This window comes from Dama dama, chromosome X (assembly GCF_033118175.1).
Source record: "Dama dama isolate Ldn47 chromosome X, ASM3311817v1, whole genome shotgun sequence".
Lineage (NCBI taxonomy): Eukaryota > Metazoa > Chordata > Mammalia > Artiodactyla > Cervidae > Dama > Dama dama.
The window spans coordinates 140640947-140765640 of NC_083714.1; the positions used below are offsets into that span (position 1 = coordinate 140640947).

The 124694-nt window shown below is 42.5% G+C and overlaps 1 protein-coding gene, 2 long non-coding RNA genes and 1 pseudogene across 5 annotated transcripts; 3 read left to right on the forward strand and 1 right to left on the reverse strand.

Moving 5' to 3' along the window:
- Positions 1–6857: 6857 nt before the first annotated feature.
- On the forward strand, positions 6858–7685 carry LOC133051723 (N-alpha-acetyltransferase 10-like). Its single transcript, XM_061136316.1, is given in 2 exon segments — positions 6858–7243; positions 7246–7685. Coding segments are annotated over 2 exon segments (705 nt in total). The 5' UTR covers positions 6858–6978.
- A 64259-nt stretch (positions 7686–71944) lies between these two features.
- On the reverse strand, positions 71945–121036 carry LOC133052022 (uncharacterized). 2 transcript variants are annotated; one of them, XR_009691992.1, is made up of 3 exons: positions 120573–121036; positions 92826–92936; positions 71945–72035 (listed from the first exon to the last, which is right to left on the reverse strand). It is a non-coding gene; the product is annotated as an uncharacterized LOC133052022 (long non-coding RNA). The 2 variants fall into 2 exon arrangements; XR_009691993.1 differs by lacking the exon at positions 71945–72035 and adding an exon at positions 86964–87790.
- LOC133052021 (uncharacterized) lies at positions 96102–121174 on the forward strand. 2 transcript variants are annotated; one of them, XR_009691990.1, is made up of 8 exons: positions 96102–96522; positions 113135–113443; positions 113542–113749; positions 114196–114264; positions 115462–115771; positions 119083–119398; positions 119620–119829; positions 121037–121174. It is a non-coding gene; the product is annotated as an uncharacterized LOC133052021 (long non-coding RNA). The 2 variants fall into 2 exon arrangements; XR_009691991.1 differs by having other exon boundaries at positions 113167–113443.
- LOC133053371 (U2 spliceosomal RNA) lies at positions 111152–111280 on the forward strand (annotated as a pseudogene).
- Positions 121175–124694: the final 3520 nt, after the last annotated feature.

The following is a 124694-nucleotide window of genomic DNA, read 5'->3' on the forward strand; positions in this document are numbered from 1 at the left end:
CTGAGGCAAAACAGACTATGTACAAACTGACCACTTGGGTTGTTTTTATTATTTAAGAAAATTCATCCAGCAATTATAATGGTGTTTTTCTAGGCCCTGGATAATCCTTTCGCATTTCTGCTAATAACTGCAAAATAGCTTCATGGAAGAGTTATCAAAATATGGAATGACTCTGGGTATTTTTAGCAAAGGAGACTTTTTAAAATAAGATTTTCACTTAATTTATGTTCTCACTCAGTCATCTTAATGTTTCAAACCAAAACAAAATGAAAAATCCTCCATAATGTTTGAGATCTTAATGATTTAGATCAACACTATCAGTCTATACCTTCTCAGTAGTTTAGATAGATAGATAGATTAGATAGATAGATGGATAGATAGATTCAACACTTCAGAGCTGGTTAAATACGAAATAACACATAAAATAGTGGACCACAGCGTAAACAGCAGCCTGAATGCCGACACTATACTGATGAGACAAACATGCCTTACAGTATCTTCAAAAAAGCAAATGCCTTTTCAAATTAGAAAAAGCCACTTAAATATATGCTAGATGACTGAAAACACATAGTTAATGATAAGAAATTTTGTTAAATACGAAGCCAGAAAACAAGCAGACCAACTGACCTAGTAAAAATAATGACAACCTTTTAAACAAAAACATGAAAATATCTTTCCCCTTTTCTGAGTGGGGAAAACAAAAAGGCTCCTTTGTATAAAACACCCAGTGTCAGAACTATACCCAGGGCCCCAGCTGTTCAAATATTTTACTGCCAACAAATTTCACAGGCAAGTATGTTCCCCTTCATGGAGGTTAAGGTTTCTCCTGGGTTGGATATTAGAACTTGCTCAGTGTCTAGACTTTTCCAGACTGTTACAAAATAACTTCTAGTCTAACATATGTCTTTGAGGCTGACACTGAGCCTTGACTCAGTCTGCTTTATTCTTCATCAATTTGGAAAAGCCAGTTACCTGTCCTATTTTGCTCTCTGGGAAATGGTGGGTCAGCCCCATGGACACCTTCCCCCCATATTCCAGGGCAGCTCTCATGGGGTACAAGTCACTGTTGTAACCCCTAGGCCTCCCACCAGTGGTGTGCCAGACAGGTTAGAGGCCACAAATGTAATTTGCATTTTCAGATTCCTCTTCTAAGGAACGTTGTGGAAAAGCTTTTCCATGGCTGTGGTTCCTGAAGTGAAGTTAATAGTATGTTGGAAAACATACACAGACAAAAACCCAACTCTAGATGGAGGAATCTATGAAAGGATTAGAAGAGCTGTTCTAATCTGATGAACCTAGATTCTCACATTCACCACATGTACCATGACTGGCCTTGTATGCTGACTTTTCTGAACTCTTCTCAAAATATAATTTCTAAACAGTTAAAAACATGGCTCATGTCAAAGATTTTAGCCAATAACATTCATGATGGAATCAATGAGACTATAAAGGTATTTCAAGAATTGGAGGAACTATGTACTTACAGGCATTAAAGAAGAAGAAAGTTCGAATGAGATTACTGGTTTATATACGAAACTGTTCAAAGTCCTTCAAGGCAATAAAACTTTTTCATAAAAATCTTTGGGGTTATCTTTCCCACCCATCAGGGAGGATTAGCATCTCGACCAGGCAACACATACATGTTAACAGATAACTTCACAGAATCTGGGATCCTATTTAATAAAGAGTAAATAGCAAGTCACACAAAGGTAACTTCCCACACCATGTACGTAGTCCTGGGGTGAGCTTGTTAAGCAGAGTTAATGACATTGAAGGGAGAGTCTGAGCCCTCCTGGCCTTATTTCCAAAATTTAGATCATTTTTCTTAACACTTTACTTATTATTACTTTCCTGCTCTATTTTGATTCATAGTCAAGATGATAGGAAAAATATACTGGCAAGTAGACTTTATCATGTGCAACTCTTCAATACACATCAGACATGTGAAGAATGCGGATGGATGCATTTTGGGGGTGAGGGTAGGTGGTGTTGGGGAAGGAGACGCAGGCAAAACTGAACAATCAAGGTAAGTGGCTTTATAAAAACTCTAACTGTAATTACAGGCTTAATGTGCCCCATCAGAAACTGATACACTGGTTTGAAAGCAGCCTGTTAACTGCGTTTTGACTGTAAACAGCACACTTTGCTAACGGAGAATGCACATGCACTTTTTTTCATAGAAAAGAGCCTCTTAGTTTGTTGTGTTGTGCTCAGTTGCTCAGTGGTGTCCGACTCTTTGCGACCCCATAGACTGTGGCCCACCAGGCTCCTCTATCCAAGGAATTTTCCAGGCAAGAATACTGGAGTGGGTTGCCATTTCCTACTCCAGGGGATCTTTCCAACCCTGGGATCGAACCCATGTCTACGGCATTTCCTGCATTGCAGGCAGATTCTTTACCACTGAATCACCTGGGAAGCACCCACTCCCCCATCCCATGTTCATTCTACAATGCTATAAATGTGAATTGTCAGTGGGCCGGAGATCAATTGACAGGAAACAGAACAACAGATACCGAGGTGGAAAGCTGCGGTTTGCAGCCAGGCCTATGGTTGGTGTGGGGAGTGGGGGAGCTGCTGGGAACAAAGGAAGGGGAGTGAGTCAGAGGTCGTGACCTCCCAGAAAAAGAAGTGATCTTGAACTGTTAGAACTGAAGCTGAAGAAGGTCTCCGGAAGTGGAGGAGCCCCTGCGGTGAAGACCGGAGGCTTGAGGGGCAGCCAGTTCAGGAAGAGGGGAGCTGCCCTAGAGTTCCAGGGCTGGATACTGAGCTGGGTTTCAAAAACTAGCAGGAAAAATGCCTCAGAAACAGGGATATCATCCGGGGCCAGGGTGATGGGAGCGTTCCATCCTTGCCTAAAGCGTTAGTCGCTCAGACTCTTTGTGACCCCTTGGACTGTAGCCCGCCAGGCTTCCCTGTTTGTGGGATTTTCCAGGCAAGAATACAGGAGTGGGTTGCCATTCCCTTCTCCAGGGGATCTTCCCAACCCAGGGATGGAGCCCAGGTCTCCTGGATTGCAGGCAGATTCTTTACCATCTGAGCCACCAAGGAAGCCCTAGCCGAAGAGTACTATTTCACTGAAATGATTTTGAATCACTGGTGCATGGTGATAATAAAAAGCAGATCGATGCTTGGTTTTATTATTATGTGGACGTCAGTGAAGATCACCCAAAAGAGAACAGACAGAGGCTCTTTATTCAGAGCAAGGGAGTCAGCCACTGTCTCTTACAGAGATTCAAAGACAGGGACAGGAGGGGGAGGCTTTCTTGTGAAAAATAAGATTCCACGTGTGCCCTGATGGCAGTGTGTTGACATGGGGAAATTGGAGGACAATAATTAGAAGTGGCGCATATAATGTGATTGGTTCAGGGAGCATTCTTGGCTTACTCTGGTTGATCTTGGGTTGGAAGTCAGGGCCAAAAACAGGGAAGCTGGCAGTCAGTGACCAAGTCCTGATGATCTGGGTCGATGGCTGTAGATGTTATGGTTTGGCTTGCTGAGCTGGATGCTGCAGAAACTGTGGATCAAAGTTCTTTTGTTATATATGGTCTGGCCACTGTCCATCTGTATATTCAGTCTCTCAATTGTTTCCAAATAGTGTACTTGCATTCCTTTATTGTCTGCACCCTGGCAGATAATGGTGTTAGTAAGCCATGGCTATAAAGATATCTGACTACAGTTGTACTAATGTTGAACTGAACAGGGAGAGATGTTAAAAAAAAAAAAAGGAGAGAGAAATTAGATTTACCTGGTAGCCATGGGCAGGACATGCTAGCAAAGAAGAGACTCAGCTACGGAATGATTCTGACTTGGGTTTTGGTGATGCACAAACTGAGCCAAGATATTCCTGGCTTGACCACAGTCTCTTGCACTTTTACTTGTAACTCCCAGTAGTTCTCAAACCTGTTTGCACATGATGATTAAAATCACAATCAATCAAATCAGAATCTTTGAACATGGGTATCAGAAATTAAAAAAACAAAAACAAACCAGATGATTACAATGTGCAGGAAGTTTTGAGAATGAGTGCCCTAGTAGCCATTGCTACTCAAAGTTCGGACCCCCACCCACCAGTAACATCTGTTTTGCCTGGGAGCTTATTAGAATTGCAGATCCCCAGGCTGCACCCTCCGTCTACTGAGTCAGAATCTGCATTGTAACTAAGCTCCAGGTAAACAGCATGCAGATGAAGAGTTCGGGAACCACTGTTAAACCCTTGGTTCAGCACGGCCTCTCTCTGAGGAGAAGCACTAGGTCTATACCCCATTTTGCAGCCCAAGGAAAACATGCCTTCTCCCCTCCCCCACCTCTTTATCTCACTGCAAACACTGCTAGAGGTGGAAACACAGGCCTTATTTTGGAGAAACTGGGAAATCTGTCACCAGCGCTAGAGTGTTTGAAATTAAAAAGCATAGTGTGCTAGTGGACAGTGCAGTTTCTTATCAAAATGCCCAGAAACTTAAGGGAAAAAAGAGCCAAAGGCTCCAAAATACTAATTTTTTCTTTTCCCAGAAAACTCTTTTAGCTTGAAGAGTCAAAGAATACTCTATTACATTTGTCCAAATAAGCCAGGGTCCACAAAAAGACCTCTGACTTTTTCATGTTTTAAAAGTATGTTTATGAGAGAGAAAGGATTTAGAATGAGATTCAGTAAGAATAATGAAATATTTTGTCTTCCTGTGTGTGGAAGAGCTAGCACCCAGATATTCTTATTTCGGATGTGAGGATATGAGGTTAAAGTTTATTGACAAAGATCTTAAACTAAATCAGAGAAAGCATGGTTATTTCTCTAGAACTCTACAAAAAGACAGAGGCTAACACTATAAACTCTATGTTTAATAAAGGAGTTAAATTGTGAGGGTATGCAGCAAGGAAATAATACCAAATGCTAAGTCAAATCCTTAGGAAGAAATGAAGAGAACCAAAAATGGTAAATAAGAAGGATTATGCAACAAACTACAGGGACTTCCCTGGTGGTCCAGTGGCTAAGACTCCACATTCTCAAAGCAGGGGGGCCAGATTTGATCAGGGAACTAGATCCCACATGCTGCAACTGAGATTCCGTGTGCTACAGCTAAGACCCAGCACAGCCAAGTAAATAGTATAAATAAATAAGAATAATACTAAAATATATAAACCAATAACAAGCCGATACCACGATTTCTTTTAAAAAAAAAAACTATAAATATATACTTGCTTTCATTTTATCTCTCAGCGTCTTTAAAAGATAAGATTATATAAACCAATAATTATAACAATGTGTTGTTTGGTTTCTAACATACATGGACATACTATGTATAGCAGTAATAGCACAAAATAGGGGTAGGGAATGGAACTATAGAAGGAAAAAGGCTTTTATATCTTACTGGAATTAAGTTAGTATATCTGAAGTGGATTCTGATAAATTAAGAGGCGTTTTGTAAGTTCTAGAGCCATTAATGACTTAATGTAAGCCTTAAGAAGAAAACTAAGATAAAAAAATTTTAAATATCATTAAAGAAATGAAAATAATACATTAGAAAATATCCACTTACTATAATAAAATGTAGTAAAGAGGGAAAATAGGAACAAAAGATACCAGAGGCATATGAGAAACAAACAAAACAAAATGGTAGATGTAAATTCAACCATATCGATACTAACTGTAAATATAAAAGGATTAGACAATACAATCTAAAAGCCGTGTCTGTCAGATAAACAAAACAAGATCCAACTGTGTGCTGTCCATAGGAGACACACTTTAGATTCAAAACTGAAAGGTATGTTAATGTTTAAGGATGGTAGTGGGTGTTGGCGGTAGGTGAGTACATTTAATCTACTATATATTAGGCACTGAAGTGCAGTGACTTTTGGCCTTAACTATAGCTCTTTTGGGGCTTCCCTGGTGGCTCAGGGGCTTGTAATGCAGGAGCCACAGGAGATGTGGGTTCAATCCCTGGGTCAGGAAGATCCCCTGGAGGAGGACATGGCAACCCACTCCAATATTCTTGCCTGGAGAATCTCATGGACAGAAGAGCCTGATGGGCTACAGTCCATGGGGTTGCAGAGTCAGACATGACTGAAATGACTTAGCATGCCACATGCACAACTCTTTTGTTATGAAAGACCCTAGCCTTCTAAGATGAGGACAATTTCAGTTCCTCCAATGAACAGCCTGGAAGATTCAAATACCCTCCTCTCCTAATCAATTCAAAGATGAGAGAAAAAAGGTGAGGCTAGAAACTATCAAATTATAATTTTCAATAAGGTAAAAACATAGCTAACATCCCTATAATGAATAAGCAAGTTTTAAAGATTTATTTAACTCACAAATGAGGGAGCCAGCAGTATGGTATAGGTATTCCAAAGAAGAATACCAAAACTTAAGCATTTATAGTCTCTGAAAGAAAGAATGCTGAAATAAGATCTCCAAGTTAGAGACAAAATGATAAATATCTGATGGTGCAGTAAGACCATAGTACTTTTCTACTAGTTAGAAATCATTTCTATCCTTAGTTGACAAAAATCTTTTTCAGTTTATCAATTTTTGTACAAGTTAGCATTCAATTTTATAAAAGCCTGGGTATAATCAAGCAAAACATAAGTCAAAGCTGCCTACATTATCTGCCCTGTAGGTAGGCTTATAAAAAGTGTTCTAGAATGGCATTGAAAGGGTGCACTGTAAATCTTTCTGGGTTCCACATTTGGGAACTTTTTTTTCTGTTAACAAAAGTAGATTCAATTGTGGAATACCTTTTAATATAACAGCAACCATCACCTGGCTAATATTTACTGCTAGCTCCTTTCCAGGTTCTCCATGGGTCACATTACATATCTTCACATCATTTCCTCCTCACTGCAAAGCTAAGGGATGGGCCCCCGCTATCCGGGACCTAGCTCCAGCCCTAGCCGTGGCCTGGCAGCCCCGGTGTCACTCCGGAGCGTGGCGGCAGCTGACTGCGCGTTCACGACCCGCTGGGAGCCGCGAGCCTCGCCGCCGTTATGAACATCCACAATGCGAGGCCAGAGGACCTGATGAACATGCAACACTGCAACCTCCTGTGCCTGCCTGAGAACTACCAGATGAAATACTATTTCTACCATGGCCTCTCCTGGCCCCAGCTCTCGTACATCGCCGAGGACGAGAATGGGAAGATCGTGGGGTACGTCCCGGCCAAAATGGAAGAAGACCCAGACGATGTGCCCCATGGACATATCACCTCGCTGGCTGTGAAGCGTTCCCACCGGCATCTTGGTCTGGCTCAAAAGCGATGGACCAGGCCTCCTGAGCCATGATCGAGAACTTCAATGCCAAATATGTCTCCCTGCATGTCCGGAAGAGTAACCGGGCAGCTCTGCACCTCTATTCCAACACGCTTAACTTTCAGATCAGCGAAGTGGAGCCCAAATACTACGCTGACGGGGAAGATGCATACGCCATGAAGCGGGACCTTACCCAGATGGCCGGTGAGCTGAGGCGGCACCTGGAGCTGAAGGAGAAGGGCAGGCATGTGGTGCTGGGCTCCATCGAGAACAAGGTGGAAGGCAAGGGCAGCTCGCTTCCGAGCTCAGGGGAGGCCTGTTGGGAGGAAAAGGGCCTGGTTGCGGAGGACAGCGGTGGTGACAGCAAGGACCTCAGTGAGGTCAGCGAGACCACAGAGAGCACCGATGTCAAGGACAGCTCAGAGGCCTCTGACTCGGCTTCCTAGAGCCCGCCCCTGCTCCCCTCCCTGTCCTGGCCTGCCCATCCCATCCTCACCGCAAGAGGTTTCACAATAAACTTCACCCAGTGGCCAAAAAAAAAAAAAAGCTAAGGGATGGCTGGCTAGTGATTAATTCCAGTTTAGGATGAGAAAATTAAGTAAAATAAGTAGTTTTTCCAGATAAAATAAGTAGTTTCTTCAAGGTCATGTATCCAGTAAAAGGTGTGGACATAATTTGAGTTTGTGGGTTCTCACTCTAAAAGGCTACACATCTCACAAAAACGGTTTATTTATTTATTTTATTATTTATTTTTGGCCGCACAGGCTCTTCGTTGCTGTGTGCAGGCCTTCTCTAGTTGTCGAGAGTGGGAGCTACTTTCTAGATGCAGTGCATGGGCTTCTCATTGCAGGGGCTTCTCTTCTTGCGGAGCACAGGCTCTAGGGAGTGCGTGGGCTTCAGTAGTTGTGGCTCCCAGGCGCTAGGGCACAGGTTCAGCAGCTGTGGCACAGGGGCTTAGTTGCCCATAGCATGTGGAAGATTCGAACCCTTGTCCCCTGAATTGGCAGGAGGATTCTTATCCACTGTGCCACCAGGGAAGTCCCACAAAGAGGGTTTCTAAAATGTCTTTGTATCCACAATAGTGCCTTTAATAGTATATATGTTCAATATGCGTTTCTGGTGAATTCCCTGAAAATTCAACCCATACAAGAAACGATGAAGTAATAATTCTGGAAGCTCCTTTCTTTGGTGCTTCTGTACAATTTCTCCCTCTCTGAAGGAAATTCTTCTCTTTCAGATTTCTCTTCTCCTCCCCCAGTTAAAGGTACAGAAAGTCACATGGTGATTGCATCACTCCAAGATACCAAGCAAGTTAGGACCAAGTAATGGACATAAATCTTCATTCTTTATCACAAAGTACTAGCAGTGGAAATGTACTGGCCCATGTCAGGGGTTAGTTTTAAAATTCCACCATCTATTTCACCGAGACATCTAAAGACTTCACAGACAATAATCATTCCTTAGATCAACTGAGGAAGTGAGTGGGCATGACCTAACATTATTATTTTTCTGCAGATGGGAGAATAGATAGGCTACGCAAACCTGAGGTCATGGAGCAGCTCTTTGGAAGAATGTAGAAAAGAGAGCCAACATTTTCAACTGAAACCTAAAAAGTTTTATCTATCAGACAATCCCTCTCAAAGCTGTTTTCTTCCATTCTGATGTCTCCTTTCTTAAGGAAAGAGGATGCCAAAAAGATGACTGATTAAAAATGGAGGAGAGAAAATACTGCAGAAAAAGGATGTCTCAGACATGTGGGGCAATGACAATTTTCTTGTTTTAATCAACAGTGAATGCTTTTTCTATTTCCATGCTAGTGATCCCATTCAGCAAGATGTTATCGCCAAACACCTGGTAGGTGTCATATACTCTTAACACTGCCCTGTGGGAATCCAGAGCCCATATATGATCATGTGCTAGAGAAGACTTGAAATTAGTAATCAAAATGGTTCTGTCTGGATGTCCTTTTCCATAAATGATTCACTTAGAGATCTCTTTCTGGTTAAGCAATTTGAATGTGTGCAGGTGTTCCACACAAACTGGCATGCCATTGTTGTCAAAGTCAATCTTATCTTCAGTAGCACCCTTGTAATGAACCAATCTGATCATTCTATTTCGTGGCGCACAACACAACACCTGGCTTGTGCCCCAGTAGACAGCTCAGATAAATGACAAAGGCAGGGCGTTGGCAACCACGGCGCTGACCCCACTTGTCCTTTATCTAGACAATCAGAGCTGGTCTGCATTTGGAAAAAGCCTTGATGCACAGGCATGAGCCAGAGGAAGGGAGGCTAAAGGATGCAGAGGATAAAGAGATGAGAGATGCAACAGTATTGGCAGCTTCTCAATCAGGCAGAGCAGATGGCTTTGTGGGTCAGGCAATCTGTCACAACCACTCAGCTTTGCTGATGCCTGGTGGAAGCAGCCATAGGTCAGACACAAGTAAATGGGTGTGACTGTGCCTTAATAAATCTTTATTTACAAAAAGAGGTGGCTGGCTGGATTTTGCCTGCAGACTAGAATTGGCCCCCTGCCTGAATTAGAGAACAGGTGCTCCCCGCCCCATTTCCTTACCCTATGCTGTGACTTCAGAACCGCAAGATGATGATCTGAACTGGGAGTGTCTTAACCTTCTCATCCCGGATAGCTCAGTTGGTAAAGAATCTGCCTGCAATGCAGGAGACCCCGGTTCTATTTCTGAGTCAAGAAGATCTCCTGGAGAAGGGATAGGCTACCCACTCCAGTTTCTTGGGCTTCCCTTGTGGCTCTGCTGGTAAAGAATCCACCTGCAATGTGGGAGACCCCGGTTCGATCTCTGGCTTGGGAAGATCCCCTGGAGAAGGGAAAGGCTACCCACTCCAGTATTCTGGCCTGGAGAATTCCACGGAGTGTATAGTCTGGGGGTTGCAAAGAGTTGGACACAACTGAGCAACTTTCACTTTAACCTTCTCAACACATCTCAGAAAGTGGGCGCCTTCAAGATCTTTTTTTACAGTTAGGCAGATGGGTACAATCGGAACCCGTCCATGTAGCCTTGCCCAGATTACAAAATTAAAAAAAATAAAAGACATCGCCGGCCCCCTAGAAGCTCAGCATCTTGTCTGGGAGGCACAGCCCTGCTGCTGTGTGTAGCTGAAGCTCATTCGATTCTGATGCTGTGCGGTGCCCCCTCTGTGTGCTGGTGTCACCCGCGGCTCAGTCAGATGGCCCCACAGTTCTCTGGGGTTGGGGAACATGGCTCTGCTGGGCAGGGTCTGCATTTGAGAATGAGGGCCTCCTTAAATTTTGTGTCCTAGATGTGTAACTTGCCTCACCTTTGTCCTAACCCTGGCTAGAAGCTCCAAGGGGCACGTGGTACCTTGGCTATTTTACTTGGCTCTGGCCCATGTACACACAAGAATGGTAACAATCCCCAAAATGACAATTGTAGCTTATATAACACACCATTGCCACTTTTTTTCAGGGACTTCATATAGTTTGCCCTAAAATCATTTACCAATTTGCTAATGATCAGGCACTTGGCTCCCGGAATTATTACTCCTTACAACAAGTTCTGCAAAACAGGCATGACTCCCATCTTACAGCTAAGGAAAGTGAGTGGCATCAAAGCCACACACCTCACTCAGGTTCATACCACTGGTCAGAGGTCGTGTCAAAGTTCCAAAGTAGACTGGCCCAAGTCATACACCTCAACTGGCTATTTTTCTCACCACACCGGATATTTCTATAGGAAGACAGAAACTGACAGCTACAGGTGTGGTGTAACTTGAGGCCATCCAAACAGAGGTTTACTCTATTAGATCAGCAGTGACCTGAAATAATCCACGTTATGCAAACACATTAGTGCCAGCTTTTAAGGGAAGCGCAGACCTTGGAGTGTTTGCAGAAGATGGAGCTCATAAAAAGGCCTCGTGAATGACTAACTGCAGTTGAGAGAGATCTTATAGGTGGGGCAGGGTGGATCTCCACCCACAGAGAGCTGCAAAACCTTTCACTAGAAAATTCTGTTTTAAGGCCCAGTGAGGCAGTTTAATCTTTGTCCGTTTTCTAGGAAAATTATGGTTTTATATATTTTCTTTTTTGTAGATGAAAAAGTGATTTTATTGCTAAACATGGCCATTGTGAAAATCTGTTCGGAGCCTCAGGAGTTGCTCCAAGTTTTTGACTGCAAGGGAAAAAAAAAAAGACATTATTCAATGGAACCGTTATCCTTTGCTTTTTGGAGTGGGCCATATGAAAGTGGAGGTCAAAACTGCCAAATGCTGGTAATTTCAGATGGTTCAACCCAATATCTAGGTAAAAGGAGGTCTGGCAAACTTTTCCTGAAGGGCCACATAGTAAATACTTTAGGCCTTGCCAGCTGGAAATAAGGCCTCTGCCTGCTACTCACCTCTGCCATTGTACCATGAAACCAGCCATAGAAAATATGTAAATGAATGGATGTGGCTATATTCTAATTAAGCTTTCCTTATAGAAATGAATGGTAGGCTAGATGTGGCATGCAGGCCACAGTTTACCAGCCCCTGATCTAGAGTTTGTTCTTTGAAGTTTTGGTTTTGTTGTTGTTCACCGCTTTTGTTTTTGACAATATTTTAATGTTATAATAATGAAGATTTAAAAAACAAATCCTAGATGGTGCAGATCTTCTCTGAAGGGCAGAGAAATGGGTTGGCTGTGCTGCAGACATATGACGAGGCCAGCTGTTTTCACTCTACATTGCTAGTTGAAAGAGCCATCCGGTCTCATAACAAGTTCCAAGCTTCAGTGTGGTATTTCAAAAATAGAACTTGTTGCTGAAACATCTCTGTCCTTAAGCATTGGGAGGGGATGCTAAAGCAATATCATGTGCCAAATACATTACGTGTCCAATACTGTCATTAGGTAATACACGAGAATCTCTGATTTCTGTATCTAAATATTTAATCATGTGCATGCAAATAAGAACATGGTGAATGGATGCTGAAAGAATAAATAGATGACAAATAATATGGCTTCACCTGAATGTACAGCAGCCAGTGGTCCCCAACCTTTTTGGCACCAGGGACCAGTTTTGTGGAAGATAATTTTTTCACACATGGTGGTAGGGGTGTGGGGGTGAGGGATGGTTTCAAGATGATTCCAGGGCACTCCATTTACGGTGCACTTTATTTCTATGATTATTACGTCAGTTCCACCTCAGATCATCAGGCATGAGACCCCGGAGGTTGGGGATCCCTGTGCTGGAGGGTATCAGCGTGTGTATGCTGACTCACAATGGCATTGTGATCACTCTCACAGGGTTGAATTCCAGGTCTAGGTTCCCTATTGAACCTTGGGCAACTTGTTTAGACCATCCCACTGCTCCTCCGTCATCTATAAAACTGAAAGACTGAATGAGATCAGAGGGCTTTAAACTCTGATATCTCTGGGGCCAGGCCGATAAGGAGATAATAAGCACAGGGTACAATATCAGATGTTAAGTTGATTCTACTAGAATCTGCTTTCTTCTGTGGGTTTTAAACCAAAAGACTAAGTTTTTTATAGCAGTTTTAGGTTCATGGCAAAGTCAAGGGGAAGATATGAAGATTTCCCACATACTCCCTGCTCCCACATGTGCACAGCCTCTCCCAACATCAATATTCCCCCACCAGAGACGTATAAAGGTCAACAGTTGGTAAACCTACACTGATGCATCATTATCACCTAAAGTCCACAGTTCCCGCGACAACATTCCAGTTCACTCTTGGTGTTGTACATTCTAGGGTTTGGACAAATGTATAATAACATGTATCCATCACTATAGTATCTTACAGGGTATAACAGTGTCACTGCCCTGAAAATCCTCTGTGTTTCACTTATTCATCCTTTCCACTCTCTTAACCCCTGGCAACCACTGATCTGTTTACTCTCTCCATAGTTTTGCCTTACTGAGAATATTGTGCAGTTGGAATCATACAGCACACAGCCTTTTCACATTGGCTTGTTTCACTTAGCAACATGCATTTAAGGTTTCTCCATGTTCTTTTTTTTTTTTTTTTTTCCTTTCATGGTTTGGGAACTCATTTCTTTTTAGAGCTGAAAAATACTCCATTGTCTGAATGTACCACACTTTGCTTATCCATTCACCTACTTAAGGACATCTTGGTTGATCCCAACCTTTGGCAATGATGAATAAAACTGCAATAAACATCTGTGTGCAGGATTTTGGGTAGACATAAGTTTTCAGCTCCTTTGGGAAAATTCCAAAGGGTGTGATTTTGGGGTGGTATGCTAAAGGCATGCTTAATTTTGCAAGAAGCTGTCAACCTGTCTTCCAAAGTGGCTATACCATTTTGCACTCTCACTAGCAGTGAGTCCTGTTGCTCCATGTCCTCGCCAGTGTTCTAGATTTGGGCCATACTAATAGGTGTCAAGAGGTCTCTCACTGTTGTTTCAATTTGCATTCCCCTGATGACATGAAGATGACATAAAACATCTTTTCACTTATGCCGCCTTTCAGAAAAAAGTAGAAGACAAACAAAACCACTTGTGAAGTTCATCTTGGCTCATGAGTTGATCCCCTGGATTAAAGTAGGGTTTATCCACTTCAGCACTACTGACATTGTGTGCCAGATAATTTTTGGCTTGGAGGGCTGTCTTGTGCTTTACATTTAGTAGCATCCTTGGCTGCTACCCATTAGATGCCAGCTGTGCCCACCTCCACTCTCCAAGTAGTGGCAAGAGAAAATGTCGCCAGGTATCTACAAGCACCAGAAATACTGCAAATTGTCCCCATGGGGGCAAAATCGCCCCTGAGTGATAACCACCGAGGTTGTGAGGTTACTACAGAAACGTGGGTTTGAGGCATGAGCTATTTCAGTGCTATTCAAATTGTGGTCCATGGACTCACAGCATCAGTGTTACTTGGTAGTGTCTTTGAAATGCAAGTTCATGAGCCCCCCTCCATACCTATTGACTCAGACTCTGTTGGGATAGGGCGGTGGAATCTGTTTTAGGAGGACATCAGGGTGACTGAGGCTCACTGAAGTCTCAGTAGCACTGGGGTAGATTCTTAGGGGAGCAAGTCAAGCTCTTGCCCTGCTGAACGAAGGTAAGATAAATGGGGATGATTAGGATTTTGACTGACAGAGAGCAAAATGCTGGAGGAAGAAAAATAGAAGTGCATTTCATTTTTCATCAGTGAGAAAGAAAAGAAGAGAAAGAAAGACTAGATTTTTAAGGCATTTGATGAATGGGCTTTAAGGATTTAAATAACATGGATTTCCTGAGATGAACATTGTTCACTGCCAATCTGGACAGCCATACCTCGCTTTATTATGCTTTGCAGATATTGAGCATTTTACAAATTGAATATTTGTGGCTAAAGGCTCAGATGATGGTCTGCGTTTTTTAGCAATAAAGTTTTGGTTCTGGCGGGGGAGGGTTTTTTGTTTTTTTTTTTTAATCTTTTGTCTATACCGAGCAGCATGTGGGATCGTATTCCCTGATCAGGGATCGAACCCACACTCTCTGCACTGGAAGCCTGAAGTCTTAACCACTGCCCTACCAGGGAAGTCCCACAATAAAGTATTTTTAAATTAAGCTATGTACATTGATTTTTTAGACATAATGCCATTGTACTATACTTTAATACAGTATAGTGTAAACATAAGTTTTGTATGTACTAGGAAACCAAAAAAGTACATGTGACTTGCTTTATTGCAATATTTGCTTTACTGTAGTGTTCTGGAACCAAACCCACAATATCTCAGAGGTCTACCTGTGTATAGTATCCAGGCTCTCTTAAAACATTTGGACCACCATGTCTATAATGAATAGATGCCAATCACAGGGGCTGCCTGGTCCAGTAGAATTCCTCCCCCCCCTTGATTGTGACTCTGCCCCCTCCTCTGCCTCTCACTCACTTTCTCTTCACCTCCTACCTACATCTCTTCCCCCAACCAAGAGTGAGCATGTGACTCAAGCCTGACCAATCAGGTTCCTCCTTTCAAACAAGCTCTAGTAAGTTGGCTCCAGAGAAAGACTCCCACAAGCAGAGAGAAGCAGAGGTAGAAACAGGGAAAGCTGATGATACTGGAGCTGGTTCCAGTTACTCCTACGTCCTTCCTGTGGTTTGCATGTGAGGGCAAGTAAATGCCTCCTCTTTTTGCCTTAGGTTATCTGACTCAGCTTTCTGTCACTTGCAACCACAAAGCCCTGACTGATACACAACTCAGCAACTGTAATCTGGCAAACAGGATTGCCTAGCACCTGCTGAGGATTATGTCCTGGATTTAGGATTGCAAAATACATTGTAAAACAATCCTAATCCATTAACTTTTCTTTTGATTGACAAATTCCCGTGAATATTTATCACAGGGACATAAAGCTAAAAGAGATTTTACATATTATTGTTTTGACTTGATTATGAAAAAGGTTTTCCCTCTATTTCTGTCTCTACATTGCTTTAGAAAAAAATAATTTCTATAATGTTTAGATCTTTTTTGTTTAAAGAACTAGACCTCATGAAATAACCCAGAGTGAGGGGTGCTGGGGTGTGTGTGTGTTAGTGTATGTGTAATAACTGTTCATTGAAGGAAATTGGAGCAATCCAGGAAGGAAAAGGAAGAAAATTAAACTGATCTACAATCCTACTAATGAAAGATAAGCATGATTAACATTTTTTGTTTCTTCAATTTCTTTTCTTCCACATAGAAAGTTTAAAGTCCTATGTATTGCACCTCCAGAAATCATCAAACACACCCAGACGTACCTATTAGGCATGCTGAACTATGCTCATCTCTTTACAAAATTAACCTAATGGTATCTTTCCTGTGACCTCTTGATATTTATAGTCTAAACCAGGGGTCAGCAAGCATATTTTTGTGAAAAGCCAGGTAGTAAATATTTCAGGCATTGGGAATCATATAATCCTGTTGCAACTACACAACTCTGACCATTGTAGGAGGAAAGCAGCCATGGATAGTATGTAAATAAGTGGGTGTGGCTTTATTTCAATGAAACTTTATTTACAAAAACAGGCATGCAGGCTGAGTTTCCCATCCCTATTCTAAACAAAACCAACAAGTGAGCATTTTAATGCCAACCAATAAAAGCAGTCTCCTACCTTAATCTACCATCATTTCACTTGGTAAGGACTGAGAAGGACAACAGTATTGTCCTGTAGGGACTTCCCTGGTGGCTCAGACGGTAAAGCATCTGCCTACAATGCAGGAGACCTGGGTTCCATCCCTGGGTTGGGAAGATCCCCTGGAGAAGGAAATAGCAATCCACTCCAGTACTCTTGCCTGGAAAATCCCATGGATGGAGGATCCTGGTAGGCTACAGTTCATGGGGTCACAAAGAGTCGGACATGACTGAGTGACTTCACATTATCCTGTAGAGACATCATGAGAGAAAAAGATGAACAAGTGTTACTGGGAATAAAGTCTATACTGTCAAATGTTCTCATATCCACAGGGACAAATACATACCCTGGGAAATGCTTCCAGGACAATAAGCCAAAAATGATGGTCTCAATGCTCAGATTCATAGTTAGCACTAGAACTTATCTTGAACATCTGCTAGCAAAGCCAGTGGAAGCTGTGCTAGTTCTTATCTATGAGACAAAGCCTTGCTTCTCTAACATGTATTTCTTTCTGTGAAAGCTAAAGAAATAGAACACTGCTGGGCCCTGATGTGGCTGACACTCCCTGACGCCCCACTGATCACACCAAGTGGTCCCCAGTTTCTCCTGGTTCTAAGGGACGTGAAGATGAACGGGAACCTTGCTCTGGATCAGTTCTGGAACTCTCCAGACATTGGAATTTCCCTCGGAAATGGGTCAGGAGAAGAAGGATAGGCGCTCGGGCCACTTCTCGGCCCCTCACTGGAGGATTGCTGATTTCCCAGCAAACACTGGGGCAGAGCCAGCTGCACTTCTTTCAAAGGGAAGAGCTGATTCCCACAGGAGCTGGCTTGTTGGGGAGTCTTGCTTTTCCCTGACAGGGCTGACTCATGGGCTGTACTGTAGCCAAGACACCCTAAGAGCTAGCTCAGAAAGAGAAGGCTGTGATAATTACTCCCCAAGGGCAGCAGAAACTTGCTCCTGAGGATTCATTCTCAGGAGCCAGAGGGCACACTCTGGGAGTGAGAGCTGGAGGAAGGTTGAAAGCTGAGGCTTTTGGAAGGGAGCCACAGGAGAGGGTCTCGAATAAGAGCCTGACATGGGGAAATGACAACCAAGCTTGGAACGTCCACGTGGGAGGTGGCGGGAAACCAAGCCAGGACTGGAGCTTGGGAGATCACGATTTGGGGTTTGAGAAAGAGCAGGAAAAATCCAAACTGTCTTTGAGTTTGGCCCTTGAAGCCTAACCCAGCAGAGGTCAAGCAAATCCCCTAAAGTGGAGGCAGCAGCCTGGTTCTCCAAACCTTGATTCGCATAAGAATCAGTTGAAGAGATCAAAATGCAGATGCCTGTACCTTCCTTTCAGGAATTCATACTCAGTGAATGTTAAAGAAGGGCTTTGGGATTTACATTTTAATCAACATTCCAGGAGATTGAGATGCACTGGTCCTTGAACCATGCTTTGAGGAAGACTGGACATAAAAAGATAAAATTATATCTTCTCTTCTATCATACCTATAACCATCTCAGTGGTAGCTAGGCCACCAACCTGGACCTTTTCACTTCCCTAGTCTTTTTAATCTTAAAAGCCCTTTTGCACCTACTGTTGTTGTTCAGTCGCTCATTCATGCCCGACTCTCTTCAACCCCATGGACTACATCATGCTAGGCTCCCCTGTCCTTTATTATGTCCCAGAGTTTGCTCAAACTCATGTCCATTGAGTCGGTGATGCCATCCAACCATCTCATTCTCTGTTGCCCCTATCTCCTCCTTCCCTCAATCTTTCCTAGCATCTGGGTCTTTGCCATTGAGTTGGCTCTTCGCATCAGATGGCCAAAGTATTGGAGCTTCAGTCCTTGTAATGAATATTCAGGGTTGATTTCCTTTAGGATTGACGGGTTTGATCTCCTTGCTGTCCAAGGGACTCTCAAGAATCTTTGCACCTATGACTTGCTATAGTTTTCCTCTAACAATGTTTTGAGGTGGGAATTTTTATAGAAACTTTACAGGCAAAGACGCTGAGGCTCACAGCACTTCACGTATATTAGTAAGTGTCCACACTCACTGCTCAGGCCACAGTGTCAGTGCCACATTACATCAGATTCTTGAGCGAAAAATGAAAAATTATGGAATCTAGAAATCCTGCCCAAATCTCCTGGGTCTTCGGGGACTAGATGACTTGGCCCTAGAGACTCCTCTCTGTCTTATGCATAGAATGCATATGATATGATGATAGCCCCGGCAGAGATGAGCTCTTTAAATGTGAGGAGAGAGTAAATGGGTATGAAGGCACTAATAAAAAGACCAGTGCTTGCACAGCTGCTGGCCCAGCTCACAGAGTCTAGGGGCAGAAACACCAGAGTTGGCGAGATTTACACCAGCAAAGAAGATCCAGGAAGGACCTGTAGTCAGTCAGGGGAAGCGGATGAGATGTGGGTTTCTTGCCACTCCCCATTACCTTGGCCTGGATCCTTCAGGTGCAAGTAGGAGGTTTTAGGGTCAGCAGAGGAAGCAAGAACCATATTGTCTGGGTAGACTTAGGGTAGAACCCACCATCTGTAATGGGTGTCTGGTCTGCCCTCAGAATTAAGGCAGGGAGTGATCTCAGTCTTGTAAAGAGTCCTTTTCTCATGTTTACCACCTAGGGATAGGGCAGTGTGGACAGTGCTCAGTTCCCTGGGTCGGGAAGATCCCCTGGAGAAGGAAATGGCAACCCACTTCAGTATTCTTGCCTAGGAAATCCCATGAACAGAGGAGCCTGGTGGGCTACAGTCCATGGCGTTGCAAAAGAATTGGACTTAGCAACTAAACAATAACAACAAACCAACATCAGGAGCAGGAGATCAATTTCCATCATTTTTTTTTCTTACTGTTTTCTGCTTATTTCAGGCTATTTGCTTTACTAGAAAGCAAAGATGTACAAGAGGCTTAGAAAAAAAACTAAAAGCTATTTAATTCTGATAAATATTCTGTATTAATTTATTAATCATTAACTTATCTCCCTATTCTCTTCCAAAACAATTTAAAACAACTTAAAAAATACAAGTAGTTGTAGCAGATTTTATTTTCCAAAAAACAGCCACAGAAATACTTCTCATCCTTTCCACAATTTTGTCATACTCCTACTTAAAGAAGGATTTGATATTCACACTACCATATATAAAATAAACAAGAAGGACCTACTGGATACAACAGGGAACTATATTTAATATACTGTAATAACATAGAAAAGAATCTGAAAAAGAATATATGTGTGTGTATATATATATATATATATATACACACATACATATATATGGACATAAGTTTGAGCAAACTCTGGGAGATAGTGAAGGACAGGGAAGCTTGGCGTGCTGCAGTCCATGGGGTCGCAAAGAGTGGGACATGACTTAGCAACTGAACAACAACAATATATATATAACTGAATGACCTCTGTTGTACACTTGACACTAACACATTGTAAATTAACTATAAATCAATTTTAAAATAAAAATTAATTAAAAAGAAAGAATTGATTTCCTTTCTTTGGGAAAGACTGTGAGACAACCCTTAGGAAAGAATGTAGCAGAAGTGACCTCCAATAGTAGGTCATAAAGGGCAATATAACATCTCTGCCCAGCTTATCCTTATCTTGGGAGGCTCACCCTTGGCAATCACCCACCATGTTGGCCATATGGAGAGATAACATGGAGGCATTCCGCCCACCGTCCCAGCTGTTTTTTTCTTCCGGTCTAACAGCCGGCATCAACTTCCACATATCTGACTGAGCAAACCTTTGAATGATTTCAGCCCATTGCCTTTGAGGAGCCCCAGCTGATGCCAAGTGTAACAGAAACCAGCTATTCTGTCAAGCCATCCCCAAAATGTCAGTGAGCAAAATAAATGCGGATGCTGTCTTAAGCCACTAAGTGTGGAGATGGTTTGATCTATGGCACTAGATAACTGAAACACTACTATAATCTTATTCCGCAGTTATGAGAGTTAGGTAAAAGGAAAATCAGATTAGAAAAATAATAAGGCAAGGAATAAGAAGAGTGTGGAGAGAACCAAAGCTTTATTAGGCTCTGAAATATGAGGGTTTTGTTGCTATTATTTTTGCCCAAGCTTTCTGGTCAAAAGGAACATACTTTAAGGCAGTGTTTCTGAATCTCAACTGTGCTCACAAATCACCTGAGAATCTTGTTAAAATGCAGAGTCTGTACACCCGAAACTGACTCAAAACTGTAAATCAGCTATACCTCAAGTTTTTAAAAATGCAGATTCTAATTCAACAGGTCTGGGGTGGAGCCCAAGATTCTCTATTTCTAACAAATATCCAGGTGTTGTCAAAATTTCTGTTGCCAGAACCACACTTTGAAAATTTAAGTAGGTCTGTTTGACATCTTTTGACAACTTTTCTGCAACACATAAAAATGAGCTTCATGAGCTGTTTCTTAGAAGGACCCTTCATCGTATAATTAACACATAAGGCAGAAGGAAATTTGCTAAGTGATCCATGCAGGGTACAAGCAATGAAGATCAAGTACAAAGCTTGCTAGGCTTGGCTCGGTGCAAGGGTAGGTTTTAGAATACCTGAGGATGGACTTCATTTCTTTTAAGCAATCTTCCAACAATACTGTTTCTTGTAAGTATGCTCTTTTTTTGGCTGCACCGTGTGATATTCAGGATCTTAGTTCCCCGACTAAGGGATGGAACCCATTCCCCCTGCATTGGGAGCACAGAGTCTTAACCACTGGGCTGCCAGGGAAGTTCCTTGTAAATGTACCTTTGATAAGATTATCAGAGCAGACTGTTCAGGGTTAATGTCCCTGATGAGAACACAGAGCCAGACATTTTCTGTGGCCAATTAAAGGATGATTCATAGGCTTCAACCATCAAAAAGAGGGTATAGTTTGGTTCATCTTAAGATATGGAAAATGCCAACTCAAGACAAGTGTTTGAATGAATGTCCACACATTCATCATGATGTCACACAGCCATTATGTGAGGAAGGCAAATTAAGAACATGTCGGTGGAAAAGATCAATATCTCCCTCAGCAAACCACTCTGGACTACTCTAGTGAAAGTTGCTCAGTTTTTGCGACCCCATGGACTATACAGTCCATGGAGTTCTCCAGGCCAGAATATTGGAGTGGGTAGCCTTTCCCTTCTCCAGGGGATCTTCCCAAGCCAGGGATCAAACCCAGGTCTCCTACATTGCAGGAGGATTCTTTACCAGCTGAGCCACAAGGGAAGCCCAAGAACACTGGAGTGGGTAGCCTATCCCTTCACCAGCAGATCTTCCTGACCCAGGAATTGAACCTAGCTCTCCTACACTGCAGACGGATTCTTTACCAACTGAACTATCAGGGAAGCCCTGATGACCATTCTAAACTACTGACAAATGAATGGCCAAGACCTCAAATGTGGGCCACTCTATGCTCAGAGGAACCCCACAAAATAAGTGCTATCTGCTCTGTTAGGGGATATTTTATACTGAGCTTGACCTTCAAGGTTATAAAAATAGAGGCTTTGCCTGACCAGTCAGTATAACTTAGCCCTTCACCTCTCTCCATTCATAGAGGCAAAGGATGAGAAATGATCAAAAGAAGCTACAAATGACTGAAACCTTTGCTTCACACATTTCACTAAAAGTGTTTGGGTTACAACAACTGTCAATTATAGACAGAAATTCCTAGAGCCTGCCTGTTTCTCATGGAGAATACTGAACTGAGAAACCCAGGCTTGTAGTCCATGGGGGAAATTGGCAATGAATAAAAAAGGATTGTCTAATGCATAAACTTGGATCCATAATTTGCAGACAAAAGAGAATTTAAGTTTGCAGAATCAGAATGGACTGTGGTCTGGGCTCAACCAAATGACAAATACCTAGAATGGAGCCTGTATATAGCACTCCTTGATGGAATTTATTTAAAAGTAATTGTGAATCCGCACCTAGCTTATAGATAATTCAAAAATTGACAAGGATGGGGTAAAGTGGCTGAAGAAAGAGGAAACTGTCAGAAGGAAGCCGACCATGATCAACTTTTTTGGTACAAACAGAATTAGCTTCTTAGCATTAAAAAGATTTCTATTTTAAACTCAGTGCTTCAGAAAACCATGACAAATTTTTAGCTAATGAAATAATAGTTTTATTATCAAAATGAGAGAGTACTCATGTTTAGATAGCTAAAGAAAAATATAATTTATTAGTTTAAGGATCAAAGCCATATCTAAAGGAATGAGCAGCTTCACCAAGCAATGAGATATATGTTTCTGGAAGAATTCAAGCTGATGGACATTTGCTGGAGAGAACATCTCACAATGGGTAGGAACAGGAGCTACCTGACAGGTAAGAGACAGCTGGAATCCAAGTTTCTAGGATTCCCTGACATCTACAATCTGCTTTTTGACATCTGTTTATACCCCGTGGGGTGAATTTTTATACTGAAGTAAATATATTAGATGACGTTCTCTGAAGTTAAGAAGCTTTGAGCAGTAAAGCCCCCAAAGGTCATTTTGTCCATTTTCTCTCATTTTACAGTTGAGGAGACCAGGTCCAGTTTTATTCATGATGGCCCAGTCATATATTGTAGGTAGTGGTGGCAAAACTGAGATTAAGAGCTTACATTTCAGTATTTCCAGTCCATGTGTGTGTCTGTGGTTTTAGGCAATAAACATATCTAATTAACATTATAGTTTCCACATCATAGTCACTCCTTGCAAATCTAAACTTTTTTGGTAAGCTTTTGTTGCATGTGGTTCTACTGAAACTCTATGAAGACACAATTAACTTTAATTAGGAAAAATGTCAAAGATACACAAAAGTAGGGAATTAAACTTTCATGTACCCTATATCCAGATTCAGCAATTATCAAATTTTGCCACACTTGATTTATATGTCCCTTTTCATCTTTGCTGAAGTATTTTAAACAAATCCTAAATGCTATATCTTATTACTTCTAAATATTTCCATATTCATCTCTAAAAAAATAGACGTTTTCTTATATAGAACCACATTCATGCTAAACCAAATAAATACCCAAGACCTAGTCTACAATCAAATTTTCCCCAATTGTCTTAGAAATCTCAACTTCCCCTGCTCACACACACACACATACACACAAAAACAACAAAGAAAAGAAGGTAATTATTAACTTTAGAAATAAGCATTACAGAAAGGAAATGAAATCATATCTATGAATAATATTTACATAGCCATAAAAGTATAAATATTAAACAATGATGGATAAAAATGTTCATGTAATTACATTAGGAGGATGAGGGAGGAAGAAAGGATTTCCTTATTAGGAAATGAAGAGATGATACCTAAAACTGAGTATTTAAGAAATAGCAAAATAATCAAAACTTTGTTTTGTTATTCTTGTTTTGTTTGCAATGTAGAATTAAATACCAGAATGTTGAAAGATTTGAAAATGACTGCTTCTGGGAAGACAGACTGTGTAGGATGAGTGACGACAGAGGAATGATTTTTTTTTTTTTAATAAAGTAGAGTTGATTTATAATGCTGGGTTAGTTTCAGCAGTACAGCAAAGTGATTCAGTGATAGATGGATAGATAGAGATTCTTTTTCTCATTCTACTCCATTACAGGTTTTTAAAAGATATTGAATATAGTCCCTGTGCTGTATAGTAAATCCTTGTCGCTTATCTGTTTCATTATGTATAGTAGTTTGTATCTGTTAATCCCAAACTCCTAATTCATCCCCCTTGCTCCCTTTCCCCTTGGTGGTGGTGGTGGTGTAGTTGCTAAGTCGTGTCAAACTCTTGCCCTCCAGACTCCTCTGTCCATGGGATTTTCCAGCCAAGAATACTGGAGTGGGTTGCCATTTCCTTCTCCAGTCCTTTCCCTTTGTATACAGACTCACTGGTATTTTTTAGAGTACACATGTGAGTGATATCATTTAATATTTTTCTCTGTCTGGCTTACTCTATGTACTTTGATATTCTCAAGGTCCATTCATGTTCCTGCAAATGGCAATATTTCACTCTTTTCTGTGGCTAATATTCCATTGCATGTATGTATGTATGTGTGGATATATATGTATACACACACATACACACACATCTTCTCAAGCTAGGTGATGGGTGCATGAGTTCATTTTCTGTCTTGGCTATTGTAAACAGTGTTGCTATGAACATTGGGGTGCATGGATCTGTTCAAGGTAGAGTTTTCATTTTTTGTGGATTTACGCCCAGGAGTGGGACTGTTGGATCATATGGCAACTCTATTTTTACTTTTTTTCAGGAACCTCTGTACTGTTTTATATAGTGGCTACACCAACAGTGTAGGAGGGTTCTCTTTTCTCTGCATCCTAGGGGTGACGTTTTTAATTAACTATTCATGTATAGCTTTGTGCATATATGACTTTGATAAAACTGAAAGTAGCATATCTGTGTCTGCCACTGATTCGTCCCCTTAGATGTCTGCTAGAAGACAACTCTTCTCTCAATATATCCCAACACTTAACATCAGTCATCAGTCTGGACTGGTTGTACTGTGGGTCTGCAGCACATCAGCCATCCTAGGCTCTGCCTCCATCACCCGGGTGCATCTTGGGGACCACCTCTGCAGCCCTGCTGTGTAGGGTCAGGGTTTCTAAGTTCCCAAACTTCCTCTTTCTTGGTTTAGCACCTCATTTTGGTGGAACTCCTCCCCTAGTAACTTTCAAAGAAAAAAAAAAAAAGAGGAGATGAAAATTTCAAAACCTTTCAGGTCTAAATGTATCATTCATACCCTCACACTTGACTGCCTGATTGTAGGGTAAAACATAGCCACAGATTTCCATGCAGGATTTTAGAGATGTCTCCCTGAGTCTTTCAGGTTGCTACTGAGAAGACTGTGTGTCTTATTTATCCTCTGTGCTATTATGTGATCTGCTGTATAATTTTTGTGTGTGGAAATGTTGCGAATCTTCACTTTAAGCCTGTACTAAAATTTCCTATCGACATGAATTGGTTTGGGTTGATTTTCTTTCACTATGCTGCTCACTTAGGGGAACCTTTTCAATCTGGAGGCCTGTGTTCTTCAGTTACAGAAGTTTTGTAATATTTTCTTTAAGATTTCTTCCCTTATATTTTCTTTGCCCTTTGTTTCTGGGATGGCTGCTATTTAGATGCTTATCTCCTGGCCTGCTCATCTGAGTTTTAAAAAATCTGTTCTCTCTTCCATTCCATCTCTTTGATTTTCTTTTACTTCCTGAAAGATTTTCTTAATTTTATTTTGCAGAACTCTATTATTAAAATTTTTTTATTATGCTTTTAACTTCTAAGGATTCAGTGAATGTTTCTTTTTTGTAGTGTGCTATTCTTGCTTCACAGTTGGAATATCTTCTCTTCTACCTTTGAAAATATTAATCATAGCTTCCTTATTATTTTTATTTTCTGCTCCCTGTACTGTCCCTGTTTCTTCCAAGTTCCTTGTTTGTTTTGGTCTCTATCTTTTCTGTTGCTAGCTTCCCTCAGACATCTCATGACCTTTGCCTGCCTGCTCATATTTAAGAGTGTGGCAGATTGGAAGATCCATGGATAAATATTTTTTGTTCTTAGCAGACTTGAATATAGGAGGTTCTGTTTGAGGCACTCAACTGTGGGATCCCTTCCTGCCTGTCAGTTTCTTTAGGTATTTTTCTTGGGCTGATCAGTGATTCCTGAGAAGAAATCTTTGATTTTTGCCTGGGGTATATAAGACTGCCCACAGAGTTCTGAGCTCCAAGCAGGGAAGAGAACTGGGCATGTCACTGCTAACTGCAGAGTTGCTCACTTATATAACATTATATAACCTCAACCTCTTTTTCTTTAAAATATATATATAACATATATTATGTATATTATATATATTTTTTAAAGTTATATTATTATATATGTGATATATAAATATAACATATATACTATAATCTATATACAATATATCTAATATATGATATATTAAACATATTATGTCATTACATTATATTATTATATAAACATATTATATAATATATACAATATGTATTACATATTATATATAATAAAATATATAACATACAACATATATTGTATATAATAAAATATATAACATATAACATATATTGTATATAATAAAATATATAACATATAACATATATTGTATATAATAAAATATGTAACATATAACATATATTGTATATAATAAAATATATAACATATAACATATATTGTATATAATAAAATATGTAACATATAACATATATTGTATATAATAAAATATGTAACATATAACATATATTGTATATAATAAAATATGTAACATATAACATATATTGTATATAATAAAATATATAACATATAACATATATATACTTATTTTTTTAAGGAGGAAGAGGTAAAGAGGTAAATTATATATATTATACACACTAAATATATAATATAATATATATTACATATTATATACTATAAGCATTGATATAATATTATATATATTGATGCTTAAATCCTTTCCTTAGCTCTGTTTGAAATCTCAAGTTCAAAGTCTCCCTGCTTCTTAGCCACAGTCTCGTGCCCTGATGGGGAGGGATTCTGGATCCTAACTCTTTCCCTGTGAGCCCTGCTGTCTGAAGCCCCACTGCGTCTTCATTGGGGAGGTGGCTGGTGGCTCCAGGCCTGAGCCTGGCTGGGGCTGCACACAGCAGTCATGTTCAAGGGCTTCTACCATCGCTAGCTTAGGTTTCAGCTTTTAGGTGTTTTAGGTCAGTTTCTACTCATATAACCATTGTCCACCTTCTAAAATGTAATAATCTTTTTTTACATGTTTTCACCTTTAAAAAAAAGTCTTAATTTCCATTTTGGTAGGATTTTGTGAGTAGAGGTAACTGTGAGGGTTCCATTTCCTGTGTTTAACCAGAAGGCCAGTATATCTACTGAGTTTGTATTTTAAAAGCTATATTTTTATTTCCCAATTTTTACTGTGTGTGTTGGGGGGAGGGGGCAGGGTAGTGCATTTGTATCTGTTAATTGCGGTTGTCTCCATATCTGATACTAGTTGTTTACTCTTTGGTAGGAAAATGACATGGTTTATTTACATTCTACTTCATACACTTTCTACTGTTTCAATATTTTGTTTTGCATTTTTTAATATACATGTACTATTTTTATAAACTGAAAAAAATTTATTTTGAAAATAAAATAGTTTATCAGTGACGTTTATTTCCTATGGTTGTTCAGCAAAACAAAGCAGAATAGAAAAGAATATAGGTAGGAGAAATAAAATGAAATCTTTAAAATGTCAGCATTGAAACTGAGAGTGTCATGCAACAGAAAGACAGTGGTATCTCTTGTTAGTATTTTGTTCACTTTACTAGATGAGATTCTGTATATGAATTCATTAACAATTCATTGACATTTGATTAAGTGCCAGGCACCAAGTTATTCAATACATCCTAACATTACAAAGCCATCAGAAACCCAGTCCAGTAGACGAGAGAGACATACAGATCAATGATTGCATTAGAGATTTATAAGTGCCACAGTACAGACACGAACAAAGCTTTGCTCACTCAGAGATACAAAATATTAGTTCTTCCAGGGCAGGAGTGGGTGGGGAATAGGTTCAGAAAGTCTTTAGAAAATGACATTTGAAGTGAATCTTTTTACCAAGTTCCCCTTGCCTTCTAGTGCTTTCTGCTAATATGCTAGAAATAACCCAATAAGTTCTTGTTTGTTTTTCTTATTTCTGGGTTTCTTTTTTTCTTATGTTTTTAAATTTAGAAAAATGGGAATATGTGAGTTTTTAAAGCATACTTCCAAACAGAGAAATGAGAGCTAGTTTAGGGAAAGATTTACTTCTCTACTTTGACTTGAAAATCCATTGTTCATTGACCAGAAATTCAAATTTTATTAATAGGAAAGAGGAGGGACATTCGAGATTAAACAAAATACTTTCATTTTACATACTAGGCAACTAGGGTAACAAACAGAAAGATTGCATGTACATTGTTTATGGCTTTGGAGAAGAAAGCCAATTTGATTTGCTAGTTTAGGCATAACAATACTGAAAATGTATATTAATTCTTCTAAGGTTTAGCATCTTTAGAGTTTACTATTAATAGTAAATTAAGTGTTCAGAGGAGGAAACACATTTGCACAATACAAAACCAAGAATGTATGATTGTTATGCAGGGGAAAAGCTCCCTGGCATTCCTGTCTGTCATATTCCATCTCCTCCCACCCCCAGGTAAGATGCTCTTTCATATGCATCTTTTTTTCAGATTTTCCAGCAAACAAATATGAATGTTGATCCTTATTGCCCAGTTTTTATACAAGAGTTGCTTCTGCAAACACTCAAGTTTGGCCCAACAATATTGATAGTATCTAGAGTTTAAATTAACAGTAGTCTTTTAATTAAACTTTAAACACTGAACACCGACATTTCTCTCTGATCCTTCCACAAACCCATTAAAATGACAGCAAAAGATAGAAACAGTAAAACTTCACAAAGATGCAGAGAATGGGAACAGTGAAACCAGGCAGCATGAGACACCCTGATAGGTTTTATTATTTGTTTACAGTTATTTGTTTCCTGTCTGCACTTGCCCTGCTCTCTACAGATGGAAATACTTCTCCACCCCAGGTTTTCTGGACGTGGCCATCTGACTTGCTTTGGTCAATGTACTGTAAGCAAATAATACATAAGACATGTCTCAGCAGAGCTTTCATGCATTTCTGTGGTTCAGTTCTCTTCGTGGTGCTTCTGTCCTTCACCAGGAGGATTAAATTCCCCAGACGGTGTTTGCTCTTAAGCTTGAGTCCTGGATTTCAAAAACACATGGAAGCAAGCCCAGCAGAGCCTAGCAGAGAAACAGCCCTCACATAACTTAGACCAAAACAAACAAACAAGAAAACAAAAAAAGTAAGCCACTGAAATTTGGAGGGTGTCTGTGTCTATAGCAATTGCCCACTAATGCAGATGCCAACATTTTGGGAAAGTTGAATAACAAACCATGGAGTGGTACCAGGAGAAAGTGAATGTCTCACAGACCTACAGATAAAATGATCTGAACATAATTATCTATAAATGGGCCTTTCTGGTGGCTCAGACAGTATAAGAATCTGTCTGCAATGCAGGAGACCAGGGTTCAGTCCCTGGGTCAGGAACATCCCCTGAAGAAGGGAATGGCAACCCACTTCTGTATTCTTGCCTGGAGAATCCCATGGACAGAAGAGCTTGGCAGTCTACAGTCCATGAAGTCGCAAAGAGTCAGACACGACTGAGCGGCTAAGAACACTCACATCTATTGTTTCAGTCTCTGAAACCAAACAATATTAAACACAAATGTCACAAATTCTACACACACAGAAAAATTACAGTTCGTGTTTTTCATGATTCAGATTCCTACAATCCCACCTGAAGCCTTAAAATGAATTTTCCATAACATGCAGGATAACAAATATTTTTCCCTAGTTTAAGTAGCCTTCTTCGATCTGGGTCTAAAAATGAACTAGATTCAAATGCCACTAAAACTTTCATTTTCCTGATTTCACATTTTTCAGACTCAAAGCTTATTATTTTCTGACTTTTTTTAGTAGCTGGAATATACATCATCTATTTTAGCCTAAAGAGTACTGGAGAGTGTAAAAAGAATAACAAAGTACTATAGAGGAGTTTTTGTTGAGCAGTTGGTAGATAAAAGATAAAACAGCAAAGAGAGAGATCGTATTAGCTAAATGATTACCATATCAAAACAGGTCCTTTCTTAGGGCTCTGAGATAAGGTTTGGATTTGGGCCAGCCGCTCTTTACGATTCAAATTAGGTTTGTTAAGACGTTTCAGATTCTTCCACCAGGGCCCTGAAGTTAAGCTGGAGGTGCTGACTGTAGGTCCTCATTTCAAAGAGGTTTTCACTTCAGTCAATTGCACCTGTATTGATGAAAACCAAATGGCACAGAGCATCCTGCATAGCTTTGACTGAATCTAAAGGAAAACGAAACAGTGGGCTGGTTGTTGGGTTATCTCCAGCGAGTCAAAGTTGCCAAAAGGCTCGGAGAAGGGTTTTAGTCCAGGGGGTTCAATCTAGATGCGGGCTGGCTTTCAGTTGAAAGGGATTTCTTGAGAACTTCGTGTGGCTGAGATATGACAGTATTGCTGGGAAAGGGAGTTGGAAATTTCCAGGGGTCTGTGTTTTTCATTGTCAATCAACCCTTTTAACACATTGCGCTTATCATTACATTGCTGTTGTTTCCTGATTATAAGAAAACACAGGAATTTGTAAAATACAGAGAAGAGAAAGTTAGAAAATTAAAATTGCCTGCCACCCAGGGATCTACTACAACCAATCAATTTGGCCTATTTTCCTCCTTCCTTTCTCCCTCCCTTCCCTTCTTCCTTCCTTCTCATCCATCCATGCATCCATCATCTATGTAGCCCTTTTTATCCAGCTATTTATCTATCCCTTTATATAAATATAATAGTTTTACATCTCTGTAGTTTGTTACATAAATTTTGCATTGTCACTGATTTTCAGATGTTCTGACTCTTACCCTCTCATGTGCAACCTTTAATCTGTGGGATCTTCTGGCTTTGCTAGGCAGGGTGGCCCATGGGAACTTATGGCCTTTTATTCTCTGTTAAAAATTCCTTGCAATCAAGAAGCTGGTGTTTTTCTTAATGTAACTAAAACAAAAACAGAAGATCACCCAGAACTTGAGGAGTTTGCAGTAAAGATTTTTTTTTTTAATTTCTGCCTGCAGAATTTCATCACACAGCCTTGTCTGTCTTTACTTACTCTCTCATATCCCTCCAGACGTGGGCCCCTGGCGGTTCCTTGGTCTCTAGACCGGGAGTCCCCGACCTCTGGGATCTAATGCCTGATGATCTGAGGTTGAGCTGATGTAATAATAATAAAAATAAAGTGCACAATCAATGTGCAATGTGCTTGAATCATCCTGAAACCACCCCCTCCACCCCCAGTGTGTGGAAAAATTATCTTCTGTTGAAACCGGTCCCTGGTGCCAAAAAGGTTGGGGACCGCTGCCTTAGAGATAGTTTCTTAGGGCAGGATTGGAAATGTCTCAGCCAAGATCCCCACAGAAGCATCATGAAGGGTAAGTTTTGATTGGTAACAAAAAATAATGGTGATTAACATCTTGAGGAGGAGGAGAAGGGGGCGACAGAGGATGAGATGGTTGGACGGCATCACTGACTCAATGGATATGAGTTTGAGCAAACTCTGGGAGACGGTGAAGGACAGGGAAGCTTGGTATGCTGAAGTCCATGGGGTCACAAAGAGTCAGACATGACTGAGCAACTGAACAATAACATCTGGATAGGTGTTATAATTTTTTCAAAGTTATTTTTACATTCAGGAACTCAGCACTTAGGCCCTGTGAAGCAAGATGTCTTTGAGTTCTATTCTAAGCTGAGTCTCAACTTCTTTTTACCAGCACTTCAATTCTTTGAGCCTCAGTTTCCCCTATCTACATAAGGGAAGGAGAGAGGGTCAATACCTAGGGGACCAAATGCTCGCTGAGATCACTCCCAGATCAGCAGTTCTGTTGTTCTCTGAAGATTCTAATGGCCCCATACTTGATAGACATGGAGGCATTCTTCTCATGAACTGCCAGTCAACAGTGGACTTGCCGTGGGCACACACGCAGCAGGAACCTCAGTAGATACTAATTTGGGGGTGGGTGTGGGTGGAGGAAGATTCCAGGGTCTGATTTCCCCAAGTGAAGCTGTACACTCTGCTCATGTTGGGCCTCTGTGTTTCTCCTCATCCCCTGCATGACATAAGCTAGGTGAGTAAGGCTGTGTGTGTATATAGACAAATGTGAAGGATAATTTATTATGTGCATACTCCATGGCACCAGGCAGGACTTCCTGAATAACCCCAGGAACAAAGAGGAGATGGAGCAAGGGGGAGAGAGAGCAGACACTCCACTGAATGGGCCCTTGAAGGCCTCCTAGAAGAGCTGTGGTGTTTGCTCCCAAAGGCCAGGGGCTGTGAAGACAATGTGTTTCCTGCTTTCAAGGGCAAAGTTAGTCCTCGTGGCTCTGGGCCTGGGCACTCAGCCACAGCTGTTACCCTGCCACGTCCTCAGGGGTGGGAAGGGAAGGCGGTGCCTGGGAATGGCTTCCTGTTCCACGCAAAACAACTTCACCCACAACCCTCATGAAGGTGGGCTCCTCCAAACACCCTCACTGTCGACATGGCCAGCCTGCTGTGATGCGCTAAGCAAAGACTGGGCACTCCAATGCCTTTGTGCTTCTTGTCTAGCACTGCCTTGGAACGGCTTCCTGGCTTCCACGGGACTTACCAAAACAGAATGCTAAAAGGCCACATCCAAGGCCACTTGGCAAGCCGGTGGCCTGCAGACTTTAGCACACACCCAGGCCTGGTGGGAGGGACCGGGCCAGGATTTCCACCCTCACCCGCTAATTCTTACACGACTCCCTGCTGCCCCTTTGCAAGTGCCTGAAATGTCTAGAGATGAGAGTCATTCCTTGTACATAGAGTCTGCCAATTAAGATTCAAGTCTTAGGGCAGGAATAGCACTTTGGGCTTTCATCAGACATTTACCTTAGTGGAATATTCTTCTGAGAAAATTAGGCAGAAGCCAGCTAGCGGTAAAGAATCTGCCTGCCAATGCAGGAGACACAGGAGATGCAGGTTCGATCCCTGCATTGGGAAGATTCCCTGGAGGAGGAAATGGCAGCGCAGTTCAGTATTCTTGCCTAGAGAATCCCATGGACAGAGGAGCCTGGTGGGCTACAGTCAATGGGGTTGCAAAGAGTCAGACATGACTGAGCAACTGAATACATACACATACATCCCTTCCTGGAATGAGACCTTACCAGGCTGTGAGAGAAAGAAGGAAAAGAGGAAAAGACAGGGCGGAGTGTGGGGATTGATCCTGCTTTCAGCAGACTAGCTAACCCCAGGTTGCAACCTTATTCCTTCATCTTCCTCTTGGGAGTGTGTTCGAAATACCAAGCACTAAATATTCTGGGAGTTGACATGTTTAATTAAGTGGAGGTTTACTCAAGCTTATTTACCTGCTCTCTTCGCTGATTTCTTCTGCCTCCCTCTGTTTCCTAAACAGAAGCAGCTCCAGGGACTTGCCAGCTGCCTTTTTCCTCTACCCTCTTTCTCCATTTGAGAAAACCTCACTTTTTCAGCTTTAAGTATCACAATCAGGAGGCTGCCCTTCCCCAGTGACTCTCTAATCCAAGGGTCGGCAAACTTTTACTGTGAGGAGCCAGAGAGTCAGTACTTCAGGCCTTTTGGGACATCTATCTCTAGCGAAATGCCATCTTCACAGCATGGAAGTGGCCAGAGACAACTTGTAAGTGAATAGGGATGGCTGTGTTCCAAAAAAACTTTCTTTATGAACCCTGAAATTTGAATTTCGTGTAATTTTCACTTGTCACAAAATCTTCTTCTTCTTTTTTAGATGTTTCCCCCCAGCCACTTAAATATGTAAAAACTATTCACAGACCTTACAAAAGGCAGACTGTGACCCGCTGGGATCTGGACTGGGCGCAAGTCGGGAGTGGGTTAACCACCCTGCAAATTCCATTCCTCCCGCTGTCCAAAAACACCCTCAGCCTTGACATTTATAATATGAAAATCGCCCTGTCCTTTATCCATCCCACAAAATAACTGCTTCTCCTAACTTCCTTATTGCTCTGAGGATACAGGAGTTTTCCCAGGAACCCAGGCTGGAACGCTGAGGGTCTGTGTAGTTCCCATTTGTCATCCCATAGGCAAATCTAGCATCCCAACTCAACCACTGACCCATCCTCAATGCTTCCAGCATCTGTGGATCTCTCCTGTGCAAGATGTCCTGTGTATCCAAACTAATTCTCCTATAGCAACACTTTCATCATAGAACTCCTGCACGTGTTGAACCAGCCTGCAGGATCCTCTGCCTTTCTATGTGCAGTTTCCCCTCTGATGGAGTTTTCTAATTTCATCCCTTGCTATTTCCCTATGCAGATCCTCTGTGCAAACCAAAATGACCAGCCTTCAACAGGCGACAACAACATGCGGAGCATGGGGTCCGTATCTCTATGCCTTTCCTCTTGATCACCTCCTCTCTTCCCCCAGCCCTGAGCTCCTTTCCTAAACCCATGGACCTATCAAAAGACTCACGGCCAATCACGATAAGACATCACGTCACACACACTAGAGTGGTTAGCATAGAAAGGCTGACAATGACTAGTGTTGGCAAGAAGGTGGGGAAATTGGAAACCTCATATAGTGCTGGTGGGGATATAAAATGGTGTAGTCACTTTGGAAAATAATCTGGCAGTTCCTCAAGAGGTTAAGTAACTCCACATCCAAGAGAAAATAAAATATAGGTCAACATATTACAGTAGAAACTGACACAACATTGTAAATTCACTATATTCCAATACATATTAAAAAAAAAATAGGTCCACATATAAAACCACGAAAGTTCACAGCAGCATTGTTCACAGTAGCTAAAAAGTAGAAACAAGCCAAATGATCATTAACTCATGAATGGATAAACATGCAAGGTCACATATTGTATGATTCCATTCATATGAAATGTTCAGAATAGGCAAGTCTATAGAGCTAGAAAGTAGATTATTGATTACCTAGGACTGGGGTGGGATTGAAGGAATAGGAGAAATGAGGGGAAACTGCTACACAATTTCATGTATGAGGACCTGAAAACCCACTGAACTGTACACTTTTAAAAGGCTGAACTATATGGTCTATGAATTACACCTCAATAAAGCTGTTTTATGTTTTAAAGAAAGGCTCATGTCAAATCAGATCACTGTAAGTTATCAAAGAAAAAATTATCTTCATTTTGAAGCTAAATTATCATCTGTTCCACTCATCTGACATTATATACTACCTTATAATTTTTTTTATGCTTATACTTTAATTTCCCAACTCCTTGTACTTTCTCATACTCTTGCATATGTTTGTTTGCCTGTGTTTGTTATTTAATTCAGAAGACAATTCCCACTGGTTAAAATGACGTAAATCGAACCAGAACTGGAGATGATAGCTTACACAGTGTGGGTGTGACAAACACAACTTGCAAGGGCCATATTGATGTGAAATGATGAAGTGGGGAAAAAACAATCTTCAGTTTCACTCATGAATTGATGTGCTTTGCTTTTAGTACTTGGACATTGTTAATTGGGAACAGGTTGCCTTGGATCCACAGCAGAGTGCCTAAAAATTAGGATATCTGGTTATGCTTATGCTGCAGTTTCCCCATTCATAAAAAGCCAAAGTAGACAGAACCATATACATATATATATTAAGTTATTAATGGTGGCACTAGTGGTAAAGAATCCACCTACCAATGCAGGAGATGCCAGAGACATGGGTTCGATCCCTGGGTTGGGAAGATTCCCTGGAAGAGGGCATGGCAACCCACTCCAATATTCTTGCCTGGGAAATCACATGAACAGAGGAGGCTGGAGGGCTACATCCATGGGGTCACAGAGAGTCGGACACGACTCAGCATACACACACCTATCAACCTACTATGTGCACAGTGTTGGACCCAAAGACTATTTAAGCAAATTCAGTAAGTCATTAATGACCATAGCTGTCAGATTTCTATATACTAAGCACAAGATATGGTAAGTTCTGTTTGCTAATTTTTTCCCAAAGTTTACATTTGGGATATGGTTATTGGAAATATATCAATTAGTAAAATATTAAAGTGTGCATTATAGGTCTATAATCAATATATATTGACTAAGTCAGCAAGAAATTAAGGATATGGGAAAAAATAGAATACTATTTGGGTTTAGCATTCTCTGGAGAGTATACATAATCCAGTACATAAATTATGTCCAAGTAAATGCTCTCAACACAAGAGTTAAAGTACATTAATAGCATTCTTGGGTTCCAAAAGAACTTTCTACTCTAGGATACTATCCAGAGTAAAGATGTAGCAAATCTAGTAAATTATTATAAGTTTTCATGTCAGGGAAGTATCCTTTCAGGAAAGGTCAGAAATCATTTGTCTCTCAAGTATTTTAATTTGAATAAGCTAACTCTCAGCAAGCGAAAATGCAAAGTCAAAGCTGTAGGCATAGCAGAACCCTTGGAAGACCAACTTCCCACCGATTGTTTCACAATCTCATTTTCAAGATTCCTCAGTTCCTTGAGGACCACCCAGGACCTGAGTAAGCTTGCCAAAAGCTAGAGTTCCCACCCAGAGGTGTGGGGCCATGGTTACAGTTAGTAGAAAACTGCATTCACTCGTGTGGAATGTCTTTTCTATGTATCTGCTCTGGGAACCCGTTAATGGTGGTGACTACGGATTCAGAATTGAAATCCTCGCTGATCACACTGGCTTTACCTTAAAGACTGTATGAGTTACCTATTGCCACTGTAACGAATTACCATCAACTCAGTGGCCTAAAACAGCACACATTTGTTATCTTCCAATTCTGGAGGCCCAAAGTCTGAATTCACTTTCGCTGGGCTAAAATCAAGGTGTCAGCAAGAATGGCTCCCTCTACAGGCTTTAGAGAAGACTCCATCTCACTGCCTTCTATAGTTTCTAGAGGCAACTGCCATTCCTTGGCTCATGGCCTCTTCTTGGTTCTTCAATGCATCATGTCTTCCAGTCTCTCTCTGCCTCTCTTGTACAAGAAGCTCTGTGATTACACTGGGTCCACAAGGATAATCCACAATAATCTCACAACATCAAGATCCTTAATTTAAGCAATCTGCAGAAGCCCTTTTGTCATGTGAAGTGATATATTCATGGGACTATGGGATTAAGACATGGATGTCTTTGGGGGCCATTATTCTACCACAGAAATGCAACAAAGAGGCAGTCTCCTTGAGGCCTCCATCATCACCATCATCACTGCCTCTAAACACCTACAACAGTCCAGACATGGGCAGTCAGCACTCTCCACCCATCACTTTGTGTTGTTCTTAACATTGGAGTGGAATGCTGGCTCAGCCATTTAACACATGCCAACATTGAAGCTCTGGGAGGCTTAATGACTTGTCAAGAGTCCCAGAGCCCTGAGTCCTGGCACCTCTTACTGCAAAGGCTGTGATTGAAAACCCTGTGAGGGAATTCTGGTTGGCCTCTCACGGTCACTACAACCACTTTCTTCTGGGGTTATGGGAAAACACCATGTCCTCATCATCCCACCTTCTCCTGTTCAGTCTCATGCAGCCCCCAGGTCTCGCTGCCAGCCCAGTGCCCAGCAGAGACCTGGATGGGTAAGAGAGACACTGCATGCAGCCTATCTGTCAGCCTCACTGTGGAGTGGACTCAGGCCCGTGACATTTATTGAGTGCCCTCTATGCACTAGGCATGATATCAGGCCCTGGCAGTTCAATTTTATGGCAAATCATTATGTACAGGCATAACACATTTCACTGTACTTTGTACTTTTTAAATTGCTTACTCACACTTCACAGACATATTTTATTTTTTAACTGAAGGTATGCAAGGGACAAACTTGCATCAGGCAAGTTTATTTGTGCCATTTTTCCAACAGCATTTGCTCACTGTGTTTGTGTTACATTTGGGAATTTTCACAGTATTTCAAATGTTTTCATTATGATTATGTTTGTTACGGTGATCTGTGATTGATGATCTCTCATGTTTCTGTTGCAAAATGGTTACGACTCTTTGATGGCTGAGATTGATAGCCAGTATTTTTTAATTAAGGCATATACATTCTATTTAGACATAATACAATTGTACATTTAATAGACTACAGTATAGTGGAAATATAACTTTTATATGGAAAAATTTGTGTGACTTGATTTATTGTGATACTGACTTTATTGTGGTAATCTGGAACCAAACCCACAATATCTGAGACGTATGCGTGTATATTGTTGATGCCGCACATTTACAATTGTAATAGTACATCTTGTCCTATTACTTATGCTTTAAAACAAGTAGTTATCTCTGACTCTAATTACCAGGGTATTTAAAATGCATGAGAACATGAGATACAGATACTTAAGATTTAGTCACTATCTTTTCTCTACCAAGCCAATAGTCTTTGACTTTTACTTGGTTTGCTAATTTTAGGAAATTATAAGTAAAGATTCTTCCTTATTTCCAAGGGAGATTGGGGCACAGAATAGCTATTTGTTCCAGAAAGAGAAAGAAAAATAACCCAGGGGGAACCCAGTCTAAGGCAGCCACTTGTAGAGACAGTGAGCCAGCCCTGAGAAGCATCCAGATTGGATAAACCATGTCTGCAAAGGCTGGCTTGTCCCAGGACTATGACAGACCACTTGAATTTGCCTGCCTGGTTTATGCCTAGAAAATCTCAGAGTACTCCAGAAAAACTCAGCTCATCACTATTTTGAGACTGGGCACACAAATTGCTGGGGCCAGAGAATGTTTTTTAAAGATGGAAGAGGCTTGAGCATATATCTTTGTGTTCTGGGGGTAGAAGCAGGAGAATGGAAGCAACTAAAGATAGAAAAACAAAAACAAAAACAAGAGTCATCAACTGGAAACAACCCATCCACCAGAGAAATGGATAAACAAGAAGTGGTGCATCCGTACAACAAAATACAACTCAGTGAGCAAAAGGCATGACCCAGTGCTACACACAACAAGGTAGAGGAATCTCAATATCATTAACTTGAGTGAAAAAAGACAGACTAAAGAGTATAGGCTGCCTGATTCCATTTACATGAAATTCTAGAAAATGCAAACTAATTTAGAGGGACAGAAAATAGATCAGTAGATTCCTAAGGTTAGAAGCAGAGATAGGAATGAACAGCAGAAGTTTTGGAGGTGATGGAGATGTTCCGTATCTTGTTTGTGACAGTGGTTTCATGATGCCCAAACTCAACAACTTGTACATTTTAAATGGAAGCCACTCATTGTATATAAGTTATACCTCAATAAAGCTGATTTACAAAGAGACAGGGAGGCTCCTTTGGGTACTGTGGACTGGAAGGGGAACATGTATTTCATGGAGAGGGAAGGGAAAGAGGCCAAGGCAGAGAGAGTCTCAGATCCATCCATAGGCGGAGAGAGAAGAGAGTGGTTAGCCATCATTCGTATGTCTCAAAACAGTGTATCCTAAAGGAAATCAATCCTGAATACTCATTGGAAGGACTGTTGCTGAAGCTGAAGCTCCAATACTTTAGCCACTTGATGTGAAGATCTGACTCATTGGAAAAGACCCTGATGCTGGGAAAGACTGAAGACAGGAGGAGAAGGGGTTGACAGAGGATGAGATGGTTGTATGGCATCACTGACTCAATGGACATGAGTTTGAGCAAGCTCTGGGAGATAGTGAAGGACAGGGAAGCCTGGCATACTGTAGTCCATGGGGTTGCAAAGAGTCGGACACGACTGAGCAATCGAACAGCAACAATATGTCTGAAAGCTTTTGCAAAAGCTCCCTGCATTCCTATTCCCAGCAAAGAGTCTCCTTTGAATATGCACATTCATGTCAATCACCATGAGATCAATTCAAACCTGAAGAGAGAGACTCCTATGGCCACATCTTAACCCACCATGTGTTCTCTCCAGGTGGGAGATTTGCGAGGTCTAATCTTCACATACCTCCAAATTCAGCCCACTTTCAGTTTGGTATTCCTGTCATATGGAGCCACTCGGAGCCTCAGCAGGAACTGGCTAATGTGTTCCTGGTGGCATTTTCTTTGATTTCTTCCTGTGCAACATAAATCACTGGCAGTTCCAGAAGCCAGAGAAGGTGGGTGTAAAGGCTTAGTCAGAAAGCTTGGGGCTGCGAGGGGAGCCTCAAAGATAGGGATCTGTGAGTGCCTCCCTAGTTAGCAACTCTTTCAGTGAACCACTTACTGGAGTCTATCTGACAGCGTTTTGCAGTAATGAAGACACAGCCATAGCAACCAGACGACAAAGAGAACCACAGCCTTCTGGAAAAGGGCTGCAAGTCTCTGAAGAGATATTACCACTGTGGAGCTTCCATTTCTTTCTGCATTTGTTTCCTTTCGGTAGCTACTAGAGATAGACATGTTTTTTTTCCACACTGTCAAACTAGGCGAGTTTTGATTTACCACAGCTGGGGGCATGGGCCTAGGACTGGAATGCTGCAGTGAGCAGAAATATCCGATTACAACTATTTTTTCTCAGTCATTAAAAAATACCACCCTCAGAACATGCTTTCTTGGTGCCCAGCTAATATCTAGTGTTTTTATATTCACAATAATCTTTTTACCCTTCTGCAAAAATAGGAAGTTGAGATTAAGTAGAGAAACCAAAAAGCCCTTCCCTTGATGCTGCGCTAAACTGAAAGTCCCTCATGAGCACAAGTTTCTCACGTCACTAGGAAGCCAGGCAGTGTCCCCACTCTTGGGTTACAGGAGATGAGTTTTGGTCATGCTACTTCTCCACTTTTACAAAAGAATAATGATGTGAGACTCCCTGCAAAAGAGGATTAAAAAATGTGACTATGTGTGGGAGGGTAACCATGGCATGAAGGCACCATTTTGGACTCACCCCTCTGGTGAAATGCAGCCTGCTGTCTCTCACCACCCACCAAAACACATGCCGGCCCTCCATGTAAAAGTGAACTGGCTCCCAAGTGAACTGAAAATAGATACTCAAAAAACACATATACAGCAATGTTCATTCAGCACTAGTCACAACAGCTAAAAGGTAGAAACTGCCTGAATGTCCATCAGTGGATGAGTGGATAAACAAAATGTGGTCTAGCCACACCATGGCATGTTACTCGGCTGTAATGGGGAAAGAGGTACTGACACGTGCTACAATATGCATGACCCTCAGGACTTAAAGCTAAATGAAAGGAGCCAGACCCAAAAGGTCACATGTTGTATGATTCCACTTATAGGAAATGTCTAGCTGAGGCAAATCCACAGAGACAGAAAACAGATTGATGGCTGCCCAAGGCTGGAGGTAAAGAGAAACTGGGAGTGCCTGCTGAACGGGTCTGGGGTTTTTGTGAGGTTGATGCAAAAGTTCTGGAACTAGATAGAAGTGATGGTTTAACAACAGTGGGAATTTACTAAATGCCACTGAACTGTACACTTTCAAGTGGTCCGTTTTATGGGAATTTTACCTCAAATTTAAAAACTTCTGAATCAAAATAGTGTCATAAGGTCACACAAAAGCTTTAATACAAATAATGCATTCAACAATAAAATATCAAAGAATCAGTTACTATTTTTAAAAAAGCAGCCTGTACTAGACTTACTGTGTTGATCAATGCAGAATGTATATAAATGCTGAATCCCTTTGTTTTATACCTGAAACTAGTATATATGGTATGCCAATTATAGTTCAACAAAAAGTATATATGTACAAAATAAGACATTAAAAAAAAAAAAAAAGCAGCCTGGCAAAGCAGATGTATTCAATTCAGTTAATATTAAGTGAGCCTTCTATACCTCAACTAGAGGAGGAAAGACATGGAAATAAAGCTTGCCAGGCTGTGACAGGGATGGGAACAGGGCAGGGTGGGTGGCGTTGGGGGGAGTAGGGACTAGGGGTAGTCGGGAGAGCTGCTTTGCCCAAAGGGCCACCAGCGTGGTGGAAGACAAATGCTGATAGCATCCCTTGGTCCAGGAGGCCACACCCTGCCTCAGCTAGAATCTCATGGAAAAATGAATTAGTAAGGCAAGAAGCTCAAAGGAGCGATAAAGGGTATAGTAAATTGGATCATAGAAAAAACAAGAGAATTCCAGAAAAACATGTACTTCTGCTTCATTGACTAGGCTAAAGTCTTTGACTGTGTGGATCACAACAAACTGTGGAAAATTCTTCAAGAGATAGGAATACCAGACCACCTGACCTGCCTCCTGAGAAATCTGCATGCAGGTCAAGAAGCAACAGTTAGAACCAGACATGGAACAACAGACTGGTTCCAAATTGGGAAAGGAGTACATCAAGGTTGTATATTGTCACCCTGCTTATTTAACTTATATGCAGAGTACATCATGTGAAATTCTGGGATGGATGAAGCACAAGCTGGAATCAAGATTGCTGGGAGAAATATCAATAGCCTCAGCTAGGCAGATGACACCACCCTTATGGCAGAAAGTGAAGAGGAACCTTCTTCACACAAGAAGAGCCTCTTGATGAAAGTGAAAGAAGAGAGTAAAAAGGTTGGCTTAAAACTCAACATTCAAAAAACAAAGATCATGGCATCCAGTCCCATCACTTCATGGCAAATAGATGGGGAAGCAATGGAAACAGTGACAGATTTTACTTTCTTGGGCTCCAAAATCATTGCAGATGGTGACTGCAGTCATGAAATTAAAAGATGCTTGCTCCCTGCAAGAAAAGCTATGACAAACTTAGACAGCATATTAAAAAGCAGAGACATTACTTTGCTGACAAACATCTGTCTAGTCAAAGCTATGGTTTTTCCAGTAGTCACGTATGGATGTGAGAGCTGGACCATAAAGAAAGCTGAGGGCCCAAGAATTGATGCTTTTGAACTGTGGTGTTGGAGAAGACTCTTGAGAGTCCCTTGGACTGCAAGGAGGTCCAACCAGTCCATCCTAAAGGAGATCAGTCCTGAATATTCATTGGAAGGACTGATGCTGAAGCTGAAACTCCAATACTTTGGCCACTTGATGCAAAGAACTGACTCATTTGAAAAGACCCTTATGCTGGGAAAGATTGAAGGCAGGAGGAGAAGGGGATGACAGAGGAGATGGTTGGATGGCATCACCAACGCTATGGACATGAGTTTGAGTAAGCTCCAGGAGTTGGTGATGGCAGGGAAGCCTGGTGTGCAGGAGTTCATGGGGTCACAAAGAGTTGGACACAACTGAGCAACTGAACTGACCGAACTGAAATGCTTACAGTGTTTACAGGTAGCAAAGCTCTTCCAGCCCAAACTACTTCCAGGCTGAAGGAGGGTCTAGAGTAAGCTTGAGTACTAACAGAGAGTCAGGGCTGCTGCTCCTTGACAGGCTCACTGTATGACTCTGAACTTGGTCAAGCCGTCTAACTTTCTGGGTCTCGGTTTTCTTTGCTAAGTGCTTCCCAGACTGAACTGACATCACCCATGTCTATGGAACACTCAAAACACAGAAACGCACTTAGGGTTGGCAAAAAGGCCCCTGAGAGATTAAGCAGAGTTTCTCAGACTTGAATTCCTAGGATTTGTTAGTACTCAGATTGCTGGTCTCCATTTCCAGTTTCTGATCCAGCGAGTCTTGGGTGGAGACCTGAAAATGTTCATCTCTAACAAGATCCTCATGAGGCTGATACTTCACCACATTTTGGGAGCCAAAGATAAACTAAACTAGTTGTTGCCAACACTGGCTGATCATCAGAATCACCCAAAAAGTATTTTAATAAAAAGCTACCAGGGCTTCACTCATATGTAGTGAGCCTGGGACCCTGCCGAGTCTAGATCCTTCTGTCGAGCTCTCCATCCTGTGCTGCTTCTGAGAGGTGGGCCTGAGGCTGGGCTCTTACGGTGGGTGGGATTCAGAAGGTGGGAGGGATGGATGCTGGGGCTGGCTTGAGCCAGAACGAGCCGGAAAAAGCTCCAGGTCAGGAATCATGGAACCATGACCCCACTCATCTTAGATAAAATGCACTGATCAATCATTGCATGTATTCAGTACCTGAAGACGTGAGGGAGGGAGATACAATAGGACAAGAAAAATGGCTTTTGCACAGACATACTTGGGAAAGGCCTCTGGAGACTTCACAAAATGTTCCAGACACTGTCGGTGGCAATATTTATTCCTACATTCTTTCCCCTTTTCCCAGAACTAAGTCTAAATAATAATAACAGCTTTCAAATAAAAATACCATAGTATAAATTCTAAGGAATGAAATCCAATTTACTGGCATCTTAAAGTGTCCTGAGACGCCGTTTCACGGAGTACCTGGGAAGATGACTGTTCACTGAATATTTAGCTGGTGGAAGGGAGGGAAAGAGAAGTTCCATTTTCCTGGTTATTGCTTCCAAACCCAGACATCTCACAGCACAGATGCCGACCTGCGTGGCTGAGCTTGCTTAGAGCAACTCCTGACGATTATTCAGATATTTGACCTGGACTTGCCAGTTCAACCTTAAATCGCCTGCTAGCACAAAAACAACAGGCAAGACGGTCCTATTGCTTGAGAATAAAACAGGATGTATTTGCTGGTGGGCAGGCACATAGAAAACATGGGCGTCAGGTGGTAAGCTTCTATGATGGGTCATTTACAAATTCTCCCAAGAGTTAACTTGGACCAACTGACAACCCCCCTTCTTGCCCCCAACCTTGCAATAGGACTAAACCACCTGGCTTGTCTTCTATACACATGTGAGTGGTGCAATCATACAGCTCTTGGGCTGGCTATTAGGGGAATTCTCCCTAGCAACTGCATGTTTCATAAAAGTGCTTTTCAAGAAAAGTGCACATTCTTTGATGCCATGCTGTTCTATACTTTAGCTCCTCACAGCACTTAGCACAAGGCTGAACACAGCTCATTCACAATGTACTTTTCTTTTCCACTCAAAAGAGTACACAGCAGAGTCTTTGGATGGTTGAATTGGTTTAGTCACTAATGAGAAAGTGCTGCCTTGAATATACATCTTTAATGGTTCTACAGCAACCATATTATAGACCATGATGTCATCCCTGGATTTTTCTTGTGACTCTGAGGCTCTCTTCTTAATCCATTTTATTCTACAGCCATTGAATATAGTCTTTCTATGCCTCATGGCATAGAAGTCTCATAAAAGTGCTTTTCAAGAAAAGTGCACATGAAGTTAAAAGATGTTTGCTCCTTAGAAGAAAAGCTATAACAGCTATGATAAACCTAGACAGCATTTTAAAAAGCAGAGACATTACTTTGCTGACAAAGATCCATATAGTCAAAGCTATGGTTTTTCCAGTAGTCATGTATGGATGTGAGAGCTGGACCATAAACAAGACTGAGTGTCAAAGAATTGATGCTTTTGAACTGTGGTGTTGGAGAAGACTCTTGAGAGTCTCTTGGACTGCAAGGAGATCCAACCAGTTCATCCTAAAGGAGATCAGTCCTGAATATTCATTGGAAGGACTGATGCTGAAGCTGAAACTCCAATACTTTGGCTAGCTGATGCAAAGAACTGACTCACTGGAAAGACCCTGATGCTGGGAAAGACTGGAGACAGGAGGAGAAGGGGACAACAGAGGACAAGATTGTTGGATGGCATCACCAACCCAATGGGCATGAGTTTGAGCAAATGCCAGGAGATGGTGAAGTACAGGGAAACCTGGCATGCTGCGGTCCACAGGGTTGGACACAACTGAGTAATTGAACAATGACAACATGCCTCATGGACTGAGTCAACTGGGGGCAGTGGAATGAGGGCTGACCAGGAGTCAGATCTGGGTTTGAGTCTTGGTTCAGTGTTGGGTAGCTGGATGACCCCAGACCTACCAGTTAAGCTCTTTCGGTCTCTGTTTGTTTGTCTGAGAAATAACAGAACAATACCCAATTTAGCCATGACTCATCCCTTCAACTTGACCATTAGCAATATGAAAGCAAAGACAGAGCCACTGGTCCCTTTGGTCAAACTCCATGTTACCTGCTGAGCATCTCAATGAGCTAAGGAAATACTTGCAGAACTGGTGTTTGGAGGAAGAAAGGGATGAAGGAAGAAACGACTCTAGGATTCAGGAGAAGTGAGAAACTCAGAATTATTTATTCCCATTTTCTTCTAGTCTGTGTTTTCATGGCCGAAGAAACAGAGGATTGCAGCAATGTTTGTAAGAGGCAGCGGGGCAGATGATGTTTGTGCAAGCCCGTGGAACTCAAGAGAGGCTCAGAGATTTTGGAAATCCATCAGCCTGTCAGCCCCACCACCTCACTGTCCATCTTGGAATGCCGACAGGGACACTTGCCGGTGAATGATGTTTGCTAGGTATTAACAAATCATCCAAAGAATGATGTGATGTGCTAACATGTCAGATATGATTGCTGTGTTTGTTGTCAGCCCCTGTGAGGGAATTATGGGAAGATTTCTCTTAAATGGCACTGTCTAGACCATTTTCCTGCCTTTTCCTCTGTTGATAGGTCCCACGTGAAGGTTACTATGGGAAACACTCCCTACTGATCCATGAGTCATGTCTGCAGCCTGGAAGGTTCCAATAGCAACGCTATTATCCTCAGGCACAGGTCCTCTGGGATTTTATCTGAGCTGTAGAAAGACAGCCTGGTGGCAGGAAGAACATCTTATAAACAAAACTAAAAGAACCCAGTGTTTATTCACTTACATTGCTAGAAAAAAATAAATCAACAAGGCTATGGGTTAGTTGGACGAGCAAAACTGACTACCTTTTAAGCTCCGAAATGCTCTGGAACAATTGTGTGATGTCCATAGAGAGTTCATTTTTGAACCATTTTTTCGGACTAGTCTGCATAAAAGGCAGGTTATCATCAGGATGCAGGTAACATGAGAAGTACCAAGGTCTTTGGGAAGAGCATCATTTCGTGTCAGAATGAATGTTTAAGCAGGAGACTGTTCACTCATGTACAGGAATCACAGAGCACGCTGGTGATCAGATGTTTTCAACCAACTCTGGATTGAGAAATTGCTATGGAACACAACAATAGCAAGGAGTGGGGAAAAAATCAAGTAAGTGTCCTAGTGGATTTTTCAGAAGCAGAACTTGGGACTGGGATCTAGGTGATGGGAATTTTGGAGGTAGTGCTCTCAGGAGAAAAGGAGCAATTCTCTGGACGAGGGGAGAGCTCGGAGCATCCAGGAGCTGGGGGAGGATACACCAGCCCAGCAAAGTAGGCCGCATCAGTACTGACTCTTCTTGCTTACCCAAAGCCACATCCCAGTCATTGGCACTTGTTGTTCAGTTGCTCAGTGGTGTCTGACTCTTTGTGACCCCATTGGCTGTAGCATGTTAGGCTTCCCTGTCCTTTGCTGTCTCCCAGAGTTTGCTCAAACTTACGTTCATTGAGTCAGTGATGCCATACAACCATCTCATCCTCTGTTGTCCCCTTCTCCTCCTGCCTTCAGTCTTTCCCAGCATCAGGGTCTTTTCCAGTGAGTCAGCTCTTCACATCAGGTGGCCAAAGTATTGGAGCTTCAGCTTCAGCATCAGTCCTCACAGTCAAGACACAAACCTGTTTCTCAGCCTTGCCAGTAACTCATCAAATCCACTCTTTTATAATGGCAGCACTTACCATTGCACCATCCTTTATAAAGCACTTTCAGAGCTATGATCTCATATCATGACCACCATAATCCTGGGACATAGACAAAGGCCAACATCGGTGTGCCTCTGACGTGGAGCCTGAGAGAGTGATCCAGCCCAAAGTCACACACCTGGAAGTAACAGAGTTGAGACTAAACCTTATTCCCAGGGTACCACCTCTTTTATGGGTCAGAAGAGGTATTGAATAGTAAGCTACCATTTAGCCTTGTATGTCTACTGATCACAAGGTCAATGTCATCGATTTGGTTTTGTCCTATGTCCCTCATATGAGGACCTCCATTTGAGCCTAAGGAATATTAAATATTCCTCAAGGAATATTTAAGTTCTTTGTCGTGTATTGCTGGCCCTGGTATGGGATTTCTGGTTTTCTTTCTAACTTTTGATACCAACTCTTCGTAACAAGAGAGAAATTAGTCTATTTTTATTAAAATGACTCAAATGTCTCTGGAAACATTTACAAGGCTTGGAATGTTTTAATAATTTCCTGATCTGGATGCAGCAAGGCATTTGAATGAAATAGCTAATGTGAAATTCCTCCTCATTGTGGAGTTTAAATTTTGCTTTATATTATTCTTGTTTCAATTTAATCACAGCTGAGCCACAGATGATCACATGAGCTGAGTCTGTGATCCTTTCCTTCACCATTCAGATTTATAGGGAGTTTTCTCTCCTTTTCATCTCACCTTCTTCCTCCATCCTCTCCAGCCTCACAACTTTTCTCATTATCTAATGGTGTCCTGCCCTGGTGTCTGGATATCCAGTTCAGTTCAGTCGCTCAGTTGTGTCCGACTCTTTGCGACCGCATGAATCGCAGCACGCCAGGCCTCCCTGTCCATCACCAACTCCCGGAGTTTACTCAAATCCATGTCCATCCAGAGCCTGTTCCAAATCCTCCCATGGAATGTTCCTACCTTTCATGAGGTCACCTACACAAGGGCACCATGAGGTGTGGGACAGAAGACAATGGTTCAAGATCATAGTCCACCTCGCGCTGACATTATGATCATATAGCAGGAAAGAACATGGGTGCTTACAACTGCGCATATCCTTTGACCAAGCAATTGTACTTTTTATAGCTATGCTACAGAAACAATTAGAGATACGCCCAAAGGTTGTTTACCACTGCAATTTTTACAAGAAAAAACAATTGTTCAGGGGCTCCTCAGCCTCCAATAAAAAGAAGAATGGCAATAAAAAAAATATAGCCAGATGATAAAAGAAGACTCATCTCAAAGTGTGTATCAGAATCCCCCAGAAGGCTTGTAAAACCAAACACAAATTGCTGTGCGTCATTCCCCGAGTTTCTGATTAGGTGAATCTAGGATGGAGTCTGAGATTTTGCATTTCTACCATGTTTCAGGGTGATGCTGATGCTCCAGGGACCACATGTTGGGAACCACCACTTGCCATACAAGAACATGTCATGGGATATGGTCTCTATCTATTAGTCTGAAAAGGCAATTTATGTGGCAAAAACTACTTTAAATCTATTTTGGTAAATCAATACCAATATTTTAAAAGCTGAATGGTGGTTAACTCTAAGTTATACCTGAGTGGTAGGATGGGTTAGGCAGGGAGCAGTATTTCCCTGCCTCCCTCAATTTTGGCATTGACTCATAACTCATTGGAGAAGGAAATGGCAACCCACTCCAGTATTCTTGCCTGGAGAATCCCATGGGCAGAGGAGCCTGGCAGGTTACAGTCCATGAGGTAGCAAAGATGAGTACATAGCACAAAACTCATAGATCTGGGCTGAAATCCCTTTCCAGTCTCACCCGCTGTATATGATACCAAGCGAATTAGCTAACCCTCAACAGCCACAGCTTCCTCACCTAGAAACAGATATAACAACACTACTTACTTCGAGGAGATATTTTGACTATTAATGGAAATAATATAGCACTCATGTACACATTCATTTAACAAATATCTGTGCAATTCCTACGGTGTCCTGGGCACTGGAGCTGGGGAAAGAAAGTGAAATGATAAAGAAGACTCAATGTCTTAACTTCACACAACATCAAGTTTATCAAATGCACAAAACATTCACCCACCTGCTCCCACACCCCCCCCCATCCTTTCTCTGTGTGGACATATTGGGGTGGCCAAAGAGTTCATCTGGGTTTTTCTGTAATACCTTATGGAAAAAAGATATTATGGAATATATCCATAATATTTCCATAAGGTATTACAGAAAAACCTAGCAAACTTTTTGGCCACCCCAATACTTCAGTGAAAGCACATCTTAAAATAATCCCCATTTTCCCAATTTCCGATTTATGAGGGCTCAATGTTTTCTCCATTTCCATTTGCTGCATGAACTGTGGCCCTAACTCAACCTGGGGGAAGTGTTCCTGCTGCTTTACAGAGGGCCTGGGAGAGTTAAAATGCCCAGAGCCCTGCAGGCAAAGGGAGTGTGGATCGTTATCAAGCTCTCCACCTGAGAGAAAAGTGCCCTCCAAGAGACACATGCCCAAGAACCTGGATATAACTGCTTCTCATTCCATCAATGAAAGAAGGTACAGGAGGCAGCCTTTATGCTATGTTGTTGTCATTCAGTTGCCCCATCATGTCCAGCGTTTTACAACCCCATGGACTGCAGCACACCAGGCCTCCCTGTCCCTCACCATTTCCCAAAGTTTGCCCAAGTTCATGTCCATTGCATCAGGGATGCCATCTAGCCATCTCATCCTCTGACACTCTCTTCTCCTTCTGCCTTCAATCCTTCCCAGGATCAGGGACTTTTCCAATGAGTCAGCTGTTCACATTAGGTGACCAAAATACCGGAGTTTCAGCTTCAGCATCAGACCTTTCCAACGAGTATTCAGGGTTGATTTCCCTTAAGATTGACTGGTTTGATCTCCTTGCTGTCCAAGGCACTCTCAGGAATCTTTTCCAGCACCACAGCTGAAAGGCATCAATTCTTCAGCACTCTGCCTTCTTTACGGTCCAGCTCTCAGAACTGTACCAGTGGGAAGATCACAGCCTTGACTATATGGACCTTTGTTGGCAGAGTAATGTTTGTTTTTCAAAACACTGTCTAGGTTTATCATCACTTTCCTGCCAAGAAGCAACTGTCTTTTGATTTCAGGGCTGCAGTCAGCATCTGCCATGATTTTAGAGTCCAAGAAGAGGAAATCTGTCACTACTTCCACCTTTTCCCCCTCTATTTGCCATGAAGGAATGGGGCTGGATGCCATGATCTTAGTTTTTTCAATACTTAGCTTTAAGCTGGCTCTTTCACTCTCCTCCTTCACCCTCATCAAGAGGCTCTTTAGTTCCTCTTCAATTTCTGCCATTAGGGTGGTATCATCCATATATCTGAGGTTGTTGGTGTTTCTCCCACTTTTCTTAATTCCAGCTTGTAATTCATCCAGCCCAGCATTTCTCATGATGTGCTCAGCATACAGGTTAAACAAACAGGGTGAGAGCAGATGGCCCTATCTTACTCCTTTCTCAATCTTGAACCAATCAGTTGTTCCATACAGGGTTCTGATTGTTGCTTCTTGACCCACATACAGGTTTCTCAGAAGGCAGGTAATGTGGTCTTATATTCCCATCTCTTTAAGAGCTTTCCACAGTTTATTATGATCCACAGAGTCAAAGGCTTTGGTGTAGTTGATGAAACAGAGGTAGATGTTTTTCTGGAATTCCCTAGCTTGCTCTGTGATCCAGAAAATGTTGGCAATTTGATTTCTGGTTCCTCTGCCTTTTCTAAACCCAGCTTGGACGTCTGGAAGTTCTTGGTTCATGTAATGCTGAAGCCCAGCATGCAAGATTTTGAGCATGACCTTACTAGCATGGGAAATGAGTGCAACTGTCTGATGGTTTGAACATTCTTTAGTACTCCCCTTCTTGGGAAGTAGGATGAGGATTGACCTTCTCCAGTCCTGTGGCCACTGCTGGGTCTTCCAGATTTGCTGACATAATGAATGTATTACCTGATGACATCATCTTTTAGAGTTTTGAATAGTTCTTTTGGGATTCTGTCACATTCACTAACTTTATTAACAGCAGTGCTTCCTAAGGCCCACTTGACTTCACTCTCCAGAATATCTGGCTGTGGGTGGCTGACCACACCATTGCAACAATTCGGTTCATTTAGATCTTTTTTATATGGTTCTTCTGTGTATTCTTTCCATCTATTCTTGATCTCTTCTGCATCTACTAGGTCTCTACCATTTCTGTCCTTTATTGTGCCCATCCTCAGGCAAAATGTTTCCTTAATGTCTCCAATTGTCCTGAAGAGATCTCTAGTCTTTCTGTTGCCTTCTTCGAATTTTATACAATGTTCACTGAAGGAGGCCTTCTTGTGTCTCCCTGCTGTTCTTTGGAAATCTGCACTTAGTTGGATATACCTGCCCCTTTCTCCCTTGCTTTTCACTTCTCTTCTTTCTTTAACTATTTGTCAGGCCGCCTGAGACCCAAGGCAAAACAAGGGCTTGAGACCCTGGGGCCATGTTATCTAAAACCACACAGCCCAGGGGCGCGCAGACCACCAGGGTCAGGATTCATCCCAGAGATATTCTCCTAATAGAGTGTCTTGGAGCTGTGGTTCTGAAGAGACTGGCCTGTCCCATGTCCAGTGGGAGATGCCCCCAGGAGACGGTTTATGGCCACAGAGCCTGGCTTTCTCCGCCTCCTCCTTGGCCAAGCCTCCGGCTTTCTCTCTTGATAATTATGTTTACTCAACCTGCACCGCACCTCGGGGTGCAGCGAGCAGTGGGTGTGTTTTACTGCCCTCACTCTCACCTCTGGGCCTCTAACTAGAAAAAGAAAATGAGGGGGAGGAGGGAGAGGAAGCTGGATCAAATCTTCTGGAAAATCAACCCATAAAACTGCAGGAGAAAAAGAAAAATGAAGTAATGACTCTATTTTAGAAGGAGAGCCTTTTTTTTTTTCCCCTAGGTATGTTAGGCTTTGTGTTTCCTGGCATTTCTTAAACTTCCAGAAGAAAGTTGTAAAAATGCTCACCAAAGGTCACCATGCAAGAAAGGAAACACAACTCATAAGACAGGGGTCAATAAAAATCAAGGTGGATGTAAATTCTGTGCATGCTTACGCTCCTACGCTCTGTCGTGTCCAACTCTTTGCGACCCCATGGACTGTAGCCTGCCAGGCTCCTCTGCCCAGGGGATCCTCCAGGCAAGAATACTGGAGTGGGTTGCCATTTCCTCCTCCAGGGGATCTTCCTGATCCAGGGATTGAACCCAAGTCTCCTGTGTCTCCTGCATCTCCTGCATTGGCAGGCAGATTCTCTACCACTGAGCCAATTGGGAAACCTGTAAATTCTACGGCATTTCCATTAAAGGGACTATTAATATCTAAGTGGAAACTACAGCATGAAAGTCACCTCCATCATACAACTTTATGAAAGACAGAATCCACTCTGCAAGTCCTCTAGAAGACAATTAACATACACTTTTGGTTCATCTTTCAACAATTCTGCCCAGTAGGTACGTTAAGTCTTCTCATACACACTGAACTGACGAGAAAGCCAAGACAGGGCGGATACAGCTATGTGGACATGGTAGACACACAACTGGAATCAAATTCTTGCACCTCCAAAGCTTATGTCAAGAACTGCAATTCTGTGTCTGCCTGCTCAGTCAGCACTGCATGCTGAACCTTTGCTAAGGTCACAGGACTTCAAACACTGAAATGAATGGGGTCAACTCAAGTTGGGAGCCCGGGGAAGGCAGTGAGTCTGTCTGTGGTTTCCTCTGCCTGAGCTGCCCGGCGGCCTTTTGGTTTTGTTCACTGCCACATTCCAAAGGACTTTCTGACTGCAGGCGTGGGTCAGCAAAATGTCGACTGAGGAGCTGGGGCCAACTGTGGGCAGTCACACCCCTCAAAACCTCAGATTACAACAGAACATTAGCACACGGTCCCCTGCAGACTGCCGGTCTGCAATCTAGCAAGCTGCTGGGTGAAGAGGAGGCCACCTCTGCCTTGCGTGCATGGCCAAAGCTTGCTGCTAGAAAGACAAACCCTTGGAGATCTCTTTATTGAAATATTGGGGTTTTCCTTTGATTGCTGAAGCTTTTCATGACATAGGGCTTTGGGAGAATTATGAGGGGATTTCAGAGACCAAGAGCTATGAATTCCCCTTCCGCTGGACTGTAGACACCATACCTTATGTGTGGCCCCGTGAATAATTCTACAATGTTTAGCAATAAGCAAAAGGAAGACATGTCCTTTCAAAGTCATACTGAACCACTGTGTGCTAAGCCAAGCGTATTTCATTTTCTAAGGAAATGCATCTTTGCTTGACTTATTACTTACCACTGATTAGGACTGGACTCTACCAAGTTGGATATTAACACATGGACTGATAAGTTACAAATGATTTTTGTCCAGTAGAGTTGCAAATGATTTCACATTGGTGAAAAAGATAACTTCAAAAGTTACAGTTTTATTGATGTGTACTACATAAAGCCATTCTGTATTTAACTTGGCAATCATATTTTAACATTGTTTTTTCCACTGACATATATCCAGCCTCTCCTGTATACCATTTCCTCATTAATGAATTAAAATACGGCTTTGATGCTTGCCACATATTTGTATTAAGATCCTATTTCTAGCTTTTCAGTGTTTCCTTTGGCAGTGCCTGGGCAATTCTTAGGGAGAGAAGCAACTATAGTTTAAGGAATTTAGCAATGTGAAGATTATGAAGTGCAAGGAGGAAAATCCCGCTGGGAGTATATATGCTATTTAACTTGATCCTTGCCTATAGCTGTCCATAAACACTGTCTAGAAGCTATTCCTCACAGTGTGTTGATGTTGGACTCCAGAACAAAATCAAAATAAACAAAACAATGCATAATGAGAAAGCCCTATGCAAACAAGTAGATGAACAGAGAAATCATTTTTGAAATGAAATGGAACCTGGTGGTGATGGCCACCCAGAGAGCACCCTTCTTGCTTCTAAACTCTGTCTTTCTACAGGTACTGGCTTTCTCCCCAAGCCTCGAGGCTATTTTCAAGGTCCCATGCATTGGATGGAATTTCCTGTGCAAAGAAAAACAAACTGTCTCAAGTATATTTTACCTTAATTTCCATAGTAATCATTGCAAAGATTCAGTGCCTTCTCGAATGGATACCAACCTCAGACAACCTTTCCTTGTCCCATTTGAGGCCTTGAGTCTCCCAGCAGGGACTCGGTAACATCCAGGTTCTAGAGACAGTTGCTTGCAATCTAGTAATAGAAGATTACAAGTGTATTTCTTTCTTTTAACCATCTTGGTAGTGGAGCTGACAGAGCCTGGGGAGAGGATTTGTTGAGAAATAAACAAATATGTCCTACTATTTATGGTGTGTGTGTACGCAAAAGAGGGCTCTTGTTTGAGGCTACCCTTCAGTTTTGGCATTTCTCCTGAAACTTACACAGAGACTAGACTGTGTGTTTTGTTGATAAATTTGTTATAAAAATAGTAACCATCTAGACTGCATCATTACATGAGTTCCTGCAGTCTCTGACCACACGTTTCCATGGCTAAGGCAGTTTCATGTGGGGAGGTTGGGAGTATCAGAACAATTGGATTAACTGGAATGGTGATATTCCTCCCAGAATAACGCCTAACCCCTGAGATTTCCAGGAAAATTTCCGCCAAATGGGTCATGGGAAAGAGCTCTGGGATAATCCATGTCAGAGTTCTGCTATATAGACTGTATGAAACTTACAAATGCCTGTAAATAGTGAGTCCATGTGCCAATATTATCATTTATGTCTGCGATCCATTGACTGTCTCTGTCATATTCTAGATTCTCAAATATTTTGCCTCTCCCTCAAAGAAAAATACTATGAACTATACACATAACCATATTTCTTTAAGTCATTTGTGTTGCTTAAATACAGGGCCTTCCTTTCTCTCTCACTTCAAGTAATAGTCTGTGTATTATGTTATAGTCTCACATGCCAAGTGGTAGGAAGTTACATATATGGCAGAGAATCTGAATTGTGTCTGTTCTAAGGCAATGGGTTCATCTGTCTTTTCCCTAATGTTCTCAGATCACTGGCCCACCAGTGTAGTAACTTATTTTAAAAAGATTCTATAAAACTTTTTTGATATATAAATTTAAAAAATAAACAACAACAACAATAAATTACTACACTATTGGTGGGAATGTAAACTGGTACAATGACTATGGAGAATAGTATGGAGGTTCCTTAAAAAACTAAAAATAGAACTACCATCCATCCATGTATGTGTGTACTCAGTCACCTCCAACTCTTTGCAACCCAATGGATTGTAGCCTGTCAGGCTCCTCTGTCCATAGGATTTTACAGGAGACAATATTGGAATGGGTTGCCATTTCCTTCTCCAGGGGATCTTGCTGACCCAGGGATTGAACTCATGTCTCTTTCATCTCCTGCATTAGCAGGCAGATTCTTTACCACTAACGCCACCTGAGAAGCCTAGAACAACCATATGATCTATGAGAGGCAATTCCACTCCTGGGTATATATCCAGACCAAACATAATTTGAAAAGATACATGTACCCTAATGTTGATTGCAGCACTAATTACAATAGCCAAGACGTGGAAGCAACCTAAATGTCCTTCAACAGAGGAATGGACAAAGATCTGGTAAATATATTTAATGGAATATTACTTGGCCATAAAAAAGAATGAAAAAATGCCATTTACAATGACATGGATGGACCTAGAGATTATCATACTAAGTGAGGTAAGTCAGAGAGAGAAAGACAAATATGATATCACTTATATGTGGACTCTAAAAAGATGATATAAGGACTTATTTACAAAACAGTAACAGACTCACAGACATAGAAAACAAACTTATGGCTACCAAAGGGTAAAGGTGGGTTGGGGGGGGAGAATAAATTAGGAGTTTGGGATTAACATATATACACTATTATATATAAAATATATAATCAACAGGGACCTACTGTATAGCACAGGGGACCCTACTCAGTATTCTGTAATAACCTATATGGGAAAAGAATCTGAAAAAGAATGAAAATATGTATATGTATAACTGAATGACTTTGTTGTACACCTGAAACTAACACAACATTGTAAATCAACTAAACACCAACATAAAAAATTAAATTAAACATTTTAAATTAATTAATTAATTTAATTAAAAGAAGAAATTAAAGATAAATACACATTGAAATAAATTTTAATTAAAAAATTTAAAAAAGACACCAGATTGATCTGACATTATTTCTTCCAAAGGGTCATCACTGGATGCCGATGACAACTGGCTTTTCCATTAAGAGCTCAGAAATCAAACCTTCAATAATTGTGTTAGACTCTTACCCACTGGTCAAAGGTATTCAGAATCCAAAGTTTGACCTTCAGTTTTCTGGTGCTTATTCCATTCTTTCTGAGTCCTCAATGGTGAGTTAGAGGGCTCAGGCTAAATTTTCTCAGTTCTGTAAGATATCTCTTGCCCCAATAAAGAGATTTGAAAATCTTTACAAATACTATCATTCATAAATTTTGAGAATTCTTGGAAAATCAAACCACTTTCAAGTATACCATATGATTCTCATGAATACTTTATAAATCTCTTGTCTGCCTCATAAAGTAATATTCCTACATACTCCTGTTGAATACGTCCTTCTCTTGTCTAGAGACAGGAGACTTTCCTCTTTTCTAAGGCTTTCTTTTTTTTTTTTTTTCTGCTGGCACCACATGGCATGCAGGATCTGATCCTCACCAGGGATCTAATTTGTGTCCCCTGCAATGGGAGAACAGATTCTAAACCTCTGGACCACCAGGGAAGTCCTTTTAAGGCTTTTTAAAATTGAAATAACCATGTTAGTTCTTTTGTTTGCCTTTCTGATCTAGGACATAATAATTGTGCTCCCTGTTGTCTTCTTTTTAGACAATATTCTCTTAAAAAATTAACGGGCAGTATGAGATGGCTGTGTGCCTTGTTACATATTCCCCAAGGCATAGTATACTGAAAAATGAAAATCTGGTTGTGAAATGGCTTTTGACCATATTTTTCTTAAAATGGGACAATCAATTACATAATCATCTCTGGCACAACTTCTGACTCCTTTTGCAATATCATTCTTTATATGACTCAATCATGAAAAATAATGGTCAACATTATTTTTCCACAGCCACCCACCTCCCATGTGGAATGAAATCACCAAGGGCTGTTAGACCAAAACGCTCCAGACTTTTTGGAGACCTTACCATTCACCAAAATCTCCTAACAGCCTCCCCCCTCTTTTTTTTCTAGCACTTTAAGATGAAAGGGTAAAAACAAAACAAAATACACCATGGTATAATGGAAGCCTTCTCTGTTCTAATCGAATTTGTACTTCAATAAATTCTTCAAATTTCATTTAAATTTTCCAAAGAAATGTAGCGTAACACTTCTTTCATGCTGGACCAAAAGTCTTTGTAAGTTTTTTCCCCATGCAAAAGGCTTACATGCCTGTCTGTCCATTTGGTTTCTTAGACTCCATATTTCTTAAGATACTTGCTTCTGGTTAGTAATGTCTTGGCCCTATAAAGACCCACGGAAGGATTCTCTCATTGTGAAACTTCGACACAGCATAGTTTTTGCGTTCCGTTTTCTGAAATGACCAGAGACACTGGTTGCATTCAGAGTTGTGTGCTAACCCTTCTTGTTTTCTCCTTAAGTTGGCTCATCCCAATGGTATACCCTCCATGAAGGGAGGGTCTGCTTCTCTTGCTTCTGCTGTATCTCTAATACCTAGCCCATGCATGTGTGTGTGCTATCACTGAGTTGTGTCTGACTCTTTTGTGACCACATGGACTGTGTAACCCACCAGGCTCCTCTGTCCATAGGATTTCTCAGGTAAGAATACTGGAGTGGGTTGCCATTTAGACCAACTGGCTTGCCAGTTCGACCCAGGGATCGAATCTGCATCTCTTGCATCTCCTGCCTTGGCAAGAGGAGCCTTAACCACTGCGCCACTTGGGACGCCCATAATACCTAGCCCAGTGCCTAGTATATAGTAGTCCTCAATCTCCGTTTGTTGAGACAATGAATTAGTCCCTTCCCTGAGGATCACGTGTGTCGGGGGGATGGGGGGGTGGGATGAATTGGGAGATCCGGATTGACACATATGCACTATTATGCATAAAATAGACAACTAATGAGAACCTACTCTACAGCATAAGGAACTCTACTTAATGCTCTGCGGTGACCTAAATGGGAAAGAAATCTAAAAAAGAGTATGTACATATGACTGTATATGACTGATTTGTTTATGAAAAAGTATATACATATGATACATGTATGTATGCATGTAACTGATTCACTTTGCTGTGCAACAGAAACACAGCATTATAAATCAACTATACTCCAATTAAAAAAAAATCATGTATAGAGTATGAGCCACTAATTTGTTTAAAGGATCTCTTCTCCGGGCCAGGGTCTAGAAACACGGATCTGCAGATTTTTGAGTGTCCTATATACCTCTGGATATGCAGTAAAGGCCACAGACATTCTGCGCAGGAAGGGTTTAAATGCCTTCAAAACGTTCAAAGGGTCAGCTGAGGATTCCGAGACTGACTGATTCCCTAAGTTCCACCCATGAGCTCTACCTTAAGAGCCTCTGGTCTCAACTGTTCATGAATTTGTGGTGAGACAAGGCCAGGGGTGGAGGGCCCAGAAAGGGGACTTCCCGAGTGGCGGGGATCTGAGGAGCTAAAACAGAGACTTGGAGGTCACCAATGGCCAGTGAAGGCCACAGACAGATGGTGAAGAGTTGGGATCAAGGAGAAAGTTGAAGAAACTTTTTGAGGAAGAAAATGTGAAAAGATTAGCCTTACTCAGCACAGAGATATTCATTCAAACAAACACTGTAAGCAAGATTCTTGGGGTACCCTGGAGTTAAGATCTGGTGTTTACAAAAAGGAAACAGAGATCTGAAACTGCCTAGGACTTGGGGCCCAACACCCAAGTGGCTTCTCCTTCCAGAGTCCAGGCTGAGGGAGTCACCAGCCCTGGACTGTCCATGGAGAGTGAGAAGGGGAAACAGTTAGCAGGGTAAGGGAAAATCTAACTCAATTTGTCAGTTTCATTGAGTATCTACATTGTCTTGACTAGGCTAGGAGCTAGGGATAAAGCAGGGACACTTTCCTCGTAGAGCTCCAATGGCCGCCTGTCCTGCATACATATCAGAAGTCAGGAGAAGAGTGACCCATGCTTCACACTGAGCCACGCTACAAGGACTAACATTAGCAGTCCTGTGCACCCCACAGTTTCCACACAGAAGAGCAATGGTAAGCAATTAGGAGCAACTGTGCTCCCCAGGGGACATCGGGCCATGTCTGAAGACAACTAGGTTTGTCACACCTGGAGGAGCAGGAGATACTTCTGGCATCTAGTGTGTGCGAATGTAAATTGGTACAACCACTGTGGAGAATAGGATGGAGGTTCTTTAAAAACTAAAACTAGCACTAGCATGTGTACGTGAAAGTGTTAGTCACTCAGTCACGGTCAGCTCTTTGCAACTCCATGGATTGTAGCCTACCAGGCTCCTCTGTCCATGGAATTCTCCAGGTAAGAATACTGGAGTGGGTGGCCATTCCCTTCTCCAGGGGATCTTCCCATCCCAGGGATCAAACTCAGGTCCCCTGCATTGCAGGCAGATTCTTTACCATCTGAGCCAACAAGAAAGCCCTGCAGAACTGCCATATGATCCAGCAATCCCACTCCTGGATATATACCCAGAGAAAACCATCATTTGAAAAGATACATGCACTCAATATTCATTGCAGCATTATTAACAATAACCATGACATGGTGCGAGGCAGTGCCCACCATGAACAGTTCAGCCCAAGAAATCAACAGTGCTGAGGATGACGAGACCTGTACGCAAGTAAAGGGCTCTATACACATTTGTGCACTGTTTCCTGCTTTGCCTGACACACTCAGGGAATGAGGGTTACTACCATGAGAAAAACAAACAAGGAAAATGCATGTTTCCCCAGACACAGTCTTCAGAGGAGGAATTTCACCGGCTAACCGGTGCTGTGAGGGTGGAAAGTTGTGCAAGGTGCAATGAAACAGTGCTGGGAGCTCTGTGTTTGGGGTAAATTTCATCGGAAGGTGGACGCAGGGAATATGTGCACATTTAAAATCAGCCTGAGTCAAACCTCATCAGACCAGAAGGGTAACTCTCGTGCAACAGACACCACAGAACTCATCCTGAGCTCAGGAGAAATGGCTTTTGCATTGTGTGTGTCCCTGCCTCCCCCCAGCAATGCAGCCAATTGGGAGATATTGGGATGCTCTTCCTTCTGCATGATCGCCACGTGGGCAGGAATTTGAAGGGCCTGGAGTTCTGAACTACTGTAGCCCATAAGGCCAAATTGCATGTCTATATTTGAAGATAGCTGCACTTCAATTTCATTCAGCTTTCTTCAAAGCCCTGAGTCACTGAAAGTGAGAAAGATGTTGCCAACTGAATGTACCTCCTTTGTTTCTATTTTATGAACTGGCAGTGAAATAGACAGTGAAGAGGTTGGCCCTTAAAACACTGCCTATTTGCTCACTTACAGGTCCTGCCTCTGTTTTCTTTCCTCTGGGACACTCTCCACTCTCTGCTTTTACTGTCAGACCACCCAGGGAGGTCCTTGATTCCGCAGGGTGTTGTGGCAGGATCTGAATTCTTGGGAGCATGGTCCCATAGCCAGGGAAGCTACAGGTGTCGGAGGCCAGAAAGCTGGTGCGGAGTGCTTCAGTGGGGTCCCAGCTGCGGCCTTCACCCTCACTCACTCTCTTCATCTTTTGACAAAGTCTTTATGTCCCACTGTTCCTGTCAAAGGTGCAACAGGACACAAGCCAATTATCTGAAGAGGAGCTAACCAGTGATCCTCCTCACCATCACATCCAATACTTTAGCCACGTGATGCAAAGAGCCGACTCATTAGAAAAGACTCTGTTGCAGGGAATGGTTGAGGGCAGGAGGAGAAGCGGATGACAGGATGAGATGGTTGGATGGCCTCACCGACTCAATGGACATGAGTTTGAGCAAACTCTGGAAAATGGTGAAGGACAGGGAAGCCTGGCGTGCTGCAGTCCATGGGGTCGCAAAGAGCTGGACACGACTGAGCAACTGAAAAACCACCACCATTAGATGCACTGGCTGCCAGGTCTATGGGCATCCTCCCATGTTCTGCAAGCCGGTGCCCTTCCAACCCATCACCCCACCTCCTGAAGGAGTGCAGGCCACTGAAAGTGGTTCTGAGTCACTGTGATTTTAATGGATACAACATCTGGCCCTAAAGTGATTATAATTCTGATGTTTTTTTACTGACCCTCTCCCCAGATAATCTCTTTTGGGAGAAATAAATTAATTTTATGAGGTCACAAAAAGATGGTCTGGTTAAGAAACTTACTCTGTATCTATAATCTGTCAGATGAACTATTATGTGATTGTTTACAGAAGCCTCAAAAGAAGAATCTCAGACCAAAGAGCCCATGTATCTCATTTGAAGTTAGTGCTACAAAGGGAAGGACCACACAAAGGAGGTGTTTACATAAAAAGAATTTGGTAACTTCAGAGAAATTCCTACAGCAAGGTCGTGGAGGTTAATGAGCCCATGCATAGTGACAGTAGAAGGGAAGCTGATAGGTGACTGTGCAAAAGAAAGGTAAGCTTAGAATAACTAATAGAGGATGAGAATAATCATGCAATCTCAAAAGCACTCGTGTACCTAAGATGCAAGTTATAAAGATAAATGCTACACTGAAATCAGTTTCTGAGCTATGAATGGAATTCCTACATGAAAAAACATCCCCAATACATTCTTGTAGCTACATGTACGAACCAAAGGTTTAAAGAGCCTCACTACGAGCCCTGATTATCATTATTACCAGAATAAAAGTACATAGTTTAGGAGGTTTCCATGAAAGGAATCATTCAGAATATACTCCTTTGCAGAAAATGACAGCTCACGTTTCCAAACTCTTATTATGACTATGGCAAGCCTTTGGAGATAAAAGAAATAAATACAAGATGAGGGGCCACTAAAGGAATTCAAACAAATAGGGAAATTCAGCTACTTGAAGTTGACACAGGAAGTGGATGGTTTCACATTCACAAACTAAACAGCCCTAGAAAATGAGCATGTATTACATACTGAAAGCTCAGGGGGAAACACATTTGCAGACGACTTTCCAAAACACAGTTTTGATTTCCTTTAAAACTACCATCATAAATGCAGGAAATCTGGAAGCCTATTTTACATAGAAGTTTTATCATTACAATATATGAGAATGTTGCCTTTGGCTGGGCTCACAGAACTCTCACAAAGAGCTCGGCAGACTAGGTATGACCCATGAGCCAAAGCCTGCCCACCGCCAGTGTTTGTTCAGTCTGAGAGGAGAGAAAGCTTCTTACATTTTTAAATGGTGAAAAGAAAAGTCAAAAGGATAATAACATTTGGTGATACATGAAAATCAATTGCAATCAGCACTTCAAGATCCATGAATGAAGTCTCTTTGAAGCTCTTTGCGACCTCATGGACTGTAGCACTCCAGACTCCTCTGTCCATGGGATTTTCCAGGCAAGAACACTGGAGTGGGTTGCCATTTCTTCCCCCAGGGGATCTTCCCAACCCAGGGATCAAACCCAAGTCTCCTGCATTGCAGGCAAATTCTTTACCATCTGAGCCACCAAGGAAACCCTGTTTGGAAAACAGACCTCCCCAGTGGTTTACATTTTGTCCCTGGCTCTTTTTGAGCTACAAGGCAGAGTTGAGTCCTTCCGACAGAGACGTTTATGGTCTGCAAAGCAGAAAATATTTACTACCTGGCCCTTTACCGAAAACATTTTCTGATCGCTCCTCTAATATGTTAAAGACCAGCTTAATCTGAAAGTAAAAGTACCAAAAAACAAAAAAAAACCCCACCAATATGGAGGAAAAAGGAGAGAGAAAAATGTCTTGTTCATGAGTTGATTTTCATACGCTGCACTTGACTCTGTCCTGCATATCTGTACCTGCTCTCATGATACCCTGGCCATCTCTGATTAAAGAGGGTGCTCTCCCTGCAAACCTTGTCAGTCTTTCTGCTATGTGATCTGCGTAAAGCTTAGGTGTGGTCTGAAATTTGATGCAAAAGTTGGAATTAGTTCTTATTTCAGCTGGTTGAGGTTACCTAGGTAACACAACAAACCAAAAATAGCTGAAGTATCTGTGTAAATGAAAAACAAATATATGCAGAGAGGGAGCAATCAGTTTTCAGAAGAAAGAGAAATGTTCTTTTGGATGGAGTGCCCCATTGGGAATGAGATGCCTGGTGTTAAATGAAGGGAAGGGAGTGGAGGGACTTTTGTGGGTCCCAGTGGGACTTCTGAACAGCTAACGGAGTACAGAATTTTATTACTGATTGTGAGCTGTGGCAAAGTTTAGAGTTCCCTGTTTGTACTGATACCATGAAGGTCAATGGGTATTTTTCACTTTTTTTTTTCTTTCCTTGAATTCAAATGAAAATGAGCATCAAGGCATCAGAAATGCCAGAGGAGGATGCAAGTGGTTATAGACCTTCACTCCTCCAGGTGGGTTCCATGGACCAGCAGCATCAGAATCTTTTGGTAGCTTTGTGGAAATGCAGAATCTCAACCCTTCCCCTCCCAGATCTGCATGTGAAAGGGATTCCCAGATCATCTGAATATACAGGAATTTTTGAGATGCACTAATCATAGTCACCAGGGGAGCAGAGATACAGTTCCAGGTTCAAATGGTGCTAATTCACTGGTTCAGTTCAGTTCAGTTGCTCAGTCGTGTCTGACTCTTTGAGACACCATGGACTGCAGCACGCCAGGCTTCCCTATCCATCACCAACTCCGGGAGCTTGCTCAAACTCGTGTCCATTGAGTTGGTGATGCCATTCAACCATCTCATCCTCTGTCGCCCCCTTCTCCCCCCGCCTTCAATCTTTCCCAGCATCAGGATCTTTTCCAGTGAGTCAGTTCTTTGCATCAGGCAGCCAAAGTATTGGAGTTGTAGCTTCAGCATCAGTCCTTCCAATGAATATTCAGGACTGATTTCCTTTAGGATGGACTGGTTGGATCTCCTTGCTGTCCAAGGGACTCTCAAGAGTCTTCTCCAACAACACAGTTCACTGGTGGCCTTGGACAAATTCCTCACTGTCTTGTGGCCTCAGTCACCTTCTCTCTCAAGTGGGCCTAAAATCACCTTCCCCCAATTTTTGAAGAATATTCTCACTCCCGTGAAATCATGAACTTGAACCTGCTTGTAAGAGTATGAAGTACTCTACGGTGACAAGATCTTGTTAATGGCCAACATCTCCAGACTTCAACCATGTGTTCTGCTCTGCACTGTGCTGACTTCTGAAGATGGAGCTTTCAGTTCAAAAACTGTCTGATGAGAGGAGTTTTGTCAATTTCACCTTATAGATACAGAAGCTGAGCCATGGCAAAATTCAATGCTTCACCCAGGGTTGTACATTTCTTCCATCCCAGAAGTGGAGTTTGAGCCCCTAGGCTATGTCTTACCCCTGAACTTCACCACCTCTAAAATACAATACTGACCAGTGGGAATATGAAATTATAACCACAGGGAACAGTTTAAAAAACCACTGCACAGTGAGAACAAAGGCCTAACATGTTTTACACTCTTTCTGCTTTTGAATCTATGCAAAAGGAAGAAAACTTTAAATAGAGAAGTACCCTGAAGATTAATGATGCAAGGTCCCTGAGCACCCAAACCAACCTGAATGTGTTATCAAAAATGGTGGCCAGCTGGGGTCCGTGACTTTGCTTCTAGTAGGTAAGTGTGAACCCGATGACCAGGGCTCATGTAAAGTACCAGGAGATGCCCTGGGTGATCCATTGAGACACACTGTGTCTTAGTCTTACAAAAGTTAGTTGTCACAGTTGAAGGAAGATAAAGTCTTTAGCATAGAAACTTACAGAGCTGACCCTAACCTTACAATTTAGCTTGAAAATGTTTCAGCTATAAAGATATTCTATGTATTTTTCAGGGTCTACTCTGTTCCCTCTGGCAACAGAAACTTTAAACTTCCAGATGGTTCTAAACAAACGTCATTTGGAAACCTCGCAAAAATCCCCCTACTTCTTGGCTTTGGGCTAATATCTTGCTTGTTTTGCACTGAGGACTATTCTAAGAGTTTTTCAAATATTAACTCAAGTATTAACCCTTTCAACAACCTATTTTGGTAAGTGGTACTATTAATTTTGTAATTGTACCGGGTAGCTCAGACGGTAAAGCATCTGCCTACAATGCGGGAGACCTGGGTTTGATCCCTGGGTCGGGAAGATCCCCTGGAGAAGGAAATGGCAACCCACTCCAGTATTCTTGCCTGGAAAATCCCATGGACTGAGGATCCTGGTAGGCTACAGTCCATGGGGTTGCAAAGAGTCAGACATGACTGAGCGACTTCACTATTAATTCTAGATTATGATTTAGATCAATTGGGTTATTATTTAGCTGAGGAAGCACAGGTAGGTTAAGTGATGCTACTAAGATCACACAGATTGTATCTGGTAGAACTGAATTTCAAACCGAAGCAGTGGGTCCTCACTCCCTACTCTTATTACCCTAGAGAGCCTGTGAGTAAAGTTACCTCTCAGGGATTTTTTTTTTTTTTTTACTTTGACTTTCGGTTCAGTTCAGTTGCTCAGTCGTGTCCGACTCTTTGCGACCCCATGAATTGCAGCACGCCAGGCCTCCCTGTCCATCACAGACTCCCGGAGTTCACTCAAACTTTGACTTTAGTATGGTTGAAAGTGAAATCAAAGTGTTAGTCACTCAGTCGTGTCCGACTCTTTGTGACTTCATGGACTGTAGCCCACCAGACTCCTCTGTCCATGGGATTCTCTAGGCAAGAATACTGGAGTGGGTTGCCATGCCCTCCTCCAGAGCATCCTCCCAATCCAAGGATTGAACCCGTGTCTCCTGCATTGCAGGCAGATTTTACTATCTGAGCCACCAGGGAAACCCTTAATATGATTACAAAATGTATTTTTAAGGGAGGACCTAAAGGCTGCATTGGTGAAATATTGGTGTTTTCATCTTTAAGAAAAAATAAAGGGCAGTTGTGACTGAGTGACTTAGCAGACACGCATGCACATGATAGCTTTGGAGAGTCCATGTGATTAAGGACCACGTGGACAAAACCATCGCACCCACATTTTTAGTCTTATTCTGTGGCAGGGTTTCTCAGCGTCGGGGGAAGGAGGGCCATCTCACCACCCCCTCTCCCCGCCCAGGGATGGTTTCGATCACCACCACTTGGGGAGGTTGGGAACTGGGGTTGCTACCAGCATCTACTGAGTTAGAGGTGAGGGTTGCCACTAAACATCCTATAGCGCATGGGACAGTACCCACTACAAAGGATGAACTGGCCCCACGTGTCACTAGCACTGAAGTTGACCAACCCTGTTCTATAGGAATAAGGGTAGATGGCATTTACTGGGCACTAGTTAGGACCACGCACGGAAACCACAGACCAGAGGAGAAGGTGCTAGATGTTAGATGAGATGGTGGAGTAGACAAACAGTTGCAAAACCAGGAGGAATGTGCTAGATTGAAAATGGTGCAAGGCGCTTAAAGGTATGACAGGAGGGACAAGTGCCAACAGCCTTCACAGGGACTCCAGGGCTGAGTCAGAGAGACCAAGGCGGGCAGGTTGACCTCAGATCAGAATGTGCAGCTCAGAGATTTTCAGAGACATGGATGGCCCTAGAGATGGTCAGACTGAAGTGAAGTAAGACACACAGAGACAAATACCATCTATCACTCGTACATGGAATCTGAAAGGCAGATACAGATGAACTTATTTTCACAACAGAAACAGATTCACAGACACAGAAAACAAATTTATGCTTACCAAAGGGAAAAGGGTGCTAGCAGGAGGATAAATCAGGAGTTTGAGATGAACATATACATACCACTATGTATAAAATAGATAATCAGTGAGGACCTGCTGTATAGCACAGGGAACTATATTCAATATCTTGTGATAACATATAGTAGAATATAATATGAAAAGAATATATAAGTGTGTGTATATATGTTTGTGTGTGATTATATGTATACTTATACACATACATGCACACACATATAACAGCTTTGTTATACCTGAAAAAGGTCCATCTAGTCAAAGCTATGGTTTTTCTAGGAGTCACGTATGGATGTGGGAGTTGGATTATAAAGAAAGCTGAGCACCGAAGAATTGATGCTTTTGAACTGTGATGTTGGAGAAGACTCTTAAGAGTCCCTTGGAGCAAGGAGATCCAACCAGTCCATCCTAAAGGAGATCAGTCCTGAATATTCATTGGAAGAACTGATGCTGAAGCTGAAACTCCAATACTTTGGCCACCTGATGTGAAGAACTGACTCCTTAGAAAAGATCCTGATGCTGAGAAAGATTGAAGGTGGGAGGAGAAGGGGATGACAGAGGATGAGATGGTTGGATGGCATCACTGACTAAATGGACACGAGTTTGAGTAAGCTCCGGGAGTTGGTGATGGACAGTCCATGGGGTCGCAAAGAGTCAGACACGACTGAGCGACTGAACTGAACTGACACCTGAAAAAATCAACTATACTTCAATTAAAAAAAAAAAAAAAAAAGAACCTGCAGGGCAGAAATAGAGAAGCATGGGACTTGGGTTTTGTTTTTTGGCTTTATGTTTGCTAAGGCCTAGACATCTGTTTTTAGCTCTGGCATGCCCCATTGACTGCTTTCTGTCTTGACCTCTAAGGCGTTCCCCTTTTCTATCCTTAAGGAGATCAATGGCAACTTTTGGAAAACCTGATTGCAAGCTGAGCTGGACTGGGAACTCGTCAGTGCAGAAAAGCTCTCTGCCGGGGAGAAAGTGTGGCAGAGAGTAATCACCACTAAATGAGCCATTAGACACGTTCAGTCCTAGATTAGGAGGCAGAGGACTCTGATTGCAAATAAGTGGCAGAGATGTAAAAGCTCTAATTTATCTGGGGCCATTAAAAGCTTTAAGGGAGCAAAATAGAGCACCAAGGTAAGGAGCTAAAGGGTAGTAACAGGACAAGCTTCTCCGGTCTTCCAGTCAGCTTTTAGGAGAGCCAGTGCATGAAAAGCTTATGAAATCCTCTGATGCTTACTGTTCTCCATTATCCAATTTGTGTTTCACCCTCCAAAGAGAAGAGGTTAAGCCCAAGGGGTGTAGAGGCTAAACCAAACATGGAAGATGGACGGGCACGTGGCTGACCCACCTGGTTGCTGCTATGGTTGGTGACCTGCTGTGGTCCTTGTGAAGACAGCGACCTCTTTCACAGAAGTTTACATTTTGGGGAAGGCAATCTGGGGGTTCCAAGCTTCTTCTGCATCTTCACTCTTGGCAGACACAGAGGACAGGAAATTTGCCACTTGGGGCTCTCTCAAACCAAGGTGCAACTTTTGGCATCTGCCTTCCCAAAGTTTAAACTCAGAGCTAGCGCTGTGCAGGGGTGTGTGTCTTTTGAGGAAAGTGAGTTTGCTCTGATGAAAGTGAATCTGTCACTTCAGTGAAAACTGGGCTTCCTTTGGGTTTAGTTGCTCTTGTGCGGGTGGGGATGGAGGGGTTGGGTAGAGGCTGGAAGGGAGAGCAGCGGGATCCACCCTTCGCTTGCTCCCACTGCTGGGACTTTTAATCAGTGTCACTCGTTTTTTATGTGCACAAAGCAGTGGGCGCAAATAGATTGCTGATAAATCAGCTTCTCACTGAAGCAGCATTTCTCTGTGGATAACACTTTCTTCTTGGTAGGCAAGGAACATGTCAAAACCATGTGCTTAAAAAGCCTTTATGCCTTTTCCTGGGGTTAGTTCTAGATCTCATTGGAAAATAGTGGGTTGATGAGACCCATGAGGCCACTGCAAATAATGTATCCTGCAAACAGTTTCACAAAATTACGGGGATTGGTTCAGAGGGTTACATGACGTCAACTCCAATTTGTATACTGTCTACTTTTCATTTCGGGAAAGTTTGTTTCCAAGTATGAGTGAATGGCTTTTAAATGAGACCCTCATATTTCCAGGGATCTTTTAAAGTTCTTGGATTTGCGGGAAGTGTGGCAACACAAAGACCAGCCCAATAAACCTGTTGGGAATTCTCTAAAAATCTGCCAACGAACTGCTCTTCCCACTGGAAGAGAAGGTCACAACTACAGAGCAATCTGAACTCGCCATGCAGCACAGTCTTCTAGGCCCAGGCTGGCCTTTAATATCTAAACAAAAGAGCCCAGGGCTCCATCACACATCCCGTAGCAAGGCCAGCACATCACCCCTCTCCTCCTGGGTCATCTCCTCTCTTTGCTCCCAACTCCAGCCCCAGGTCCTGTGGCTGGCTTCCTCATCCTACATCCTTTTTAGGCTTCTTGACACCTTTGCAGTGGCTGTCTACCATCCCCCTCATTCTAGCTTCTCATTTTCTCTGAGTCAAAGGGTTCCCAAATTCTTGACTTGAGGACCACGAGGGGAAGGAGAGAGATGATTGAAGTTGTTCTTACACAAGCCAGCCACCGCCTTTTGTTCCATCCCCTCCACATCACACCAATTCCTCCATGAGAGAGGGATCTGTCCGGGCGTTGCCTTTAGCCTCTTGAGGTTCTGGGCCAAAACTGAAGTTACTTGTCTTCTTTAAGACTTTCTCTATTTCTTGATCCTGAGGACATTCTTAGAGAAAGGAAAAGCCACCAAAAAGTATCCTCCTCCTTTCAGATGAACCCCCAAGGATCAACAACTAGGAGAAATTCAACATGTGCGCAGTAATCGGTCAAACCCAATAGAATAGGAGTTTCCAAAGGGTCAGATTTAAATCTGATCACTTTCAGTTTGTGTCCCCAGCACCTTGAACATGGCTGGCTTATAGCTGTGCTCAAAAAAATATATATTGAGTGACCGATTGAATGAATGAAACAGTGGCCAATGGATAGATTTACAATTCATGTGTTTGCTGATAAGGAATGGAGCTACGAGAGTGTGCCAGTAGGTGAGACAGGCGGTGTAGACTTTCTGAAAATATAGCAGGCCTGACCCTTGCCCCTGATGAGCTCTAGTTGAACAGGGAAGATAAGACACATATATAGTTACTTTAGTCCAAGAGAGATCTTGGAGGTTGTAGGACAGAAGGCTAGACAAGAAATAATGGCAAATTGCATTGGAGCTGATGGGAGGAACTCTTAGGCCAGGTCAGAAATCTATGGAGTAAATGGAATCCCTCTCCCTAGATAGGGATTTTGTTTTGGTTATACAGGTAATAATAATAATCCCTTGAAGGTCATATTTTGGTAAATCTTAGCATTTGTTCAAATGGCTCTGTCTCTGACTCACAGGTTCTATGGATCCTCAACCTGGAGTTGGATATTGAGTGGAGTATGGATATTGACATTTTAACTCTTATCTTCCACATTGGAGCTTCAAAAATAAGCTGCACTGTTATCCACCAAATACCTTTCCCCAAAGTAAAAGAAAAAGAGACAAGTTCACAAGAAAGCAAAATGTCTGCAGCAAGCCTAACCTTCCATCCCAAGAAGTAGCTTTTGTGAAATCATAACCATCTCTCTTTTCTTGAAGAAAGGAAATCATGGTGGTTCATGACCACATGGATGCCCCCCCCCCCCCCTTTATTGACCTACCAAGCTAAAATTAACCAGCAAAGCACAATCATTTGCAGAAGGCAGACTCTGACTGGCACCCCTGGACCACGGGGGTGAGTCTGACCCTCTGGGCTTCCCTAGGACCCTGGCAATTGGGCAGAATGGGGGAGCTTGAAGCACACAGCTTCCTTCCTGGGAGGTTCTGCTCCAAGCTTCAGATGCAGCTCAGCCTCCATCTCTTGAGGAAGGTGACAGGGGAGGGCTGGGGATGCATTCTCAGGAAATTACCAGCAAGTACAGGGGCAGAACTCTTAGGAGTGGAGTTTGACATCCAGATGCCCAACAAGTCCTTGTGAGCATGCCTGACTGAGAGGTGATGGGGTTCCTCCCACCCAGATACCGCCTGGGATGTGTGGCTGGAAACTGGCTCCAAGGGGTACTAGACAAACCAGTTCTCCCATATCAATCACATGGAGAGCTTTCTAAATAGAACTTAATTCCTTTTTATGTGATTCGAGTAGAAGTATTTTACAGATATTTAAAGAAAATACAGATGTGTATAACGAAGAAAATAAAAATCAGCTACACATTAAACCCCCATTGTAGTATCCGCTAATTTTTAGTGTCTTTTCCTCCAGTTGACACCCCAGAAGGATTTGCTTTTTTCTTCCACAATGTGGACCATTTTGTACATACTGCTTCTTCTCCTTTCCTGCCCTCATTTAGTGCTACCTGATCGCTGTTTGTGGAGTCTGATAACATGTGAAGAAAGAAGTAAATGGTAAACCACGGAGATGAGCTGGTGTTGGTGGATGGAGTTCAGGGGTGACCACTGCTGGCAGGGTGCACAAACCAATAAATTTCTGTTTCAAAAACCAATAAGAAGTTTCAGCCACAAACACTCACCACCCGGGTCTTGGCCTCTCCTCCGCCAGCTTCCAGATCTGGGTTGCATTGGTAGATGTCAGCTCACTGCCAGGTCCTCACTGCCAGGTCCTTCTCCCCTGAACGTCAAGTACAATTCAGAGTTAGACATTCCCAGCAGCCTAAGAGATATGCTTGGAAGAATGGGTCAAGATGCACTTGGCATATTTATAATTTCTCAGACTTCCCACAAGAAACATGTGCAGACATTTTCGGAAGTGGTGGGGATGTGAGGAAATGTATTGTCAAAGAGCTTGAGCTCACTCTTCTGACTTGGTTCCCATCTTAAAATTCAGAATTAATGGAAAATACAGGCTATCAACCAAAGCCATTCAAGCAAAGCCATGCATAAGCAAATCCTTCTTAGGTTGGATAATGGAAAAGGATTCATCAAAATGTATTAAATATAAATCCTTAAATATAAGCTCCTTGTAGGAGCTTCAAATGGCTGCTAAAGACCATCTTCCCCTTCCCTTTTTTGCCAGTTGGATATTTATTAAGCACTGGTAAAGAACCTGCCTGCTAATGCAGGAGACAGAAGAGACACAGGTTTAATCCCTGGGTTTGGAAGATTCCCTCAGAGGAGGGTATGGCAACCCACTGCAGTATTCTTGCCTGGAGAATCCCATGGACAGAGGAGCCTGGAGGGCTGCGGTCCATATGGTCACACTGAATTAGACACGCCTGAAGTGACTTAGCACACACACCTCATCAAGGGTATATCTGGAGACACTGGCGCCTACAAAATGCAGACATCTCAAGAGAGATGAGGGCATACATCATGATTTATTATGGGAAAGTATTTCACTGAAAGATTACTTGGTTGGGAAACAGTGGGGACAGAATAAAGCTGGAGAACATTGGAAGTGAGCCATCAGGACATTTTGGTAAATAATGGAGCTAACAACAGTTGAGTGCCTACAATTTTCCAGGCATTGTTGTCAGTTTTAACTCATTTAATCCCCATAGCTTTGCAAGATAGATCTTATTAGTATACCCAGTTTAAAGATAGTGAAACTGAGGCACAAGAAAGTTAAGAAACTTCACCAGAGTCACAAGTAGAAGACAGAATTAGGACACAAGACCAAGTAAATTGGTTCTATAATCTCTGCTCTGAACCACGATGCTATAGTTACTGGGCAATGAAAGATCTTGAAAGGGTCTCTGTCTGCTTACTTAATCCAATGGTAAGTCAAGAAACATTTATTAAGCACTTACTGTATGCTAAGCTTTGTACAGGACCCTGTGAACACAACAGTCAATATAATGAGATACATGCCCTCCAGGAGGGAGAAAGAGAAGTAGAAAAGTTATTCTAGTGTCACTTTACCTTCCAACAGAATCAAATTCAAGCAATTTCAGGCAGATCCAAATCAATACCATTTGAAAAACCTGAGGAGTGGATTACTCATGCAAAGATACAGGATGAGCCTTTTGTGCTGCAGTCTTAGATGGCATCACTGACTCAATGGACATGAGGTTTAGCTAACTCTGGGAGATAGTGAAGGACAGGGAAGCCTGGCATGCTGCAGTCCACGGGGTCGCAGAGTCAGACATGACTTAGCAATTGAATGACAAAAGATTGTGTGAAAACAGCCCAAACTTGTGCCGGGGAGGTTAAGAGAATGGAGGATAAACGTATTACAGGATCTCCCTCTCACGAAACTCGACAAAATTATGAACTATAGGTGAGCCTGCCCCTGTTATTTCCACCTTAAGCTTTAAAAAAAAAAACCCTCAGGCAATGAACTGTAAAGGCAAATCAGGGCTATAGACAGATGTTATAGGAAATATATAAGAAAATTCATTATAAGAACTGCAAATATATTTGTTTTTTTTACTATCACCAAATACTCCCCTCCACTCATCTTTCCCTATAAAAGTGAGTCTTTCTGCTTTTGGTATCCAGCTTGGATTCTCCTGAAACAGGGTTCACCCCAAATGGCTGCCTGATGCCTAACTACCATTTATGAGTTCTCCTTGAAACACACCACGGAACTCCATAATTACATCACAGCTCATCTGGTTTGTTGGAAGGCCTCTGGACAGAACCACTTAGCCAACCATTCTCCTGGAAGATCTTCCTCCTAGGAAACCTCCCTTACCCACTTGGAGTAAATACAGAGGCGGCCAGCTCTTCACTCTTAGTCTTGTGCAGACTGTTTTAACTAAGGAAAGCTTGGGGAAAGGGTGCTCTTGGCAAGATTTCTTTTGACACATCATAATTGAGCAATTGCAAAAGGTTGTCGAGAGCCAGCAGATGGAGCAGATAAGGGAGGCCCTATCAGCTTTTTGGCCAGTTGGGATTCCTGAATTTGAAACCTGTTTACCCTTAGGGAAAAAACCAGGCCCTCCTCTCTCTGCTTCTACTGGAAAGGGCAGGGCAGGTTTAGGCTTATCAGACACACATTAATTTTTCTTTGAGCCCATGAAGGCTGATCACTTCTGCAGCCAAAACATAATGGAAAGGCTTAGCAGCCTATTGCCAAACTATTCTGTTTTCTATAAAGCTCATCTCTTGAGGCTGGATTCTGCTCTCAACTTTACCAGGCCCTTCCAAGACCGTGGGGCATTACTCAGTTCTTCTTGAAGGCATAAAAATAGAAACCTCCCCACCTTTTCCTGGAGAGCAGAGGGAATCCCTGGTGGCTTAAATGGTAAAGAATCTGCCTGCTATACAGGAGATCCAGGCTTGATTCCTGGGTGGGGAAGATCTGCTGGAGGAGGAAGTAGCAACCCACTCCAGTATTCTTGCCTGGAGCATCCCATGGACAGAGGAGCCTGGTGGGCTACAGTCCGTGAGGTTGCAAAGAGTCCAACACGACTGAGTGACTAACACAACAGAGGGAATGTGTTCTCTGTTTGTCCTTTTTTGGGCTCAGGTTCCTGCAAAGGTTTTTTTGAGTTTGTTTCTCAGGCCAACAGTTGACGCAGCAAATTCATTTGTGGAAACTGTCTGGCTTTCGTCTGTTGTCTGTGTTTTTAAATATCATTGAGCTATTTTATCACCATTCTACTTAGTACCCACCCACGTTTGGAATGCCTCCACCTGGAGTGACAGTCATATCTTTTTTATTCCCATTTTAGAATTTGCTTAAGATGTTAGAATTTGTTGTTTAGGGTGTAGGATTTATATAACATGAAGTGAAGTGAAGTCGCTCAGTAAGTATCCGACTCTTTGCGACCCCATGGACTGTAGCCTACCAGGATCCTCAGTCCATGGGATTTTCCAGGCAAGAATACTGGAGTGGGTTGCCATTTCCTTCTCCAGGGGATCTTCCCAACCCAGGGATCAAACCCAGGTCTCCCGCATTGTAGGCAGATGCTTTACCGTCTGAGCTACCAGGGAAGCAGAAACTATCAATTCTTTTTTTTTTTAAATGACATTTTCTTGGCGTGCTGCAGTCCATGGGGTTGCAGAGTCAGACACGACTTAGCGACTAAACAACAACTGTTTTCTTTCTAATTTCAGAAGCAATATGTGTTCATGGCAGACAACTAGAAAGACATAAAAGTGTCATGTAAAAAATAACAATCACCCACAATCTCCACACCCCCAGAGATAATCACCATTAGTATTCTGATGCATTTCTTTCCAGTGTCTACATTTTTTTTTTTTAGTTGAAATTTAACTGACCCACAACACTATGTTCCAGGTGCATAACATAGGGTTTCAGTATTTATATACATTCCAAAAAATCACCATAAGTCAAGTTACCATCAGTCACCATACAAAATATTAGTGAGTGAGTGATAGTTGCTCAGTCGTGTCTGACTCTGCGACCCCATGGACTAAAGCCTGCTGGGCTCCTCTGTCCATGGAATTCTCCAGACAAGAATACTGGAGTGGGTTGCCATTTCTATTACAATGTAATTGGCTATATTCCCCATGCTGTAAGCTTAATCCCGTGACTCATTCAATTTGTAACTGGAAGTTTGTAGCTCTTAATCTCCCTCATCTATTTCTCCCCTCCTCCCATCCCCTGCTTCTCTGGCAACCACCTGAGAGATTTGCAGTCCTTTATAGGGCCACCTAAATAATCTATGGGGTCCAGTACCAAAATGAAAATTTAGGGTTCCTTGTTCAAAAATTATCAAGATTGTCAAGGCAGAGACAGAGCCCATGAATAAACCAAGTGTGGGGTCCTTCTGCATGCAAAGCCCTGCATGACAAAACACGTCCCATGCCCAAGAAACCCACCTCGATTCTGAACTATTCACAGGCAATTTGATGGTTATACAGGATTTATGTGTTCCCTCATCCACTTCCCTGCTTGCTGACTTGGGACAAATCTCTGGCCCTTCAGAAACTCCTACGTTAAGCTGTGGACTGGGAAAATAAAGGATATAAAATGAAATATATTCATTTGGCTAAAGGCATTTGGTGAAGGACAGGTAGAGATAAATAGTGAGATATTTCTCCGTTGCTTGATTATTTCATTTGTCCTTATTGTGAAATAGTGGGACAGAATGGGAGAATCGTAAAACTGCTCAAATGAAATCAGAGTCTCAAGAAGTTAAACACAGAATTACCATATGACCCAGCAATTCCACACCGAAGCATATGACCCAGAAAAACTGAAAACAGGGGTTCAAACGGATACTTAAACAGCAGTGCTCACAGCAGCACTGTTCACAATAGTGAAAAGGTAAAGACAACCCCAACGTCCATCAGTGGTTGAAAGGAGAAAGAATTTGTGGTTTATGCATATGGAATATGGAATATGCATATGGAATATGCATGTGGTTTATGCAATGGAATATTATCCCACCATGAAAAGGAATGAAGAACTGATATATGGTACAACTTGGATGAACCTCAAAATGGCAGTCATAAAAGGCCATGTATTGTATGATTCTATTTACATGAAATGTCCAGAACAGGCGAATCCACAGAGACAGTAAACTGACTGCTGGTTGCGAGGGGCTGGGAGTATGGAGGAGTGGAATGTAAATGCGCGTGTCTATGAGGTTACCCTTGGGGGTGATGAAACATTCTGGAACTAGACAGATGTGATGGTTGCACAACACTGTGGATGTAGTAAATGCCACTGAATTGCTCACTTTTTAATTTTTTGTGAATTTTACCACAATTTCTCATTCTAACATAAGAAGCCAGGTAAGCAATCCCTCTCAGTGAAGATGCAGAGGTGGAAAAAGGCCCAGAGCTTCAAAGCTATTGTCCCCAGATAGCCCATCATGAAATCTACAGTCATGACCATTAGAATCACTTCAGAAACATTCTGCTTCATCACAAGTACATTACTGGGGAGTGTGACATATCCGTACCCTGATGTTCAGAGACCATTTCACTGTTGGCAACGTTTTAGGCCATCTTGACGGACTCTTCTGGGATAGAAGAAGAGGGCTGAGGGAGTAAAGTTGGAGAGCTGAAAGTTGGCGGCCTTAGCTTCCTGGTCTCTGCTTGGTTACCCTGGGATCCTCACCCCAATTCTCTACTGTGCTTGCCAGCCAAATGAGGGAGCTGGTGTGCTTGCTCCCCAATGTTCTTTAGGACTCTGTTCATCACATGGGAGCACAGAAGGGCCTCGTGGAGGCCCAAGAGTGATGGAAGAAACTAGAATGGAGGATCCATGCCAGGAATAAAAAGAGAGTAGGAAGCCTTAAGAGATTTCTGCCTGGGGCCCCTAAGAAAATAGGGGATCAGAAAAGACAAGAAGATCAGGGACTGAAGGCAAACTTAGCTCATTTCATGATTCAGTTAATGGAGGAGAGACTTATTACCCCAGTTCTAGAAAACACTATTTCTGATAAGATATATAAAGCATGAGGTAAGAAGATGAAATAATAATATCTAATATATGAGCCATCCATCACCACCTAGGAACATATTTATGGGTATTCCAGAAATTCAAAGATGAAAATGGGACCAGGTCAGTGGGACAGGCAGGGGTAGAGAAGGTCCTGACCACTCAGAGTGTGGGGTGGACCAAGAGCACCAGCATCACTTGGAAGCTGGAGAGAAATGCAGAATCTCAAGCCCCACCTCAGGCCTCCTGAATCAGACTCTGCATTTTGACAAGATCTCTGGATAATAGAAATGCATGTTACAGTTTGAGAAGCATCGTCTAGACCATATTGCTAAGAACATTAGCTCACTACATCCTTCTTTTCTCTCTTACATGCAGCCCTCTGTGCATCCCCTTTCAGCATCTTTCCCAGCGGAGAAGAACATGATATTTTAGTGACCAGAGAGAGCCTGAAATGAGAGTTATTGGGGCCACAGTAATGAGTCACTGTAGATGGGGATCAGTTGCTCCAACTTTGAACCACTGATCTCTCTTGGGCCATGTTAGTGGCTCACAGCAAACCTTCAGGATCTAATAAAACTTCTATAACAGGGGTCAGTAAACTTTTTCTGTAACAGTTCAGTTAGTCAATGTTTTTGGCTTTGTGGGGACACCGTCTCTGTCACAACTACTCAACTCTGCCTTCTAGCTTGAAAGCAGCCTTAGACAACATGTAAGTGATTGTGCCTGCTAGGTTACAATATAAAGTTTGTGGACACAGATTGGAATTTGATATAATTTTCATATGCCATGAAATATTCAGTTCAGTTCAGTCGCTCAGTTGTGTCTGACTCTTTGTTACCCAGAATATTCACCTTCTGATTTCTTAAAATCATTCCAAAAAGTACAAACCCTTCTCATCTCACAGGCCATAAAAACACAGACAGTGGGTAGGGTTTGGGCCCCGAGCTAGAGCATAGTGACCCCTGTCCCACAAGGAAGATAGTCAGCCTGGGGAGAAATTACAGGGAGAAGCAGAGTATATTCCTACTCAAAGTCTGAAGTGGAAGATGAGGGGGAGAGAAGCATGGACATGTAGAATTTAACTGCTCGTTTTAGGTTTTGGACTGTGATAGGGGAACACTGCCAATCCCCATTTTTCATGAGCTCTGATACAAAAACAACCAAAGAGAACTTATCACCAAATAGCACTGTGGAATGCTTTGGAAAGTTCACACAGAGGCATAAAGGGTTTCTGTAAACAAGCAAGAAGATGGTAGAAGTGAGCAAAACATAATACCCTGAATTCTTTCTCTTCCAAGGATACGATATAACTTGAACTAAACTGAATTAGACTTCATATTTCATTGTCTATTACAGTTCTGTGCCCAAAGAGGTGAACCACAAGTCAGTAATATCCTGGGTGCCAACCCACTCGCTGCAAGAACTTCTAAGTCCTGTTTACATGAAATAGAAGCCATAACCACTGTGATGCTATTTTCCCTTAATTAATTTCTAGACTTGTACTTCAGTACAACCTGATGATGACTTCACAAGCTTCTACATAAGTTTCCATGAACTTAAACTCTTAGTGTTTTTAAGGCTTCAGAATGCTCTTCATTTTCCACTGTAATTTTTTAGAAACAGGACTGAAGTAGCTTGTTATTAGGGCTATGTGTGGTATAATCCATAGACCTAAGAAAAGATACCATCTCTGATATCCTCCACCAAGAAAAGGAGTCCAAGAACAACAACAACAAAAAATTGAATTTGTATGGAAACACAAAATACCCCAAATAACTAAAGCAATGCTGGGTAAGAGAAATGGAGCTGGAGGAATCAGGCTCCCTGATTTCAGACTATACTACATAGTTATAGTAATCAAAACAGTATGGTACTGGCACAAAAACAGATCAATAGAATAGGATGGAAAGCCCAGAAATAAACCCACAAACCTATGGATAACCTTTGACAAAAGAGGTGAGAGTATATATAGAAAACACAGTTTTTTTTTTCAATAAGTGTTTCTGGAAACACTGGACAACTACATGTAAAAGAATGAAATTAGAACACTTTCTAACACCATACACAAAAATAAACTCAAAATGGATTAAAGACCTAAATGTGTTAGACCAGACACTATAAAACTCTTAGAGAAAAACATAGGCAGAACACTCTTTGACATAAATCACAGCAATATCTCTTTTTAATCCACCTCTTAATGAAAATAGAAACAAAAATAAGTAAATGGGACCTAATTAAACTTAAAAGCTTTTGCATAGCAAAAGAAACCATAAACAAAATGAAAAGACAACCCACCAAATGGGAGAACTTATTTGTAAACAAAGCTACTGACAAGGGATTAATCTCCAAAATGTACAAACAGCTCATATAACAACCCAATCAAAAAAATGGGCAGAAGACCTAAAAGAAGACATAGAGATGGCCAAAAAGCAAATGAAAAGATGCTCAACATCATTAATTATCAGAGAAATGTAAATTCAAAGTACAACTAGGTATTACCTCACGTCAGTCAGAATGGCCATCATCATCTAAAAGTTCACAAACAGTAAATGCTGGAGAGAGCATGGAGAAAAGGGAATCCTCCTACAATGTTGGTGGGAATGTAAATTGGTACAACCTCCATGGAGAATATTATAGAGGTACTTTAAAAAACTAAAACTAGAACTACCACATGATTCAGCAATACCACTCCTGGGCATATACCCAGAGAAAACCATAATTTGAAAAGATACATGCACCCCTATGTTCATTGCAGCACTATTAACAATAACAAAGATGTGGAAGCAACCTAAATGTCCATCGACAGAGGAATGGATAAAGAAGATGTGGTACATATATACAAGGGAATGTTACTCAGCCATTAAAAGGAAATAATGCCATTTGCAGCAACATGGATAGACCTAGAGATTATCATACTAAATGAAGTAAGTCGGATAGAGAAAGACAAATATCATAATATCACTCATATGTGGAATCTAATTTTTTAAAAAAGATATAAATAAACTTTGGGCATCCAAGGTGGTACCAGTGGTAAAGAACCTGCCTCCCAATGCAGGAGATGAAAGAGATCTGGTTTTGATCCCTGAGTCAAGAAGATCCCCTGAAAGAGGGCATGGCAACCCACTGCAATAATCTTGCCTGGAAAATCCCATGGACTGAGGAGCCTGGTGGGCTACAGTCATAGATAGGATCACAAAGAATCAGACACAACTGAAGCAATTTAGTATGCACACACACATAAACAAACTTATTTACAAAACAGAAACAGACTCATAGATTTTGAAAACAAGTTTCAGTTCAGTTCCCAAGAGGGAAATTGGTGGGGGGGGGGGGTTAGATGGGAAGCGAGGAGTTTGGGGTTAACGTATACACACTAGTATTTCTGAAGTAGATAACCAACAAAGACCTACTGAATATACCTGAAACTAATGCAAGATTGTAAATCAACTACAGTTCAATTTTTTTTTTTAATTGTTGAATGCATCATATCCCCTCTCCTTATTTATCACTCACTGAGACATAGCTCTTCCCCTTGGGATCCAGTATTTTAATAGGAAAACAAATTTTCCTTTCCCACCAAAAACCCAAGGAAAGCTTGGAAAGGCACTCATGGGCAGATCAGTAACATCTTTCAAGAAGCCAGTTACAAGCTGGCTTTCCAAATCAAGTCATTTTTCCTTGCCTCAAAAAAAAAAAAAAAAAAAAAAAGCCAGTTACAAACACTCCAGGCCTACAAGATGTTATCTTTCAGAGACTCTTCATTTTTCTAAGATGTGATAGTCTATATGAAAAAAGAATCTACAGAAGAATGGATGTGTGTTTATGTGTAACTGATTCACTTTGCTGGACACCTGAAACTAACCCAACGCTGTAAACCAACTATACTCCAATAAAGACGATTTCAAAAAAGATAATAGTAATTAACTTAAGAAGAATCCAGACTCCTTCTCTGCAGCCCTGTGGATTCTCTTCACCAGGTTTTAGTGTATTTGAAGGTCCCTAGAATGGTGCTTGGAGAAGGCAACCCACTCCAGTGTTCTTGCCTGGAGAATTCCAGGGATGGGGGAGCCTGGTGGGCTGCCATCTATGGAGTCGCACAGAGTCGGACATGACTGAAGCGACTTAGCAGCAGCAGCAGCAGAATGGTGCTTGTGTGAGGCAGGTTGGGGGAGGAGGGCACCTTAATCTTCTATTGTAATTATTTTCGAGTGCTGCCCCTGCATTTGTTTGTTTGTTTGTCTTGCTAATGTCACAGTCAGGAGCCTTAAAGAGAAGTTTCTTCCCAATGGCGCTGCCATTTTCAAAACAGAACCTGGCTTTTCCAGAAGCTTCATAAGCTTCGCAATCTGAAGGAACTAGGAACAGATGCACAAAAACCTGGGCATCTTTGGGATCTTGGCTGGTGCCACCCCAAGCTTGTCCTTTCCCATTGCCTGGGACCTGAGTTGATGCTCAAGGATGTATGCACATTCTCAGCTGTCTTTATGCACAGCTGTGTTTCCCTGTTGCCTGAGATCTTCTCTTGCCCTCCCTGGGGCCACAAAAGCCAAACTCTTCTCATCTGGGAGTGTGAACCTCAGAACCTCTGAAATTCAGTCATTAGTTCCAGTAACTTCTTCACAGGTTCAACCAAGACGCCAAAAGGATTCTGCATTCAACAAGCAGCTAAGCTTTGGCACACCCCCTCATGACCTCTGCCAGGTATGCTTCCATGCGCTTTTTCTATTAAATGCAATTAAACCAAATCTGTATTTGATATTCATATGCTCCTGAACAGTGATAAAAGAGTGTAATTCTTCACTTGTGTTTGGTAGCTATTAATTTCTAGAAGCAACAGAATAAAGTCCAGGTAAAGAGTCAAAAGCTTACATTATTATTTACATGACAATGCACTCCTTTTGTGCTATTAGTGGATAAGGATTTTGCTGGCCTCATTTTCTGAGCATGCATAATAAATTCAAAGAAGAAAACCGTGTGCTAATTTTAACTCTAAAATTTTAACTTTAATGATGTCTATCTGGTTTTATCAGCTATAACTGCAATCTATTTCTGCCCTAGCAATTCAAGAAGAGAGTGCTATTTAAAATACAACTTGGATTATGTAACTGCTGGGTTTTGTAGCCTTTAAAGACTTCCCATTGTCCTTTGAACATAATCCCAAAGTACCCATAATTACCAATGTTGACTGCCAGACCCCTCAACCTCAGCTCTTGGATATCCCCTCAGCCATTTGGCTCAGAATCACCCAGGCCTCCTCTCTCATCCCTGGACCACACATGGCCGTTTATGCCTGAGGGGCTGTGTTTCCGTTCCCTCCATTCACTTCATCACTCCTCTTTTCCCAGCTTTATTGAGATATCACTGACATCCAATACTGTGTTAGTTTAAAAAGTTCAACGGGTGGATTTGATACATGTGTATATTGTGAAATGATTACCACAATAGGGTTAGCCAACAGTTCCATCACCTCACATAATTACATTCTTTTTTTGGTAGAGAAATTTAAGATCTACTCTCTTAGCAAATTTGTAGTGTACACTACAGTATTGATTACTTACTCACCATGCATTACATCAGACCCCCAGTCCTTGTTCATCTGATAACTGGAAGTTTGTACACTTTGACCAACAGCTCCATATCCCTGCCCTCTCCTGTCGAGCACCATTTCACTCTCTGTTTCTATGAGTTCAGTTTTTGAGGTTCCACATATAAGTGAGATCACACAATATTTGTCTTTCTCTGACTTATTTCACTTAGCACAGTGCCCTCCGTTTAGATATAATTCACAAACCATACAATCCATCCTTCCGAAGTGTACATTTCAGTGCTCGTTAGTATATCCACAGTCATGTGCAACCGTAACAGCCATCAATTCTATTGAATAGAGCATCTTTATCACCCCAACAGGAAACTTCACACCAATTAGTAACCACTCCTCACTCCTCCTTGCTTCTCAGGTGGCACTAACGGTAAAGAACCTGCCTGCCAATGAAGGAGACATAGGAGACGCAAGTTCGATCCCTAGGTCTGGAAGATCCCCTGCAGAAGGAAATGGCAAAGCACTCCAGTATTCTTGCCTGGGGAACCCCATGGATAGAGGAGCCTGGCAGGCTCCAGTCCTTGGGGTTGCACAGAGTCGGACATGACTGAAGTGACTGAGCACGCACACACGCACACACACACCTCATTCTTCCATATCCCCAGCCCCTGGCAATCCCCAATCTATGATCTCTCTTTATGGGTTTGGGCTTCCCTGATGGCTCAACTGGTAGAGTCCACTTGCAATGTGGGAGACCTGGGTCTGACCCCCTGGTTGGGAAGATCCCCTGGAGAAGGGAATGGCTACCCACTCCAGTATTCTTGCCTGGAGAATTCCATGGACTGTATAGTCCATGGGGTCGCAAAGAGTTGATCTATCTTTATGGGTCTACCTATTCCAGACACTCATATAAATGGAATCACAATACATGGCCTTGGTGAAGGCTTTCCTTCACTCAGCATCATATTTTAAAGGTTCACCCATGCCCAGCCATGGATGCTGCATGTGTCAGTACTTCATTGCTTTTTAGGACTCGAAAATCTTCCATTATATAAGTAGACCACATTTTGTTTATTTATCCACTGATGGCTATCTGGGCTGTTTCCATGTTTTGGCTATTGTCAATAATGCAACTATGAAGATTTGTTTACAAGGCTTTTTGTGGCATGGTTCCTCTCTCTAGGAGAGGACTTTCTGGTCATATGCTGACTCTCTTTAACTCTTTAAGGACATGCCAAAGTACTCTCCAGAAAGGCTGTACCAACAGCAGTGTGTGAGGGTTCCAGTGTTTCCACATCTTCAACATTGCTTATCATCTGTCTTTCTGAGTCCAGCCACCCTCATGAGTGTGAAGTTTTGTATAATATCCCCTTTTCCTGGGGATATTAGCCATCTGAAGAGCTTCTCTGGAGAAAGGTCTATTGGGATTCTCATCACTCTTCATAGTGAATGTATTTATCTACCTATTCACTTGTTTACTAGTGACCTCCCCCACTTCACCTCCCTCTGTTCTGTAACTTAACATGCAGACATAAGCAAAGAAAACCCTGTGTCCACAGTGAGCTAGTAATGCCTGTGACCCTGTCTCGCTCAGGGCCCCTCCCTTCTCCCAGCCCTGCCCACCTCCAACCTCCACCATCTGCTGATCTGCTGTGAGTCATCCTTTGCTCGAATTCCACATTCTGACACACCCAGTCCCAAATGAATACTCACTTCCTCCTCTTAAAGCTGATATTCTAATTGCTGAAGACTTCACTCTCTCTCTCTCTCCTCTCTCTCTCTCCAATAGGTTAAAGTTCAGCCTGCAGAATATTAATTCTGTATTTTGATCCCCATGGCTGCTCTCTCATACTTGGCAGTTGCTATTTTCTCTTACGTAGATCCAAGCACACAAGTAGAGTCCATCTCTCCTGCAGTCCTGCAAATGTGCCTCTGCATGGGCCTGAACATCCCCCTCCATTGAGTATTGGCAGATTTTATAGACTTTTCTCATTTTTACCATGAGAGTGAACACCTTCTAATCTGATCTTACCCAACAGAATCTCCCCCTAGTACTTTGTTACTGAACAGTCATCCATCAGTGCTCCCCATTTTGCCACCAACTCTCACCACCTGTCTCGTGAGGAAACAGAGGTTTAAATTGATCTGTGCTGTTTAAAATAATGAAATATTCAATAGCCTGTGATAAATCATACTGGGAAAGAATATGAAAAAGAACATTTATATGTGTTATAGCTGAATCACTATGCTGTACAGCAGAAATTAACACAACATTGTAAATCAACTATACTTCAAGATGATTTTTTTAAAAAATGAATGAAAAGCATTATAAATAACCTAAACAACCAAAGGGAATAAGGTGAGAAGCAATATGGCTGGGTGTTAGGAACCTGGACTCAAAAGCCAGACCATCTGGAAACCAAGTTAACTAACCTCTTTTTAACTCAGTTTCCCAGTTTGTAAAACAGGAGTAGTCATAATATCAACCTCACAGAGATGGTATAGTGCTTACAACAGAGCCGGACACACAGGAAGCACTCTATGTAGTCAGTTGTTCATATTTACAAGCCTACTGTGGAATACAGTTTGGCCATTTAAACAGATGATGAAGATGCGTATTTACTGGAGTGCAAGCAACTTGGCAATATAGCACTATCTCAAAGAAGTAGATGTCAGGACAGCAGTCATTTGAAATATACATATATCATAAACACGTGGATCCATGGGAGGATACATACCACGGGTAGCAGCAGTTTTCACTGAGTAGTAGAATTTTAATTGATTTTATTGATTGGTTGGTCTTTTCTTTATTTTCTCATTTTCAACATGATTTATATATAACTTGAATAATGTTTTAGAATGAAGAAAATAATTCCCTGCTTACCTCATTGAATCCTTCAGCTTCCTGGTTTCGGGTCCCCTTTGTATGGGAATTACATAAACAACTCTATTGTTAGGATTGTTTTGTTTGTTAGCTTTTCAGGAGGGATGGATTATACTTGGAGAGAGCGGATAATCACTTTGGTTTTAGTCTTCTTATAAATTTATGTTTCCGTAAGGATCTACACTCATAAAAGCTTAAGAAGGCACAGTTCAGCTCAAGCAAGCAGTAGAATCCACACTCCCTGCCTCCAGGTTGCAGGCTTCTTCGTACTCCACCATCTTTAATTAACCATCATTGATCACTGGTATCTGCTAGAGTGTGAGGTGCCCTAATTATCCTAGAAGATTTGTTAACTAGCTGTATATAAAGAACCAACCCACCACAGTATTAAAACAGGCCTTGAGAATGATTTCAGCTAAGAGGTACCAACACGTTTGAACAGTAACATTTGATTAATTAAGACAGAAAGGTCAGTCCCAATTGGTTTCTGTCTGCAGCTAAAACTTAAATCATGCTGGTTGTAATTATGCAAGGTCAGAATAGTTTGTTCAATTCAGGAAAAACCTCAGACCGACTGATTGTTTCATATTATACAGTCCACACAGCTGGCTGACTGGATTCTGTGAAGTTGCTGTTTTGTTGCTACTGTCTGTGTGTTCTTTTCTGTAAAGAACGGTAATGTTTCAAACCCCAACATCCTCCGTGGATTTGTTTGAAAATGCACAGAGTAAGTTCTGCCTTTGTCCAAAAGAAATGTTTATTGTAAAACCAAAGACATTCCACAAGTCTCTGGTGAAAAAGTTCAGGATGATTTCCGGTAAGTCTAGAGGATCTGAAAAAACATGAACTGGAATCTGCTACACCATCTCTGGTGGCCCAGGACTTGATGTAAGGAGAAAATGTTATTATTCAGGATCAAGGTGAAGAATTTATTGACATTTACTCATGTGTAATCATTTACTTGTTTATCAGCTACCTTTTCCCTTTATTTAAGTATCACATTTGAAAAGCACTTTTAAAAGATGTCTGCCCAAATTAAAGTGTGCCTAAAATAGCAGAGAAAGATGGATGAAGCAGTTGGCGACTGTTCAGTTAAAATGTCCTAAAATTCCTGCCTTCTTGGTTTTTCTTCTCTGTTTTTGTCCAGCTGTGTGGTAACATCTCTCTCTTCTGACATTCCATGCCATTTTGTGTAGCCTGGACATAGACTTTGAATCATGACCAAAGTAGAAACCACACAAGGTCAGTAGCTTGAGAGTTTCAAGGTTTCTTCAAAGATCATCCCGAAGCCACCTCTATCACAAAAATCTGACCATTTGTTGACTATTGCAACAAGCTGCAGCTCACCTCACATTTATTGAATAAACATTTCCAGGAGCTGAACTTGGATATCTGCATGTTCACCAAACTTTCCAGATTATTCTATGCACACTGTAGTTAGAGACTGGAATCTCCACTGTTGAGGCCAATATTCTTCTTTCAGGAGACTGACGTTACCACAGAGCCAGAGTATTATGAATTGGACCAAAGTTGGTGGCACCTCCTAGCTCCTTGCCCTGCTGTCCAAGATGGTGGAAGGGTTGAGAGTAGGTCAAGAAACAATCCCAACCTCTGAAGACGAGAGTGTACCAAAGGACCCTGGTAAGAAAATGAAAAGTCAAAGCAAGACTAGGAGAAAATATTCACAAATCATCTATCTGACAAAGGACTCACATCTAGAAACATCTGGAAAACGCTCACATTCCAGTAATAAAAACAAACAACTCAGTTTTCAAAGGACCAGAACATTTGATCACACACTTCACTAAAGAAGAGATGCAGATAGTAAATGAGCACAGGAAGAGATGTTCAACATCATTAGTCATAAGGGAAATATGAACTTAACCCACAAGGAGATGCCACTACAAACCCATAAGAATGTCTGCGATTTTTTCTAAAAACTGACAATAGTGCCAAGGATGTGAAGCAATTGGAAATCTTACACATCACCAGTGGGAATATAAATGGTACTGCCACTTTAGAAAACTGGCAGTTTCCTGTAAGCTGAACATACACTTAGCATGCAACTCAGCATTCCCATTTCTAGGAATAATTCATGCAGTGGACCAAATATTTGTGTCCTCTCAAAATTCATGTGTTGAAATCTTAACCCCCAGTAGGATAGCATTTGGAAGTAGGACTTTGGGAGGTGACTAGGTCATGAGGATGGAGTCATTGTGAATAGGCCTTCTTATAAACAGGCCTGCCCACTTCCCCCTTAAGAAAAAAAAAATTCAGATGATTTATTTCTGTTCAGAAACATCTATCTACACAGCAGGAGAGCAAAGGAAAAATAAATGTACAACAACAACAAAAGAATAAGAAAAATTTAAAAAAAGAAAGAAGAAGATATTGAATCACCCCATTATTTTAATTTTCTGGTGCAAAAAATACAACCTGGGTGATTGATATTTCTTATATCAATCAGTCTGGCTGGTGCCACAAAGACATGGCCAATTTTTTCCCATAAATGGGAAGAAAGGGGCAAAGGACAGTATGAGGACTTAGGGAAACCAAGTAAATTATGAGACACAGATGAAATAGATTGGATCCCAGAAGTGGCATCTCAGATTCTGCAAGGAAGAACCAAGAAATGTATAATTACACCAAGCTGCCATTTGGGGAAGTATAAGATGCACCTTGGGTTTCCCAGGTGGCTCAGTGGTAAAGAACCCGCCTGCCAACACAGGAGACATAAGAGTCATGGGTTCGATCCCTGAGTTGGGAAGATCCCCTGGCAAAGGAAATGGCAACTCACTCCAGTATTCTTGCCTGGAGAATCCCATGGATAGGGGAGCCTGGCAGGCTACAGTCCATGGGGTCGCAAGAAGTCGGACATGACTGAATGACTTTACACACAAGAGAAGATGCAGCTCAGGGGTAAAGAGAGAAGTTTTAAATAGCAGAAAGGGTGGGATGAAGTTAATCTGAAAACAAACATGGTGCATCATTAGAAAAATTTGTTGAAACATCTACTTGGGTGAAAGGAATTTGACTCAAAATGAGTAATGGCCGTCGTAAAGTATACCTCATGGAAAGACAAGTTTGGACATTTCTGGTCTTTCTGTTGGCATCCCAACCTTCATTCTATAGTGCTATGATAACACTATAGGGCCTTTTTAAAAGTTTCCCCTTCTCTAATCACTTTTGCAGAACTGTCTCAGGTTTCTAGAACTCAGCGGCACTTGAGTAGGGAGCAGCTACTGCTCAGGAATTCACTTCTGAAGGGAGCTGGCAGCTGGGAAGGCCGGGCATCTCTTTGTGCCCAGGCATCAGGAGAGCTGTGGATGTGGCAGGAGAATGTGTCGGAGAAAGAAGACATCTTTGAGTACTTAGAACGGCGGGGGAAGGGGGAGGAGGTCCAACAGGGAGGGGATATATGTATACATACAGCAGATTCTGGGAGGAGGGCATGGCAACCTACTCCAGTATTCTTGCCTGGAGAATCCCATGGACAGAGGAGCCTGGAGGACTACAGTCCATGGGGTCACAGAGTCAGCCACAACTGAAGTAACTCAGCGCGCATACATGCATAGCTAATTCACTTTATTATACAGCAGAAACTAATACAACATTGTAAAGCTACTATACTCCAATTTTAAAAAATGCTTCAAACAGACACCAGAGAAGTATCTGATTGCTGTTGGTCTACAGATGCCACATACTCCTCGCTGCCTACAGCTGCCATTTCAATCAGGGCTTCACTACAGAGTACATTTTCCTCTTACAATATTTTCTTTCATAGGAATCCTGTCTGTGTGAGCACTGTGTTCAGTCCCAGTGCCAGGAAAGCCCAGCTGCTGGTGTGATACAGGTTGGTGTGAGTGAGCAGAAAAAGACCTGAGGATGTTTTAAGTGGATGGGCATTTGTTCTATCAGTATTTCCATGTCTCCTGACCCTCCAACTTTCTCTACCACTGATACAGTTAGCCAAGCATGAGACATCCTATTTCTTTAAGAAATTACTATAATGGATGGAATTGGGAAAATAAGTACAAATAGACTGTTGCTACTTCTCTGAAAATCTATTTTCTTGTATCTAAATCAAGACTAGTGGTACTAATTTCTATAAAGTTAAACAGACACCTTCCCTATGGCCTTTCCCTTAACCAAGAGAGACAGAAGCACAGGGCTATAGAATACAATGCTCAGGGCAGTTTTATTTCCAATCAGTCCAAACTGGAAAGGATTCAAATGCTCATCAAACAAAAGAATGGATAAACAAATTATGGCACATCCTTACAAAGGAATAATACACAGCGATTTTTGGAAAAAAAACTACTGATACATGCAACCACACAGATAAATTGCAAAAACATTATGTGGAGAGAAAGAAGCCAGATGCCAAAGTTATGTTCTGTATGAGTTCATTTCCTTGAAGTTCATGAACCAGCAAACCTTGTTAATGGGATTCATTGGAGTGTGAGGATAGGGGAACAAGGGAACTTTCTGGGGTAACTGGAAAGATTCTGTATCTTGATACAGGCAGTGGTTACCAGGAGGTATTGATATACACAGGCAAACACTCATCAGGCTGTACATTTAAGATACATGGATTTTACTGTATGTAAATTTTACCCCAGTTGAAAAACAAAGGATATTGATGGTGTCCATGGCCAGGTGCTGAAGGCCTGGCAGAATGTATAGGGATTCCTGTTTGTAAGCATCAGACTTGGCTTTGAGCTGCTTGACTGCCAGGCAATAAAAAGTAACATTTCAGTAACATTCCTCATAGACAGGCTGGAGGAAGCACACATTCTCCATGGGTTGGGCACCCACCCTGTGTTTGATGCCGTGGGAGGCTTCACAATCAATCAAACTGGGTTCCCACTTTCTAGGCGCTTGTAATCTAGTATAGGGCCTACTGCATGTATAATGATAGAAAATTGAGGTAGAAAGTGACAGGTGGCTCCAGAGAGGTTGGAACCAAGCACGGAAATTAGCAGTGATTTGCTCAGCATTTACTGGAAATTGTTGGTGGAGAGGGGTGGAAGGAAGGTAGGTGCCATGTTTTCATAGGCAACAGTAACTCAAAGGGAGGGTAATACAAAGAAAATGGCCATTCTCCCCCTCAAATCCTACCCCAGAAGGGCTCTGGCTTTGTGTGTGCTGGAAGAGTTTGTCCCTCAGCCTCAACTGATCCACCTGGGGGCTCAAGGAGTATCAGGGTATTTTAGTTTCCAAAGTCTGCTATAACAAATTATCATAAACTTGGTGGCCTAAAACAACATAAATTTATTCACATGGTTCAGGAGGCCAGAAGTTTCTAGTCAGTATCACTAGGCCAAAGTCAAGGCTCCCCTTGGAGTCTCTAGGGGAGAATCTGTTCTTTGCTTCTTCAGCTTTGTTCTTTGTTCTTCAGCTTCTGTTGACTGCCTGCATTCCTTGGCTCATGGCCCCATCGCTCCACTTTCTACCTCTTTTATCACACTACCTTCTCCACTGTGTGTGTGTGTCATGTGTCGTGCCTCCCCCCCCCCCCACCTTCTTATAAGGGCACTCACAATGGCATACGTGGCCCACTCAGATAACGCGGGATCATCTCCCCATGTCAAGACCCTTAGCTTAACCACAACCACAAAGACCATTCTTATCCTTCATATCGGCTAACAGTTACAGGTTCCAGGGATTAGGACCTGATCTTTCTGGGGCATGATGTAGCCTACTACCTAGGGTCAGCCCCTACCTTGGTCTGGATGACTGTAACCAGAGGTGTACACTGACCTCTCTCTGTCAGGAAGAAAGATGCAATGAGTTAAAATCTGTAGGGATGGCTCTGCCTTCTCTCTCCTCTGCCTTCTGCCTAGTTGTATGGGCTGCTGGCTTCCTGGTTGTAGAAGGTCTCTTTGAAGAAGCCCCAGACAGGGGGCTCCCTCAGAGCTGTGGGTGGAATGCACCGAACCAAGACTCTCACGCAGCGTTTCTCACCACAGCACTAGTGACACGTGGCGCCACATCACTCTTTGTGGTGGAGGGTGGGGGCTGCCCTACGCACTGAAGGCTGTTGAGCAGCATCCCGTGTCTCCACCCGCTAGGTGACAGTAGCACCCTCCCCACCGCTGTGACAACCCAAAATGTCACCAAACATTGCCAAATGTCCCCTGGGGGGCCAAGTTGACCCGGCTGAGCACCGCTGCTCTGCAGGGAGGACGTGGGCGCCCGTCTGTGGTCACAGGGGAGGCTGGGCTACCTGGACGCCTTCTCAGTTTTGAGAACGCAGACGGACCATGTTGTTGGGTCTCTGCTATAGCCCCTGTATCTCTAGAATCACTGAAGAGGACCTTCTAGAGGGAGTTTCCTGAGACTGGGGCCCTGAGTGAGGGGCTCGGCTGCTGGGTGGCAGGTTCCTCTCTGACCAGACAAGTCTGGATGCAGTCTCCTAGGGGGTCACTGAGAACTTTGCCACCCTCAGGCCTGAGGCAGGCCGAACAACCTTGCCACTTTCTTTCCACAGGATCCTGAGAGTCAGAGAAGTTCAATGTCTTAGAGATGGGGGTCCCTGGTACCATTCTGTGGCTTCCCTGGTGGCTCAGATGGTAAAGAATCCGCCTGCGATGCAGGAGACATGGGTTCAATTCCTGGGTTGGGAAGATCTCCTGGAGAAGTGAATGGCAACCCACTCTAGTATTCTTACCTGGAGAATTTCATGTACAGAGGAGCCTGGCGGGCCTCAGTCCATGGGGTTACAAAGAGTTGGACACGACTGAGCAACTCACACACACACACAAGGCTTCTCTGTTCCTACCTGTAAACACAGGAGAACATGTCAATGAAGTAGAGTGATGGAGCATTAAGAGGCGTGGGCAGCTGACGGCTGGAGTGGCCACTAACCTCCACTGCTTATTATCTCGCCCAGACTCCTTGGGAAAGTTTGTGTAAAATGTGGAGAAGCACAGGATCTTCTCTGTGGGACTGTGGTGAGAATGAAATGAACGGTGCATATAAACTGGCTGATAAATATTAATATTCACTGGAAAAAGGCAGAATGTAGTTTATTGTATTTGTGTCATTATCACTCCATAAGATTTGATCATGCTTTTTAAATCAACCCTTAAGCAGAAACTTTAAAGGATGCATTTATTTCCCAGAGGTTCTGAGGAACGAGTCTCCTACCCATCATAGATAAAATGCAATAAAGCCTGTGACATGCCTTCCACATCCCCATCATCTCCTAAGCCACCTCTGGTTATTTAAACAAACCTATTTCTGTTTTCTATGTATTTTCAGGTACATGCTATAAAGCCAGAAACTGCGATGGAAACTTTAAAAATAAATAAATAAAAGTAAAAATTAAATTTTCTACACTGGCTCCTTTCTTCACTTTGAAGCTGCCCTGGACATTGCGGGCAGGCCCAGAGGCATCAAGATAAAACGTCTTTCATAACGGCGAGAGACACACACATACTTCTCAAAGCCTTGCTTTTCAAGTGCATGTATTATAAATCTAGTTGAATGAAGCAAGATTACAGCCAAATAAGGGCAGAAGAGGCTGCGAAACCTCAAATGTGATTGGCTCTTCTCAGTGCCCCAGAAAGAACATTGTGGTTTCAACGTCAGCCCCAGGAAGTCTTGAAATCAACCAAATGGTGTTTCGAACTTGCTTCTCATTATTTCAACTGGGGCCCCACCGCTACTGGCCACCAGAGGAGCTGAATCCCGGATCAAGGCTGACATTTTCAACCCTTGTTTGACAAAACATAATTAGCAGAAAAGCCACACGCCAGTGCCGGCGACATTTGAGTCTCTCTTTCGATCCCAGTGTTGAGTTGAATTTCAGTTTTCTTTCTTGCCATGCTGCCAATTTGAACTGCTGTAAGCTGACCAGCTTAAACACTCTGCAAAGCCAGCTACAGTTCAGCTGGTTTTCAAAGCCCCATTTACAAAGGCCAGTGCTTGTAAAAGGCTGTGGACCGGGTAGCTTCAGCTGGCCCCTCTCAGTGATGGCCTGAGATGATAAAATGCCTTGCAGTTTAAATTTCCGCCAAGTGTTTTAAAACATTGGCATTTGTTCTAGGCCTTGTGTAATTCTTTGTTATCGGCAACACAAGCACTCTCTTTGCTCTTGTGATCAGATCACGAGTCTCTTGCACAATCACCCCCAGGAACTCTGAAAGGATGCAGGCTGTTAACCCCAGACTGGTTCTGTGAGCAACCCAAGACCTCCTTAGACAGTTGTGCCATGGGCTGGGACTCCCTATCAACCATTTGCACACAATGTTGGGTCTCCTCCTCTAAACCTTTGATAAGCACCAATTCAACCCCAAGGATCCCTTGGGAAGGCAATGGGTATTATTATCCCCAGGGGAAAAACACTGACGCAGTCAGTTGTGGCCAGAAGCAAGAGGATGAGGACCATCCTTGAGCTGCCCACTACACGGGGTGCACCAACTGAATGACCTCAAAGGTCAGCTTGTTCATTCGCTTCCCTTTATGCCAGAGCTCATCAGGAACGCATATGCCCTTCCCTTACTGAAACCTCAAACCCTCACTGGCTACCCTGTCATGAACCCTGACTTGAGTAAAGAAGTATGGCTTTGGAGGACCTAAGGGAACTTTTGGATGAGGTATATATCTTTCTCATGTTCAAGTTGAGGGTATTTTGTGCCAGTCTCTTTGGTAAAGTCAGTCATTCTGCCAAAATGGTCCTAAAAGGGTCACTTCCTTCTAGAACAACCTTAGGAAGCACCATCAGCTGCACTTCTGATCAGTTTTCCTCTTGGATCTTGAAATTCCTGATTGAAAGGCACAAACCAGCTCCTTCTCTTGAGACTGCATGGGCACTATTAGTCCTCAGTATCAAGGATCAATTGACAATAAAAATAAAGAAAACTTTAAGTGACTGTAAACTGGTATAGCCATTTTGGAGGGTGGTCTGACAATCTGCATCAACAGCTTCAAAAGTACTTACACACCTTTTGTAATTTTTTATTTCCAGGGTCCTATGCTTGGCCAATATTCGGAGAAACAGGCTAAAGTCTATGAAAAGAGATGTTCATTACAGTGTTGTTTATCCTTGAGAAAAACTGTAGACCTTTGGAGCATCCCTCAATAGTAATTTTTAAATACATATGGCATACTCTTACAGTGTACATAACCATTAATAACCACATTGTAGGAAGTGGGGGTAATGTAGCTAAATGACCACGACATGAAAAAAGTAAACAAAATTGCATATCCAGAATAACCTAGGTTTGTAAAAGAGGGACAAGTGTTTATGAAAATATGCAGATGTAGAGAAAAAACACTAGAAGGAAATACATCAAAATATCAACAGCAACTTTGGCTTGGCTGAGGATGAAGCTCATAAGGGCTTTCTGCCTTTGTTGTCATCATCGTGCTCTTCTGTATGTTTCAAATTCCCTATAGGTCTTAAGTATTGTTTAAAAATCCATTTAGAAAAAGAATATCCTTGGTTAATGAATAACGTGCAAATGAGAGAAAAGCAAGGGACTAATAGTCAGTGGACATGATGGAGGCCTTGAGGCCACATGTAAGCTCTCCACTCTGCTGCTTATTACAGGGTCATGGTGATTCCACAGAACCTGTGCTGGAGGGGAGGGGAGGGGGCAGGCCCTCCTTTCACACTCAGAATGGAGACGGAAAGCACGCCCAGACCTGTGGAGAAGGAGGTTGGCCACTCTTGCAGGTGAGCTGAGGGACAGTGGGCCACGAGCATCCTCCTAGCTGCCTGAGAGAATGCAGGAATTCCGAGCTGACCAGCAGAGACAAACAAGGCCAGGGCGACTGGTGTCCGGCCAAGACGGCCTTCTGTTTCCTTGAATTCACACAGGGGAAGAGGAAGTCTTCATCAACCGCAGAGCACACTGAAGCAGAGCCTGAGGGGCCCCAGAAGCCCCGACTGGGGACCTGTGGCTGCGGCCATGGTGCTCTCTTAAGTCTTAGGAAACTGCTCACCGTGTGCTCAGAACTTGGACAACGCTGGTCACTGGTCACCAGAGGCTTGTCTTTAACAGCACTGAATACATGTCAACTGTCGTTTCTAAGAAGAGACACCTCCCCCATGCCTTAGGGATACACAGCTGACTTGGGAGGATTGATGTGAATGTTACATGAGGCCACGTTCTCCTCCTTGCTCTCTCATTGGTCTTTGGTGGGTACCAGACTCAGCAGAAGAGGCTGCAAGGCTTCTGGCCTCACAAACCACCTTGCCCTTGCTTGTCCCATTGGCTCCATCTTGGAGAACCATCTTACCATCAGTCAATCATGTTCCCCTGCCTCACGCCAATGCTGCATTGAGGTCCCACTGCCAAACCGTATCGCTTTTAGCCCTGGAGATGTCCCAGCTCCTCCCTGAGGTCTCGATGGAATGGGTAAGCCGGATCTACAATCTCCTTTATATTGTCTGTGTGCTGATGGAGAGACTTACTGATGGAATGTATTCATAAATATCTTAGAATACGAAATAGGCTTCCCTGGTGGTTCAGATGGTAAAGAATCTGCCTGCAATGCAGGAGACCCAGGTTTGATTCCTGGGTTGGGAAGATCCCCTGGAGAAGTGAATGGCAACCCACTCTGGTTTTCTTGCCTGGGAAATTCCAGGGACAGGGGAGCCTGGCGGGCAGCAGTCCATGGGGTCGCAAAGAGTTGGACGCAACTTGTACCCTGAATACAAAGTACAAGTTCTGCTGTCTCCTAGCTTGGAAGCAGCACATGGGCAACGTAACATGTACAGTACTGTGCAATCCTTCTCAGGAGCCACATGAAACAGGAAGCTTCTGGGAGGTTCCTGCAAGCATGTGATAGCTAGCTGTGGTTTCAGGGCAACAGTCAGGTAGCTCTTGCATCAGGAAACGTTCGCACGAGACACACTTTCTGGCTTCTGTCTAACTCTAGTGTTAGTTACACTGTCCTTTTTCCACTTTGAAAAGAAGCAATTTGATTTCTTACACTGTATGTATTTTTTCTGACTGCAACCATGAAAAGGACCATGAACTAGATCCAGCAGAGGAGAGGCCTGGTTCTGGGGCCTCTTCTCAGCTGCTCTTAAAGAATTCCTCGGATTGAGTAATTTTCCCTTTTGAGCCACGATCCCTCAAACTTCTAAAGAGATCACTTAGAGAAGGCAGAGCCTGGCTCCACTAGGGCAACTGAGTGAGCCCTCCTGGGGAACGAAGCTGAAAGAGAACACCTTTAGCTGTCTTCTCTTAGGAATCTGATCTCGGTGCCAGTCGTTGTTATTTGTCACTACCAAACATGCATTAATGGTGAATCGGAGAGGCCCAAATATGCTCAGACTCCTAGAAACCTCTCGTTCAGCTCCTAGTGGCACTGGGTCAACTTTGCCCCTTCTGAGGCAGAGCAAGTCCACAGGCTTTGCAAACAGGTTACCCTCCCATTATGAAGAAAAAAACCAAACCAAAAAAACCCTGCTTACACCACTGATTTCAAATCCAACCACACTGCAAGACTGCAAGATGATGGATTTTGCACAAGGGTATTGAAGATCGAGGGGGAGCCTTTGTAAATATTTATGTATTTCCTCATTGACTTTTTTTTTTCTCTTCTAAACTTTAGACAGAGTTAGCAAAGGAAACAGCTGGTTCACAAGATCTCAAATGGAGGGTGATTTCACTCCTTCTCCGTCTGACTTTTCCATTCCTCACTCTCAAAGTCACACACCTTGATAAACAACCCAAGGGACATTTCTAAATTGATAATGCTCAGTTCTTAATAACTGCCCTAAATAGCCAATGCTTTCTGCCTCTTAAAAGTCACTAATGGTTTTCTACACTCACATTTTGGTCCTCCTATTAAGCTTCTTTCTCGCTTACCTGTTGCTGAGATGAAAATAAACGAATGAATACATCGAACAGGATTTGGATTTGGGATTCAACGCCCTTTTGTCCTCATGCCTCATACAAATTCAAGCCCCAAAAAAGAAGGCAAGACAAAGTCATGAGTAAAACAGAGACTGTAAAACTATTCCTGATATAATTGAAAGCAGATGCAGGAGTAACCTAGATAGCCAAGTGTTCTGGGTGGGAGGGTGTGGGCCAGGAGTGAAACTGACAGAGAAACAAACAAACCCTGCCTTCTCCGGGGGTCCAGCAGGCCCAGAGTCCACTGCCTCTCTCCCTGCAGGCTGACTTCTGGGAGAGACTTCCTGCCAAGGAAAAAACCTCTAATGGTCTCTGAGCTTTTGTCCTGTGAATTCTTCTCCCATTTTCAGCTTTCAAGGGCCCGTCATAGAGAAGGCCCTCAACCCTGAAACACCACTCTGTTTTGCATAAAGGTTTGCTTGGAAAATTCTAAATTCATGAACTTTAACATTCAGACTGATACTAAGATCTGAGCAGAGTCTGCAAGGCCAACTTCAACCTAGGAGTAACCTGTTGTTATTCACTCACAAGGTCACACAGATAAATGGTGGCCCCAAATGTCTTAAAAGCCCCAATCTCACAATTATCACTCTATGCACAAAACTCTCCATGCTATGGGCAGGACTTTGTGTATTCACATTCTCAAAGGCTTCATATTTCAATAACAGTCATCAAGTTTCCTCACTAGGAAGAACAACCCAAGCTCAGTTCCCTCTTCTGGCCAGCAAATTAGAACCAAGAGCTCAGGCTGACTGAAGCAGGCATTGCCCAGTTGGACTTGCATTTGTATATGTCACTTATTGCTTACTTAATTTGCTTGCTTGCAAGGTTGATTCAGTCATGTCGACTCTTTGTGACTCTATGGACTATAGCCCACTGGGCTCCTGTGTCCATGGGATTCTCCAGGCAAGAATACTGGAGTGGGTTGCCATGCCCTCCTCTAGGGGATCTTCCCAACTCAGGGATCAAACCCACATGTCTTACATCTGTTGCATTGATAGGTGGGTTCTTTACCACAAGTGCCAGCTGGGAAGCCCATGTCATTTATTGCCTTGCATCTAAGGCCAGTTTTAGCACAGATTTCAGTCTTTCTCCTTCAATTGGGGAGGAATGATCAAGTAAGCTAGATTTCTTTTTAAAAAGTCTTTTCAATGTTTCACTCTCTCTTGCCATTTCAACAAGTTTAGCCAAGAGATGCTAATGTGGTTATAAATGTTTATTATTCCAGTGGCTTCAATAATTTTATTGGGAACAGAATAGCCTCTAGAGAATGACAGACATTGCAGCAAGACATAGTTAGGGAGATTGCTTACAAAGTGTTTTTTTTTTTTTTTTTTTTTTTTAAAGGTCAGGCTACATGTATTCAATGATTTTCTGTGGGGTGGAAAAGAGGAACAAAGAACTATCACTAACTAGGTTACTTGGGTTTTGTTTTTATCAGACTGTTGTTCTGGTTGATTCTACCAATTGGGGGATATTTCAAATGGGTTTATATTTAGGAAGTGGGTTGCGATGGGGGTTTCTTAACCTTGGAACTAGTGACATTTTGGGTCAGATCATTCTTTGTTAAGGGGCTGCCCTGTGTTTTGACAAAATGTTTAGCAGCATCCCTGACCTCTATCTATTTGATGACAATAGCAGTGCCCACCCCGCATATTGTAAGAACCAAAAATGTTTCTAGATATCACCACATATGCCCCTGCTGGTTTGCCCCTTGTTGAGAACCATTGAATTGGGCAATTTTGGACTCTCCCAGGCAGCTTTCACTTGTACATCATAAGAACTCTAAGAGGAATTGGCTTATCTGGATATTTTTTGCTCAGTTCATGCTCCAAGGACATATGAAAAAGTCTCAGTGATGATGCCAGCCTCACAACATCACTATTCCTCCATCTATCTCCCCTTGTGACAACAGAAATGCCCACTATTATTTGAGGAGGCTTCAGTTAATCAAGGAAAACATCCCCATCAAAGTGCTTTACGTTAAATTAACAACAGTCCTTTTTCTTTCAGCAGCAGGCAAATTGCTGCTCTTGGTTACAAGATACGGGTATGTGTGTGGTTTTTAGCTCCTGCGTCTTTGCTTGTCTCTGAACTGACCATTTCTGCCTCAGAAATGCAGCGTTTCCTATGTGACTGTGGTCAGAATGCTTTGCAGTGCAGGAGTCGCTAATATCGGGTCATGCTACTTTTGCATTCCTCTGAGATTACAACATTCACAAAAAATCCCACCTCCCCTCTGCTTCTTGAACTTTTTCTTTTCCCCCTCAAATGGAATCCATATGGGATGGTGTGTCCAAGTCAATGCCAGGACGATGGAATGCAGATTGGTGAGGCACGCCCCTAAGCCCAACGAGAGCGTGGTAATTGATGGGGAGGAATCGTTCCATGTCCAAAGCTGAAACTTTGAGTTCAAGAGCTCTGGTATCAGAATTCCCCACTAAGTCTCACCTACCAGACAAACTGGTACTCTGATCCTCACTTTTGTTATGCTTGAGATAGATGCACATAAAAATATGAAGGGGCGGGGTGGGGGGTTGGAGAATGTCTTGTTTGTATTTGCATCAGACAGGGGCATCGCCAGCCACCATCCAGATCAGATCCAAATGAACAGAGACATCCCAGCTACAAAATGTCATCGCTGTAAGCTCATGATGCGATTTTCTAATCATAGATCTCCTTGTGTAAGGTCTGTGTGCAAGAGTCTGGGGCCCAGGTTTCCGAAAGCAACTTCCTGGTTGGGGACAAAAATATTTCAGGCAGAGGTCTATTTCTAAATTCTCGTCCTTTCTTTTCTCTCTGTTCCTTTTTTATTTTTCCCTTTCTCACACTTTCACTCCCCTTGTGACAAATCCAGTTCTCTTACTTGAAATGCTAATATGTGTGTGTTCTTTGGACCTCCTCCAATCACCCAGGCCTTGCACAGATGTGCTAAATAAATGCAAGCACAGAAAAAAGGTGTTTTAAAAAAAGAAAAAGGTTTTTATTGGGTGGGCCTGGTTTTTCCATACGATGTAACAGAAAAACCTGAATGAAATTTTTGGTAAATCCAATATATTCTCCCCTGCCCCTCTTGCCACCCCATATAAGCTGTAACAACCCCAGTCGACCCTGAGAAAGATGAAAATGCTATTTGGTGAAAATAATAACAATAAGGTAACTTCAACCAGTAGGAAATGTCTTCTAGTTCCACCACCTTCTATAATTAATAACTTTCAATCCAAAGCACCTCCTTCAGGTTCAAAATTCAAGTGGCTTGTGACAACAGAGAGAAGAGAAGAGAGGGACAGAGGAGTTTCTGAAAGTTTCCACTTTTCTGCCTCCACGAGTATAAATATTGACAGAGAACAAAAAGGCATAAAGGCACTTTATGATTAGATTTGATACTTCATTTTCTGTGGATGTTTCCTTCAGAATGCACCTAATTGAATCTGTTTGAACATGTAATTGTTTGTTATTTGATTCTGTGGAACCTTTTTAAAAAATCAGCACAAATTGAGCCCAGAATGCAAAAGCAGGCTAAAATCCTTAGTGGAGCTACAATCTGATGGTGGGGTGGCGGGGGGAGCGGAGGCAGGGGAAGAAAGAGAACAAACCATAATCAGAATCAATCAGTGAAAGTCCACAGTTCATTGGAAGGTAATAAGTAAAGTAGAGCAGAATAAAGGGAAGGGCCCTTGGGGCTGGTGTAAATGGAAACAGAGTGGTCAGAACAGGCCTCCTGGAGAGGTAACATATCTGAGCAAAGAAATGACGGGGGTGAGGGAGGGAGCACCGTGGGGGCTGGGGAGAGGTGCCCTCCAGGCAGAGGGAGCAGCTAGGGCAAAGAGTGGGAGACAGCTGGCATGGAGCCACAGCATGCATGGAGGCCAGTGTGCCCAGTAAGAGAATAAGGGCAGCAGGAAAGGATGAGGCCAGGGGGCCGCAGATCCTGTGGGTCCTGGCAGGCCACTCAAAAGACTCAGCTTCTGCACTTAAGGAAATAGGGAGCCAGTGCAGGTTTTTAAATAACAATTTGTTTTTCCTTACTGAGGTGAAAGTCACAAAAGTGAAAGTGACCAATTCAATGGCACTTCAGATACTCAAAATGTTCTTGCCTAACCCTACCTCTATCTAGTTCCAGAATGCTTTCATTATCTCAAATGGAAACCCACCCTCCCCATAAGCAGTCATTCCACACTTCATCCTCCTTGTCAGTCCCTGGGAACCACCAATCTGCATTATATCTCTAAGGATTTACCTCTTCTGGATGTTTCACATAAATAGAATCAATACACTGGTATTTAGTGACTGGCTTCTTTCACCTGGCATGACATTTTGGAGGTTCATGTATGTTGTAGTATATGTCAGTACTTCATCCTTTTTTATGGCTGTGTAATATTTCATTGTATGGGGAGACCACAGTTTGTTTATTTCCTCATCAGCCAACAGACAGTTGGGCCTTTCGGCTATTGTGAGTATACAGCTATATACATTGTAGGTTGTTAAGTAACAAAGGGACATGATCTCACTTGCATTTTATACAATACACGCAGTGCTATTTGATGAGTGATCTGGTAGCCCAAATTTGTAAATCCAATTTTAAATGGCAAAAGTAAACAAATGAGATTCATTAGACCCATCCCTCTGCCATGTGCTACCACCTGCTTGGCTTCTTCAAATGTCATGTAATCCCTCCAGAACTATATTTTTTTGAACAATTTTCCCTACCATTGGCAATTAAAGGCCAGTTGACTGTTAAATCCCAGAATCCTCTCAGTATTCAAAGAGTTCAGGTTTTCCAAAACTGACAGGGATTTTTAAGGAGAAGCAATGATGATGAAAAATGGAACTTTTTCTCCAACCAAAAGGGGAAACCACTCTTGCTTAAAAATAAAAATGAACCAAATGCATCGTGGTGTCTGGAAATGGATCTTGAAACAGAACAACAACAAAAAAAAGATAGCCGGGGTGTCCCTGAGCTCTTGAGGCCAAGGCAGCGCCTGACTCAGATGGAGAGTTTTCAACACTTGCATTCCCTTTTCCTCCTCCACCAAATAGTTTGCGTGCCTCCGACCTTCCAGACACTGCTAGGTAGCAGAGACCAAATAACAATGACACATTTTTCCTGTTGGTCACCAAGCAGCTGTGAAAACACCAGGGGGCCAACATGCCAGGCCTTGGGGCCCCAGGAAGCGGAGCCCCGGGCATCAAGCCTCTTCCTCAGTTTAGAAGGAGCTTCTGGCTCCCTAGCTCTCCATCCCGTTTTGAGTCACAGATACCGTTCTGATAAGGAAAATGAGTCGTGTTCCGGTGACAGCATCTCCTCACTGTCTGGGGTGGCTGGAAGGCCCGGGGGCAGGGGCGGGTGGCCTGGCTGATCTCTGAAATCAAAGCCTAAATGGGAAGCTCTTCTCTTTTCCCACAGGGAGTGCCACCCCTCCCCACCCCCAGATTCCTCCCATGAAAGCTGTGAAGAAGCCGAGGCTGGAACAGAATGACTCCTGGCATTTACTGTGCCAGCAGCGCCCCTCCATCAGCTCCAGAGAAGCAGTGTGTGTCTGTGTGCTTCCTGGGGGCAAAAGGGATAGTGAGGGGCAGATAGTGAGAGCGCCAGCCCGCCAACACCTTTAGCCAGGTGCAGTCTTGGTGAAAGCATCCAGTCTTGAAGAGGAAAGAGTGTCCCTCAACACGATTTCCACACACTCTCTGAGGGGCAAAGTGACTCTTAGAGGAACAGGAAAATTAGCTGGGAGCTTGCTCCAGGAGCCCCTTCCTAATTTCCCTAATTTGGAAGGGGGAAGGGGCTGCTTAAGAAAGGCTTCTTTCCTAAAGATGGGTTGAAAGTTTGCAAAATACTGCTGTCTGGTGGTGGTCTAGTCACTAAATTGTGTCTGACCCTTGTGACCCCGTGGACTGTACCCACCCCCACTGTCACCCCGCCCCCCCCCCCCCCCCCCCCGCTCCTCTGTCCATGGGATTCTCCAGGCAAGAATACTTGAGTGGGTTGCCATTTCCTTCTCCAGGGAATCTTTCTGACCCAGGGATTGAACCTGGATCTCCTGCATTGCAGGCAGGTTCTTTACCATCTAAGCCACCTGTCTACACCATCCTATAATCTGGGGACCCCCATACCACCCCAGGCCACTTGTTGCAGATAACGTGATGCTGAGAAGACCACATGCTTTGACTCCACTGACAAAGAGTCTGGCTTTCTCATGCCTCCTGGCCTTGGCCCCGGCTGTGTCCTGCACCTAGAACAGTGTCACTGACACACACTCCATCCTGGCTTCCAGCAGCCCAGCCAGCGTTGGCTGGCGAGTCTCAACTTTTACATCAATTTCACAGGGGAATCTCCTCTGCTCACCACACCTACAAACGAACACACAAAACCTACTGATTAGTTTAGGTGCCCATTCGGAGGCCCCTGCACTTGCCTTTCTCAGAAATTTGATCCCACTGTACTCTAGTATGATAGCTTCATCAGTGACAGAGTACCTGGCAAGAAGTGGGCAAGTATTCAATAAATGTGTTCTGAATAAATGGATGAATGAAGCTATAAACAATAAATAGCCCAGTGGCCACAATATACATCCCCTTACAAAACACTGAGCTAGAGAGAGGATAGACAAAGCTAGATAGATCTCTGATCAGAGTTCATAACCCCCCTCTCAGAAGAAATATTTCAAGCTTTTATTTTAATAGCAGCCTCACACTATAAATGACTTGCCCAAGTCATCAGTGATAAAGTCAAGTTCTAGTTCATGGAAATATTGTTCTGTATATTATCCTATGTATATTTACAATTTTCAGATTCATTTTACTTGAAATAAATGTTATGCTGCTAGCCTTGGAATTAATCACATTAATACTATAGAGAATGTATACTGAATATCAAAATACAGGAATGTAAAGTTACAAGAAGTCTGGCACGCTCATCTGGGCCAACTCCATTATTGAGAAAGTGAAAGCCAAAGAGGTTAAGTGACTTCCCCAAAGTCACAGAGCTGCTAGATAAGAGGTGGGGATGGAATCTAGATTTTTCAGATGCTAAATTCAGTACTTTTTCTACCATACAGCAAAGATGATTGGTTATGGACAAATCCTTTGAACAGAGCATGTCTATACTTGGGGCCTGCTTGTGTTTATAAAACCACACATACCCAGCCATCCTAGAATGATTCCTGTTGCAGAAATCCTCTGCCAGTTTCAGAGCATGGGGTCCAGTGTGGTGACAGAGTTAAGAGTTAGCTCCGAGGTCAGATTACCTGGGTTCAAATTCTAGCTGTGTGACCTCTGACGAATCACTTAGCCTCTGTACTTATTTATCACTTGTAAAGCATGAGTATATAGGGGCTTCCCAGGTGACTCAGTGGTAAAGAATTCACCTGCCGTGCAGGAGACGTGGGTTTGATCCCTGGGTCAGAAAGATCCCCTGGAGGAGGGCATGGCAACCCACTCCAGTATTCTTGCTTGGGAAATCCCAAGGATGGAGGAGCTTGGCAGGCTACAGTCCATAGGGTCGCAAAGAGTTGGACACGACTGAGCACGCACGCCCGCATGCAAAATGGGCATAATAGTTCTCATCTCAGAGGGTTGCTATGAAGATTAAACTGTTAACTACATGTAAAGGGATTCAGAGAGTGCCTGACTCATACTAAATGCTAGTAAATGTCAGCGAAAACCATCTTGGCTCAGAAAACGGCTCACTGCACACATAGGAGGTCACTGCTGGTTCACCTGAGTTGAGGAGAGTACTTATGGGCAATGGTCACCAGAAGGCCTGGTGGGCGCTGATATTATCTTTCCTGATCTGGTAACTGGTTCCCTGGTCATGTACAGTGTGTAAAAGTCTCTCAGGATGATCCCATGTGATCACCAAGAAATGTCAAAGGACTGATTTGACTCTGCCTGCAAGTTGACAAGGTGGCCTGCCATAGCCTTGTGGGTGTTGCCAGGAGACATGAGCTTCCTGAGTCAGAGACCAAGGACCAGATTGCTCACAGCATAGCAGGCAGCACGAGCTTCGGTCCAAGCAGTTCCCCTTCCAGGTGAAGTGGAGGGCCAGCTGGATGCAGTGCATGTGGCGGGTTTGTGTCATAGTTGAAGACCCCACACTGTAGGGACCCAAGTCTTTTAAAATAGGTGGTAAGTCCGTCTGATCTTTGCCCTGGAGAGAAATGTTGTCTTTATTATATTGGACTGATATTTGCTCTTGAGGGCAATCCTATCTCTGTCTTCCCAGGCTGTTTGCTCTACAAACATCCTTGAGAAGAGACTTCAGAATAAATGAAGTCTCTGCCACTGGTTCCAAGACTAGCAGAAAGGTGAGAGCCCCGTGGAGAATGGTCCCTCACCAACAATATGGATACTATTCTAATGTCCTGGAGGAGTAAATGGAAACCCACTCCAGTATTCTTGCCTGGAAAATTCCATGGACAGAGGAGCCTAACAGGCTACAGTCCATGCAGCCTCAAAGAGCTGGACATGACTGAGGGACTAGGCACTTTCTGACTAGGCACTAGGCACTACTGCGACAAAAAGGTTTTTTCAAGTGCTACCTGGAAAAAAAAGATGTTGTTTTAAGGTCAAATACATTTGGGAAAATCCAGAGTGAATGGTTCTCTTTACCATTGGACTTAACAGAATATTTCATATGCTGATGCATATCTTCAAAAATGGAGACAACAAATTTGCAGTCATTTCTCATCATTCACTGTTTCTCAAAGCCTTCCTACACATACATAAGAAGCAGCTGGAGGTCTGGTTAAATGCAGATTCTGATTCCACATTTAGATCTGGGGTGGGGCCCAAGACTATCTCCGGCAGGCTGCCAGGAGCTGTGGGTGCTTCAGCTTACCAAGCACCACACCTTGAGTCATGAGGGGCTAAGAAACTGTCTTTTGCAGGAACTTCTCACAATATTGGATTCCATCAAACATGCTGTGAGAGTAGGCTCAACCCTAGCTACTGTGTCCAGTCTAACACAGGTGGAGAGAACCCACAGAAAATTCTCGAAAGCAACTTCTCGGTGATGTATAATTCTGGTCACTTGAAGCTGAATAAATGTAAAATTTAAAAATACTAGAATTCCTGGGAAGGCCTAAAATGACAGAGGTATTTCCTCCAGTGTAGGTAAAAATCATGAATGAGAGCCAAGTAGTAATGAAATGCTAGTTTTGCCATAAATGATAACCTCCAACGCTAACACCAATTGACTGTGATTTTGCAAAACAGATGAGTCCCAAGTTAATGAAGACCTGAACTGACAGAGGCTAAACTGCTGGTGGAAGATTTCCTGAGCTTCAAATGCAATGGGGAATTGAGCTGCCCTAGTCCTAACTAACTGGGCATTCCCCATGGATGGGTGCCATGGACAGAAAGCTGTTTCCAGGTGGCTTCTGCACAGCCCTGGGCAACAGGGCATCAGTAGTGGAGCAGAGATGACTCAGCTATACCTCCTCCCATGCTTACCTTCCTTAAGAATCCAGTTTCAACCTTGGCTACACATTAGAATCAATGGAGAGGGTTTGGAAATACTCTTGATTGACTGGGCTCTTGCAGACCAGTAGCCTAGGAATCCCTGGGGACAGGGCCCATGCATCAGTAGTTGTAAAAATCTCCCCACTGATTCTGATGAGAACTGTTACCCTTCACCTTAGTGAAGGAAGTGAAAGCCATTTCTGTAGACAGAGCATAAATCAACCAAGTACACCCAGTTTCCCCCCTCCTGCACCTCTGATTCCGCTACTAAGAACCACCAGGTTTTGAGAAGACAGACCAACAAGAACAAGGTTCATTTCCTCTAGAAATCACCACGTCTCATCTCCCTAGAGCTCATGTTTGGCACCAGGGTTTGGTCTCATTTTTAGAGCATCTGAGCACAGAAAACTCCCTACGTTGGACTTTGAAGGATATTTGACTGGGGTGAAATTAATGCTAGCTCCTATTTATACCTTGAGGATGACATTATCTCCATCATTATGAATGATAGAGGAATTCTGCAGGATCATACTGTTCAGTGAGGATGTCTGGGTTTGGGTCACAGCTTCCTGTATTTACTAGCTGTGTGACCAAGTTGGGCTAGTACCTTCACCCCAAGCATCCTAGTTTGTTCAAACATAAATGGGGGACTTTGTAAAGGTTCATAGAGGTATAAGAAACATAAATAGAAGGAAATTCATGAAAAGGACTGTTCACAGTGTCCAGGGCCTAGGAAGCCCTCCAAAAATACCAGTTATTTTATAAGTTGATTCGATCTCATTCAAATTCATGAACCATAGACTGGTGCCAGTCTGTGGACTATTTATTATCCTCCTCAATTAGATATGTAAATTGAGAGTAAATGTTGAGAAACTTTTATACTTATTTGGCAGAAAAATTATACATCTATTAAATCTAATAATGAACCTCTTAGGTTTGCATTTTATGTGTCTTTATTGAATGTTTCTAACTCCTTTTTGTTTCACTTTATAAAAGTATTGCTCTAAGGACTGGGTATTTTGTGTGTCTTTTGATTTACTTTTTCCAGTCATTCATTTTTACTTCATTTTATGAAAGTATCTTTCCATAAATAGACTGGAGATTAAAACACTGGTTCTTCACAGAGAGTTTGAGCATAATTGGTTTAAAAACAAATTGATAAATACTGTGTCATAGAAATTAATGGAAAACTCACTGCATTTGTTTTCTATACTGTATAACAAACTATCACAACTTTAGTGATTCAAAATAACATGCATTTATTAGCTCCTTGGGTCAGGAGCCTGGGCTCAGAATGACTAGGCTCTTGGCTCAGAGTCTCACAAGGCTGCAACAAAGGTGACAGCTGGCCTTCAGTCAGAGTTTGGTTTCTTGAAGCTATAGGACTGGAATCCCCTGTTTTCTTCCTAGTTGTCAGCCAGGGGCTGTTCTCAGCTCCTAGAGGCTGTCCAGAGTTCATTGCCACATGACCCTCTCCCAAAATGGCAGCTGACTTCAAGATTGGCAAGGGAGAGACTCTTACTTCAGTCCCTTCATACAAGGTCTGATGTAATATAATCAAGAGAGTGCCACCCCCATACAGCCAGAAAAGATGAAAACCCTAATTTGAAAAGATACATGCACCCTTATGTTCAGAGCAGCATTATTTACAACAGCCAAGACATGGGGACAACCTAAATGCCCATTGACAGAGGCATGGATAAAGAAGATGTGGTCTGTATATACAAGGGAATATTACTCAGCCTTAACAAAGAATGAAATACTGCCATTTGCTGCAACATAGATGGATCTAGAGATAATCATACTCAGTGAAGGAAGTCAGACAGAGAAAGACAAACGTCACATGATGTCACTAATAGGTGGAATCTAAAAAGAATACATGATGCTGCCCTCCTGTATCAAGCCATGGGGTCTGGGTCCTCTCCCTTCCATCTGGGGGGGCGACCGTGAGGCTTAGCAAATCAAGTCATAAAAGGTGATACAGCCTCTGTTCAGTCCTCTCGAGTCACTCACCATGAGAAAGCAGGAACCAGTCTGTGAGGCAGCCCAGCTGCCACATGGAAGGTTCAAGTGTAGAAGTTCTGGCTACAGCCACAGCTGATGTACCCGTGGATGCTAGCCTGCAACAGAGGAGGGTGAGTTGGCCAACAACCGTGGCCCTTGGCCTTCAAGCCATCCCAGGAGACACCACATGGAGCAGAAACAAGCTGTCCCCACTGAGCCCTGTCCAAATTGCAAGTTCAAAATGAATGTTGTCACTGTTGTGAGCCAGTAAGTTTGGGGTGATTGGCTGTGCATCAATAAAGAACTGGAACAGAAAATAAATAAATAAAAATAGTACAAATAAACTTATTTTAAAAATGAATAGAACCACAGACATAGAGAACAAATTTATGGTTACCAAAGGGGAAGGGGTGGGGCGAGGGATAAAATACGAGGTTGGGATTAACAGATACATGAAAAGTGAAAGTGTTAGCCACTTAGTGGTGTCCGACCCCATGGATTGTACATACTGCTATATGTAAAATAGATGAACAGTAAAGATTTGCTATACAGCATGGGAAGTATATTCAATATCTTATAACAATGGAAAATGGAAAATAATTGGAAATATTTCCAATGGAAAATATTTGAAAATTGGAATATAATTTTCACTTACATAATTGAAATGGAAAAAAGAATTGAAAAAAGAATATAGATATGTAAATATATATGTATAACTGAATCACTTTGCTGAACACTTGAAACTAACACAGTATTGCAAATCAATTATAGTTCAATTTTTAAAAAGAGAGTGCCATCCCATCAGTTTTGCCATATTCTACTGGGTGGAAGCAGGTCACAGGTTTCCCTGCCACTTAAGGTGAGAGGATTAAATAAGAATGTAACTCATGAAGGGTTGCCTTAGGGTATGTCCACTACAGCCATCTACAGATCACTGTATTTTAATTGGTTGAGTCTTTCAATAGTGAACCACCAATCACTGTATATGTATGTGTGTGTGTGTGTGTGTGTGTGTGTAATATATTTGGCAGCAAGAAGCATACATCTATTTGCAAGGAATATATTAAAAGAATCAGAGAGAAGTTGGATAATTTGATGCTCATGTAACATCAAGCATAAGGAAGCCAATCTACGAATTAGTCCTGCCAAACTGCCATGGCACGATTTTCAAATACTGCCCAGAAAAGAAATATAACTTTTGAGTTCCACCTTTTATAATGCTGACACCTCCAAAAAAAAACTGGTGTGCTTTCTTCTGCAATTATTTTCTGATGAATATGGAGTTCAACATAACTGCCCTTGAAATGAGGGACTTAAGAATGTGAAAGCTATTGACCATGTTAATAGTGATTCCCAATAAAGATGTACTTATCCTCCAAAACTCCCTGAAATATAATCCTGTAGCTGGGGAAATTGCTTAATAAACCTCTTTTAGTCTTGGCTAATATTTATAGACTATGGGTCAGTTGAGGGGGACTTTTTTAAAAAGCCCGGTTCCCTACCTGAATCTACTTGAGAACTCCCCCAAGGGCCTGGCCTGCTATTTATTCACAGCAGGATGGATTTGCTCATGGAATCATCTTCTTTCAGGAGAAGCCCCAGATTGGCAGAACAACAATGCAGAGAGCCTGTTTGTACACATAGGAAAGATACCATCGCTTCTCGGCCTTTTGGCTAAGATCAAGTGTAGTACATAGGAAAGATACCTCACAATTTCAAGAACTTTGGGGATGTGCTCATGTATATTAAACATACAGTGAGTGGAGGAGAAACATGACCCTTTAAAGGGGAACAAGCCATCAATAATGGAGCACAGCTAAAAATATTGGATGGACGGTCATGCAACATAAGTCATTGCGTCAATAACACTGCCTTCTGAATTTTAAAGATTTTTAATGGAGGGAGAGGATATGGGGCCAGGAGTGGAGGGGCTGAAGTGGAAACTGGTAGAGATTATTTTAGGGGGAGTCCATTTGAGCCCAAATAACATTGATTGGAAGAATGCTAACTCAGCCTTCAGCAGAGAGAAGATTAATCTATTTATAGAATAGCTGTGCATTGCCAATGCTTGGTTCCCACACATTACCCCCAAATACCTCCCTTTCTGCTTCTCCCAGATGATACTCCTTTTTGCTCTTCTTCTAAAACCTTTCTGCCCTTCTTCCAAAACCACTGACCTTATTCAAAAGCCATTTGGTTGAAGGAAACCAAAGTCTCTCAGAGTGGTTTAAGAGTAAATGAAGAATTTATTAGAAACAAATGTTCAAGTATTTCCTGGAACGCAGAGGGATGCACACAAGAGTTAGAACTAGAATAGCAGCAGACCCCGGGGAGACTCCCTGTGTCCTTTTCCTTTCCTCTCTCTGTTCCTGTTCCTTCCTTCTTTGTCCCTATAGCTAATTTTCTCTTTCTGCTTGTACAGTGCCCAAATGTGGCCACCCCAGTCACAAACACTGACCAGAATCACTTGGTCCCCATTCTACCTTCCTGGGTGGGGTGGGGGGGGGTCTGATTGGCCCAGATGATAATACCTCCCCCTCCCTACAGTCGAACTGTGTGTAATTCTTCAACACTGTCACAGCACTTTGATAAAATGATAAACTTCATGTTCTACAATGTGAAGTGAAAAGTGCTAAAAAAAAAAAAAAAAAAAAAACGCTTTGTATTTATTGCATGGGTGTGACTCTTCTAGAACCGCTTTGAAGAAAGATACTAAATACTCTAAGATACAATGGGGTGTTTCAGTTATAGCTTGTTGCCTAATAACAAACTGCAAAATTTAGTGTCATAAAATGATTACTTATTGTTTCTCATGATTCTGTGGGTAGACTGGTCTTAGCTGGGTGGTTTTCTGCTCTATGAGACATTGGCTGAGGTCACAAATTCAACTGCACTGAACTGCTGGCTGGGCTAGGCTAGAAGGTCCGAGAAGGCTTTCCTCACCTGTCAGACACCTTGGCTCTCCTCCGGGTGGCCTCTCCATATCATTAGCTTGGGCTTCCTCACAGCATGGAGTCTCTGCATAGTCAGACTTTTCACGGCAGCTGGTTTCCAGAGGGAAAGTGACAGTTGCTAGGCCTCTTGAACTCTGGGCACAGCAGCACCTCTGTAGACTTCTGGTGGTCAAAGCAATTCAGGACACCAGCCCAGGTTCCAGGGGGAGAGACCCCAACTCTTGATAGACGGAAGAGTGCGTGCATCCATGGAGAGAAGGAACTCAGGGCAGATAACTTGGGAGCCCACCAGAGAGGGGTCAGCATCTTAGTGTTTGGAATTATAAGGGAGGGGATATTATTTCTTCTTCTTTCTGTTTTTCTGTACTTTTAAATTCTCCAACAAGCACTATGTTAATAATAATAGCATCAGTAGCAGTTTTTCAATGAGCTTAAGTTCGTAATAATAATTTATTAAGTGGTGCCACAGTGAATATCTGGAATTAATAGATCAAGGGGAAGATGTTTCCATGCATTTGAAAACATGACACTTGCTGGGAAATAATGTCTACAGGAAATTCTTGGCTTTGCCTCTCTCCAGAGTAATAAAATCTAGCCACAATGGCAGCTGAAGCACAAGAGGAAAAATAATATTTCTTGCTGTCAACTAAAAATAAATGCCTGCCTTAACTACTGATTCCTAGTCATGTAGCTTCTCTTGTGTTTGTCCGAGGAGTATGGCCTTCATCCTTGAGAATAAATAGACTGACCCTGCCAGAGGCCATGAGCATCTTTTATATAAGACCTTCTCTGATACAACCAATCTGACAGCCACTCCGGGGCCAGGAGGCTCCAAATGTGATGTCTGCTGGCTGCTGCTCGGAAGAAACACTTTCATCTTCTCTAAAATGCCTGCGCACTCATTCTTGCCATCAGCCTGCCTCAGTACTACCATACGTTCTGGAACGCAACATCAGATGAGCTCCTTTCATCCAAGTGATTTCTATACACAGGTAACATTGGGCCCTCTCTTACCTTCCCAGCTTTGTCTTCCACCAGCCCCCTTTCCACAGGCCCTCTGACCACATCTATCACCTCGCTCTTTCTCCAGGAGATGCCCAGCCCAGGCTCTGACTGTTTCAAATGACAGGACTTGCCTCCAGTCCTGGTCCAATTCCCTGCCTCCAGGAACTTTCCGTCGATCTTCAGGTCAAGTTTTTCTCCTCCATCCCCATGTTCCCCAGCACTCTGCTCTGCAGATCTGCCCTCAGTGCTGGAAATGGGAAGAGGAGGAAATTCTAGATCCCTGCTCTTGGAGAGTACGTGCTTGGTCCAGGGTAGAGAGATGTGATGTCATGTTGGGGGCGGGGTGGCCATCATGGAGCTCTATTTGGGGAGCTATGAACCCAGAAAGGGGGGCACTTAGTCCAGCCCAGGCGCCCGGGAAGCGGCCTGAAGGAAAAGAACACTGCAACGGGGTCGCAGTGAGCCCTCAGGCACAGAGGCAGGAAAGCCCCTGGATTGGTTTTATGAGACCGGATTCCCCCACCACAGGCAGCTCCAGGTTAGAGGACGACATGTCACTGGTCGCCTCTGCAGTGGGAAGGCCCCCTGGACCGCAGAGGTTCATCTATGTGACATTCATCCCAGCCCTGGGCTCACACAGAAAGGGGGTGACCTACACTCCCAACTCTACCGAGGGGGAGCCCCAGGGATTGCAAACAGCCAAGATACCATGCCTTTTTCTCTCTCCTTCTCTTTCAAGTGGACAGTGGAGTTTCCCAGAGGCGAGCGTCCACAGACTGAACACGGAGTGGATGATGAGCGAATCCAGGTGTCTGCTGAGATGTCATTTATAAAACAGATATAATGTACAACCTGGCCACTCTTCTCGTCACACACTTCTGTGTTTAGGAACAGAGAGCTGGTTTTTTCCCCAAATAAAAACAGATCAGATTAATAGTCAAGGAGCTTATTGTTATATTGACATACATTAATATTTTAAATTTTCTTGGGTTGAATTTCTACTGTGGTCAATTTGGAGAGATTTGGCCCACATAAACGAAGCCTCTTTGAAGTCCTTGATAAATTCTAAGAGTACGAAGTAGGGCTGAGACCAAAACTTGGGGACTTGTAGGTATGGTTCACCCTGGAGCCAGATTCTTTGGTTACAATCTTTGCTCTTCTAATGACCAAGCTATGTGACCTTGGATTAGATTCTGAACTTCTCTGTGCTCATTTCCTCCATCTATACAGTTGAAATACCAGTAATAATGCCACTGCAAGGATTAAAGCATTAATCGGGGAAAGCGCTTCCGAAAGGTGCCTGGTGCCTGATTAGTGTTCAGAAAGCATTAGAAAACATCGGGGCTTCTCAGGTGGCACTAGTGGTAAAGAACCCACCTCTCAATGCAGGAGACATAAGAGACACGGGTTCGATCCCTGGGTTGGGAAGATCCCGTGGAGGAGGGCATGGCAACCTACTCTAGCATTCTTGCCTGGAGAATTTCATGGACAGAGGAGACTGCCAGGCTCCAATTCGTGGGGTCACAAAGAGTCGGACACGACGGAAGTGATTTAGCAAAAAAACACTAACCTACACTCAGAGAAGCACTCTTGGGCTCTGGCTCCTGTGCTAGCCTCTAGTGACACAGAGATGACAAATTCAGAATCAGCATCCTCAAGGGACCCACAGCAGGCAGGAAGAGCCCAGTGAAACAGATCATGTGTGTGTGGACTTGGCCAGGACCTTCATGAAAAGAATTTAAACATCTTGCTCCAGCGAGATGCTGCTGAGACAAACCCATCATTGAGTCTGGAACGTTCTGAACTGACATATTTTTCAAGAATGTTTACAAAGCTTAGATTTCATAAAAGAAGGGCTGCCTGGGAGGCTGGTTACTGGAGACACTCCTTCCCTGACTTGCCTTAGCAACTTGTTTAATAAACAGCAAACATCTGGTGTGTTCTCAACACTCTGCTCAGAACAGAAGGACATCAAGATGGTTCATAGACACCTCTTGCCTTGCAGGGACTTCCAGAACTGAGAGGAACACAACCTGACCGTTACGATGCACCACGAAAAGTACATGAAAAGAGGCAATGGAGACACCTGACCTCTCTGACCTCGGTCCTTCACCTATCGGATGAGTATAGCACTGCATAACCAAAGATTCTTCCTGATCTAAAACCCCAGTCCTGCATTCACCTGTTATCCATCCTCTCAGAAACCAGGTTTCGAGTTTGAGGGTCATGTGTCATCATCATTAACCTTGGAGGAGCTGTGTTATGTGAGCAATAATATTCCCAGCTTATCAGTGGAGCCACTGGGACCTGGGCAGGTTCGTATGTTGCCATGGTGACTCCATATGTTTCTTCCTTTGTCTATTCCCCCCCTTGTATTTTTATGTGACAAAAATCACAGAGAGGCACTATTCCGTCTAACACAATGTTATTGCCTTCCTTATTTAGTTCATTTCCTCGGATAACCACAAACACTAAGTTTTTTTCTCTTAACATAACTTAAAATATAAGGGTTAGACAATCAGGCATAAGACTATTCGATTTTAGAATTTGGATGTTACATCCTGTATCTTACAATGGTACTATTGAGAATGTCTCAACCTAGCTAATATTCACAGAAGGATGCCAGAACTTGATTTTATTTCTGCCCTGGATGCAGAAAAATACCCAAGCTATCACTTATACTTGTATAGAGAACACTGATTCTAATCACTTGAGTATTGAATTTCCAGCTTAAACGTCTATACACTCGCAGGAAGCATTTTACTAATGTAATGCTTTGGTACACAGCCAAAGCTAAAAGAAATTTAGGACAATCAAATGGAAGAGAGACTCAGTACAGGATTTTAGGCTTCCATTTTTTTTTTTAATGAAACAAAATCTATAAATTTGGAGAGACCTGATGGAACCTAGCTCAGCCACTAGATCATTACTGACTCAATTCCATGACCTGTGCAAGACCTTTGACCCTTTTTAAATTCCTATCTCTCCATCACTAAGTAGTCAATGTTGCACTTGATCACCAATGGCCTACTTTTTTTTTAAGTACTAGAAGATTCTTAAGATAAAGTCTTCAAGTTGGGAATACTCAGTTTTTGCAAGTATCATTGGATTCCCACCTAATATATATATAAGAATTGTGGAATGATGAGCCCCACTTAACCAAATTTCTTGAATTCTAACGTCTGTCAATTTCACCTCTTGCCAAAGTGCCTGTGTCTGCTTATTCCCCTTGTTCCCGCAAATTGCTTTTAATCAGCAGTCTGCCATATGCAGGGGCCTGAGCAGTCTGACAATCCATCCTCTTGGAATTATGCATAAAACAAGGGCAACGAGGCCTGAGTCACAGCCAAGACCCAGTCAGCTTAGAGGATACACAGGCTATTTTACTGTAATGAGTGGAATCTTGGGGTCGGAGAGCCCAAGGTAGATATCTACCCAAGCCACAGGTAGATAAACAAAGTGCCCAGTCTCACCACATCTCTATCAGTTAATCATTGGTGTCATTCTGTCCATCTTTTCTGACTCAAGAGCACGGTTTCATGCAGTCAGACTCACAAGGCTGTCTCTATCAGCTCAGGCTAGCAGACCTTTTCAACTTTTCCTTGGATGACTCGTCTTGTTTACAAGATATAAACTCTGAACTTTAGCTAACAACTGCTTTCTCCCCGCCTCACCACAAAGCTCATGTCAAGAGCCTACCTTCCTTCCTAGGAAAGCAAACTTGACACCAATGCAGGATACATACTTGGGAAGGGAGCTTCCTGGCTGGATAAGAAGACTGAAAATAAGGATGCTGAGGAATTTGCTAGCAGGGAGGTGGACAGACACACGGGTTCCGAGCATCAATATGTGTCAGAATCCCTGAACCCCACTCAGAAATTCAGATTCGGAAGATCTGGGGTACAGTCAGGAAACGGCAACTTAAATTCACACTCCAGGGGGTTTCTGATGGGAGAGGGCTGAGGACGCCTGTGGGCATGGAGGTTAACGTGGTAAAACTGTTTACAGAGTACACAGAGCAAGCAAACAAAATCAGACAATGCATGGGTCAGCCCCTGGAAGGGGACGAGAAGCCCTTGTTCTGACCTGGAGAGGTATTTGTACAAAAGCCAGGATAATTTCCTTGCTGAAAAGAAAAATGTCAAAGGCAGAATAAAAAGCACATAAATATGGCGTATTCGAACGTCTTGTAATCTCATGTAACAAGAAAATTTTGGCAACAAAGACAGCTACTAGATTCACTCCCAGATTTGAAATGACACCAAAAAGGGTCTGCATGCCATCTGGGAGACGGCGTTTAAAACACACACACACACACACGTATCTCAAAGGGACAGAATTTTTGTGAGTCTTTAATACATGAACAGCACAAAAAGATAAACCTGAATGGAGAGTTTGGTCCCTTTGATATGGGACACATGCAGTTTAGCACAGTTACTTTGAATCAGCAGGTTCTTAGCTCAAAAATCATTCTGAAACAGTGTATGTTCCTTTGGGGACCCCTTACCCATCTCCCAGCATCCCTGACCTCCATCTTATAAATCTCAGTCCCTCTAGGACCCACCCGGCTTCCATTTCAGGAGCAGAGCCCCCATCACAGATGTCCCCTTATTCCTCCTACCTTCACCTCAGCCAAGTTCCCATCCCCTGAGAACCACTCAATCGGAGAGCTGTCAGGCAAATGAAATTTAATAAACATCACTCCACACCACACGCTAACCCTCTCCAAAATGGGAAAAGCAAGAAATTTGTTAACCCAAAGAAACGGCCCTTAATGATCACTACATTTGAATGAAGGAGGCCTTTTCTCCCAGACTCTCAAACAGTCGGCCTAGATGACATTTGTGCTGTCTGGCCAGAAAAGGCTAGTTCAAGCTAAAAGTCACCATCACTTATTGCTAATCTGCACCAGGCATAATCCTAAACCCTTTAGTGGACTAACTCATGTAATCCTCACAACAATTCTAAGAGATGAGCACTGTTATTGTCCTGGATTTACAGATGAGGAGGAGGAGGTATAGAAGGGTTCAGTGACCTGCCTTGCTAAGGTTAGCATGCCTCCAAAAGGGTAGAATTGCCTCTCTTAGCCCCACCTTCTACCGTCATCAAAATTGGAAGTAGCCCCGGACTCTCTTAAATCAGCTGTGGCTGCATTTTTTTCTGTGTCAGTGAGAATTACGGATTCCCAGTTTCTCTAGACATCACTGATTATTTCCCTGAAATATAAAAAGAGTGTATGTGTGTGTGAGTCGCTCAGTCATGTCTGACTCTTTGCGACCCCATGGACTGAAGCCTGCCAGGCTTCTCTGTCCATGGCATTCTCCAGGCAAGAATACTGGAGTGGGAAATATAAAAAGAATCCCTTTGATATTCTACCACCCATCTGCCCAACCTCATTTCTACCACCCGCCCCCACACCGTCATCCCCAAAAGAATCCTGGATTGCTCCTGTTCTGTCTGGGTCACCCCAGTTCTTAGCCTCAAAATAAAGGTTCTGGAAGCTGCTCTGCCCAGTCTCAAGCGAAGCTCCAGTTATGTTTCTCAGGCTAAAAAGAAAATCTCGGGCCTAATGGTAAGTATGCATTATTAACTGGATCCCTCTTGGTATTCTCCTATCTTCACCCAGGCTCAGCCTTCCCTTCCTCTTTCTCAATGGGCATGGCCACGCCCAGGAGGCTTTACTGAGGGAAACCCATTTCTAAGCATCAGGCCTGAAGGCAGCAGGATGGAGACACAGCAACAGTGATGAACATGGCCTATTTGAGGAGCCTGCTGGCCACCAGGAGGACAGAAGGCTTCCTCAAGTCATGGACTTCCAGTCTTCAATTTGGCTAAAGCTGGTCCAGATGACCAAGGAAAGAACAATCATGGTAGACGGATGCCAGCAAGGGTGGTTAAGGAGCTCAGAGCAACTGTTCAAGGCTTAGTCTGAGCCTAGATGGGTGAGCCTAGATGGGGTGAGAGGTGGGAGGGAGGCTCAGGAGGGAGGGGACATATACATACCTATGGCAGATACATGTTTATATATGGCAGAAACCAACACAATAGTGTAATTATCCTTCAATTAAAAATAAATTCTTCTAACAATTAACTCACAGGGCTTCAATGAACTCATCTACCCCCAAGCTACTCCAACAATATCAATCACGATTCTCATTTTCAGATAAAGTCAATAAAAGAAGGAGTACTACTCTGTAACGGCGCTCGGAGTCCCCTTCTCTGTCAGCCCCCACTTCTGTTCATGCAATTTTTAAAATTCAAGGAAGCATACACTTGTAGAAGAAGTCAGAAATCATCTGGTCCAACATTTACCCTTTCAGAAGAGACCCAGGGAGCTTCTCTACTTTCCAAAAAAACATACAGCTGGTTCTATGTAAGTTCTTACAGAATTCACTAAAATATTTACATTCCATTTCAGCTTTTCTCACAAAACAAATAAGCATGGAAGACAAGTGAAAATATGAGATATTGGAAATAATTTGCTACTTGCACATTTCCAGAGTACTAAATATGAAAAATAATACAGATATGTTTTTTCCCCCCCACTCAAAATGCAGGGCCTTATATTTCCATTCAGGGCAATGGGCAATGTATGCATAAGGGCCCCAGGTTGGGCAGGAGGGACCCCTCTGGCTGGATGAATGATTTGAGCTGGTGAGCAGTGGTTTGATAGGCAGGAAAAGGTGGGATCAAGAAGGGTCCTGAAATCTAGAGACAAAAGCCTAGTCTTCATTGCAATGACTAAAATGTAGCTCTTGAATGTTGCTGAGGAAGGAAGTTGGAATGGTGGTTAGTGTTTAGATAGGGAGAGGAGTAAAAAAAAAAAAAAAAGGTATGTCACACAAAGTAAACACAAAGAGGTATTATTCCTACTACATAGAGGCTAGTTAATTAAATGTCACCCTCCATGGAACCTACATCCAGAAAACCACAAGCACTAGGTGATGATGAAGCATTATCATTATTGCTGGGAATCATTAAGAGTAATAACATATGCCAAGGGATGGAGAATAAACGACGTTATAAGGACCTGACCTGCTGCTTTTAAGGAGGCACCAGTAAAGAGAATCATAAATCCTTATAATTCTATTCCAGAAATAGAAGTAGAGAACTCACAGTGGTAACTAGTCCTCATTTCTTCTTTTTCTGGCTATGGATCATTGAACTCTCTATTTATCAGCAGTTCTCCTTTGTGTGGCTCTTAGTAGATTTCTCAAGGGGAAAGGCAAAGGGTGTCAGATAACTCCCTCTCCCAAGTCTTCTGGGACTGGCACTTGAGCACATGACCTAGGCTCAGCCAATCAGAAAGTCTCAGTTAGGACTTCGCGTCTTCAGGGAGGCAGGCATTAGATTATTCTTGAGGGTAGCAGTGAAGTCAGGAGCCTAAAGGCGCGGGGAGGTCTAGGTATACTAGGTGTCAGCAGTAAGGCCCTAATGAGAATACAGCTTGCCCTTGGTCTTGGCCATCAGGCTCACTGTTAGTGGTTGTTTATTTTCTATACCTGATCTGTCATTTTCTGGTGATTATAATGAATGACCTATGTCCTTCTAATCAATTCCTTTTTTCTCGAGTTATCCAGCAAGGGGAACAAACCAGTCAATCCTAAAGGAAATCAACCCTGAATATTCATTGGAAGGATGGATGCTGAAGCTGAAGCTCCAGTACTCTGGCCACCTGATTCGAAGAACTGACTCATTGGAAAAGACCCTGATGCTGGGAAAGATTGAAGGCAAAAGGAGAAGAGGGTGGCAGAGGATGAGATGGTTAGATGCCATCACCGATTCAATGGACACTGAGTTTGAGCAAACTCTGAGAGAGAGTGAAAGAGAGGGAAGCCTGGCATGCTGCAGTCCATGGGGTCACAAAGAGTCAGACGCAACTTAATTAATAATTCAGGGCAAAGGCTTGCCTGAGTATTTGTAATACTAGTCACAAGACATTATTCTAACATGCCAAATAAGCACATTCACAATAGGTTTCCAAATAGCAATCTTTAGCATTTATCTTTTCTCTACATTCCTGAAATCATCAAGCCCCATCTTCACAATCAAAGTTCAGTGTGTCTGCGAAAGAGCTTCCTGTAATTAAAAATGGGGCTAAAGTCAGGTAGAATCACAGCACTCAGCTTGCTCCCAAGTGCTAGAAATACACAATGTCACACACTGTAAAAGGGCAGAGGCTCTATTCTGAACTATTCCAGTGACGCCTCTGCTCACAGAGGTGCCTTCTCCTCCTAAATATTAGCGTTGGCTTTCATGCCAACACGAAACATGCAACAGATCACTAGATTTTAAAATATACCCCAGTTAATCCAGGTTTTTTTTAATCTCTAGGAATTTGCACAATGAAACAATGATATCAAAATACCATGTTAATATCAGCAAAGGACAAAACAGCTAGAATCAACATAAATAGTCACCGGGAGGTAACTAATGAAAAAATGCTACCTCCATATGATGAAATACTGTGCAACCATGAAATAAAGCAAATATACCTGTAATAATAACATGAGAACACCCAAGGCTCGTCATTGGATTAAATAAAAGTGCAGATGTGCAGTGTGATCCTATTTATTTGAAAACAAAGAAATGTCAGTTGGTATGTTTCCATTCACAAGGTGGCCAAAGAGAAAACCAGCTGATTTCAATCCACTGATGTCATTTACATATAAGTAGAGTTAAAAAAAAAAAAAAACAATCTGAACACTTATCTAAGGTGGTGTTAATATCCCTCTAAGGAATGGGACTAAGAAAGGGTACAACTGTCATTTCTTCATTCTAAATCCATATTACTTCTAGAAATAAATTTTAAAAAGTTCCCAAATGCCATGACTATACTAAATAGAAAACACTTTTTTGAGGCTGTGAACTCTTCAGGAAATTCTTCCAAATGAGTAGTTATTACTCATAACTAGCGTGATGAATGGATTATGCTAATTTAGAGCAATGTTGATTTGAAGTACATTGTAATTCTGATTTTATGCGACTAAGCTAAAAACTCCTGGCTTTTGTGATGTTTTAAAATTGTCCCATACCAAAGGGGAAAGGTGGGAGGAGGGGTTAGGAGTTTGGGATTAATAGAGACACACTATTATATATAAAATAGATAACTAATAAGGGTCTACTATATAGCACAGTGAACTCTACTCAATAGTCTGTAATAATCTATATGGGAAATGAATCTGAAAAGGGTGGATATATGTATATGTATAACTGAATCACTTTGCTGGACACCTGAAACCAACACAACATTATAAGTCAACTATTAGTGACTTAGTGAAGTCACTCAGTCGTGTCCAACTCTTTGCAACCCCATGGACTGTAGCCTACCAGGCTCCTCCGTCCATGGAATTTTCCAAGCAAGAGTACTGGAGTGGGTTGCCATTTCCTTCTCCAGGGGATCTTCCCAACCCAGGGATCGAACCTGGGTCTCCTGCATTGCAGGCAGATGCTTTACCATCTGACCCACCAGGGAAGCCACCCCCACCCCCCGCAAAAAATCAACTATACTCTAATATAAAAATTTTTTAAAAGTATCCCAGTAATTGCTATGGTGAATGCTAATGTGTCTCTCTGTGTCCCAGTTCCTTTTGTGTTCATGACCTCATATAGATTCAAAGGTCAAGTGTGTTGATGAATCCTGACTCACTTGAAATTGGAACGGAAAACACTGGTGATTCAGAGTTCAACAGCAAACACCGATTAAGTCTAAATGACTAATAATTAAGTATTTTAAATCATAAAGAGGACAGCAAATGTCTATGAATAAAGCACTGTAAAAGAAAAAAAAAACATTTCTGGGATGGCCTTAGGTAAATACAGAAAAATCTTCTTAACTAGAATGTTAGTGGAGGCCAACTGTAGTTGATGGGTACTTAGCAAGGAATGAGAAGTATGATCACATAACTGTGGAAATCACTCCATTTTAGCACAATGACTTCAGATAACATGACCCCTTCATTGCAATATGGGGGCTGCATGCCTTTACCTTAAATCAAGATGTCTACAGCACTCTGTCCTCCCCCTGAGGCCACCTGTGTGACATCACAGATCCTGGATCTTGTTTCTGAAGTGCATGGATCTTGATCATAAACCTAGACAGGGGTGACTAGGCCCAAGAAGACGTTCCTCTCATAGGAGACTCAAGAATGAAAAATTAGAAAATGCCATGTCACCTGGGAAAAGTCATCATGGTTTGAGGCAGTGGTGCTTCAAATACTTCATGGCTATTTGTCCATGTCTATGGATATTTGTTCATGCCTCCTGCATTTAAAATCAGACCATGTGGTCACCATATCCAAAATGGTTCCCAAAGGAAACCTTCAAGGCACTGGATCCAGGCCCAAAGTCCCTACTTCTCAAAGAGACTCCAGAAACTCTGACCCTGCTCAAGAGTCTGATTTTCAATAGTGGTGGCCAGAGGGCAAACCATTCAAGTCCATCATGGTCCCATGGATCTGAACCGAAGTTCAGTACATTGGGATAATTTCAAAGTTTCTTTAGCAGTCTGATTTCACATAAAGTCATCCTGGGAACCCTCTCCTGTCAGTGAGACTTCCAATCCTTCCACGGCTGCCCTACCTACATTCTGTTCCAAGAGATGTTATCAAAATGTACCATGTCCCTCTGAGTTGGTACAGCAGTCTCACCCCGGGGGGAGAGGGGGACTGTCCCTCTGGGACATTACTTGGAAGAATTTTCAACCATGACAAAGCTGAAGTGGTGGGGGAACATGCTAGGTAGTCTGGGAGCATGGCTTTGGCCTTGGCACCTCCATTACAGGGCCCATATGAGTCCAGTGCCATAATTTAAAAATAGCGTGGGGAATGTGTGGGGATGAGCAGAGAGAGGATGGTGGGAGAAGGAGATTACAGCTCCAGGAAGAGGCACATTTTCCTGTTCAAATGGGATGAATAGGAGGAATTGTGAGGCCAAGATATGTAAATATTGATTGAGAAAATCAGTACAAATAGCTTTCCTTTTTCAAAACTATTGTTCCACCACCTTTGTGTATAGCCAATTGCAAGCTCAAAGAAACCCTTAGAGTCACAAATCGGTTCTAATTGCTCTATAATTGGTTGCTTGGATCAACAAAGAGGAAATTGGGAGATTTAATTTTCTGCAGGAAACCTAATAGCATAAGAGAAAAAGAGAGGAGGTGGGGAGCAGAGAGAGGAACACAATGGCGTGGATGCATTGACCCCTCAGCATCAAACAATCATGCAAACAAAGGCCCTT